At 47.2% G+C, this 121,896-nt stretch overlaps 2 protein-coding genes and 1 non-coding gene across 6 annotated transcripts; 1 reads left to right on the forward strand and 2 right to left on the reverse strand.

The window, feature by feature from the left end:
- Positions 1-9,871: 9,871 nt before the first annotated feature.
- Positions 9,872-9,943, reverse strand: Trnat-ugu (transfer RNA threonine (anticodon UGU)). The gene has a single exon. It is a non-coding gene; the product is annotated as a tRNA-Thr (tRNA).
- A 52,864-nt stretch (positions 9,944-62,807) lies between these two features.
- Positions 62,808-95,624, reverse strand: LOC144161972 (protein aurora borealis-like). Its single transcript, XM_077692514.1, has 11 exons — positions 95,193-95,624; positions 91,106-91,298; positions 87,751-87,842; positions 83,778-83,893; positions 81,448-81,495; positions 79,735-79,791; positions 76,078-76,201; positions 71,225-71,291; positions 67,925-68,045; positions 66,780-66,830; positions 62,808-63,878 (listed from the first exon to the last, which is right to left on the reverse strand). Exons 1-11 carry the CDS (start codon positions 95,219-95,221, stop codon positions 63,748-63,750), a joined length of 1,029 nt encoding a protein of 342 aa, XP_077548640.1. The 5' UTR covers positions 95,222-95,624; the 3' UTR covers positions 62,808-63,747.
- A 465-nt stretch (positions 95,625-96,089) lies between these two features.
- LOC144162654 (mitotic-spindle organizing protein 1-like) lies at positions 96,090-116,224 on the forward strand. 4 transcript variants are annotated; one of them, XM_077693281.1, is made up of 5 exons: positions 96,090-96,349; positions 97,378-97,425; positions 109,358-109,512; positions 113,893-113,933; positions 116,038-116,224. In XM_077693281.1, the coding sequence occupies exons 2-5, from the start codon at positions 97,380-97,382 to the stop codon at positions 116,039-116,041; spliced, it is 246 nt and encodes an 81-aa protein (XP_077549407.1). In that variant the 5' UTR covers positions 96,090-96,349; positions 97,378-97,379; the 3' UTR covers positions 116,042-116,224. The 4 variants fall into 4 exon arrangements, with proteins under 4 accessions (XP_077549407.1, XP_077549408.1, XP_077549406.1 ...); XM_077693282.1 differs by having other exon boundaries at positions 96,090-96,313; XM_077693280.1 differs by lacking the exons at positions 96,090-96,349; positions 97,378-97,425 and adding an exon at positions 107,525-107,730 and having other exon boundaries at positions 116,048-116,224.
- Positions 116,225-121,896: the final 5,672 nt, after the last annotated feature.

The raw sequence follows: 121,896 nt of genomic DNA on the forward strand, positions 1-121,896 counted from the left end.
TTAGGTACGGCAAAATCTCGCGCAGCGCATCATTCTGCCAGGGGGCCATATCCTAATGTCAATGCACACACTATGAAAGCAGCTTGCACTTAATGCGTCACATTGTCTGCTGATAAGCATTTTAGATTCGCCCCTCTCATCATCATTCACTTCGTGGAGATGGCGGGATTGTCTTTCATAGCTTGTTGTCACTGCAGTAATTAATAGCAGAATCAGTCCTACAAATCACAGAAACGGTTCGTTTCACGTTGAAAATACTCACAGTAGCACACTTTGCACCACACGGAGGAACAATCGGTTGCAGTGATGAGGCATAAGGGTAACTTGTTGTTAGAGGGTCATTGAAGACAACCAGCAAGTTGATTTCAAACGGAAGTCGGACCTCCGCATAGCCATTTCAGCATTGATTTAGTGCCAAGATGCCTAAAGTGCTGAGAAATCGCTGTTCAACTGCTCATCAAACGTGACGCAAACACGACTGCAGTCGCTGTTTGCATCAGGATAAACCGGAAGCAAGTGAAGCAGCGGGGATTAATAGCAGTATACAATCAACTGAATACAACATTACCACGTACCAAGCAGTTTGGTCAGTTCCGGTCAAATCGCTCATGCTTCCCCAAACTCCCCTGTCATTTGGCGTTCGAGACCACTAAGCAAAATGTTTCTCCATTGGACCTGTGATCAGTATTTACGCTTCACTGAAGAAAAACATTGGCCTTTTGAGGCCCCGCAAGTTTTGGCGTCGAACGATTTTCTCATGCGTAGCTCGCATGCTCCCTTGGAAAGCGGTACGGCCACCCCAAGTATGGACGAGTAGCACCATCCAGCGGCAGCCAAGAAGTTGTGCGCGTCAGGCCACTTAAGCCCTTCCGGTGAAAACCTGTTTTTGCTAGTTTCAACCTTATTTTTAAAAAAATGCCAGGTGTAAGAGGGGTATCATAGTGTTCTCCGTGAGCTAATCTATCAACCTAGAGAGACTTGCATTTTAACTTCACTGTCATTTAAAGTTGTGCTCGAGTATATTGTGTGGAAGTAATATCTTTTTTATTGCTGCAAAAGCCACGATGGTTAATGTACTGGCACTTGGTTTTATGAAGCCTTTGCATTCCTAATTTAAGTACTGAATCTTCGCAGGGAACCTGGCATAACAATTTTATTACTGTACTGAATTATTAAGTTCATTTAACCATAGTGTCTGTTTTGAATTTTACATGTGGGTCATTTTTTTTTTCTTTTTTGCTTTTTCAGGTAGATGTTCCTTTGACTCCCTGCCTGCATTCCGCGAACGGGGAAATTAGTCTCCGCATCGATGGCCAGAGTGTCTTGACTGCATCATCTTTACTGGGAGGACTGTGTAGTCTGTTTGCATCGTTATGGGTTTTCAACATTCAATATCCCATGAAGGCACACAGAGCTCTAACGTTTGTGGAACATGCCTTTTTGGACCTTGCCAGCACCAAACCACGTGTGAAGGATTTAGAACTAATTAACTTTTATCGCATCAATATCCCTCACCAATAATTTATTTGTTTTCAATCCTGTAATCATTGGATAGAATTTCGTATTATGTTTCTGACGTTTTCTTTTTTTTTACTGAACAGGGGATATTTGATGGGCCCTTCAGTATGCTGATAATACAGCTATCTTTTAGTGAGCAATAATATTAACCAACTAATATAACTTGAAACAATTATCTAAATAATGTTGGCAACTGGTGCCAAATGAATCAACTTAAAATTATCGGAAAAACACGAATTACATGGCTTTTTCTTCTCACTCTGAAGAAGCTGTCGCAAAACCACGCATTCTGTTCTATATCCTTGCAATTAACCCCTCAGACTGGGTCACTTTTCTTGGCGCATTTGTGTCTTTATCAAAACGCACTGGTATTTTCCGCAACATATTTCTCGTTCTTTATATCTCATTTATCCATAGCCATCTCATTGCTGTCTGTCTCCTACATCATTTATCTCTTGTGCCTTTACCATCTACAAAATGCTCGTTACCTTTCAATATCAAATCGTTACACAGCTCTCGCTCATTTCACCACCAATTGAAAAAATTTTTTGTTGTTGTAAACCACTGCAACCATTTTTTTCACTTTGTGTACTGAGTACTGATGCGCACTGATAAGTACTCACGCGTTCTCAATCCTCTAGTATTATATAATGATGTCACTTACCATGCCGTTGTGTTTGTGCCTATATGTTTTTCGCGTATTTCCAGTTCTTGTAGTAATATTGTTTCTACAGTTTGTTCAACTAGCACACAGATCGCTCATTTCACCACCAACTGAATTTTTTTTGTTGTTGTAAACCACTGCAACCATTTTTTTTCACTTTCTGTACTGAGTGCTGATGCGTTCTGATAAGTACTGACGCGTTACCGACCCGCTATTATTATATAATGATTTCACTTACCATGTGGTTGTGTTTGCGCCTATATTTGTTTTTCGCGTATTTCCAGTTCTTGTAGTAATATTATTTCTACGGTTTGTTCAACTAGCATTCTGTTGCTGTCTTCCATTCCTAACTGGCGTGTTTTTAGCAATTTACCATTTTTGCTTTCTTATAGGAGGTCGCCCAAAGTTTTTATTTCGGAGCCTCCTTGTGTACACCATGTACCATGTAAACTTGTATGCGAAAGTTCGTTTGAAATAAACCTGAAACCGAGAAAAACCGTGTGAAATCAGCACTCCCGCAGGGAACTAGAAACTCTCCCTTGTGGCCTTGAAAAACCTCCTTTCGGAAGGCCTACAAAACCGCCCCAACTTTGCAAAACTCCATTCAAAAGAAATATATGCTTCCCTTGAACCTCCTAAAAACTCCCTCGCGAGGCCTACAAACGTAAAACTCCATGCAAAAGAAGTAAATGCTTCCCTTGAACCTCCTCAAAACGCCCCTAAAATAACATAAGTACTTCCCAAGGGAGCCATAATAGGCTCCTATTCAACCGCCTAAAAAGTCCATAAACATCACTTAAAAACGCCTTGAGGAAGTAAAGAATACTCTATTTTGATCTCCTTAAATTCTCCCTAACATTTCTTAACACTCCCTAACTACCTCCTTTCTATCATCTAAAAACACCCTGTTTTGAGGAGGTAAACAAAACCTCCCTGTTCCATGTAGTAAAAAAACTCCTACAAGGAGGATCACTAGAGGACAGGCGAAAAAGAACCTCTAGGGAGTATATGGGTGGAAAAAAAGTTTAGAGTGTAGGGCGTGTGCGCAATCTGATGCTCGAAAAAGCCCGGGATTGCGCCCTGCCTTTGGTCCCTAAAGGTCAGCGTGAGTACTTTTTGCTCGAACCAACGAATGTGACCGCCTTCGCCTTCTCGATAACCGAAGAAGTGGCGGGCTGCATCCCATCCGGCCATGACTTCAAAGCGGAGGGCCACACTGGGATTCGCCCGCGTCCTCCTTGCAGTGAGCGATCCAGGCACGAACGCGCCCCGTCCACGAATCTGCTCTATCTCGAAGCACTGGCCCCCGGAACTGCAGCGTATAGGGTAAATCGGCTGCATCTACCGCCTACGACATGACACGTGTCGACGAAGCCCGGTGAACAGACGGTGTCACGTGCCAGGGAATCGGACTGCAGAGCGCCTGCGCGCAGCATCACTGACACGCCCTCGGGACCATATAAAGCCATCCTCAGCTAGAAGCTCTACATTGCAGCGAGCGATCCAGGCACGAAAGCATTATTCACCCCGCTCACGAATCTGATCTACCTCGCAGGTGCGTAGTTTTCCTTGATATTTTGCTTAGTACGCTTGGATCGTTTGCTACATGACATTGTGTGACAGACCCCCAAACAGTATAAAGGAGCAGCTGAAGCACTTAACGGACATCACATCAAACCTCAAACAAGAGTTAGACGAAGTTAAAGAAAGCATGGAATTCATGAACTACACATTCGAGGAACTTCGCAGCACGAAGCAAGAGTTGGAAAACCTGAAAGAGATAATGCCGCCCTCAAAAAAGAAAAAGACGAATTGTTTAAGTCACTGCTTAGTGCAAGGAAAGAGTTAACTGATCTAAAAGAGTATACTAGAAAGAACAACCTTTAGATGAAAGGAATCCTCAAAGAAAACAAGGAATCGCTAGTGAAAGTTGTTAAAAAGATAGCAGGGAAAGTCGGATTAGCAGTGGCTGCTTCAGACATTGATGTGGTACACAGAGTGCCGACGAAAGAAAAAGATAAAACTAACGTGATTTTTCGATTTGTATCCCGAGATAAACGTGACGAAGGTCTCAAGGCAGCAAAGAAAAAGCGGTTCGCAGCAAACGAAATAGGGTTCCCGGACACGAATGCGGTGTTCATCAATGAACACCTGTGCCCTGAGAACAAAGCCCCGCTGGGCATGGCCATTGCAAAAAAGAAGAAAAAGTGGAAATGCGTTTGGGTCACTGAGTCGAAAATCCTCGCGAGGAAAGCAGAAAACGCCAGGGCTATCCACATTGCCACAAAAGAGGATATCGCAAAAATTGTATAAAATTGCAACTTCTTGTTCCCTAGCTGTCCGAAATGGATAATAGTGCTGAGTGCTGAATTCTCTTCGAGTATTCCCACTATTAGTCTTCTAGACTGCAACATAAGAAGTCTACTTTCTCCTCTAACACGTCAAAATTTACAGTATGACATCATAGCTCTATCAGAAACTTGGTTGAAAGATAAAGAGTTTATTAATTTGCCAAACTGCACTTTTGTATCACTTCCCAGAAAAGCTGATGCTAGAGGTGGTGGAGTTGCTCTCTACCTATCCACACAAATGTGCTACAAAAAACTCAGCTTAACTGAAACACGATTAGGGGAACATCAAATGTTGTTCGTTGAATTAGAAAACAAAATTTCTGTCGGCGTAATCTACAGGCCATCAGGGTCTCAAATACAGACATTTATGTCAAAGATGGAGGACGTTTTGCAGTACTTTGCTAGCAATAGTGGTAAAACTATCATTTGCGGTGATTTCAACCTAAACACGGCCAATAACATTAACACTGAGTACCAAGCGTTGCCGTCAACCTATGGCTTCCAAAACCATATAGTAAACCTTACGAGAGTATCTGCAAATACGTCTACCATAATTGACCACATACTATCAAACTACGATGAGAACTGTGTCCTGGCAGGAGTAATAACAGAAGATATTACCAACCAGTATCAAACATTTTTGTTGGCAACGGTTGACAATCGCAACATGGAAAATCAACAGACGCAATTGTTGGAACGATGGGATTATAAAAAAAAACAAGCCAGAATATAAAAAAGCAAGACTTCTCGTCCGTTTGTGAAGCAGATGCAAACACAGCTTACGATAGATTCTCAAGACTGCTTTTATCAGCCTGTGTTAAGTTCAAGACGTATTTCCGGCGAGCGATCATACTTTTCGGTTCCGAATTTTCCGTGGATGACGGAAAGCATTATCAGTGTTATCAAGCGTAAAAAGCACTGGCGGAATAAGATGAAAGAAAACAAAGACAACCCTTACTATCAAGCACAATATCTGTCCGCGCGCAACTTCTCTCTTGCCCTCATGCGCAAAAGAAACAAAAGAGTACTACAACAACCTGGTGCTTAAAGCAAATGGCAATTCAAAAGAAATCTTGCGCACAATCAACTCTGTAACAAAATCGTCCCAAAAATGCAATACTCTGCCAGATTTCCGGATATTAAACGGCAGTCAGGATGGTGTCGCGGAAATTTCTAACGATTTCTTTATTAACCTAGAAAAGTACCCGCCTACCAGTAATGCGGTGAAAACAAGCCTGTCTTACCTCTCCCGCAACCCAACACATTCGTATTTAGTGAGATAAGAACAATGGAAGTTATAAGCACGGTAAAACAGATGAAATCAAATAAGGCCATGGGACATGACGCAATTCCTGTTAAAATTATCGAAGACAACATTGAAATCCCTGCGCCAGCGTTAGCAGCAATGTTTAATACCCAGCATAGTTGAAAGTTTGAAGGGTTGTGCCCATCTATAAAGGAGATGACCCTAATGACCTGGCCAATAACCGTCCTACAACAATTTCGTCCTGCCTCAACAATCTATTTGAGAAAGTAATCGCTAAGCGTGTAATGAACTTCCTAGAAACATTTAGCATATTAACGGAACACCAACACGGTTTCAGGAATCGACTTCAGCGGGATGAGTACGCAAAGAATGCGTCTTCTAAAACGCCCACCATGTGAGATTTAGATTGGGTTTAGATCCGTACTACAAAGCCTTGCGGTGTGTTTCTCTGGCCGTGTGCCACGCGCCAAGGAGTCGACGCGGTGGCAGGTAGTTCGAATTATCTGTGGCGGAACCTACTCGGGTTCGTATTAACGGGGATCTCTATACACAGAACTCTTGGAGCCTTGTTCGAACCAAATCATATAGTTTGAATTATCCCTAAATCCGAATTATTGATGTTCGAATTACCAACCTCGCACTGCACAAAACGACAAGAGCGAAGGTTTGGCGCGAAGGTTTGCTATATGCCACGCACTGCGAAAACGCATGTCCGGAGTACGTGATCACGACCATTCAGTTACATGCTCGAACGCGCGCGGAGCCAAGTCATTTGAAAAGCTTCCGTAAGTCACTTCATAGCAAAAGCCAGAAGGGAACTACACTCGTCAGCTTTATTTGAAATTTGAAAAAAAAATTTTGAAGTGTCAGTAAAACAGTTTCGACATCCGGTACATTATGTGGCATGGTTCTAAGACAGCTGAAAGTCTGACATCAGTTTCGTTTGGCTATAGCCTCTGCTGTTTCAAAAAAACAACTCCAGACAGTTAGCTTTTGAAGAAACGGAACTGGTAAACCGTTTTATGCAAATAAAATCATCGGCCGCATAAAAATGTTTCTGTCGTCCCGCTATGTGAAGGTTTGTGACCAGCGTAGCTGTTTGTGGGTTATTGGTTAGCCAAAGACTCCCGCTCAAACCGCACCGTCGCGCAGAGTAAGCGTTCAGCGGCATTGGTGCAGCGCCGACTTGTTACGCTTTCGGTCTCGCGGTATTCGGGACCCTGACAGAAATCGCGCTTTCGGTTGGCGTCCGCGGCCCGGCCGTCGTAGGTAGTCTCTTTCCGCCGCGTTCACAAGCAGTTAGTTGTTTTCCTTTTATTAGTAGGCTTCACTTTGCAACACCCAATGTGAGAAAGCCAGCTTGCAAAACACAAGCTTACGCCGACCATCTTCAAGTCGGCTTCACGTTTAAACACAAATAAATTGCTGGGAAGACATTTGTTAGGGGCAGTATAAGCCATCTTAATGAAAATACAAAGCGGTAGAGGGAAGCAGTTGGCCGAAGAATTTGCCGAAGTGAAGAGGATGGCAGTCTCTTTGACGGTATATGCAGACAATGAACGGGGCAGATAGCCTGTAACATTACCGCTGTGAAAACGTACTGCGTCGTGAAATATGCTCGCTGCCCTAAAAACAGCAGTCAGAGGGATATAACATGTGTTAATGTTATATCCCTCTATCACATTCTATCACATTCTATCACAGCCTTTAAAAAATCTCTAAAAAATCTTCTAACCTGATATGTTTTCTAATTTCTTTGTTTTGCTGGTTTGACTTTCGTCATTTGTTTGCACAGTAGTTTTTTGTGTACTTTTGTAAACCGTTAGTATTTAATTGTGTATAATGATAATTTGTTTTTTGAATGCCGTTTTTATGTACATAGCTTAATATTTTAGTAAATTTCATATGAAAACCATGCACTACATGTTCTTGCTTATTTGTTTTCTTCACTAATGTTTTATTGCACTTGTTTTTGCTTCCACTGCTGCTTCTGTAACGTTTTTTTTTTTGTGTACTTCATCATCGAGGGTCCCAGTGCAGTCTCTGACTTCGGGACCCTTGTCCCTAAACTTCCTTTGTAACCGTTTACTTTTTATGAATAAACTTCAACTTCAACTTCAAATGTAGAAATAACATAAATTCCAGAAAATCGCAAAGAAACTCGCACCGAGAAGAAATTAGCCTGCACAATAGAAAGCCTACCAATAAATCCCCGCAGGTGAGCTAGCCTTCCCACGGATGCATTTTGAAGAAGAAATTGTATACGACGCCGGAGTCAAAAAAGCTTCCTTGATCGCTGCCCTTTGACTCGGCGATGCAGCCAGCTTCCGATGCCCCGTTGCCTCCCGGAAGGCAGTGTTTGCGCCTCCCTAAACGACACGCAGCCGAGAAAAACACGACGAAGAAGCGGGGGAAATCTGACGTCGAGGAAGAATAAACAACCGCAGCCGGCACTGTGGAAGATCGGGAGAGGCTTACAAAAAAAGAGGGCGTCTGTTTCCTTATCCCTTCCTTACAGGCCTGCCTAGCCCTGTTTGCCTTCATTTATTTATTTCCTAAACGAGTCTGGAGGAACGGCCTCCACAACTCGCACACTCCCGCAGCAGCTAATTGCAGTCACGGCCACCGGACTGTAAGGGGCTCCGAAAAAATAAACGTGGTCATAAAACACCTGCTGAAAACGGTTCCCGGGTGCGCTCTAAATCCCGGGAACCCTTCACTTGCTTCACGGATGCCCACTTGGGCAGCCATTTGCGTTACAGAAGATAAGTAGCTACTGTTCTGGGTTTTCGTTCCAGTCGCAATTCGACGGATGTTTTATACGGCGGCAATAAAAAAAGAGACTCAGAGTAAAGCAGACTGTACGTCCTGTATTCGCTGCGCGGAGCTATTTGCATAATACGACCGCAGTGCCGCGTCGCTTGTAAGGTGATTTTGCGCGTGTGAGAAAGCCTTGACGTTATTTTAATAGCCCTCTCTTAGCGGCCAGTCGAATTTTTCGGCCAGCTACAAGAAAAATTACAAGCCTTTTGGGGGGAGCAGCTTGTGAACCGCGCTCTTGCGGTGCTTGCTTTGAATTTCGGGCTGTGTACACTTGCCGTTTTTGTGTCTGCCTAATGTGTACCCTCCCTCGGCGTGGGCGCCCATCGAGGGGTCGTCATTGTTCACTTTGTGCCCGGAACGCGGGCTGTGGACAAGCCATTTGTGGCTATTATCTGGTCTCTTCGGGAAGCGGCGGCCTTTTCCTTCGAGGACGCGGCCCCTGGCTAATCCGCCCTCTTGGGCTCTTCACTTTTAACGTCGCATTCTGCCTGAGACATAGCTGGCGGTTTGCGTTCCCCACTGTCTGTAGGACTAATTGTCAATTCCACGCTTCGCCTTTTGCGGCAGGTTGTTTCCACTACTTTGGAGTGAGATGCCCAGCACCCCTTCCTTATTTGTTTACTTATCTTAATATTGCTGTGCGTGGGTGAACGGTGGCTGAAGGAAACACACTTCTTGAGTGTCTCGCTTTTGCTTTTCCCGCGTTGTACATTGAGATGGATTACCTGCGCGCCCAATCCTGCACTACGTTTCTTCACTTTCCATTTGTTTCTTGCTGTACTTTCTTTTTGTACCTTTTTGAAATCATGTGTCCACGTGCTCGCAGCGCTCCCTACGAGCGTCTATGTACCCTGTATTCGAACCTTGTTCTTCGCTTGAAAAAGGCCTGACCCCAGCCGAAACGTCGTATTAAATGTGATGTTTTTCGTGGTGATTCTAATTTAATATACTATTCAGCTGCCAAGCCCTGCACTGTTCTGTATATATATATATATATATATATATATATATATATATATATATATATATATATATATATATATATATATATATATATATATATATATATATATATATATATATATATATATATATATATATATATATATATATATATACAGAAAGATAGGTCAGCAGTCTAGGACGCCAAAGGAGGCATAGGGGTGGGGTTAGGCTCTTTTCTTTTTTTACTACGGTTAATGAAGTGAACATTTTTTTTAATATACAGAAGAAAGAAAGAAAAACACGCGCCCAGAGTGGGGACCGAACCCACGCCTTTCGATTACATGTCGAATGCCTTACCAATTCGGCTATCTGGGCGACTGTGTTCTCCTTCACTTTCTGGGCTATTTATATTTACTATAGTGTATCTGACACTTGAGGGTGGTAGCCAGCGCCACTCTGACTACACGGGGAGAAGGGGACCTTCTTTTCAACCCCCGGCGTGTGTGAAAAGAAGGTCCCCTTCTCCCCGTGTAGTCAGAGTGGCGCTGGCTACCACCCTCAAGTGTCAGATACACTATAGTAAATATAAATAGCCCAGAAAGTGAAGGAGAACACAGTCGCCCAGATAGCCGAATTGGTAAGGCATTCGACATGTAATCGAAAGGCGTGGGTTCGGTCCCCACTCTGGGCGCGTGTTTTTCTTTCTTTCTTCTGTATATTAAAAAAAATGTTCACTTCATTAACCGTAGTAAAAAAAGAAAAGAGCCTAACCCCACCCCTATGCCTCCTTTGGCGTCCTAGACTGCTGACCTATCTTTCTGTATTTCCTCAACGAGCCCCTCATTTCCTTACTATATATATATATATATATATATATATATATATATACAGAACAGTGCAGGGCTTGGCAGCTGAATAGTATATTAAATTAGAGTCACCACGAAAAACATAACAATATTTAATACGACGTTTCGGCTGGAAACCAGCCTTTTTCAAGTGAAGAACTTAGGTCGAATACAGGGTATATGTAGGCTCGCAAGGAGCGCTGTGAGCACGTGGGCACATTATTTCAAAAGTGTACAAGAAGGAAATACAGCAAGAAAAAAAAAACGTACTGCACGACTGGGCGCGCAGGTAATACATCTCAATATGTAATACATCTCAATATGTAATATATTGAGATGTATTACCTGCGCGCCCAGTCGTGCAGTACGTTTTTTTTTTCTTGCTGTATTTCCTTCTTGTACACTTTTGAAATAATGTGCCCACGTGCTCACAGCGCTCCTTGCGAGCCTACATATACCCTGTATTCGACCTAAGTTCTTCACTTGAAAAAGGCTGGTTTCCAGCCGAAACGTCGTATTAAATATTGTTATGTTTTTCGTGGTGACTCTAATATATATATATATATATATATATATATATATATATATATATATATATATATATATATATATATATATATATATATATATATATATATATATATATATATATTTATATATATATATATATTTATATATATATATGTATATATATATATATATATATATATATAGTATAAGTAAAGAGTCGGATACACAGCAAGAACAATAACAAACAATGTTTACTTACGTAGCGGCAATGGGACTTGCCTTCATCAGAGTAAAGTTACATGATTATGGTGTCGCAAACATTGAACACATTTCTTATATAGGTTTGCATAAAACTGTAAGAAGGAATGGAAAATGTTTCGCAACTGGAGAGTGTGCATACAGTCAGGCTACGCCTACGTTACAACATCAACCAACAAAAAAAAAAAAAAAAAAAAAAAAAAAAAGGGGGGGGGGGGAGCAAGAGAGAGAAAAAGGGGTCGTGTTAACAATGCAGCGTTCAAGGTTGCACCATGACGGGTCAACGTATGCCGCGCGGGTTGCAAGTTCAGACAATGGGGGAAAATGGTCAACCGCGGTTTGTAAAGAAAGGGAAGAGTATACAGCAAGGTATTCAGTGGCTGGGGAGACTGGTTCTAGGGAAAGCGAAGATGGGTGTGCCCCCCGCGGATGAAGAGAATAGATAGGGTGCACAAAAGAGCATTTCACAGAAGCTAGCAATCGAACAGGAAATAGGTAGGGTCACAAAAGGTTAAACATGAATAGATCACAAAGAGTTAAACATTCTTAAGTGGTGGTGGGAACGAGGCCTCCTTCTCCCGGACAAATGGCATTGTTGAGCCGCATTAAGCTAACAAAGCTGCTGTATTAGGAGAGTTTCTGCGAATTCTGGTGGCAAACTCGAGGGTAGGAATAATGAACATAGTTATAAAAATTATGAAGCCGCTAAGTTTATTCGAGGGATAAGCACGTTAATTTTCCGTAACTTTCATTAATTCCAAGTGTGGCTGACCCAAACTTATAAATGAGATAAGATTCCCGAACCTCGCGGTCGTGGTGCGTTTTGAAGGCGGATTCTAAAATCGTTGCTTTAAGATGATCAAATGCATGCCCGGGACTGTTCACATGTCTTGACAGGGGCAAATAAGGGCAGCTTTTTGCATGAGAGCGGTGATTATTGAACCGTATTCGGAAGGGCGTTTCAGTTTGGCCGATATATTGTTGCCTACAAACAGTGCACTCTAGAAGATATACGACATTAGCGGAGTCACAGTTAAAGTTACCTTTTATATTTACGTAGTAGTCTGAAGCCGTGCTGGTGGCGCGCTGTGTAGTGGTCATGTGTGGGCATACTTTACATCGGGGTTTATTGCAGGGCATGCAGCCAGTAGTTGCCGGTCGGTTGATACGAGAGTTAGTAAGAAAGTCCCCTAAATTCTTATTACGCCGGTAGACAACGCGTGGTGGTTCGGGGAATATGCTTTTTAAGCGGTCACTTTGCATTAGGATATTGTGATGTTTTTTTAGCACGGTTGACACTCTTGGAGCGGAGGATGAGTGGGTTAAAACTAAGTTAGTTTGCGGGTTCCCGTTCGGGGCTTTTTTCTTACAGATTTCGTTACGGTCTAATTGGTTGGCTCGCACAATAGCGTCGTCGATAACTTTTTCCGGGTATTTTTTATTCAGGAGGGAGGTCTTGAGTTCTCGACAGTTTGAGTCAAAGTCGGCTTGGTTTGAGCAAATTCTCCTAAATCGGTGGGCTTGGCTGTAAGGTATTGCTGTCTTGCAGTGTCTGACATGGCTACTTCGGAAGTGCAAATACTGCCGCGTGTCTGTCGGTTTTCTATACAGTTTAGTTTGAAGCCGACCTTGGAAGGTAGTAACGGTGACGTCCAGAAAGTTTACACTGTGTTCCGAATAGGAATGAGCAAGGGAAATACTAGGATGGGCTAGATTAAATGCCTCAATGAAGGTGAGGAGTTCCGCCTCACCGTGTTGCCAGATAATGAATATGTCATCAATATACCTTTTATAGTACATTGGCTTTAAATTTTGGGTGTCAAGAAAGTTTGATTCGAGGTGAGCCATAAAGATATTAGCGTAGTTAGGTCCGATTCGAGTTCCCATTGACGTTCCGCTGACTTGCACGTAATGAACTCCGTCGAACTCAAAATTGTTAAGTTCAAGAATAAGCCTAAGGAATGTTTGGAGAGCAGAAGAATCGATAGGTTTGTCGCACGATGACTGCTCATACGCAAGGGATACAGCGGCGATGCCATCTTCATGGGGGATGTTAGTATACAGTGACGCAACATCAAGGGTGACTAGAAGGCAGTTATCAGGAATTTCAATTTTTGAGATGTCTGAGAGAAAGTCATTGGTATCCTTAATGAAGGAGGGAAAGCTGGGCGGAATGTCGCAAATGAGATTATCCACATAGCGCGAGAGGTTTTCGGTAACAGTGCCAATGCCAGAAACAATGGGGCGCCCTGGGTTGTTCACCTTGTGAATCTTTGGGAGAAGATAGAATTTACCGGCTACTGGGCTTAAGGGGATCAGGGAACGAGCCGTGGTTTCATTTATTGTTTTATTTTTAACAAGCTCAGCAAGTTTATCTTTGACAATTTGCTTATAATCTTGAGTGGGATCATTGGGTAGTGCTTTATAGAACGTCGATACTGATAGTTGCTTGTTGGCCTCGTTAACATAGTCGGTTTTGTCAAGGATTACGATTGCGCCTCCCTTGTCGGCAGGTTTAATAATTATGTCGGGACAGCTTGCGAGTTCCTCTAGGGCTTTCTTTTCGTTGGTAGTCATGTTGTGGCGGAAAGAATTTTGTGTTTGGTATGCTTTTCGCACATCGCGTTGGACAGCTTTGATGTACATGTCGAGGCAACTATCACGCTGTGTGGGAGGGGTCCAGTGCTTATAGCTAGGTAGGGTTCTGCGGGCTTCTTCCGTCGCGGGGTGATCGTAGAAGTATTCTCGTAGCCTCATGTTTCTGGCGAAGTTATCTAAGTCCTTAAAAAGTTGAAATTCATCAAAACCACCAGTAGCCGGGCAAAAGTTTAGGCCCTTTGACAAGACGTTCATCTGAGCTGGGGAGAGGGTTATGCTTGAAAGGTTCATTACATTCCCGGTAAGGTTTTCTTTTGTGACGGCAGGCGAGGGAAAAATATTAGTACAGTGGTTTAACTGAACTGTTTGGGGTGCAGTAGTCGAAGCATTTATTACAGTCGTAGTGACATTATCGGCCGTATTGTCAGAGTTGGGGCAGTTACTAGTGCCGGAGCTTGTTAGGTTCTTACGCATGTGGCCAGTGTTAGAAATCTTATCTCGGTTAAACTTTCGGGCTTTTGTTCGGGATATGGCGGAGGCCGTCTTAGACTCGTAGTTGCTTAAAAGGTTCAACTCTCTTTTGCTTAGTCCCTGACTAAGTAGTTCCTCTTTCTTTCGGAGAGAATGGGCCGTAGTTTCGTAGTGATTGAGGATTATTTCAGTTAATTGTAAAGATGCTTTATCGAGTACCTGTTTCCACTTATTCATGTTGGACGGGGAGAGTTCGGTAGTAGCAGGTTTTATTCTAATCTTAAGACCCCTGGGAGCGACCGCGGCAGTCAAGTACTGTGCAAGAGCGGAAACGTGCAATTCGGAACGTACGCGCTTTTCGGTGATTTTTCTTAGCTTTAAAAACTGTCTTGAAACGGGGAAGGAGGCCGCGTTACCTGTTTTTTCGTGTTGTAGTCAGTTGCTGCTATGCCGATTCTTTCGAAGGTTGTAAGGGCATGTGGCACGGAGGGCTGGATTTTGGACCCCGGAAGGTCCGGCGGACGCGCTGCTGTTGGTTTTCGTGGGCTCGGCGGTCGCTGAAGATGCGGAGGTTGGGCGTGGCATGCTGTTGGTGCGGCGCCGGTCAGGGAGCTTCTTAGTGTCGCCGCGAGCGTTTCCTCGGGGCGTTGTGGCCGCTGCAGGTTTGCCAGTAGGGGTTGGCATGTCGCTGGCGCGACGCTCGTCCGTGGACTTCGGGGTTGGGGCGCTGGCGCTCGCCCGGGGCGCCGTGGTTGTGGTGGATCTGGGGGGCGGTGGCGGTGGGCTGCTGGCACGACACTGCTCCGGGGTCCTTACACTGGATAGAATTGGAGGCAGTGGTGGGAAGTCGCTGTCATTTGGCAATATAGCCGGGGCTGCAACTGGGTCGGCGGTGCATGCGAAGTCGCGCCAGCCCAGAGGATTGCAGCGCTGTTGCATGAAGCAGAGTGCACGAATGTGGCCGGCCAGCAAGGCCACACCCTCGAAGCTCGGGTGTAAGCCGTCCGCAGCGAGTACTCGGCAGGCTGGAAGGTGCTCAAAGCCATGATCGACGAAGCGGACAAAGCGTGAGTGGCGGCAAAATTCGCGGAGAAGTGAGTTGAAACGGCGTGCCTTTTCGTTGCAGCAGCGAGCGAAGCGAGAGATGCGGTAGTCGCGGCGGCGGTTAGCGGAGCGGGGAAGAATGAGACTGGCGTTAATAGTGGAAATGTTCGGTCGAGATTCCAGAATGAGGTCAGTCAGTGAGCGGTAGTCAGAGAAAGCATGTTCAGCGGAAGTAGAGCTGAGATCATTAGTACCAACATGCAGAAAAACTGTAGTGGCAGAGGCAGGGATAAAGTCGATCAGTGAGCGTGCGTCAGCAATGCATGCGCCAGGCTGAGAAACAAAAGCGGGGGTTCCAGGGCAGAGGGGATCGAAGTGATGATACAGATACTTGGTCTGGGAGTCCCCGATCACAACTGCTGTGGTTTCGGTCTGCGGAAATTTCCAGATGATGCTCTTTGCTGTGGTCCTGTCAGCGCTCATGGTAGAAACAAATCTAGAGAAAGATAAACTCACAAAGCGCGCAGAAATAGTATAAGTAAAGAGTCGGATACACAGCAAGAACAATAACAAACAATGTTTACTTACGTAGCGGCAATGGGACTTGCCTTCATCAGAGTAAAGTTACATGATTATGGTGTCGCAAACATTGAACACATTTCTTATATAGGTTTGCATAAAACTGTAAGAAGGAATGGAAAATGTTTCGCAAATGGAGAGTGTGCATACAGTCAGGCTACGCCTACGTTACAACATCAACCAACAAAAAAAAAAAAAAAAGGGGGGGGGGGAGCAAGAGAGAGAAAAAGGGGTCGTGTTAACAATGCAGCGTTCAAGGTTGCACCATGACGGGTCAACGTATGCCGCGCGGGTTGCAAGTTCAGACAATGGGGGAAAATGGTCAACCGCGGTTTGTAAAGAAAGGGAAGAGTATACAGCAAGGTATTCAGTGGCTGGGGAGACTGGTTCTAGGGAAAGCGAAGATGGGTGTGCCCCCCGCGGATGAAGAGAATAGATAGGGTGCACAAAAGAGCATTTCACAGAAGCTAGCAATCGAACAGGAAATAGGTAGGGTCACAAAAGGTTAAACATGAATAGATCACAAAGAGTTAAACATTCTTAAGTGGTGGTGGGAACGAGGCCTCCTTCTCCCGGACAAATGGCATTGTTGAGCCGCATTAAGCTAACAAAGCTGCTGTATTAGGAGAGTTTCTGCGAATTCTGGTGGCGTTTGAGGCATTTAATCTTGAGGCATTTAATTGAGGCATTTAATTGAGACATTGAGGCATTTAATCTAGCCCATCCTAGTATTTCCCTTGCTCATTCCTATTCGGAACACAGTGTAAACTTTCTGGACGTCACCGTTACTACCTTCCAAGGTCGGCTTCAAACTAAACTGTATAGAAAACCGACAGACACGCGGCAGTATTTGCACTTCCGAAGTAGCCATGTCAGACACTGCAAGACAGCAATACCTTACAGCCAAGCCCACCGATTTAGGAGAATTTGCTCAAACCAAGCCGACTTTGACTCAAACTGTCGAGAACTCAAGACCTCCCTCCTGAATAAAAAATACCCGGAAAAAGTTATCGACGACGCTATTGTGCGAGCCAACCAATTAGACCGTAACGAAATCTGTAAGAAAAAAGCCCCGAACGGGAACCCGCAAACTAACTTAGTTTTAACCCACTCATCCTCCGCTCCAAGAGTGTCAACCGTGCTAAAAAAACATCACAATATCCTAATGCAAAGTGACCGCTTAAAAAGCATATTCCCCGAACCACCACGCGTTGTCTACCGGCGTAATAAGAATTTAGGGGACTTTCTTACTAACTCTCGTATCAACCGACCGGCAACTACTGGCTGCATGCCCTGCAATAAACCCCGATGTAAAGTATGCCCACACATGACCACTACACAGCGCGCCACCAGCACGGCTTCAGACTACTACGTAAATATAAAAGGTAACTTTAACTGTGACTCCGCTAATGTCGTATATCTTCTAGAGTGCACTGTTTGTAGGCAACAATATATCGGCCAAACTGAAACGCCCTTCCGAATACGGTTCAATAATCACCGCTCTCATGCAAAAAGCTGCCCTTATTTGCCCCTGTCAAGACATGTGAACAGTCCCGGGCATGCATTTGATCATCTTAAAGCAACGATTTTAGAATCCGCCTTCAAAACGCACCACGACCGCGAGGTTCGGGAATCTTATCTCATTTATAAGTTTGGGTCAGCCACACTTGGAATTAATGAAAGTTACGGAAAATTAACGTGCTTATCCCTCGAATAAACTTAGCGGCGTCATAATTTTTATAACTATGTTCATTATTCCTACCCTCGAGTTTGCCACCAGAATTCGCAGAAACTCTCCTAATACAGCAGCTTTGTTAGCTTAATGCGGCTCAACAATGCCATTTGTCCGGGAGAAGGAGGCCTCGTTCCCACCACCACTTAAGAATGTTTAACTCTTTGTGATCTATTCATGTTTAACCTTTTGTGACCCTACCTATTTCCTGTTCGATTGCTAGCTTCTGTGAAATGCTCTTTTGTGCACCCTATCTATTCTCTTCATCCGCGGGGGGCACACCCATCTTCGCTTTCCCTAGAACCAGTCTCCCCAGCCACTGAATACCTTGCTGTATACTCTTCCCTTTCTTTACAAACCGCGGTTGACCATTTTCCCCCATTGTCTGAACTTGCAACCCGCGCGGCATACGTTGACCCGTCATGGTGCAACCTTGAACGCTGCATTGTTAACACGACCCCTTTTTCTCTCTCTTGCTCCCCCCCCCCCCCCCCTTTTTTTTTTTTTTTTTTTTTTTTGTTGGTTGATGTTGTAACGTAGGCGTAGCCTGACTGTATGCACACTCTCCATTTGCGAAACATTTTCCATTCCTTCTTACAGTTTTATGCAAACCTATATAAGAAATGTGTTCAATGTTTGCGACACCATAATCATGTAACTTTACTCTGATGAAGGCAAGTCCCATTGCCGCTACGTAAGTAAACATTGTTTGTTATTGTTCTTGCTGTGTATCCGACTCTTTACTTATACTATTTCTGCGCGCTTTGTGAGTTTATCTTTCTCTAGATTTATATATATATATATATATATATATATTTATATATATATATATATATATATATATAGGAGCTCGTTGGAAATCAGACAGCAATAAAGGTTGGCAGTCAAGAAAACCTCGGTCGGAAAGCAAAGGGGAGGATATGGTAGGTCATTGAAACAGATAAAGAATTTGGAAAGAAAGAAAGTGGAGAAAAAATGCCCGCCAGGTGGGATCCCAACCCACGACCTCCAGAATACCGATCTGGTGCGATAACCACTACGCTACCGGCGGGGCTATTTTTCCCCTCCACTTTCTGGGGTATTTATGTCAATGTAATATTTTTTCCTGTGCTTGGGGGTGGTAGCCAGCACCACTCCGACTTCTCGGAGTGAAGGGGACCTTCTTTTTACCCCGGGCCGTGACTCGAGTGTCTACGACATGTCGAGAGTGGTCGACCAGCGTTGAACCCTCTTAAGCTTCCTATGGCACCAAGGCTGCCAGAACAGAGGCCATCGCTATGCATGTAGCGAATCAGAATAGGAAATGAGGGGCTCGTTGGAAATAAGACAGAAATAAGGGTTGGCCGTCAAGAGAACCTCGGAAAGCAAAGGAGAGGATATGGTAGGTCATTGAAACAGAATTTGGAAAGAAAGAAAGAAAGTGGAGAAAAAACGCTCATCCCACCCACCGGGCATTTTTTCTCCACTTTCTTTCTTTCCAAATTCTTTATCTGTTTAAATTTCCTACTACATTCTCTCCTTTGCTATATATATATATATATATATATATATATATATATATATATATATATATATATATATATATATATATTGTCACGGGACAGGACAATACTCGCGCCGACATGGCCTATGACGACAAGGAAGAAGATGGGTGCGTGGAGTAGCGAGCCCGGGCTCGGAATGGCTGCCTGTAAATATTCGTGTAAATACATCGCTTCATCGCCTCATGGTTTGTGTCATCTGCCACCACGTTACATTTGGTGAAGATGCGGGGTCATCATCCCCATCCTGGCCCCAGCACCGCATCGCATCGACGTGGACGCAGCCGCCAAAGACAACGAAGCCGCGCCGGGCCGCCCCAACCCATTCGAGACCAGAACAAGACGATGTCCACCGCCTCGAGTCTCCAGCCCGAAAGATCCGAATGAAGACCAGCCGAGACCAGCACGCGAAAACACGCCGACGATGTGTTCCCCTGCCCTTCCGTCCGACGTGGCTCGAGAACCTTCGGTGCTTCGTCACGGCTGACGCCATTACTGTTGCTGGGCCAGGCATCATCAACGTCGTCATCGTCATCCGTGGCGGCAAGTGATTCGTCACTGCATTTTTCATCTCATCCGCATTCAATCGCCAATTGGCCTTGTCGTCGACTGGGACGGTCCTCATCGACTGGGGAGGTGATGTTACGGGACAGGACAATACCCGCGCCGGCATGGCCCACCACTAACGACGACAAGAAAGAAGATGGGTGCGGGGCGACGCGAGCCCGGGCTCGGAATGGCTGCCTGTAAATAGTCGTGTAAATACATCGCTTCAACGCCTCATGGTTCGTGTCATCTGCCGCCACGTTAGAAAAACCCTCTCTCTCTCTCTCTCTCTCTCTCTCTCTCTATATATATATATATATATATATATATATATATATATATATATATATATATATATATATATATATATATATATATATATATCAAGGTTGCAGTCGTCATTGCCAGTGCTATTCGGCTGTTTCCGAGATATTTAATAGTGCCGAATGACGTGTGTTTGTCATGTTTCTTTAATACAGTGCTAAATTACGTCTATTCCGCCTCTTTAGCACTTTATTAGAGAAACATGACAAACACGTCATTCGGCACTATTAAATACCTCGGAAACAGCCGAATAGCACTGGCAATGACGACTGCAACCTTGATATGTGTCCTTACGGAGTCCCTCGTCCCCTATCTTTCTGTTCTGCTACATGCATTACGAGGACTCTGGTTCCAGCGGTTCGGATATGCCAATTGCTAACCCCGACCTCCGACCACGTCTTACGTGGCGGCCGCTGGGAAAGAAGACGTGCTACGTCTCCTGCGGTAGTCGAGGGGCGGCGCTAGTTGACCGGCCTCAGAGCACTTGTAAATATAAACCCCCCGGTAAAAGTCGAGAGGGGAGCCGCTGCGGGGTAGCGTAATTGGTTAACGCACCGCTCGCGTTATGCAGAGATGTGGGTTCGACTCCCGCTCCCGGAAAAACGGCGGATTTTTTCTCGACTTATATTTTCGCCTATTTAGCACTGTATTAAAGAAACATGACAAACACGTCATTCGGCACTATTAAATAGGCAGTTTTAGCATATCGTTACCGTGTTTACGTTACCGTTTACCGTGTTTGCGGGAGTAGACTGCGCAGCGCGAGAGTTACCGCGAACGGTAACTTACCGGCACAGGCTTCACCGTCGCCAGCGCTTCCGGTAACACAGTAAACGGTAACGCAAACATGGTAACGATATGCTAAAACTGCCTAATATCTCGGAAACAGCCGAATAGCACTGGCAATGACGACTGCAACCTTGATATGTGTCCTTACTGAGTCCCTCGTCCCGTATCTTTCTGTTCTGCTATATATATATATATATATATATATATATATATATATATATATATATATATATATATATATATATATATATATATATATATAGCGTTTGGAAAGGAGGGGCTCGTTAGGAAATACAGAAAGAAATGCCGGCAGTCTACAACGCCAAAGAAGGCATAAAGGAAGGCGTGGGTTCGGTCCCCACTCTGGGCGTGTGTTGTTCTTTCTTTCTCACGTAATTAATGAAAAAAATAATGTAACGTCACTAACGGTAAAAAATAGTCTAACCATTCCCCTATGCCTTCTTTGGCGTTGTAGACTGCCGGCATTTCTTTCTGTATATATATATATATATATATATATCTGTGTGTGTGTGTGTGGTTATTTATATTGCGTTCATGCAACTTCACGCAATACCATACGTTAGTGTCGGCAGTGTTTAATATTGCCGCGAACCATGTATGGGTTTGTTTATTTATTGGTTGTTTTTACTGCCGGGCCACGCCCGGCTGTGTTATCTGCGTTCCAAACGAAGCGCGTCTTACATTCTTTACTTTTATGCCGCACGGGCTATTACATTCAGATAAGCAGACTGTTTCGCCCTAACTAGCCCAGAATAATCCTCTGTGATCTACAATGTTCTGGATGTGAATCGACGGTTCCAGAAACACTTGCGCCGAAAGATAAAAGCTTGCAGAGCAGACGCGGCGGCATTCATTCGACGACACTCGCCTGTGCTAGTCACTTTGTTGACCGCTGCTTCGCCGCCTCTGTATTCTTTTGAGTTGTTAGGGGAGCATAAGTTCGCTCCAATAAACTTATTTCTAATTCAAGACAACTGCGTCGTCCTTGGCTTCGTGACAATATTTATATTTCAGATATCAAGTTAGAACGTTAATTAAGGTTTTAAATCTAGGCTTATATTTAAGGATTTAATAAATAACTTGTGGTCAAATATCGAATTACCTCGTTTTGCTGGCTAAGCCTAAAGGATTTGTGTGAAATGTTTTCGGTTTCGAAGTTATTAACCGTGACAACCGTCTCCAGAATGAGGCGGTTTCCTGAGAAGTAAACTTATTACTTCGGTGAAAGTCGCGATGCTTTAATCAAAGCCGCCCTGTCGTAACACTACCCCCGCGTGGAGGTCATTATTCACCCATAACGGCCTTAAAGGCGCTCTCGCGGAACCATGCATCACTTTTCCTTGTCATATTCCCACAGCCGCTGCTTTATAATTGAGCCGTTGTGGCCCCAATTTTCCTGAGTTTCGATTCTCTGCAACGCTTCGTTCAACTGCCTCCAAACCTCGGCTGGTACGGGAGTCTTTCCGAGAATAATTTAAGAATCTAGCTTCGCGCACGCAGCTCAGCTTCGTAGTAGGAGTTGTGGTACCTACACTTTTTAACTCAGTGATGCAATCACTTGACGTATTCAAATTAATGCTGAACATCAAAATAATTTTCAACGATCTCTATCGTTTATGTCCATCCCTCCCTCCCTCTCGCTCTCTAAAGAGTCGCCTTCCACCTTCAAATGTTCAATGTCTTCACCATTCACTGATTTCTGCGACTGAGGAGTATGCTTTCCTGCGGCCTTAAACTGTAGCTTCGGCTGTTGGCCCGAGAGCGAGTTTCGCAGGTATTTTGCGACAATGATTACTGAATCAATAAGCCAATAGAATCGTCTCTATCCTCCACCCCTCCACGTCCTGGCATCAGGAAGGCAGCAGTTGCATCTCAAAGTCGGATCAACGAAGAAAAACCGCGCGCACGCAGATCGTTTTGAAGTGTCCGAAAAAGGCAACGAGACTCGTTTGTTTTTTGTATCGGGCCAGAACCCTGCCAGTATTTCTTGGAAAGCCTCGATAGCTATCGAGTTTTCCAGAGAAGGGCCCTTGTGTTGAAAAATAGGAGTGAGATACGCTTTACAAGGTGGCCATGCGCCGTACCAATTAAAATAGAGAAACCACGCATTAGGGCTTCGAGGGGGAAAACACTAAAAGCACCGCACACGAGGGTATTGATGCCAGGTTACTTTCTTAAAGAATGAGATCATACGATAAGACTATGTTCGCTAAGTGTGGCAAAAAAATATTTCGTGGGCCTTCAGGCTCACGAGCAACGAAAGCTAGAGAGAGAGAGAGTAAATGTTTACTGAAAAGGACAAGAGGTCGGCAAGAGAAATTGATCTTGGGCCTGCTACTTCCCTTTGGGGGGAGGGTACTGGGGACAGAAAGAGAAAGGAATGAATATGGGAGGTATGGGAAATGACAAGGAAAGCGACAAATGAACGATGTACAAGCAGTAAAACCAATAAACGTCTCACATACAACGGGGCGCTTAATCAGATAACTACAGTTCACTTTTCAGCGAAGCAAAATACAATCTGCGAGGTAATTTTAATTTTTTCGGTGCCTGAAACGGAAATCGATGAAATGGAAATCAGTAGCACAGCAGCGGTGGTGGTTGGTTGTATTTATGGGGAAGAAATTACAGGCGGTTGAGCTGCTCCGAACCTATAACATCGTGCGAAAGCAGATTGTAAAATGTCGTTTAAAAAAATCAACGGACCCGTTCCTAATGAACAGGGTTAAACCAAGGAGGTTGTATACAACCTCCTTGGGTTAAACGCGAAGCTTGACCTCTGTGGAAACAGAAACGAGTAAAATCGAACGCAATGACCGCAGAACTAAAACACTTCTGCCAAAATCCACAGGAAATGACCCAAAACAATTACCACCATCCATCGAGGGAAAGTAAGCCATTTCGCTGAGCTTTACCCGAACGCAAATATTTATATTGTACGTCATTGTTGAGTATTCCTCTGCGTTTATCGGCTACTGTGAAGTTTTTCAATGGCTGCCCGCTCTTCTGCAGAGCGAACCACGTGTGGCCTACCCGTGCCATGCCAGAAGGTGAACTGCAGCCTGACGAGAGCGAGCGACCGCCCCTGCGATCTGGCGTGATGCGAGCGACGACGTTGATGGGCACCTATTGTGGTGGGACACAGCGCCACACTTGTGCGCGTGCGCCTGCGCAAGCTGCCAACGGCGGGCTCCAACAATCTAAGCTCCAACAGGGACACCGTCAACACTTTATACCTGGCCAATCTCTTCGAGTGAGTACATGCCCAACACTACAAAAGAATCATTATCATCATCATCAGCGCCCGTGGGTAAAGTTGGTTTTGCCGCTATGCGTTTCTTCGTACACCTTCACCAACGGCGAAGTCAGCCAATACAAGCTTCGCTTGAATAAACCACTGTCGCAATGCATACACCAGCAGTGGTGTATGTGCATGCCACTGCCGGAATGTATTTATGTATGTATACATAGCGACAGCGCTTAGCTAGAATAGCAGGCACTTTTGAGTATACAGCGGAGCTTGGGCTAACACCACGCCTTGAGGTCTTGCGATGTAAAACGGTAATTTCAGCTCACAATATGTACCCGTTGACGACGTATACTCTGAAACGGGACGTTAGGCTTAGGGTCACGTTTAGTTATAAAGTCTCACACTAACATGTACTACAGGGAAATTTGTCGCTGCAACGGCGTGCCGTCGTGGGCGCTTTCATGAAAGAAAGCGACGTCCCTCGCCTGGCATAGCTAGCTACATGACTTCTTTTTGCTCTTTAAGCCAAATTCAATATATTCAACGGCCAAATTCCACAGAGTGGTAACAATTTTTTCTGGTTCGTCTTGCATGAAGCTTTTTAATGATACCTGGCAAAGAAATCTTTTACGTGCAGAGCAGTTTACGGGCTCGCCTTGCCGTCGTAGCTCGCTCACTGGACCCATGTAGAGTCAAACGGCGTTCCGGTGTCGCTGCATTAATCCAGAAGCTCCGAAAGCCAAGCGGTTTTACAAATATAAGAGTTCGAAACTCGTGAACCGCTGGCGTTTGCCATACATCTCCCCGTTATTTAGCGCAAAGAAAACTGTAGGTACAATTGAGGCAAAATATACGTAATTACGGCAGCGCCCGTGTTCATTCAACGTTTCTAGATCTTGCAACGTTGTGTTCATTAGTTCATTAAAACGCTCGTTGGATTAGTTTTTACGGTAGTAAGCGAAAAAAAAGTGGCAGTGCAACGCCGGCACGTGCGGGGGGAAAAGCAAGCAAGCAAAAAAAAAAAAAAAAAAAACTCCCCCTGGCGCAGTTTCAGGCAGGGGCGTGCGTGAACTGCGAAGGCGGGAAATTTAAAATGCGTAGGGTGGTAGCAGTGAGCGGATAACGGCGCTACAGCCCATCATGGCGAATCACTGCTCTGCAGTTCCGAAAGCTTTCACATTGAGTGCAACGGCTTTAATATTTTTGGAGCTACATTCTTCTAATATTTGAACAAATTTACATATAATCTTTTTAGATAATAGTGTTGTCTATTTGCAGCCACAGGCAGCTCTTCTGCCTGTTCATGAGTCATGCCAATACAGGTGGAACGTCCCTACCCGGTACATGACGACACGCTCGCTGAACAGCGGCCCGCCTAGACACTGTCGCCAGATTTCCCGCTAGTGATGTACTAGTATGAAACTCAATGGGTTTTAGTATTATCATTTCATAACCTGTGTTGAGCTTCCCACGCGCCAACCAACGCCTTACTTATATTGGCCCGAACCGTGCATTTTGTTTGCTTACTCATGTGTTTTGTTTTTACCGTGTGGCCCTCCCCGGCAGTTCTCTGCATTTGAGCGGATCGGTACCTTCGGCGCACGGTACCTCAGTTTATACGGAAAGGGTATCGCCCTCTCGTCACTCGACAAAATGTTCTACTTTGAGGGCCGTTGTTCTGGACCTGGTTCGATGATTCCAGAAATACTCACCAGGGAAGATAAATGCTCGCAGGACAAATGCTGGGACATTCAGTTCGCCTGCGCACGTCACCTTCTTGACTGCTCCTTCGTCGCTTGTGCATTCTTCGAGTTCTTGGCGGATTACAAGTTCGCTCCACCAAACTTTTTTTTTTTCCTTCAAGACCACTGCATCGTCTTTGGCTTCGTGACATCTGGTAGATGTACTGGGTACGCACCATTTGTGCGCCTACGCCATCTGTAAACCGCCAAGCCAGCCCAACTCAAGGCAGCCGCAGACTGCAAGCTTTACGGCCCGAGTTTGGTATCCTGCCAAGAGGGCCCAAGAGAACGACCGCTGCAACCAACGCCATGGTGCTAGAAGCAACTTCACCAATCGCCCTGCATCGGCCCCGGGAAGCGTCATCGTTCCGGGGAGCACCCGATCAAGACCCTGAAAGATGTTTGGCGAAACTACAGCGCATCTGTATCTTCAACAGGTGAGACGACAAAGAAGCTTTCCGGCACCTCCAATTTGGTTCAAGAACCGCAAGAGCTGGCTGAACAACTGAACACAACTCAAAAGCGAGTTTTTCAGGACCTTCACTGTACCGTCGTGAGAAAGGAATAAGCTACGCTTTCGCTTGAGAGCAAAAATGCCGCCGACGAGACCCACCAGACGTCTGCAGCTGATCGTCATACCATCAGGGCCCTTCCAACAGATCGATCGGATTTTCTTGGTCCGTTTCCGATGTCAAGAGCCGGAAACAAGCTGATTGACGTAGCCACAGATTAATTACACGACATGCTACGCTGATACCGGCGCTCCTCCAAAGGGGACTGCACAAGAAGTTGCAAAGTTATTCATCCACAAGATGTGTTGCAACACGGAGCCCCTGAAGTCCTAAATATGGACCGCGGAACGGCCTTCACTGCACAGCTCATGCAAGGAGTCTTACGCTACAGTAACACAGATCACCGAAGAACGACGGCGTGGCACCTCCAAACGGACGGACTTACGGAACGTCTGAAAAAGACGATCGCGGATATGCTGTCGATGAACGTCCGTGGACGTCGAACATAAGACTTGGGACGAAGTCCTTCCGTATGTCATGTTTGCGTACAACACGGCTGTCCAGGAAACTATGCAGATGACACCGTTCGAGCTTGTCTACGGAAGACGTCCGACTACGCTGCTTAACGCCATGCTTCCGCACGTAGAAGACAACGACCTCGACGCCGACGTCCAGGATACCTTCAGCGTGCGTAGGAGGCCCCACCAGCTTGCTCGAGTTCGTACAACGAACCAGTAGCTGGTGGATGCCGCACGCAACAACCTCCGACGCAGTAACTCACAGTATCACCCAGGTAATCTTGTGTGTGGGTTTGGACCCAAATCCGACGGGCGCGGACCGCGACGCTTGGACTGTGACGAGAAGCTTCTGTGACGATATTTCTGATCCTACACAATTCAATTATGTGTTAGTGAATTCATCCCAAGTGCCTCTGGCACATTATGAAAAAAGGCGCGCGGCCCCAAGACGTCCACGTTGTTCGCCTCGAGCCCTTCTACGCCCGATGACGGACTTTTCAATTTGGGCTACCATTTTATTGTTAACATTGGGTCGATGATCTCTTCGAGGGGAGGTGTAGTGACGGCGCGAACCACAAATTGTGTTTCTTTACTCACGTGTTTAGCCTTTACCGTTTGGCCGCACCCCGGCAGTGTCATCTTCCTTTGTTTAGCATGCCACGCACGCTATCTCACTTTACAGGGAGAGTGTATCACCCTGTCACCACTTGACAATACTATTCTACTTTTGATCGCCGTCGTTCCGATCTGCTTTGATGATTCTAGAAATACTTGCACGGAACGATGAATCGTCGCAGGGCAAATGCTAGGGCATTCGATTCGCCTGACACTCGCCTCCGCACGTCACTTTCCTGACTGCTCCTTCACCGCTTGTGTATTCCTTGAGTGCTAGGCGGAGCACAAGTTCGCTCCACTAAACTTTTGTTTTTCGAAGAAAGCTGCGTCGTCCTTGACTGCGTGACAACATTACACCAAGGCGCAGGTGCCGATTTAGAACGTTAGGCTTCAACACGAGCCGTTAGGCTTAACCCAGAGCAGTAACATACCGGCGTCGCTGCCAACCTCTGCTGCCCATCGACCTTGGCGGAAGCGAGTTGTGAACCGTAAAATAAGGGAGGCTTCGCATATGAAGCTTCACCGAGTGAACGCGAAACAGGATCAGGTATAAGTAGGTGGGGCTTTTGCTCTAATTATTTGTAGGAAATAGCTGCTTCTGAAATATTGAATCGTAAAAAACAGGATGATGATGATAAAAAATTGAAGACGTTTCACTTAATATGAAAGCTGTCGGAAGTTCAGAGCAGCGCTTCGCCATAATAGGCTGCAGCACCGTTATCCGCTCACTGCTGCCACACAATGCATTTGAAAGTTCCCGCCAAATCGCACTGCTCACGCTCCCCCTGCCTAAAGCTGCGCCAGCGGGAGTCTGTTCCCCTGTCTAAAGCTGCGCCAGCGGGAGTCTGTTCTTTTTGTGCTTGCTTTAATTTCGTGTGCTGGAGCCGGTTTTGCGTCATTTCACATGCGTAATTGTTTTCTTGCGCGGCTTGGAGCCTTTCTGCGGCATTTCGAAATCGCCATTTTTTTCTTGCGTGGCCGCTTTTTTCGCTTACTGTCCGTAAAAGCCAACCCAACCCAACGAGCATTCCTAACTAAATGAACGTGGGGCTGCCGGTTATATACACAGATTTTGCTTGAAACGTACCTGCAATTTTCTTTGGGTTAAACAACGGGGGGATGTATGACAAGCGCCAGCGCTTCACGAGATTCGAACGGTTATGACTACTTAAACCGCTTGGGTTTTCGAAGACTAGGCGTGGCCCCCTGACTCGGGCACAGAAGGCTCCACTTGGGTCCGTTATCACGCTGCGCTGCCTGATTCCGGCAGTCGCATCGACCGTTAGCGAGCTAAGACGACAAAGCGAGCCCGTAAAGTGCTGTGCACTTAAAAACCAGTTTCCTCTGTTCAGACGGCGTCACTGCTTCAGAGTGCATGCTCTCGTCCCTTTGAACCCCTGGCGGTGTCTTCCGCCAGCTAGAAGACTGCTGTTTGGGCGAAAGGACAACGTAAAAATGCATTTTTTTATGTCGTCACAATTTCTTCTGGTCACCACGAACACCCATCTAGTGATTTCCAACTCCTTAGTACGGCGTCATAAAGGTTGCCCAAGAGAGGCGATGGACGATGGTGCAGGGCCGAACTTTTGCCGGTGGGTCGGGTCCGAAAGTTTGGCCAAACGGAAATGATGCAGCGTGCGATTCATCTGCCGACGTGGTAGGCAGCAGGTCTTGTGCCCTGAACCCTGCAATCAGGCCTGCGGCACATCAACTCCACCCCAGTCAAAGTCCTCATTTTTACTTGTTTTGTGTCGCTTCTCGAGGGTCCGAAGATTTACTGCTCCCTTGAAAACCCGGTACTTTTTTCTCTGCTCCTTCGCTCACAGCAGTGTGGCTGACTTGGTGAGGTCTAGGGCATTGCGGGGGCTCGCCTCCGCGCACTTTACCCTCCGAGTACGGTCGGCAATTTCCTGCGGTATCCATAAAGGGAGCACTCTCGAGAGCGGGACTTCCTTCCCGTTTTGATTGTGTAGGTTTTTTTCGCAGACACCAAGGAACGATTCGAGACGCGTCAACGCCTCCTACATAACAGGAAAGAATCCGGTAAACCTTATCTTCGTCCCTGTTCTCTCGTAAAATGATCGATGGTAACAAAGTATAATGTCGTTTTTCAGGCTCGTCCATTTGAAAAACCCCAAAATATGTCGCAGGTCCTGGTCAGAATGGCGTATTGCAGTGTATCTCGTTATCTGCAGGGCGTTGGTTGAACGCGTTAAATAGAAAGAGCGAGCTCAAAGAAAAGCTTTCTACTGCAAGTTCGGAAAGTCGGGAAAGTTTTGGCCCAAGAAAAACGACACGCCCGAAAGGATCTCTGGACCATAAGTTTTCCTTCTCATTTTGTCTTTTTTGGGTTCATCTTGCACAGCGTAAAAAAAAACCACACGACAATTGAGAAACTGACATAACCAATGCTGAACATTGCATGAACATATGTTTTGAATTTCTTCATTAGACACCACCTCCCCCCCCCCCCCCCCCCCCCTGAAAACCACTTCTGTGAAACGATTAATGGACGGTTAGGAATGTGTTAGGAAAGGGCGAGGACAACCAACCGAAAGAAATTTCATGGTGATACAGAAACGCGAAAAAGGAGGTAGCGAAAGGCAGGAAAGAGAGGGAACTGATGCAGGGCGGCGGAAGCGTAAAGCAAAGAAAAACAGATGAATTGGGGACCTAAAATTAGTTTTAATAAAAACATGCAAGGCGGCCGCAAGCAGGAGAAATGGGTTGAGATACAAACCCAACTCTAGAAAGAAAAAGTTGACAGGTACGCCCTGACTGAAACCCACCTGACAGATATGGAGGAGCCACCAGTGATGGATGACTACGTGTAGCTGGGGTGCAACAGGGCGCCTGGTGAGAGGAAAAGTGGGGGGCGTGGGCATGTTGATTAGGTGAGGAGGGAATTTGTAGATGGAGAATAAGGGCTGTAAGGAGCACTTACGGGTTTGTGGAACGGTGGGTGGAAAGAAGACGCGGTTGGGAGTGGCCTATCTGTGGACAGGGAATGACGCCAGAGAACAAAATAAAGAGTGGGTGGACTGCCTCAGGAAGGACATAAGGAAATGCAAAGAATCCGGCGAGGTGATATTAGTGGAGACTTAAATGCCACATTGGGGATCTAGATGGATATACGGACTATAACGGCGCCCTAGTTCCAGATATGTGTGAAGAACAGCAGCTGGTGATAGTTAACCGGGAGCATAAATGCGACGGGCAGATCACGTGGCAAAGCGGCAATAGACAGTCTTGCATAGACTGCGGCCTGGTCTCAGAGTGCACGTACGAGCGGTTGAACCATATGACGGTAGATGAAGAAGGAGAAAGCAGCCTGGGCAGCGACCACAGGCGTGTAATCCTGAAATTTGACAGTGGAGGGGCTAGCCAGGAAACTCCGGAGTTTGGGCTCCCCAAATTAAGCGAGAAACAGATAGCGGACATCCTCAATAGCATCGAAAGAGAATCAACGTCCCAGCCCACGAAGGTGTGGGGATATGACGCGGTTGTGAGTGGTATGCAAAAGGAAATAAACAAAATAAGAGGGAAAAAAACCACTGCAGCGATAAAAGGAAACCACGAAGCTGGTGGGACAAGGAAATTAAACTGGCTATTGAAGAGCGACAACGGGCTTCTAGATTGCACGGAAAGGCAAAACAAATGGGATATCAGGATGGAGAGGAGCAGTTACGGTGGAGCCGGTACCGAGAAAAGAAATTTGAGGTGCAAAAACTAGTACAAGCAAAGATTAAAAGTGCGAGTGAGAAATGGGTATCAGGTATACGTAGAAAGAATAAGAGCGCCCGAAAATTCTGGAATCATTTAAACACATTGGGAACGACGACTAAGGAGGTGCAGACTCAGATACAGGACGGGGACGGTAACGTTCTCCTGGGGGACAGCGTATTACGGTACCTGCATGGAGTCATTACAAATACTTTTGGCCAAACAAACGAGCTATCGGCTAACCGGACACAGATGACCAATAGGAGTGCGACTGATGAAAAATTTAATATCGAATTTTTGCACTGGAAAAAGGCAGAACACAATGTTTACGAAAATACGGCAGCAGGACGAGATGGAATCCCAATAGAGATTATCAACCAGTTGGGACCAGCGGGAAAGGGCGCTATAAAATCTGAGAGGATTCCCATGCAACGGCGCGAAAGTAGAATGAGTTTGATCACTAAAGGCAAGGGAGAGAAGGACAAGGCGAGCTCATACAGGTCGATTACAGTCACGTCAGTGCTCTATAGATTAGCTACACAAGCCATCAAATCCGAGTTGTTGAAGTGGGTGGAAAGTAACGGTATTTTAGGGGAACTGCAAAATGGATTTCGGCCGGGTCGGCGCTTACAAGACAATATTCTCGTATTACCCCAACCATCGAAATGTCGGCAGCACAGGGCAGACCAACATGTCTACTGTTTCTGGACATAAAGGGAGCCAATGACAACGTAGATAGGGGATTGTTGTGGCATATACTGGAAGAAGAGAAGATTCGGTCAGAATTTGTGGGGCTGCTAAGGGCATGATATGAGGATAACAAGGCGCATATTACATGGGAAGGGCGTACGGGCACAGAGCCCGTGTACATTCGAAGAGGTTTAAAACAGGGGTGCCCCCTTTCGCCATTGCTGTTCACACTTTACATTAGAGGAATGGAAAGACGATTGGAGGAGGGTGGATTAGGCTTTGACTTGTCGTACCGAAGCAATGGAGAGTTGGTGGAGCAACGGATTCCGGGATTGATGTACGGGGACGATATAGTGTTGTTGGCAGATAATGCGGAAGACCTTAAAAAACTGGCCGACATTTGTAGGGATGAGGCAAAGTATCTTGGCCTACATTTTAACCCACAGAAATATGGAGTCATGGTGTTCAACGAGGAAGCTCATACAGCACCAATAAGAATTCAACAGGAAGCCATACCATTAGTAAATAAGTACAAATACTTGTGGATCTGGCTTAATAAAGGAAAAGGCTACCTGAATTCCCATGAAGAACACCTCAAACTGAAAGAAAGACGAAACGCAGCAGTAATGAAACATATAGCACTTTGGGGATGCAATACGTACGAGGTAGTACGAGGCATCTGGAAAGGGGTAATGGTAGCGGCGATCACGTTCTCTAATGCCGTATTATGCTTAAAGTTGTACATCCTGTCGGGACTGGAGGTTAACCAAAAGGCAGTCGGCAGATTAGCACTGGCAGCTCACAGTAAAACTACAAATGAGGCGGTACAAGGCGATATGGGTTGGGCTTCATTTGAGGCGAGGGAAGCGCAAAGTAAGATACGCTTTGAGGAGCGGCTTAGACATTTATATGAGAAGAACTGGGAAGCCAGAGGGCACAGGTACCTGTACTTTAAAAGTGTGGACACCCAATGGCGGAAGAGGACGCGAAAGCTGGCGACTAAATATAACTTGACCGCGGCGAATAAACAATGGGGGGCAGTTAAAAAGCAAGTGAAAGAAACGGAGACGCTCATGTGGACAGCGAGGATGGAAAAGAAGGGATCGCTGAGAATCTATAAAGCAGGCAAACAAGAGATCCGGAAGGAAAACTTTTATGACAACAATAAAGGTAGTGCGTTGCTCTTTGAGGCGCTGGCTGGCTGCTTGAGAACTCGAACTTACATGAGCAAATATTCGTCCCAGAATGAGACATGTGTGGGATGTGGCAGTGATAAAGAAACAATCGACCACATAGTAATAGGATGCCAAAAGATTCAGCCGGCTAGAATTGGGGGGAAAGTCCTATTTCCTGACGTACTGGGCTTCACAGTTGATGAAAGCATTAACTGGTCAGCAGTAGGTATTACTAAGAAGCGGCGAGAGTATTGGTGGAAAAAAAGCAGGGAAGTCGATAAAGTGCCATCCCAGCCAGGGGTAACGGCAGGGCAGAATTAAAAAGAACTGCGAGTTGAGGGTTAACTGAATTTAATATACTAAGACAAGCTAGATTCAAAGGCCTCCCCGATTCAAAGGGGAGGCCTTTAATCATCATCATACTCATACTCATCATCATCATCATCATCAAGCCGTTTTCTGCATTTAGTTTGTTTTTGACCGTATTTAAACCTGGCTTGTTTTTTTTTTTTTTTGTTGTTGTTTTGTTTTTGTTTTTTCAGGGAGAAAATAATCGTTTCGTGAAACACAGTGCTCGCTCGACAGATATGGTCCCGTAAAACACCGTTGCTTGCTTCAATCGGCCAGTGATCTCTGAAACAACCCCAAAGCCCGTGCAGCTCAACCAAGCATAGTGCGCGCAGTACCAACAGCAGTACGCATCGGTACTTCTATGTTTACGTGGGCTTTCGTAACTTCCACTGTTTGTACCACCATTCTTACGGCTCTAAAAAGAATGTGCCCTAAATTTAAGCACGAATAGCTCATTCTGCCATCTTACAAGCTCTGCCTAATTTGCGTGTGCTTTCACCGGCATCCGCCATTCGCAGAGCTGGCTGGTATGACATCACAGGTTCTGTTGCGGGAAATGAGCTGGTGGGTCGCATCGCCATTCCTTTTTTTTTTCCTAATTATGTAGCTTATTTGAGTGAAGTTTACGTTGAAAGTACGAGGCAATCTTTTGAATGAACCAAACTTGTATTTTCTCTTCATGGCTCTTTTAAACAAAAATGAATTGCTGGGAACACATTCGTTAGAGGCAGTAAAAGGCATCCGACATGAAAATATAAAGCGGTTTAGGAGAGCGGTTGGCCGAAGAGAGAGAATATACCAAAGTGAAGAGAATGGCAGCCTCTTTTCTCGGTCTACGCGCATAAAATACTGGGGGAAATAGCCTATAACATTACCGCTGTAATGACTGTGTCTTGAAACTTGTCTAAATGCACGCTGACCTAAAAACGTTATTCATACGCCTGTAAAATGTAGCAATGTAGAAAAAACATCCATTTGAGAAAAGGATAAAGAAAACCACAGGGAGAAAAAAACCTACAAAAAAGAAAGCAGGCCAATCAATGCCCGCAGGTGATCCAGCCTTCACGGATACATCCCCAAGAGGACATGGTACGATGCCGGAATCGGCAAATCTTCCTTGATCGCTGCATGTTTGACTCAGCGAAGGAACAATCTCCCTATGCTCGTTTCCTCCCGTAAGGCATCGCGGCAGTGTTTGCGCTTCCCTAAACAGCATGCGTCAGGGGAAAGACAGGAAGAAGAGGCGATAAATTCTGACATCTAAAAAGAATAAAAAATGCTTACGAAGAAAGATGGCGTTTTTCATCCCTTCTTTGCGAGCCGAGATCTCTAGCCCTGTTTACTTTTATTCATTTATTCTCTGAACAAGGCTCGAAGAACGTCCTGCGCAACTCCTGAGCTCCTGCAGCAGCCAATTGCAGTCCCGGCCACCGGACTCTAACGTGCTTCGAAGAAATTAACGCAGCCATAGAACACCTGCTCTAAAAGGCTCCCAAGTCCGCTCGAAATCCTCAGAACCTTCTCCTATTACAGATACTACTGGATACTAGTCCACTAGAGTCCACTGGAAATCCACCGAACCTCGAATTCATACTTTGGCTGCAATTAGCGTTTAAGAAGACAAGTCGTTACGATGCTGGAATTTGTTCGCGTCGAAATTCGAAGGACGTTCTAGATTGCGGCAATACGAAAAGGCGAGTACGAGAAAAACAGACTATAAGCATTGTACGTCGCGTATTTGCTGCGCGGAGCTAATTGCAGAATATGGCCGCAGTGCCGGCAACGCCTTACACGTTGTTTTTATGCCAGAAAGCTTTGACGCCAGTTTAGTCAGCATCTCTTGGCGGCCCTTCGCGCTTTTGCAGGCACCTAATTCAAAGCTGGCATTTATACGTCGCTTGTAAACCGCTCCCTTCCGCTGCCCGCTTTGAATTTTGCGTCGCATGCTGCTATGACCTTTGTTTCTGCATAGTGTGGAAGCATGGGAGACTATATTTCGTTATACAGTGCTTTCAGCTAATACAAACGCTGCCGCCTTCTATCATATTCGCATGTAATTATTCGTTCGTTTATTTCAGTTCGCGCAAAATTTGAAGGCAATAAAATCCTGTTCTATGGCGTTGAATATACCCCGAACGTTTAAAAAAAGCTACGATTTACAGGGGCGGGGGATGGGGGTGTAGTATGTGTGTAATATTCATTTGAGACAATGTACTGTTTTGGAGCCCATGACACATCCCAAAGCTTTCTTGTGAAACAAAATACAAATTCAGGGAAACTTGCACTCACGCGCAAGACTTGAAGGGCGAACAGAGAGAGAGTGAGGGAGAGAAACTTTACTGAGGACCAGAGAGGTCAGCCGAGCCGTCGCGCTGGCTTGCTACACTAGATGACAGAAGAAAAAGAGAAAAAAGCAAAAACCAAAACAGAAAGAAAACAAAAACTATAAAAATGAAAAGATCTCATTTTATGCGCCCAAAATTTTCAATCACAGAACTCTGTCCAGTTCTGTGCTCCGAAGAAACTCCAAGAGAGCTTTGATTGCACTTGCAGCCTGAGTGGGTCACGACCAAGGCCCCAAAACAGCCCTCAGTTCAAATCCCGCACCGAGCTGCCTGAATAAAGATAATATTAGTTTATGTCTGTGCACGGTGTAATTTGGACACATGCATATAACATGACGAATGTCTTCTCGTGAGCCACATGTGGAACAAAAAGGTGAAGATGCCTGCTGGATTTTGTAGAGGACAGGCTTGAATGTGTCCCAAGTAGGCCTATGCGAAATGGCTTCCTCGCGCTTGCTGAGCCCAGGTGGCATTCCGAAGGTGCGCGTAGGATCAGTTGCGTGAAGAGGTGCGTATTGCTGCCTTGCGTCAGTCCAGATAGACATCTGCGCTTTCCATGCGGTTGATGAGGCGAATATTGCCGCATCCTTTCTCGTGAATGGGATCGGCAGAGCTTGAGTGCAGCGACTGTGGGCAGATGAGGCGGCTTTGTCAGCTGCGTTGTTGCCGGCAACTCTGCAGTGGGCAGGAAGCCACTGCAGATCTACGCTGTGTTCCCTTTGAATAGCTGGTAAGTGCAAAAGGTTGATTTCCGAGGCCAGGTGTTCTTTTGGAAGCGATTTTAAGCTATCGAGTGCTGATCCAGCCCATTGATTGGCCGGCTGCTTTAGAATATACTGAAAAGCAGCGTGCAATGCAGCCAGCTCAGTAGCTGTCGCGGAGGACTTGTGGCTAAGGAGGGCGCAGACGGTAGTGAGAGACGAAGGAATCGAGATCCCTATCGGCGACGATCCCTATCGGCGACTGAGAGCGGCATCTGTAGTTGTTAATGGGCTCCAAGGCAAAGAATTTTAGAGCTGGGGCTGGTATTGAAGAGGTCGTCGTCTTTTCGCGGCGAGTGGTGGTGGTGGATGCAATGTCATCCTCAGCATTGTAGACTTCAACCAGCTCAACTGAACCATAGCGAAGGCATAACCATAGCGAAGCTGCAGGATTTATTTCTACGTGAGCACTGAAGAACACATCACCACACATTTGTACAAGTTTGAATATGTTTATTTTCATGTTCCGTCGTTTCTTTGCACTGTGCCAGTAGAAGTCATCGTCATATATGTAGCAGCCCGGAATGTCGACTGCTGAAGGAGGCGAGAAAGCAGGCGTGGAGCTGGTTTGTAGTTTCAAGACAAGACTGTTTATTTTCAAAAGATGCGTACGCTGAGAGCGTCCGACGACGAGGTAAAGAAGGGAAACCCCCGCGTCCTTCAAAAGAGAGACGAAAAAGGGACCCCAGTAGTAAGCCATCGCCGACGTCGCCAATACGTGTCTTCCACAAAGGCGCACTGTCGTTAAGCCGGCGGCAGACCAGAGAGAAAGGAAATGCCCCGTCTCGCGGGAGCCGCTTGCGCTGTTGTGCCGGGCGGCTTCCGCTACAGAGGCTCCCCCCCCCCCCTTGGATTGCGGAGCTTTTAAAGAAAGTCAGCAGTTACCGGCTGAATGTCGAAGGTCGGAGTCCACTGATTATCACTGAAAACGTAGGTGAGAGGCTGCATGAACAGATACCTCAACATGAGCAGGCTTGGCGCGGTCGACGGCGACGACTTCTCGCTTTCCCCGCACGTCTATTGTGATGGTCTTGCTATTACGTTCCAAAACTTTGAAAGGGCCGTCGTACGGCAGAGTGAGGGACGGTTTCGTTGCGTCGTGTCCCACGAACACATGTGTAGCTGAGTCCATGTCGGGAAAAGTGAAAACCTTTCTGTTGCGGGCGATGCGAGGTGCTGTTGGCCTGAATTGCGCAAGCCATGCGCGCAGCTTCTCGATGTAGTCAGAGGCTGCTGGGGCGGAAAGTTTCTGGTCGGAGAAGAATTCTCCCGGAAGGTGCACTGTTGAGCCGTACACCATTTCCGCTGCGCTGAAGCCGAGGTCTTCCTTCACCGTTGAGCGTAGGCGAAGAAGAACGAACGGGAACTTTTCCACCCAGTGCTGGCGATCGAGTTTCGCTGTAAGTGCAGCTTTGAGTTGCCTGTGCAAGCGCTCCACCATTCGGTTGCTGGCGGGGTGGTAGGCAGTTGTATGCTGCAGCCTCGTTCCGAGGAGGGTCGAAAGCGCGGAAAAGAGGTTGCTCTGGAGCTCCCGTCCTCGGTGAGTTATGCGGGCGGGGCAGCCGAAACGGGACACCCATGTCTTAATAAAGGCCTGCGCGACGGTCTCAGCTGATATGTCCGCAATTGGTATAGCTTCGGGCCATCGGCTGCATCTATTGATGCATGTGAGCAGGTACCTGAAACCTTGGCAGGGCGGTAGCGGTCCCACCAGGTCGAGGATAACGTGGTCAAACCGCGACACGGAAGTCCGAAATTTCTGTAGTGCAGCCCGAGTGTGGCGAGTGGCCTTCACTTGCTGACACGTTTCACATGTCCGAGCCCAACGTCGCACGTCCGCGATGACGCCGGGCCAAACGAAGCGTTCTGTTATCAGCCGCTGGGTGGCGCGGACACCTGGGTGGCTGATGGAGTAGAAAGTGTTGAATACCACTCGGCGAAAATTCAGTGGGACGAAAGGTTATCGTGCCCTGGACGTAGGGAAGGGCCACCTCCGAAAGCACGAGTGAAGATCCCCTACCCTTCAGTCTCGTCAACTCAGTGACCTCCCTCTAAGCCGCGGCCATCGCTCGAGGACTTTTGTGTCGGAAGCGTTGACGCGAGATAAGGCGTCGGCTGCTTCGTTTTCGGCCCCGGAAACGTGGCGGATGTCTGTAGCAAACTCAGAGATGAATGAGAGCTGACTAATTTCCCGTTCTGAGTAGGAGGAACTGTTGTTGAATTCGTAGGTGAGGGGCTTGTGGTCTGTCAAGATATAGACCTCACGACCTTCGAGGAAGTAGCAGAAATGCTTAATGGAACAATAGATTGCGAGCATCTCCCTTGCAAAAGTGCTGTACCGTACTTCTTCAGGCTTCAGGCGTTTCGAAAAGAAGCCCAGTGGCTTCCACTGTGCACCCTCCTGTTGCTGCAGCACTGCTCCGACCGATGTATAGGAGGCGTCCACCATGAGGCGTGTAGGAGCGTCAGGTAGTGGATGGATGAGAAGGGTAGCCGCCGCCAGTTCTTCCTCAGCTTTCTGGAAAGCGTTCTGGTGTTCGTCAGACCAACAAAATTCTGGGGCCTGTTGGTCATCTCGGCGCAGCAGGTCGGTCAACGGCTGGAGTATACTTGAGCACAAGACGGAATGAACCGCCGGTGGAATTTTAAGAGCCCGAGGAACTCTCTCAGCTTGGAGACAGATGTTGGAGCAGGAAACGTCCTGGCGGATTCCACCATCGATTCCAATGGCATAATACCTTCAGCAGTGATGTGGTGGCCGAGGAAGTTGAGAGCCTCGACACCAAACACGCACTTTTGAGGTTTCAACACCAGACCATGCTCATCCAGACGCTGAAAGAGCTGGCGGAGGTGCTGTTCGTGCTGGCTAGTTCTGCTGGCCACCAAAATGTCATCCTGGTAGACAAAGACGAAAGGAAGACCCCTGGTTACTTCATCCATGAACCTTTGAAAGGTCTGTGCTGCATTTAAGCCGTAGGGCATAGACAAACTCAAACGTTGTTATGGCTGTTTTTGTTATGTCCTCCGGTTCGACGGGGATTTGGTGGTATGCCGCTACGAGGTCGATCTTGCTGTATATTTTTGTACCTGCCAGCCGCGCACTAAAATCGTGAATGTGTGGCAGAGGATACTGGTCCGGCGTTGTTGATGCGTTCAAGGTTGTGTAGTCACCTCAGGGGCGCCAGTCGTCCCCGTCGTCTTTAGGCACCATGTGCAGCGGCGATGAATGGTTGCTAGGCGAAGGGCGAATAATTCCCAGCTACAGCATATGCTCGAACTCACTGCGTGCAGCTTGAAGCCTGTTGCTGGACAGCCGACGTGGCCGGGCGGTGACTGGTGGCCCGGTGGTGACGATGTGGTGAATCACGTTATGTTTCACCGGCTGTTCCGTGTTGCGGGGCTTGGTGAGAGAAGGTAATTCGGCCAGGACGTGGTGGTAGGCAGATACTGGCTGGAAGGTGCAGATGCCAGATGAGCAGATGTTTGACTCCAAACCACGTACTTTGAGGGATGTGTTGTTATCCTTGAGGCAACGGTCACGTACGCTCACATCCAAGTTTGAGTGGCTCAGAAAGTCTGCTCCGAGTATGGCGAAATTAACGTCCGCTCCCACAAAGACCCAGCGAAACAGGCGCCTGAGTCCGACATCTATTGTCAGCGACCGGAAGTACGTACGTATCGATGGCAGTGTTGTTCACCGCCTGCAGCGACGATATGTTCTTGCTACGTTGGCGATCCTCGGGGGTTGCCGGGACAATATAAATTTCGGCTCCTGTGCCGACTAGCAGGCGCGAGTTGCTTACACGGTCGACTGCTAAGAACAGGCGGCTGGGTGGAGGGCCGACGTCGTAAGCCGCCGTTAACGACTGGCCGGAGCGTTTCCCGGAAACGAGCAAGGTTGACTGCAGCGGCTAGCACCGGTGCCGAAAGACGGTGGTACCAGCAAACTCCGTATTGTCTATCTCGTGACTGGCTTCTCTGGGAAGAGCTTGTCTGTCTTGAAATGGATCGGTTGCGTCGTTGCTCCTCCTGTTGGGGAGCGCCAAACAGCAAGTTGCTGCATGGTCTCGGTAAGTTGTTGCACTTTCTCCTCAAGGCGCGACAGTCGATTTGGTTGTTCGTGTGTTCTTGCAGCAGCTATGGGCGCGAAGGTTGGAGTAGAGTATTCCATGATGCGATCGGCAAGTTGCGCCAGTCGATCAAGGGACGTCTCATCTGAACCCGCGAAAACTACGCGCACCTACTGGGGCAGCCGTTGCAGAAAAAGTTCACGAAGTGGGAGCTGCCCGTCCTGACGCGGCTGCACACCGAGTAGTTGCCGCATCCGGTGCAGCAGTTGGGAAGGTCTTTGGTCGCCCAGCTCTTCCCGACATAAGAGCTGCTGAAGTCTACTTTCTTCAGGTGCCTCGAGGTGGTCCAGCACCATCTTTTTGAGTGTGTCGTATTCCCCTTGTGTGGGGGGTGAAACCAAAATGTCGTCGATAGCGTCGGCGATTTCTGGGGGCAGGACTGCGACGACGTGAAGGTACTTTGTCGACTGCGAGGTGATGTGCCGGAGCTGAAAACGGGCCTCCACTTGGCTAAACCAAACTCTTGTATTTTTAGGCCAAAAATTTGGCAGCTTCAGTTCTGTGGCGAAGACTGCAGGCGTGGAGGCAGCAGTGTTGTCGTCGGAGCTCATCGCGGCGTGTTCGTTGAAGCGTTGTTCGGGTCACCAATTTTGTAGCAGCCCGGAATGTCGGCTGCTGAAGGAGGCGAGAAAGCAGACGTGGAGCTGGTTTGTAGTCTCAAGACAAGACTTTATTTTCAAAAGATGCGTACACTGAGAGCGTCCCCCGGCGAGGGAAAGAAGGGGAACCCCTGCGCCCTTCAAAAGAGACAGGGAAAAGGCCCCCCATGCGAGCAGACGGCAACGGCGCCAGGACTAATGCCAGGAGTCGGCCGGACAACAAGTTATGCGTCTCCCGACTGCGACCGTTGAAGAGGGCGGGGACGTCGCCAATACGCGTCTTCCACAAAGGCGCACTGTCGTTAAGCCGGCGGTAAAGTCCCTCGATCGGCGTTTAAGCTAAAGCTCATGAAGGGACTTTAGCCGGCGGCAGACCGGAGAGAAAGGAAAAGCCCGTCTCGCGGGAGCCGCTTGCGCTGGATTGCTGGGCGGCTTCCGTTACATATGCATCAATCGATATCGTCGTGTTCCTCATGCCAATCATTACATGCGCAGTAGCGCTTGACGACAGCGCTGTAGTTTTTTTTTTTTTTTTTTGCTAGACCACTGCTTGTGCCGGGGACGCTCGGCGGTTGCCGTGAGGCACGCGCTCACGAGCGCTCCTCATTTTCTTAATATTTTTTTCTCCAACACTGTACTTACGGCTCCGAAGGTTTTAACAGCTCCGCTGTAGAAACCTTCTTTTTCGGGATTGCCACATATATGGCAGCGTGAATTGTAGCCCAATCGAGATAAAAGCTGCGGGTTTTGAATTTCACGATGTTACTGATGCGTGTGAAGCTGCACATCCTGTTCGAAGGGGCCGGCATCGATATGGCGGCCTCGCCAGAAAACAAAGGGGGCTTGCTTGCGGCCTTAGGAAGAACCATAACGCTCATTGCTTTTCACATGAAGTCTACAATGGCGTGTGAGTTTAAAGGCCCCTTTTTGAGGCTGTTATGTTTTCTACAGGGCGGAGTTAAGGCGCAAGACGACGACCGCAAAGGGTCCTTCAGAGGCGTCTTAAAATAAAAGTTGTACTTGGTTTGATGAAAACGCAGGCGTAATTTCTGAGAGGTTGAATTCAGCATATAATAAGATATGTACTTTTCACAGTTAAGTGGCGAAGCATTTTCACCCCCAGGAATGCAGCCAACCGCTCGAGACGGCTCCCTTCAAACAGAAACAGACCCCGCTCTTCCATCACGTCCTTCACTTCACTCCATAGCAATAAAACAAAACGTCGCAAAAATGCATTTAAAAAAAATGTGATCCATCTGTCTTTATTTGCATAACACGTATTTATGTGCGATAAGGCGCTGAAAACTGCCTTAAGTCCGTTTTAAATCCTTTGCCAGCGGGATGCGCAGTATTAACACACGATTGACGCCTTTTTTATGGATCTGCACCGTCTATTATAAAAAGCTAAATGTGGGCATGGAGTTTTACTGATGTGAGTATCTCAAAACTGATTACTCAGGCATTTTCGTCTGTGCGCTCGAAAACATCTTTAATGCCCTCTAACAAAAGGATACAGAGACGACGCAAGCACGTGCGCAAATCCCGGTTCTTGCCAACAGCCATTCGTTCGTCAGCACATTTGTCCGCTGTCTAGGTCCTCATCAGGGGATGAAATTATATTGGCAGGAAGCGAAGGGTGCGGATTCAAGGAGGCGTGAGGGAAGAATGTGCTGATGAGGTTATGTTCCACAATGTCAGGCGGATTTTGTAGGGTGAGTGTGACGTTTACCTTTACCGGCGAGACCTCGGTAAAGCCTCCATAGTTTGCTGAGGCCACGTTCACGGCCGAGGTCGGAACAGAGATTATGCCAGCTTTCATTAGCGAGAGAGCGTTGATACTCGCGTATGAGCTTGTATTGGTTCCGAATTTTAAGGAGATCTTTGTGCCTTTTACCATTTTTGAGGTACCGAGTAGTGAGGGTATGGGCACCCTTTCACAAGTTAGTTAGCAAGGTGTGCGTCAAGAGAGGCCGTTGTTGCGTCACGTTCGATAACTTTACCAGACTGAGCCTTGGCGTCTTGCCAGGTGCCACAATGAACTCTTCCAGTGTCGTTGGGGTTTGGAAGGTTTAACGATTGGAAGGGTTGCCAGTTTATATGAGGAATATTTTTCTTTGTTCGGCGTCGCTTTCCGCGGAGGACGATAAGTATTGGAAAGTGGTCGCTGCCCCACACAGTGTTATACGGGTTCCAGTCGCGGGAAATGCCAGGGGTAGCGAAGGTGAGGTTTGGTGTGGTGTTATTTTGACGATAATGTAGGCCTATGCCGGTGAATGAGCTAGGATCGTTCAACCTAGTAAGACCACATTCCTCAATAGTGGACTCGAGATGTGTGCCCTCTCAAGCAATGCTACATCGCAAAACTCCAAAACTTTGCCCACAAACGCGGCAAAGCCATTCATCCGAAAAATCCACGGGTAGCAGCTAGTAATTCGCTTCAAGCTCAAGATTAGCTCAACGGCACCGATCGCAAATGCCACCTCACCAAAACCGCCGTCGCTTGTTAGTCACGTGTACTGCAAGGTACCGACTCCAATCACAACCAGCCTTTGCGGCTGCCCAAATAAAACAATACGATTGAGTACCGACCATGTTTCGGAGTAAATATTGCCTCACTGATCCCTGGAACTACTGCTAATAAAAACAGCGCAAAAATCTTGGACACAGTAGACAGACGACGTCAAGCGCTGGCGAACAACTAAAGAAACTTTTATTGTAACTGACTACATATAGACACGCACTTCCGTAATTTCACCACGGTGCGAGCCATAAATTACGTGAAAAGAGCACAGTTAATATCCAAAAACAGCCATTCGTTCTCTTCAAAGGGGTCATGCAGGCAAAACACAAGTTTGGTTCATTTGAAAGATATTGCCTCGTTAGAATACTAATGACACCACTTTAAACGAAAACTTCGCTCAAGTAAGCTATATAATTAGGAAAAAAGGGAACGGAAATGCGACATGCGACCCACTAGTTCATTCCCCGCTACAGAACCTATGATGTCCTACACCCAGCTCTGCGATTGGCTGAGCCCGGCAAAAGCAAACTCAAATTAGGTAGGGCTTATAAGCTTGCCGAACGAGCTATTTGCGCATAAGTGTAATGCCTATTCATTTTACAGCAGTAAGAATGGTGGTGTAAACAATGAAAGTTACGAAAAAACACATGCAAACATAGAAGTACCGGTGCTTGGTACTGGATACACTATGCTTGTTTTAGCTGCGCAGCAGTCCACCGCTTGGAGTTTGCACTGGCCGACTGGCGCAAGCGACGTTGTCTTCGCGACCCTGTTTGTCCAGCATACCCCATGTTTTACGAAACGATTACTTTCTACAGTAACAAAAACAAGCCAGGCGCAAATACGGTCAAAACCAATGCACCGGCGGACAACGATCCGCGGCTGTGTATGGTAGCGCCATCTGGGAAGACTGACAGTAAGCAAGACTGACAGTAAGCCTAATAACTCACTGGAAGTTCGTTTGAATCCCACCCTTGTGACTGCATGGCAGACGCCACGAAAACGCACGATTTGGCGGGAGAAGGAAACTTTTAACCTAAATTGATTAATTTCTCAATGAATACGGCATGGTTTGCTGCCGGACAAGCGCTGGGTACACTATAAAACACCAAACCTTTCGAATAAAAAAAGAACTTTTATTTTCTCTGCATTGCCCCTTAAAGTGACGAATAGGATATCTCCCGCTGAAGGAGTGCCACCGAAGGCGAACTCACGCAATCATCCCCTAGGGCCAATGGCTGATGCCTCGTAGATTTCGCGGGATGTTGCGTCTCGGTATCGTTCCAAGATTGCAAGCAATTGCACTTGTGTGGCGAGATGGCTTCCAGTGTAAGCATGCTCTGTAAGGCATTCGTTGACGCACCTGCACGTCTGGCCTTCGTTGACACGCTTGAACGCAAGCAATCCAGACATTTCAGGTATTGTTTTGCTTGGTTCTCCCAGCAAGTGGTTTTGGGTCCCTTTTCATGCTTCACCATGGCACACAGAGTGGTCAATTTGTTTTGCGCGGAAAAAAAGCGTCCTCGCACCTACCTAGCGTCTACCCTGTCTCTGATCTTCTTGAGGGCGTACGAAACGCCGTGTACGTAAGGGATGACGTTGAGACGGCCCCTGGCGTCCTCTTCCGACCGACCTCGAACTGTCTTCTCAGCACCGATTTTGCGGAGCTGCTCAGCAATGGAACAGGACACCCTGCAGATCCGAGCCTGCTGACTTGGCAATCCAGGCTCTTAGTAATCATGCGACGACAGGACCTGGGCAGTGCGTTCTGTGTGGCAACAACAGCTAAACCTCGTTTCACAACCTCTGAGGAGACCTCTTTTGCGATCATGGCGCGTATTCCCAGCACACGCGACTCCCGAAAGCCAATTAAAGGTCAAAGAGTCGCTTACCTTGATGTCCTTTGGTTGTCCTTAACCTGTTGTCCTCGAACCCTAATTCAGGGCATTGCCACTGCCGTTGCTATTCAGGAACAAGCCTTCCACGACACCGTTATCGCTGTACACGTTCTCACAACCTTCTAGTAGCGGGCAGTGCCAACGCAGGATATGTCATAACGCTCAGCGAGGTAACAACATTACAGCTCGGATCCCCGCAACCGGAATTAATGCCCCATATGAAACCTTTTACCGTACCATTGCCGAGCGGTGGTTCACGGCCTCGACAGCCTGGATGACCTGCTCCAAACAAAAAAGCCCCAACTAACACGCGCGCGTCTCCTGGGTCGCTCCACCTCGGCCCTACTCACATTTCAGGGACCGCACTACGTTTAAGTTAGACTTAATACTATACCGCTGCCACCTATTTCGGTGAACTGTGCAAGACCGCCAAAACTGTGGCGACATCGCCCATCCGCAAGATGTGTGCCCTGACACCGAAAGTTCCAAGTGCCCAGCCAGCAGAATGAGCCACCCCGCCGCCGAAAACCCATGTTTTCCTGAGGGCAAACTACCACACATCACTTCCAGCAAGGACTGTCCCAGGAAATTTATCCCAGCACCCCCGTGAACAAGCATTGGCTCCGTACCGCGGGATATACTACAGATGAAGCCATCAGTCCAAAACAGGTGAGCTGGTCAGACACTGTCTCATGCTCCCCCGCTTTTACCCTTCCCTGCACTGATGCCTCGATCAGACAAGCCCCCCCCACCAGCCGCTACCACCGCTCAGTTTACCCCACCCCCTCTTTCCCGCCCCAACCGCAGTCGAACTCACCGAAATCAAACAGCAAAATGCAGCAGTTCTCGCTCAAATTGTAGCTCTGTAAACCGCAAACCGCCTGACAGAAAATTCCAGGCAGGTTCCTGCTGCTGAACCCGTACCTCCTTTCCCAGCCCTCCTGCGACCGAGCTGGCCACAGCTATCCTAAAAAAGAAAATTTCGAAGCCATCCCAATGGCAGAACACATCGCCAAAACACCACTTACCCTCAACAAAAGGGTCACCCATAGGGCCGGAACTCGACTTGGACTAACAGACTTAATCACGCAGCGCCTCACCGCCTCTGAAAAAGCCACTCAGTAAATCCTTACCCCAAGTCCAATAATCCCCAGAAGTCCCCTCGCTACGACACCCGCCTGGCCACTGAAACCACACAACTAATCGAAGATGACTAGTGTGCTACCATCACAACCTACCGATGGAATTGCCGCACGTACAAAATTAACAAGCACAGTTAGGACGCTACATTACAATCAGAAAAGGCTGGGTGGGTTGAGAAGGATTCATGAAAAATTCCAACTGCGCGACAGGACGAGGACAAGAGAGGGCGAGCGCAGACAGAGTTTTATCATGATGGTACACCTGAGGGAATCCACCGACGCCTACGCTCTTTAGGAAACGGAAAATCCAAATATCGTACTCAAAGGCTACGTCACCTACACCCAAGACCTGAACCACCGGACGGCAGTGCTGATCTCCAAGGTACTGACGCCGCAGAAGCACCCCATCACCCTTCTCATCGTTCACGCAACCGTTGAGGTGCCTCGTGCACTCAGCTTGGTCGATCCAGCCTCTTCATCCTGAATTTTTATAAATTCTCATAGCATCCTCTCCACGAAATCAATCCCCTCGATCCTACGCGGAACATCCACAAAAACTGGCGCAAATACTATAATCTTCCTCGGTGATTTTAATGCTCTTCGGATTGCAATCAGGCCAGCAAAAAAGGTACAGCCTTACTACATGCACCGTGACACCGGTAATTTGGCTTCGCCGCTTCAGCTGCCATAGAGGTGCTACGCCGCCGCCGGGGATTTTGTGAGATAAACTATCACAAGGGGCATAGCTGCAATTAAGTCACTGCTGCAGGGTCCAGACACTGACAATCGAGTCTTGCTCGCACCTGCGCGTCGTCAACAGCAAGCACAAAACAGTGAAGGCCCTCGACAAGTGCAGTCATGAGACAATCGATTCGTACGAAGTGGACGCCGACTTACCGCTATCACTATGACAAAAGGCGATCGAGAAACGCAAGCGGGTCTACTTCGCCAGACCATTCAGGGATCCTTCCCCAGTTGCGGCTCCGAGTACCGGAGCATCAAGCCATTGACTTCGCCATCATGAAGCACGGCAAGGTCATGGTGAGCCCCGGTGACAGCCCAATAACCATGGAGGCTTTCAAGGTGGCGAACACTGCGTCTGAGCCGTGTCTGCGCCCTAACCGTCCTCGCAGCTGCCGAGGCTTCTGATCTCACAGACCAAGTAGCGGATATTCCCTCTAGGAAGGACTGGGTGTACCAAGTAGCCAACCTAACGACTGCGTCGTCATCGTAGACGGCCAGGAACCTGGCTCTCCAAGGACCACGTGACTACGATGACCAATGATGCGACCGACCCGGACCTGCCCAACTGAATGAATGTCCTCCGACCGCCCGGACACGTCGCTGCCGCTCATGGGAGTCTCTTGATAAAAGAGCCCGTGGGTGGGCGTCGCGAGTGGGCGCCGTTCTCTTTTCCAAGACGGTGACCATGCTGTTCCTGGCGCTGTGTGCTGGCACCTCCACTGGCGTTGGAGCTTCCAGGAGTCTCCGCCTCTGATCGACGCACCGAGCTGGGCCATCGGGTCACGCGAGCCGCCAACGCATCTCGTAGATGGAAACCGAGCAAATTCAATGGCCGTGCATGACGGTTCCCCAGCAAGCTACTAGAAGCCCCCCCCCCCCCCCCGCAACATCCGCCTCTTATCAGCCTCAATCTTAAGCTTACCTCGACCTAGGTCGGTGACTGGGCAAGAAATTGCTCAGTGACCAGGTCGGTGACTGGGCAATTTATTGCCCAGTCACCGACCCGGTCACTCAGGGCGATAAACTGCTCTCTCTCCGGAGGCACGGTGCAGGGCCTGAAGATCACGATCAGCGCAGGAAAGGAAAAGGACGTGTGGTCACCTGTGGTCATGGGTAAGCGTCGCCAGTTCGGACGATTTGTCGCCCCACTGGCGACCTTTCGACACTCGTAGGGACGGAAATTCGATAGCGTCCTAGATAAACACGCACTGGGGTCGCCCCAAAAACCGGCGATGCGCACCGGCAACAGAACTTTGATCGAGGACAAACTGATGATACTGATGATGATGTAACGGCCACTCCTTTGAAACGGGTGGCCGTTACAGCGACGGCCTGGCAAAAATGCAGTACCCTGCCCATAAGTGGCGCAAGCGCGCTGACACTGCTGACACTGCCTCATCTGACCTCATGCCACCTCCCCCTTGTAGTCACCACAGTCCCAGCGAGCTGCGCTCCGGACGAATGTCGATCGTCGCTATCCGTCATACGAGCTTAGCTGAGTTTGTAGATATAGCGCGTTGTTTACAAGGTATGAGTAACGCTGAAAAACACGGAGATTCTCTGCAGGCGGAAACGCCGCTACACGCGCCACCGCCGCAAGCATCTGCCTGCACGGCTGACAAGGAGCCCTCTGCACGATACGGCATACACCTCCCGGCAGAGCGACACTATTGCTGAAAATCAGTGTATAAATGCGTGAGAGGGGGTGATAGTGCAGTGAAAGATTGTGCTGGTGAGCGTCAAATGCAGCCTTTTCTGCCGACCTCGGAAGGAACAGCTCCGCATGCAGAAACGCTAGCGGGCTGCCAGCCGTCGGTGGAAATCTCCAAGTACTGTCGCGAGCGAGCATGCTGTGCTTGGGACCCCCCTACCTGGCCTTCAAAACGCTTGTTTCCGCTATTGTAAAACTGGCGTGCCGACGCGGGTGCGCCCGACGCAAGGAACACAGTGACCGGGAGGTTCGAGCGGCCCCACTCGGCAGTTGTAAGAGAAGCCTGCGCTGCTAAAAAAACTAAACATCCCCCTCGCGAGGAGCACGATCAAATGCAGAGCATTTCCGGGGGCGCACGACGTTAAGTAGTTTGCGTTACGTTAATGTTGTTGCACTTGTTGCTGTTGGTTGTTGTATTGTAATTAAATGAGGAGACGTAATTACGTGGTCACGTGACATCATTTATTAGCAGGTGGGTATGATAATTATTCTTCTCTTCTCTCTCTTTTCTTCTCTGGCTGTTGTTTTTGCGTCGTCGACGTCTAGATGCCTCTGGTTGAGTTAGTCCCCCCATTCGAGGGAGTCGATGGGAGACGTCATTGTTGAAGTTGTTCTGCTGCTGTTGGTGTTTTTGCACGACACCGAGGACGACGGCCTTGTGGTCGCTGAAATGGACCATCAAGGGATCGGGAAGCAACGGTCGAACGCGCAACGTAGACGCAGACGACGACGACGACACGAAGACGAGATCGATGCACTATCCGTGAATCGTCGTGGGCGTTCTGCTGTTGACGTCGTTGTGATCAGACACGCAGTCCAAACCGTGCAACTCCCTCATCCGCCTAACGAGCCAATCGTCCTTGCGAATGTCCACGTTAAAGTCACCCACCAGGATCAGGTGTTGAATGAGTCAAGGATATAAGGCGCGTTCGTAGCCCTCCATTCTGTGTCGGTTTTGTGGCGCAGTGGGTAGAGCACCATGTACCTTGCGTTCCGCCCGCAGGGTCGTGGGATCGAAACCAGGCGCCGGTAAGTATTATTTTTTTATATAGTGTAGGGGGCGGGGTGCGGACTACTACGGACAACTATAACGGGTGACATCGTGAGTTAAAGAAATGCTCTGCATTTAAAAAATTACAAAACTACACAAAAAGAAAACTACACAGGTGTGATCCGGGAAGAGCGGCTGGCTTTGCGCCCTCAGAGGCGCACCCCATGCATTGTCGCGGACACTTCTTCCCCAATCTCACACGGACGCTGTTAGCGACCGTCTGCTTTGTACTGTTGCATGCTGCCCTCCACTGTTCAAGGCTTCGCTTAGTTCGGGATACTGCCGCAGCCTGCACCTCCCCCTGCGAGTCCTCCAAGCGCTACTGCTAGTGCTGTCTCAGACAGACTCGCCAAGTTCGTCACACTGATTGTTTCATCAGAGCTACCACAAGCGCTGCACCACACACACACGTCAGTGTCCTATCGAATACATGCTGCCGCTCAGAGTGCGCAGTGCCCCTGTTCTAGCCTAGAACATCAGGGCGCTCCCGACGCTATTATCGCCTCGAATGCTGCCTGTAAGTGCTGTAGGGACGCCATTGAAATCCCTCTAGCGGCCCGTTTCGAAAGCAGCCGCGAGCGTCTCCGTCCCGTGCCCCACACTCTAAGAAATAAGGTGGTCAAAAGTGAGTCAAAGCGACGACGACTCTTCTTGGAACTTGCTGACTCCGGTAAACGATTAAAGGTAGTCACACAACAGAGTCGTCGTTTCATCGACTCTTTTTTGACTCGTTTGCTTCCGAAAGAATTTCGCATGCATGCATACTTTGCGGCATACATATAATATGCATGTTTTAGAGCTTTGACGTACATTGGGTTATACGTGTGTAAGATATGCATACAGTTACTTCGTTATTCCACTGTTATCATTTCATTTTTATGTTCACGTATCTTTTTTTTTTATATTTGATGGATGATTCTATAAATGGTCTTCATTTACGTTATCATCACGATTACACCTGTTAACTCCGCGAACTCGTATTTTTTGTGCGAAAGCAGGGCATTACGCAGTTGGTTCGCTTTCACGATTTTTTATTCGTGTTTTCAATGTGTTCGAGACTTTTTGAAAGCGAAGCCTCAGTGCCCTAACTGATGCCGTTGTATGCCAATTCGCCCTGCAGGAAAGCCAACTTTCTGTGACGATGATGATGAATGATGAATGATCTTGGTTGAAGTGAAAGTAAAAAGCGCTTCACGTCGACGGAATCAAACGTCGAGTCTCTCGCGTTGTGAAGCCGGCGTCTATCTTATTGCCAAATTTCGGCATATACTGTTAAAAAATTCCGTATTGTTACGGACAAAGCCTACGTGAAAAAAACGTAAGCTGGTTCGTATTTGAGAAAACGTAGGAAGTGTCCATAAGCAAACGTAAACAGCTCCGTATTTTAGAAAACGAAGGCAATTTCCGTAATTCAACAAAAAGAGTGAGGAAAACAAAATTGAATCTGGCTTAATTGAGATATTAGCAGAACGTAATTGCGTCACCAGCAGTCGTGATGGAGACCTCCTAAATGTATTGTCACGTAGCCAAAAACGACTCGGTTGTCTTGAAGGCAAAACGGTTTATTGGAGCGAACTTGTGCTCCCCTAACAACTCAATGAATGCACAAGCGGTGAAGCTGCAGTCAACAAAGTGACGTCGTGACGTCGCAGGAGAGTGTCACCGAATCAAATGCCGCGGCGTCTGCTCTGCGGCATTTATCTTATGGCGCGAGCGTTGCTGGAACCGTCGCATTACATGGAGAACACTGTAGCTCAAAGAAGCCTATTGTAGGCTAGTGACGTTAGGGCGAAAAATTCTCCCTATCAATATTTATTTGTTCAGCTTACTACATTCACTCAGAGGGCATTGTTGTAGGAAACGCCGCTGCTTTTGCCGCACGTTCATCACTGAGATTTACCGTTTGTGGGCGCTCGAGATCCAGGTTTATGTGGAGCAGTCGCTATGATCGCAAATGGGATTTCTTTACTCGAGTGTAAATGTTTATTGCGCGATCTTAGTGTGGTACATTCGGCCTACATAAGCGCCATGTGTGTTTCACAGGCCAGTGTCGCGGAACGGGCGTATGCATGGAGCTGATTGTAGTTACACAGCGCCGAAATTTTGCTAACAAGGTCTCCGTAACTAACATTTTCTCAGATGTTCATGCTACGGCTATACACGTATACGATGTAAATCGGTTTTGTGCGCTCTCACAATCTAGCGGAGCACTCATACCTGACAGCATGCCAGTTACGGTTGCCAATACCATACCTCATATATTGATCACCACCATTTACTAGATGGTGTGTCTTAATTTCGCGAACATTCAGCGAAAGTACGATGGATAATGCAGAATTATAATCGGGGATCAGCACACGACAAAAAGTCGTCTTGTCGTAAGGCGAGCGCCCGTAAGCATTCATTCGCTACATATATCCTCCGCGAGCAGCGCGGAGACGGGCTTAGAATATAATCCGCGTCCGCGGCTAACCGCTTCTTCAAAACATTGTCATATGGCACAGGGAGCCTGTAGAATAAAGCACAAACTCAAATCAGAGGGCCTTTGTCAGATACCGCAGTCTTCCAACGACACCTTTCATCGCTTGTGAACTGCCCACCCTGTATATTTCCAAAAACGCGTCCGCCGAGCGATCGGCTGTTCGTTGAATTCGAAAACAAAAAAAAAAAAAGTGAGGGCGACATTTGTTTGTGTGATAACTAAAACGTCTATTGCTTGATTTCGCTCCGGATTTGTACACAGCGTCCCCCTCCCCCCGCCTATGTCTCGCGAAATAGCAGTGCATTTCGCGTCGAGTTGGTCTGGAGAATCCTACTTGGCTTAAGTTTAGACGAACGTCTTTAGCATATCAGAAGCTGCACCAGGTTTTTTCGTTCCCGTTAGAGCTATTCTGTTTCTTCCGAGCTTGCACAGCGCTTATTTTTCCGTATTTTCATTAACTGCCCTTGGTTCTTGCTATAAGGTGTGAGTGGGCACATATTTATCGAAGCACAGCCTTGTAATATACGTAACATTTTCGCACGGCTTATATTCTTTTAAAATGCAGAAGTTATTGTCCGGGATTCGGTAATCACATCTACGAATCATATTTTTCGGAGACGTACATATTCGAAACAAAGCCGCATTCGTTGTCCGCGCTGCAAAACGAAACCGAGCTCTCGCTGTGCCCTGTTATGACAGCCCGCCGCTGTGCTTCGTTCAATACTCCTCGGCTGTGCGGCGAAGCCTCCACTACGTGCGCCTTTCAAGCAGACCCCCCTTGTCGGTGACTCACGCTTACAGCCGACAATTCAAACGCGTCGCTACACGTCTGTATCGCAGGCGCCTCGCTATCGGCGCGATTCAAACCGGCGTTGGCAGACGAGGCACGCTTCAACTTGCCGAAGGACGCGGAATCCGCTACGGAGACCTCCTCTCTCCCCTCTCTCGGGCTCAGCTTGCGCCGCTACTACCGACTGCTCACGAACTCTGGGAAGAGTGTTGTGTGTTTGTGCCGTTCGTATCGTGTGCACAATCTAGAGGGAACGCTTGTTTCGACCGGTGGCGCTTTGGGTATAAATAAGACCCCCCAAGCGCTGTAGTTCATTCCTGTTTGAGCAGTGAATCAATGCTGTCACTCTGCTCGAGTCATGTACTGTAACCTCGCCCGTCGGGGCATTGTTCTTTGGCTTCGGCTCATCTGTCGCTGTGAAGTAAACAAGTTACGTTTGCCTTCGGCTTCTGGTCTTCTTCGAGGCAGCAGCATTGGCTGGCCGCTCGCTTCGCCACGCTACCACACGCATGTCGGAGGCGATGGAGTTCGGCTCGTGTCGGGCTTCCCGGATGCAACAGCCCGTATCAGTTCTAAATGAGGCGACAGTAGAATTCACTTGTGCCTGACGTATTCGGAGGTGAAAGTGGTGATATGCTGCTGCCGCGGCCGACGCCCGAAGAGCGGCAACAAAGCGCGCAGAACCACGTCCTCGGGTAGCTCTTGTTGGCGTTCTAGTAATCCACGAAGACGCAGCTGCTTTTTAGGAGACCTAAGCGTACCCTTTGCTTATAGACGTCACCATACCTTGTTTTATAGGGCGCGCAAATGCGAAAAGAAGCGAAACAGAACCAAAACACTGCACGAGATCCTATCTCGCGCTGGGAGGCCCCCCGCATTTACTATGCCCGGTGCGCTAACGGTCAAACAGTTCCCCTAGTGCTTTCTGCACAATACAGACACACACAACCCTCTTTCTCAGTTCGCGAGGGTCCGGCAGTAGCGGCGCTCGTTGAGCCTGAGAGGTGGGAGAGGAAACATCGGCAGAGCCGTCCGCCTCCGCGGAGCATGTCGCTACACGTAGACTCGTTGTAGCCGGCGAAGTTTGAGCGATGGACGACGACGCGCCCACACACCGGCCGTTCTCCGGTAAGTTGTAACTTGTCCGAGGCAGCTTTCTTAAAGAGCAGGACACTCCGCAACTTGCACGACGCGCTAACAGAACAGCGGCGCGCTGAATCGGAACAAGATCGAGAACCGCATACTCTGGTCGAACGAAGTCTGCCACAAGAACCCCGGGGAGTCTTGGAACATCGCCATCTCATGTGCAATCTGAAAACGCAGCGCATTCGATATGTGATTACTGTCCAAAGCAGCTGCCTGTTCACACAGTCCAGGTGGAACCTTTGTTCGCGTCTTGCATTGCTTCCAAGGCCACCCCGGTGAATGTCGACTACGTAACCGGAAATGTGAGCCAATTAGTATGATGCAGGTGTCGGCGACCTCCCAACTTCGCTACATATACCGTCTTCGAGCACGGAAAATTCCATCATCTTCGAGATCTCGGACGACTCGTCGCTCGAGATAGTAATACTACGTAGCCTTCTGAAGGTTGTTTCCTGCCTCAACTTCCTCTTCGAGGTCGCGGGTTCGATTCCCGGCCGCGGCGGTCGCTTTTCTGATGGAGTCGAAAAGCAAAAAACGCCCGAGTGTACGAGATTTCGGCGCACGTTAAAGATCCCAAGGTGGTCAAAATTAATACGTAGCCCTCCACTACGGCGCGCCTCATCGCCTGCGTTGCGTCGGCGCGTTAAACCCTACGATCAATCAATCAACTTCCTCTTTGAGTTTCCTTTCCGAAGTTCCCTTCCCTCTCGGTTCCTCCTGTAAAGCGTGCACCGCCGCATGCAGAGTGCTGTAGGGGAGAAGCCACCCTAGCTAGGGGCGGGCTCCGGGATAGCAGGCTGTAAATGTTTCCTTGCTGCTTTCCCTTCCCTTCCCGTTTCTCCTTAAAGCGTGCACCGCCGCATACATAGTTCCGTATCGGAGAAGCCACAATTGGCTCCGAGCTCCGGGATTTTTACGTCACTCGGAGCTCTTCCAGAGTCCATTATGGTTGGCCCACCCCCAACAAAGAAACATTCCATGTCACCACAGCGCCGTGACACTCATCTTCGAAATTAACGACACCACCTGCAAGTTTAAACCACGGCAACATTGTGATTTTTGGCTATGTAGTAAAGTGGCTAGTTGGGAAGGCTGGTACGGGTTCATGGCGTGGCACAGCGCAAATGACAAGACACGAAGGAAGGGAACACAGGACGAGGCTATGCACTTGCTAGGTTTTCTTCGTTCTTAACGCTTCACCAGTAAAATTGTCAATCGTCAGCCGGCGGTTTCAGCCGGTTTTTTTCCTGTTTAGGGCGAGAGCCTCATCTCTACGTTGTGCAGAACGCCTGGCGTACAGGGAATTGTGAGGTTCCCAAAATGGCACAAGAAGTCAGAGCGCGGGTTATACTGTATAATGTATATATACAGAATAAATATTGGAAAGAAGGTATCAACACTGGTTGTCAGATCAACACCCACTTTGTAATGGGACCAGTATTAGAGAAGAGTTCCTGCTGTGACCTACGGTGCTGTCTGGCGTAACCAGCCCAGACTAGACATGCGGAAAGGCTAGGGAGCAGGCAAGGGCATAGAGTTTCGTACTATAATACGTACTAAAAGGAAACGTGGAGTTAGCTTCCATGCTTCCCTTCTTCTGCTGTTGGTCCGCTTGTTACTGTAGCATCGAATTGTAAGAGACTATATTCTTCTCAATTTTGAAAGCGCTGCATTTTTTTTGCTTCCAGTCAAGCAATTGCTTTTTTTTTTTGTTATGAACTGTATAACCTGCTGCATTTTTATTTTTGTTCGTAACCCCCCCTACACACACACACACACACACTGTAACACCTTGGTGACAATGTGGGTATTATAAAAGGTTTATTTCATCCAAAAGACTGTTTTGTCCCAATAAGATTAGTGCCCTTCCATTCAGTGTAGATGGATGACCTGCGAAGTTGCACGCACTCCTCGGGGTGCACAAAACAAACCCGGTCTGTTTGCAATTTGCATTTGAGCATACTTTCTAGCCATTTAGCTGAATTAAACTTGGAGGGACTCAAGCTTTATTCTAGCAGACAAACACGGGGCTGTCTGCTTCCTTCCCTTGTCGTAGGCACTTTACTGTCTGTGTAACGCACAATCTCATCCGCTTTACCAGTGAACACACCAGACAGGTCGCATTCGGATGTTTGATTTCCACGTGTAAGCCTTCTGCCAGCGCAACGTACATGTCGTCAGTGAGGGCATGAAACCTATAGATGGCATTTTACTGAAAAGTTTAGTGGACGATTTCTTCACACTGAAAACCGCCATGCCGTGTCATGAAACCATGAAAACCGTGTCGTCCACCCCGTTGCAACCTGATTCTCGGTGGCGGTGTAAAGAGATATATATAATAATAATAATCATGTATCGCACTCACATTGTGTGGTGGCGCTCTCCTTGTTGTCGAGAACTTTGCATCATCAGAGAATGAAACCCCGGCTGCGAATAAAAGTGATACGATGTGCAAGAGGCCAACACTGCAAGTCTCCCGCGACCACAGATGTCGACACAAGTTCCCTCTAATGCGTGGTTGAGTGCAAAAACCAAATAATAGTTTTGCAGAAATGTTTTACGCACACACCAATTTAGATACCAATGTAGCGTAGCAGATAGTTCATGTGAGGCCATCTTCCGAGCTGTGCCGTGCTTGTACTAAACAGTCGGCGCAAGCGCTGGCGAATCGTAAACGCCCTTTGAACAAATCACCTGAGTTTGGCTTCCGCACGGCAAAATTTTCGGCAAAAGCATTTATGTTGTCCTCGAACAGGTGAGAGATCTTCAAGGGGTGATTGGCTTTCACTAGCATATGCGCGCGACTTGGTCCATCACAACGCAGTTGCACGTGTAGTTCTTGAAATTTCTACTGCTCTACCTAGTCGTGCGACGATTCTAACCATGCCTGGCGATAGGTAGATTGTAGGTACCGCAAAGTACAGTACTTGGCGTCGAGGCATTATTTTGCGTTCAGTGGGGCACAGTCAGGAACATCAAACAGCTGTATTGCCATGTGCTGTGCTTTTTCGGGCGCCAGCACGGAAAAGTAGCGGGATCTCGTGGAGCCTGACGTAGCCAGTGATGCCGAGTAAAGTGGCTTCACGTGAATGAAAACCTTGGGGGCTTAGACATACACTGCTTCACAGTAAAAATTAAACGACATAAAAGCGTGGTGTCATGGACTGCTGAGGAGCGTTCCATTTTTACTTGGCAAGGCTTGCCAACTAGATCAGAAGTTGCCTGTGGCTGCGAAAAACATAACTGTTTTTGAAAGTCTATTTGTAGCTCTTATGGATGTCAAAGTGCAGCCCAGAAAAATCTTCATCAGAAACGTTTTAAAGCTTCACGCAACCCGAAGGAGAAAAAATAGCATTGCCCCTGCCGTTGCCATCTAGCTCTTTCCTGTCGATCACGCAGTGCGGTTGCAGTTCTCGAGAAGAGCGCAAAGCACTGTGCCACACGACACGCGCGTGCAAGAACAGACTGTCCTCACTCTTGCTTTTTATTTGTTGTCAGACGACTCCCCGCATTCACACCTTCCATCATCTCGTTACACAAAGAGCTCTTTTCATCGCAAGTGTCACGTAATGGCTGCACTACAAAAATGACTGGCGATTACGATACTCCCTAATGCGAAATTTGGGCGCAGCTGTTTAGCTGTTCTGACTGTGCCAAAATATGTTGAGGCAAACAGTTTCAGACAGACGTATTTGTATAGTTACCGAAAACTTTTATTTGTAGCGGCTGACGAAGCACAGCACCGGTTGCCTCACTCATTGTTCAGCCCTCACTCCGGGTTCTGGCGTCGGTGGTGCTAAGCCTCCGTTCGGACAGCTCGTTTAGCTGCAGCGGCTGACGAAGCGCTCGACTGGTTGCCTCACTCGCAGTTCAGCACTCACTCCTGATGGCTGCAGTGCGCTAAGGCAGCAATCACTCGTGGGTTCTCTCGACGGTGAGCCTCTGCGTCGGCGGCGCGAAGTGCGTCTCAGGAAGGGACCGCGACCCGCGTCTTAGGAAGCGAACAGACATAATCGTCACGCGCACGCCTCACTCACGTTTTCGCCAAGCGTCGCGCCGTCGACCGTCTCGTGCAGGCACAGCATAGTGGCCCCCGCCCCTCCCTCACCGCACACTTTCGGAGAGCGCTCGCACCACCACAGCGAACCACCCTCCCCTCAGTTTGGTGACAGTCTCCCCCTTTGCTTTCTTTCACTTTTCGGTCCTGCCATCGTTCGCTCATTACAACGACGACGGCGCTGCCGTTAAGCCCAGGAATGGGCACCAAAGGGCTATGCCCTAAAACTCAGAACATTTTGCTTAGGAGTTAAAATTATTCTTACTAATCTCTATGACATCAAGGTCAGCGCCACATTTTAAATAGACCTTGAAGGCAACCAAAAAGTTGGTTTCAAATGAATTCTCACCTTCCCATAGCCACTTAAGCATTGATTCGGCGCTGAAAGATGGCTCAATCGCTGAAAAATAGCTAATCAAATGCATTACCCTCACAGCGATCCCATGATGCAAACAGAGGCTGCTGCAGTCGCTGTTTGCGTCACGATAAAACAGAAGCAAGTGATTCAGTGGTGATGTATAGCGGCATAGAAAAAAACCGAATACAATGCTACCACGGGCCAAGTGGTTTCGGCAGTTTCGTGCAAATCAGTTGCGCTTTCACGAACTCCCACGTACGTCCTCTGCCGATTCAGACAGCTAAGCAAAATGTTCCTTCATGGGACCCGTGATCAGTATTGATGCTTTGTTGAAGAAAAGCACATTTTTGGCCCATGCGAATGTTGAAGTCAAGCCAGCCGCTTGTGCGCAACCCCTGCACGCCGCCCGATCGAGACAGTGGCCTCACCGCCAACCAGGACATGTAGTGCCTTAATGCGGCGGCCAGGGAAGACTGTGCACATGCCAGACGTTGCACACGATTGAAAATACTGACTTTAGCCAAAATAAGCATTCCCGGGTGTTATAGATGCGACGCTGAGAGCATCTCTTGTCGGCAGGCCTGTCCTTCCTGCGTGCGTCTGTTGTTGTTGTCCGCAGCCACTCTCCCCCTCTCCTCTCAGATAGTGAACACTCTCTCGCGAGGGGCATTGGATTGGATTCGATTGCATTGGCTTGACTTGGATTTGATTGGATTCGATTAAAGTGGATTGTGTTGGATTGTGTTGCGTCATAGCTGCGGCACTCTCTCTCTCTCCGCGGTCTCCTCTCCTTCGGGCGCGCTGCGCATATAACCGGTGTGCCGCTCTCCGGCGGCCTTTCGGTTCCCGCGAGGGGAGGTGGGCGTAATATTTCAACACTGCAAAAGCACGCAGAGGGTCACAATAAAAGTGGCTACGCACACAGTAGTTAAACCTGGATGTAACGAAGTTGACAAAAGTTTTCAATTTTTCGTTACATCCAGGTTTTCGTTACATGCAGGTTTTAAGGTAAGGCTCGCGGGAATGAAGCAGAAGCGAAGCCAAACTGCTAGACATCAGTGAAGTTAAACTCACCCTTCTTAGATTTATTTCACAGCGAAAAACTGCGTGAGTTGTGCCTCCTGCTTTCGTACGACCTTAGGTACTACACGGCGCTCCAAAGAAGCGAGGTTACTTACCCCCGTGTTAACAAATGTAACTGAAGCACCACTTTTGCCTTTTGACACTTTTCAGCGCCTTAACGCGTTACAAGAACCAAACTTATGCTGAGAAGGTGCCATTTTGTGAAGTTGATGCTCTTTACTGCACTCAAGATTGTTGAGAGGGTGCCAGCTGAGGTACTAGTATACCAGGTGGCAACATTCTTCTTTCTCGCCAGTGGAGACGGCATTTAAAATTGTGCGCTTTTCTTGAAAAGACACAACTTTTTCATTTTCTCGCAGCAGAACTCACCACCGACGAACTGATACCACAGATAGCAGTGTAGATGCGTGATTACACGCTAACAGGACGGCCTAGTGCCTCAAAACTTAAGTTTGGAACTGAAACCGCACTCACACATGGAAACGCACGGTAGTTTGCGGTGCGGGCAAAAAAAAAAAAAACGTGAACTGTAGCTACTCTTGCCAGCTGGTGTGGTGTCACGCTACACAAGCAAAACCAAAAGTGACTGCTACGTTATCCACGGTATGATGCTAGCCTCTCCGTCCATCATCATCATCATCATGACGAATTTCACGTTTAGGCCATTCCAGACGTGTTCATTGCTGCTGGCTCCTTACGGTGGTGCTCACATTCTCTAAATTCGTTCAATTCTGTGGCTAATTTTTTAGCAAAGCTGCAAAAACCAATGACTGATCAGATCGCAGACTTCGTTACCTCAAGGTTGACCGCCGCGACGTTTCGTGACATAGAGGTTGCAAACACATGGGCTTCAATGGGGGTTTCAATGGGGAATTGAAAAACTTTGTTAAATCCAGGAATTCGTCACACAATTATCTGGCAGAGCATTGAACCCAAACCAAAACTGTTGGAATTCGGGATCACCGCGGGATGCATCAGTTGTGCTCCCATGATATTTTTTCTTTATTTTTCTTGATCGATGTTCAAACTGACACTACAGAACCTTCCAGTTAAATTTTTACAAACCTCTAGAGGCATATTGTTAACATATACTTGTCACGCAATTTTAACTGCTTATGGTGTAAGTTGTGTGGTATATCCAGGGGTGGCGACCCCTGTATTGACGTTTTCGCTACCTTCTACTTTATTTCAGGAAAGATTGATTGATTGTAGGGTTTAACACACGGACACAACACAGGCGATGAGGCGCGCCGTAGTGGAGGGCTCCGGATTAATTTTGACCACCTGGGGATCTTTAACGTGCGCCGAAATCTCGAAAACACGGGCATTTTTGCTTTTCGCCTCCATCAGAAAAGCGGCCGCCGCGGCCGGGAATCGAACCCGCAACTGCGTGCTCTGCAGCGCAACGCCTTAGCCACTGAGCCACCGCGGCGGGTTATTTCAGGAAAGCTATGCATGAGTGCTCGCGCTCTCGGTGAGCTAACCTATCGTTGTAGAGCAACTTGTGTTTTGGGGCACCTGTCAGCCTCCCACTAGTGCAGCAAACCCTTTGAGCTCAGTACACCTCTGTTGGCAAGCTGCCTCAGGCTAGCCTGTCGACACATGCATACCTTGAGCAAATCAGAAAACCGCACATACCCAAGCCTTCAAAAATGCGTGCACAATGCCTCCAATGCACACATCTTCGTTCGTGTCATTTTCTCGACTCGAGCCGTACCAAATTTTGCCCAAAGTTTTGCAAACTTTGGGCAAAATAAGTCTATTCCCATTAATACGAAGTCCACGGGGAACACAAAACACTTCCAGTTAAAGAAAGAGCACTAGCACAGCACCGTTACTAGTCCACAACACGCCTCGCTTCCCGACTTCGTTCAGAATTGTCTGCCTTCGTTGCCAAGCCGAGTGCACGACATGTGTTGCAAGGTTGCCGAGACTTGCCACTAAAATTGAAGCCTGAGCTGTCTACCACACAGACCACTCACACGGCGCTGTGTGCGATAAAGAAGGTTGAGGACCTGAAGATAGAGATGTGTCAGAGGGCATGGGCCTCAACTGAATACATGCAGGGACCCAGTGAGGTACTTATGCGTACCTTTTGTCCCCGCACGGTTAGTCTTTCTTTGTGAAAATAAAGAGTTTTTGCAAAAGAAAAAGAAAAATAGTGTACTGCATCTCTATCAACTCTGGCACTCCTCAGTTGTCAGCATCAGTAGAAAACACGGAAGTGTTTTCGCGCTTGAAAAGGCCTTATCGATAGACGGCGGTCCCCTCAATGCTTTTTTTGGACAAAAAAGTCCTAAGTAACCAATATAATGGGCTTTAGCTTCGAATTATCCACAAATGTCTTCCATTGAATTGCATTTAAAACTGATGGAACCGGCACCTCTTAATTAACCAAAAATTCCAATTAAGCAACTTCCAATTATCAAGAGTCAACTGTACTATGATAAGTAAGCCACACAGGACGCGAACAAAGGGTACAAGCGAGTGTCTTGTCAACCTGTGGAGCAAAGACAACACTCATCAAGAGTCAACGTTCTTCATTGGACCGTTGACTTGATTAAACAGAACGCCGAAGGAGTGGCCATTCCACACATTTTATTTAGACTAAAATAAGCTCTGCATTGTACGCAGACCACATGGTATAAAAACGTAATACAAAATGAACCTATGTACAATTCAGCACATTCCCCTCAAAAGGACTAAAGGCCATCACAACGCATCGACAAATGCAGGGGCCGAATTTTAAAAGCATGCTTAAAAAAGCAAGGTCAGGGATAAAAGCAAAGAAAAACTTTAAGGAAGAAACTGGAAAAGGGATCGACTACCTGTGACTCCCTAGAACAGGCTCATCACACAACACCACTCGCCACACTACCATCCCGCAGAATAGTTTCAACCCCATTGGGCAGTGTTCCTACACGCTGCCCTCTTACTAGAAAAGCACATGCTTGCATTCCAGGGCCTGTATTTGCTGTAGTGCACCCATTGCATTCGTTAAAGTTTTCGGTGCACAATGCCGCACTAATTCTGTGCAGCACTCGCACTGCTGTATGCTTCATCAACTCAATAAAAAATTACCAGCAGGAACCGATCGTAAGCACAAACATGGGTAATGCATAAGGCAACAGGCTCGGGGTGCATGCCTGCTTTATGGGAAATTGGAATAGTTGGTGACTTTAGCTCGCTTCTAATGTGAGGACGAAACACGTCTGCCTTTCTGATTGATACACAGTCCCCTGGTGTTGAGAGGGTGCAAGTGAGCTTCATTCATTACTGATGGACGCAGCCCTGCTAGAGTTGTGCGCAATTACTGCCCTAAAACCGAACGTCCCGAGTAAAAAGAAGAAATTCCTAAAACAATCAACACCTTGCAAGCACAAAAAAAGAAGGCATTCCTAAAGTACTGTAATCCACGCCTTCCACGGAGATCCGACCGGATTGACCTTTGAGCAGCGGTCAAAGCCGGCCATGAGGAAGGGAGCACGTTGGGCAGTTCATTTGGACGTTAGTGTGGTAAGCTTTTGTCAAAGTGGTGAGTGGGTGGAAGCATTGGGGCTGACAAGCATCGCTTCCGAGCAGTCGGGGGCCGTCAGCACCGACGCATCGCTCCCGTCACCTCCACTGGTCGTCAGGCTCTCTTCTTCCGTCCGGTCACCTGCAAATGAACGAGACCTCCACGTTGCAGCAACACGTCTCCTGGGCACTTAGTAAGTATCCGTGCATTACTGAACGGGGGAGGTGGCTTTCAATGCAATTTTTTTTTTGTTTTATATTGAAGCTTGCTAAGCCTCATCAACGCCGTTCAATTTTGCACGAGAACAAAAACGCAGGAAAGCCAATTTAACACAATGGGTTTGATTATGATAAGCGAGGGCAAGAAAAAAGTGCTTCCCATGTTCTGAAATGAAACGAGGTCCCTCAGTTTATGAAGTCAACGTCTATCCAGATGCGCCATGCCAACACGGTGGAAGCAGTTTGGATTTTGGACTTTGACCTTGACTCAGGCTGCATAGGAGAAAGCTTCGCATTCTAATTCTCTAAGAAAAAGGCTTTGATTTTTGGCTAAAGCAAAGAAATTTGGTAGGAACATTGGAAATGGCATTAAATAGAGAAACATTACGTTTCCCCAGCATATAGTGACCGTTTTTTTTCTACAAATGTATACCCATTTCTTGTTTATTACAAGCCTAGCATGGTGATGCAACACGCTACAAAGCTGCTATTACCTTCCATGCTTACCTCAAGATATGGTTCACGTCATAAAAGTTTTGAGATTATTTTTAATCGCTTTACTTTATCGTTATTATTTTATTAATCGCCCTGACATTGTAGTCCAGGCATTACTTTGGTGAGGGGCAGTTTGGAACATCAAACACAAGTTGTGCGCTTAGCGCAGACAAGTACTGCCACCTCGCGGAGCCCAATGTAACCAGTGACGGTGCACACACATGGTTGCTTGCATGCGTGCCACGCCAGTGAATACACCCTATAGGAGCGATCAGGTGTGAAGCAGAGGAGCAGACCTGCCAACCCCACACTGCTCCAAGTACTACAGAAGATGCTAAGAAATACTAAAATTGCATACAAAAATACTAAAATGCCATTTTATTCCTCAAAAACTCGCTTGATAAAATACATAGCAAACATATCACAAAAGACGGACAAAATGTTCTAAGAATTAATTCTTGGAAGTGAAGGGCTGGGCTAGCACAGAGGCCGTTGCTGCCTTGGCACATTTTGCAACAATCAAATGCTCAACTGTCTTTTCGGACATGCAGGCACGGAACTGTGTGCGCCTTTCTGACTGCTGAAAGCTCTTTCACACTCTGCATTGCTATGCGGGAGTGTCAAGACCCCCACATAACTTTCGCAAGTTTAGCATACTTCAAAGTGCCATCCACTCCTCGCAGATCGGAGACCGCACGCCACTGCTTGTCGATCTGCTCCTGCTTTGTTACTTCAGTGGGTAGTTCTTCCAACTGAAGACGGGCAAACTCTGTCCGATTGTCGTCCAGAGCAGGACTGATACCTTGCCCCTGTTTAGCATACTTCAAAGTGCCATCCACTCCTCGCAGATCGGAGACCGCACGCCAATGCTTGTCGATCTGCTCCTGCTTTGTTACTTCAGGGGTAGTTCTTCCAACTGAAGACGGGCAAACTCTGTCCGATTGTCGTCCAGAGCAGGACTGATACCTTGCCCCTGTTTAGCATACTTCAAAGTGCCATCCACTCCTCGCAGATCGGAGACCGCACGCCACTGCTTGTCGATCTGCTCCTGCTTTGTTACTTCAGTGGGTAGTTCTTCCAACTGAAGACGGGCAAACTCTGTCCGATTGTCGTCCAGAGCAGGATTGATACCTTGCCCCTGTTGAACTGGTACAAGCACTGGGAAGTGGTTGACTAGATACTTGATATCAGAAACCTGGCATGTTCAATGGAAGCATCACTTATCACTTATCCCGTATCACTTATCTGTTGTGGTTTTCAGTCTGTCATTTTTGTGCGCATGTGCATGTGCGTGTTCTTTATACCGTTCACCCGTTGTCATCTTTATCCCCCATGACGAACTTTGGTTCACAAAAATGGTATATTGTGTAATCTTGAATAGTGTACTGCCGCAGCTTTCCTACATCGTTCTTATTTTTCATGTTTTACGTTTCCCTTCTGCAAATACATTATTGCAAACGCGAAGTGTGCTTTGAATTTCTTTTTGGTATGTGCTATGTCATTGCTCCGTTTTAAACGCGAAGTGTGCTACGAAAGTTTAATTGACAGGTGCTATGTCATTGTTCTGAATGTATCACCCAATTTCCGCAAAAGCCTCCACTAAGAGGCCAGCCGTATGTTCTAATAAATAAATAAATAAATAAAAACTAAAAAAATAAAAACCGACAGGGGCACAAAAACTTGACGCGGCGGATCTCCGCAATGGCTGTACCGAGCGCCTTCCTCGACTAAAAGAAGCGTGCGGCCTGGCTGTGCACTGCTTTTTCCGCCGCCACCAAGACCTTGCAGCCACGTGTGCTCCGCATATCGGTGTTCGAACGCGCGTGCCAACCCACGCCGACACCCTGGGCCGCTCGACGCATGAACAAAACCAAAGCGCTGCGCACGCCGTCAACGCTGTCACTACCACTGTAGAAAAAAAAAAACATTGTCCAGCATCCCACCCTGCAAACGTGAACGACCAGTGAAGCTGTATCAAACACCACACATGCTGATGGGGGGTATGTTTTATTATTACTTTAGAGTAATAGCAGCGACAATGGCTACGTGGTTGCTGTGGTAGATCGTGATTTGGTCCTGTGACCATTTTCGCTACATTCTTGGCCAAAACCAAATCCAAACACAATCTATTTGTGTTTGTGCAGAATTGAGCTAAGAAAAAACTTTAAGATAAAAAAATTAACCCACAAGGGAAGGGAACCTGGCAGCAGGAACATGCTCAGGGTTTCAAGTTGGCCCGTGCGGACCTCAAGGCAGTGCGAGGCGCAAGGAGGGCGTGCGGGACCCCACCCAAGCTGCAGAGAAGGAGGACGTTGGAGGGCGCACTCACCGGCAGACACGGGCGAGTCGGGCGGCCTCAGGTTCTTCTGCTGGGGTGTGTCTGCAGGGTCAAGAAGACACGGTACCAGGTAAATTTCTTGCGGGACCCTTCCGAGGTCAGTTTCGAGTTCCGAGAGAGGACCACGGCACAAACGCATGCTTTTCACAGCGGTAAACTCCCGTTAAGACGAAATCGAAGGGACTGTGAAAATGCATTCGTATTATGAGAAATACATCTCAAACAGACATTTTTTGCATTGTGCACGGTGCAAGGAGAAGAGCGTTGTCGCCCGTCTTAACCATGGAGTTCGTCACAACCAAGTTCGCCTTAACGAGAGTCCACTCATGGTTTGAACACCCTTCAAAATAAAAAGATTCAAGGGTTTTCGAGAAATTTCAAGGACAAAAAAATACATTTTCAAGGACCCCATATAAGCTTTTCAACACAATGCAAGTTTATTGTGCAATACTTAAGAGCATCAGTGCACAACATTTCAATACGCGTTAACAATGTAATCAATGCATCTAAAAATTCCAGTGATAATATATACTGCAAACTTTAAAAATAATAAAGAAGAAACGTTTTGCGACATCTGAACTTTCGAAGTCCTTTGGACCACTTCAGCTTAAAGGGGCCATGAAGAGAAAATACGACTTCGTTCATTTGAAAGAACTGGGCTTCGGTACTTCACTCAGCTTCATCCCAGCAACGAAAGAGGTTTTTTAACCCGAGAAGTATTGCAAACCTTTCGAATTTCCCGCCACAGTGGCGTGCTACGGGCAGTAGTGACATCACATGGGCCAGCGCGAAAAATGCAGTTGTCGGAGTGTTAATGGCTCGTTAGCATCCGCATGATGAGATCATACGATTGTCCAGTCATGTGCCTTAGCGATGGGTCAGTTCAGCAGCCCCGCCAATCACTCAAAAAATATTCTGTGACGTCATAGAAGAGCCACCGGGAAGAGGCTGCGAAGTCACTTTGCAAAAAAAAAAGGGGGGGGGGGGTTATAGCTGTGATCGATACAAAGCAGTGTTTTTTGTCATGAACCAGAGTTGTCTTCAATGCCCCTTCAATTTTCTTTGACCCGATGAGATCCTGCCACATGCTTGCAGTCACGAGGGTCACAGTCACATGGGGGGTGGAGGAGACCCACCGGAGCGAGCGATGGGCCTCGCATGGCGGCAGATGGGCGACAGCTGCATGCCTCCTTCGCCCTCGGGGCTGGAACCCTGGCTGCACCGGGTCGGGCCAATGGGGCTCGAACACAGCGCCCGCTGGAGCATGACAACAGCAGGGGACGACACAGGGGCGCTTGGTTATTAGGGCCAAGGCAACTGTCCCGTCACAAAAGCACACCTTTACACAGTGGCTTACACAAAACAACGACGACTATCGTAGCGGTAAAGTCCTTCACTGGGAAAGCAAAGGCCGGTTGGCCAGAGGCAGGGAGGGAGGAATAAACACTTCGCGAATCTTCTTCCTTCAAGGGGCATGTAGGAACTAATGGTTCAGCTCGAGGTCGACCCCGCCAGTTGTAGACTACGGGCCACACCCCTTTTGCAAAACAGCTCTCGAGGGAAAAAGTGCCTAGTGCTGCGAGGAATTGGGCATCACGGTATGGGGGATTATCTAATGAAGAACAATGGGGGAGTGCACCGCGGATTGTTTAACCTACTGGACATGCATACGGGAGCTTCGACAGGAAGTTTACGTACTTGTGAAGTAAACAAACGATGGCAATGGAGTGACGTATATTTCTAAGGGTTCCAGAGAGTTATTAGTCTTTGTTTGAGTTACACTACAATGAGGGCTGTAGTTTTGAGAGATGAAACGTGCAGCATGGTTTTGTATTGCTTCGATCATAGAAGTTAAAGGGACACACCTGTATCGATGGAGTACGTTGGCAAGAATCTAAAAATTACACCATTTTCACAACCAGGAGATGTTAAACAAGGCAGAAAATACCAGAAACGTCAACACAGGCAATGATGCACAGTACGCTTTCAAGTACTATGGGTTTGTGACATCACAATACCGTACTTACCCGATTCTAGTGCGCCCACGATTCTAACGTGCACCCGATTTTCCTGGCAAAAAAAACGAAAAAACTTGCACCTCTGACTGTAACGCACACGGAACTTTGTGAGCAAGAAAAACGAATGCGAGAGAAACGGGCGATTTATTTTCCGAAGTAATCTCACTCATCTCACTCCTCGTCGCTCTCCGCTGACCACAACATCTCGTCCTTGGTGCCGTCAAGCGCGTTCGCGATGCCACACTTCTGAACGCCTCGAGGGCGTGCGAGGCCCACGTCTCGCACGCCCATCCCCCCAGCTTCTCCAGAGGCGCACGCTTCAGCTGACCGCTCGTTTTGAACGCGTGAGAGTCGCTGCTGCCATTGCTGTTATCAAGCGCGCAAGTGGAACGATTTGACGATTTCAGGGGTGAGATAGCTGAACCAGATTTGGGAGCAGCTTTTGGAGCAGCGAAATTTCGATTTTGGAGCAGAAGAACCATGATTTGGAGCAGAACGACATTTATTATGTCACCTTTGGAGCCTAAATTATGCCACCTTTGGAGACATCGTTAGGGGCCTTGCATTGCCGCGCATGGTGTTTTCCAGCGATGGCAAAAAGTGGCAATCCTACATTCTCGAGTTTCTAAAGGTTGGAAAGTCATTTTCAAGTTTCTAAAGGTTGGAAAGCCAAAGTTGCAGAAATACATGGTTGCAAGTCAAGGCTACGCTGTTTTTGTTCGTTTTCAAAGGTTTCCTGACTGTTGCGTTTTCCTGGTTGTTTCGTTTTGTTTTCCCGGTCGGTAAAAAATGCATGAGGGGGGTTCCACTGTACTCAGATAACATCTTAGATACCCAATAAATTTTTATTCTTGCTCTTGGTGGGGTGCATGTTATTCTTACAGGAAACACAGCATTTCACTGTAACAAAACTTCAACAACATGTCCAACGAAAGCTAGCTTGGGACATTTAACATCGCTTTAAGGTCGGCATACACTTTTTGTGCACGTGTGTCTGTCTGGTTATTCCTCCATTTATTAATTTATAGAGGTACTTACATCGCCCTCATGGGCATTACCGTAGGGGGTAGAACAAGCAATGGATCACAATACACTTCACATATTGGTGAAAAGGAATGAAGATAAAACGCTACAAATGGAACAACAAATTGTCAGTTTACACTGTCGGAAATAAGTGGAAAAAGAAAGGGGGGGGGGGAGGAGGTGCTTTTGGTTACACGAGAAAGGAAAAAAATAAGAGAGAAAGGAAGAAACATGGCACATATTCAAAATGTACAGCCAGCATTATTTTAACAAGAAATTGTGCAAATTTTTAATGAAAAATGAGGAGGGTGCACAGACAAGTTCTTCTGGCAAGCTATTCTACTGATGCGTGGTCCTTCCAAAAAAGGCGTACTGTATTTGAATACGTTGATTTCGAGCTGCATACTCATAAAGTTCTAAAGAATGGCCGGTACAGGGGGACACATAAATACTGTATTTATTCGAATATAAGGCGAGGTTTTTTCCCGCACAATCCGTAGTCTCAAAGTCATACCCTGCCTTATATTCAAAGCTCAGTACAGCAATATGGTGATTTTGGTGTGACAGTTTTGGTTTCCACTTTTCAATCATTTCCAAGCTTTCAAGAGAGCCTGACAACAACTGTTAGAAATGTAGCAATAATTTTAGAATAAAACGTTTAAAATTTTACACAAACGCAGGCTGCAGATTCGAGATTCAGTAAATGTAAGAGCATAGCTCATGATAAAGCAGACACCTTTGACCATGTCATCAACAAGCTGAGCTTGCAGTAGCCACTTCAAGCCAGTAGCTTGTAAGCATGTCGAGGATGCATTTTGCATTTTTTTGTTGGAATCCCCATTGCAAGATTGTCTTTCTCAGTGCTTCTAAAGGGGGCGTCCCCGACTATGCTTTCCGAGTGGGTGGCTGACATTTGGGCAGCGATCCCCGAAGCCACGGTGGTGGCATCGTTCCACAAGTGCTGCATTTCTAACGCACTGGACGGCATCGAGGATGCTGACCTCTTAGAGTGGGCAAGTGATAAGAAAAGGACGACAGTTTCTTAGTTTGTATGTCATCTCGCTCGCAATAAATATCTTTGTGCACAGATAGTTCACGGTTACTTGGTGCCCGCTTCGCTGAAAAGTAAAAAATTGAACTGCCTCCCTTCCTTCGTTGGCAGGAATATACTTTTTTTTCGTTTCTGGCTTTCCAAACTGCATTGTTGCTTTATAATCGCAACCACCTTACAATTGAATAAATATGGTAAGTCGCCCCGCACATTGCTTTTGTTGATGCCTGTTCTGTTGACCGCAGGAGACCTTTGCACCGCTCAGCCGGCAGAGGCCACTGCAACTGCGATGCTTGGCTGTGGCTTATAAGCAATGGCGCCCTAATTAATGTGAAGGGACTCACGTGGATTGGAGTCAAGCTGCCCGTGGCACCGTCCAGGAAAAGGCTTAGCCGCTGCTCACTGTCTCGCCTGCACGGACAGCCCAAAATGCTGGTGACCCAACCCACTGAAGAAACATGCACTCACTACACTGAAGGGCCACATGGACCACAAAACGAGCACTGAGTGCTGCTTTTTAGCGAGTAGGCCAGGAAGTCAAACAAGAGCATCAAAGAAAGATGATAACGCGAGAACAAGGGGGATGTGTGCTGAGATAAACGTTGCATTTTATGGCATGTCAGCCGACTGGTAGCCGCATGGGAAGATTACATGCTGAACCGGAAGGGGTTAAATCCTTCTTCAGAGTACAGTAACCCACTCCAGCACTGCATGAATCACACAAAACGATTCCAGAACGTCAAAATGGTAACAGTACATGAACATCATTTGCTTGGAAACTTTTCTTCTCCCCCCTGCAAATAAAGAAGAATATTGCACGGGCTCAACTGCACACATCCCATCTTGAACGCTAGACCATTCCTTTCCAACACATTTCCAAGGAAACAGCAACTAGTGAACTCAAATTCCAGTGTTCAAAAGAGGGTTAACCCCCCATCACATCTGTTTCATCCTGAACCCAGAAGATTAAGGGATGAATTGAAGTAGAGAACGGCAATGCTGCAAGACAAGCTGGCTTTCTGAAACTACTACGGCAAACAGCTGAGCACCTTGTTTACTACAAAGGTTCTGCAAAGGAGCGGCTTTCCAAATTTCGCATTAATCTACCACTCATATTCTGCTACAAAAAGGGTGCTTTGCAGATCCTTACAAACAGTAGCTGACAGTCATGGTGTTCCTTACTAGTATACACTTTAAAAGAAATTAAGCACTAGTGTATAGGCAAGCCATGTTTCAACGAGGATGGTGTCATAGTCCACAAAAAAGATAGGTTCAATCGTTCACCGTCATGGCTTATTAACAGGCTCCAAAGTTGCCTGCGGCTAAGGCCGCTTGAAGTTGTTTTCTCCATGTCAAAAGGATCGCTCTTAAACCACTAATTTGTCGAAGATCTTTCGAAAGCTTCATACGAGACGAGCAAAAAGAATGTTGCCCCACTGCTGCTTCTGTCATCAGGAGCGACGAAAAGCCATTCTGCTAGCCGAACCTTGCCCAGTAGGTAAGAATGGAACAGAGTAGCTGTTGTGGTGGCCCCAAAGTGGCACCGTACTCGAGCAACTCGTTTCACAATCAAATTGGGCTGGATACGCTGAAGCTATACCTGGGCTGTGAGGCACGTCTCGCTGGAGGGCTCCGGAATAATTCCGACCACATGCAGACCTCAAACATGTGCCAAAATCTCAACCCACAGGAGTTTTCGTTTTTTTGTCTACGCGCATCCTCGGTTCAGCAGTGCAATGCCTCAGCTACTGAACCCCTGCGGCGGGCGAGTGACAGTTGTCCTTCCAGTACAGTAGAACCTCGCTGATACGTTCCCCATTCATACCATTCCCCAGCTCCAATGCTGGCAATTGCGAAAACCAAAAATAACCCCGCAAAGCAAAGTCTTAATACACTCTGGTTAATACGTTCCCGGAAAATATGATTACTCGGCAGCAGTGTTCAGCATTGCGGCTACCTGCGGTCGTATGATACGCTGTGCAGTGAGAAATTCTCATTCCCATCACAGGCACTGCTGACCCCTGGCAGCGATTGCGCAATTCTTCGACTTGTACGATCGCCGCCAGGGTTGGTAGCGCTTTTGATAGTGCAGTGTTCTGTGGTTGTGCGCAATTCATGAAAGCTGCGCCTGTAGCAGTAGCAAGAAGTCGAGTGTGGCGCCGAGAAAGCGCAAGCCGTTTTCGATTAAGGAGAAGCTGAACATCTTAGCGGTTGTTGACAGGAACCCAAAGCGGAAGCGAATAGGCACAACGAATGAACTCGGACTGCCACCGTCCACAGCATCTACCAAAGCCTTTTAAAGTGGCAACAGGTCAAGACGAACGCCTTAGTATTCGGTGGCACAACAAAGCAAGCCCGTGGAGCCCGTCACGGGGAACTGGAGGAGGCGCTATAGAAGTAGTTTAAGCAAGCCCGGGCCTCTGGAGTTAACTTGGACTGCAGCGTGCTGAAGGAGAAAGCACTTGAAATTGCCGATGTTCTAGTGATTGACGATTTCACCACTTCTGACAGGTGGACAAGTTCATTTCGAGCTAGGCATGACATCGCCTTTCGGCAGGTGAGCGGGGAGGCAGCGAGCGTGAACCTGGCAGATGTCGAGAAGTGGTTATCGCTGCTCCACACTATAATTCATTTTTTTCATCCACGCTAAGTTTACAACGCGGATGAGCTAGGCCTTTTTGGGAGTTCAGCCTAGCAGGTCGTTGAGCATGAAGGGCCAGTCCTGTTTAGGGTGGAAAGCTCAGCAAGGACCGAGCTGCTTCATTGCAACAAAGACCGCAGCGACATGCTAAAACTGTGGCTGATTGGGAAGTCGAAAAGCCCGACACACCTGCAAAACCTCGCTCGTCTGCGTCGTGTCTACAAGAACAACACGAAGGCATGGATGACTTGTGAACTTTCTGAAAGCTTCCTGCGATACCTTGACAACTGACTCGGATGCCAGGTGCCAGCAGCGTGCTGCTTTTGGACAACTGCGCTGCCCATCTCAGGGACATGCCATTCCTTCGTTACCTTTGCACGGTGCTTCTACCAGCTGGTATTATGAATCATGTCAAGCATTTGTGCCATAAGTGCATTGTGCGATGATTTCTTGCTCGCGTGTCACGCAGCGAAGAACCGGGAAGCTGTCACTTCTCGGCGCGATGCATTACTTGAACACTTGTGGGGAGAGTGTGACGTGTGGAACAGTTGATAGCCGTTTCAAAAAGGGCGGCTTTCGGTGACAGCCTGCACCTGAGGATACAGAGTGCAGCGAGGACATGGCGTGTGATTCCGACAACAACGATGATATGGCTGAGGAATTCCTGCCCACCCGCACCGACGTGCCCTTTGCCGAGTTTGTCGCGATAGACGCCGATGACCCGACTTGCAAGCCACCAAGTGTCACCAAGACTGTGGTGGACATGGTGGGGGACGAGGCAGCTGAAGACGGCAGCGAGAATGAAGGCTTGCATCGACCAGCTACCTTCACCGAAGCCCCTGATGGACAGGAAGCCTTGCATGGCTTCTTTCGCACTAAAAACAATGAGAATGCAGACAAGGGCCTGCAATGTGTGCAAAAGGAGCTGTTCCTGTTGAAGGAACGGCAGCAGAAATTTTGCAAGACATAAATGTGTGTTTTTTTTCTCTTCCACCTCAATAGGAGCTCGCCAGCCTCAGTTTTTACTGGATTCGGATTGTACTTTTTCCCGGGTATTACGTTTATTTTTAGTGTTTTTTCGAAAACGTATGAACGAGGTCCTACTGTATATGTTGCCGCAAACCACGCCTTATGTTTTGTTAACTTGTGTGTTTTGTCTGCAGTGTCTGGCTACGCCCGGCTGTCTTATCTGTGTTCAAAGCGAAACGCCTGTTCGCTTTCCTTTCTTTTATACAGTAGAATCTCGATGATACGATTCTGGGTGATACGTATTTCGGGATGATACGAATTTCTGAAAAGTCCCGGCAAAATTGCATTGTTTGCAATGGGAAAAATTTCGGCTGTTACGAACGGACCTGCGCGGCCCAGCGGATGATACGAACGAGCCGGCGCCCGACTGCCGAACAAGCAAGTGACGGCTCTCTCTCCCCATTTGTCACTCTTCTTTCTCCAGAAATGGCCGGGCTATTTTCTGCTCGCGAAAACGCGCCCCGCACGCCCCATGCGCGCCGCGAAACCTCTCGCACGCTGCGCGCGCCGCAGCCGGCGGCGGCAACATGGCGTCGGCTTCGGCCGCGAAGTGGCACGGCCGCTTGAGCGACTGCTTCTAGCTGCTCTTTAAAATGCCGCTCAAGGCAGGCACGAAGTTTCTTGTGCATCAAAGGAGCTGATAAAGTTGGCGAAAACGGTACTATAAAACACCATCCGTGCTGCTAGTGAAAGCGCCATAAAATATCTGCCGGAGTGCTAAGCCTAAACATCTCGGGCGGAGCCAGCGGGCTGTCTCGAGCGTTTCGCAAGTCGTCCGCGTCTTTTTCTGACCGAGGTAGGAGATACCGCGGGCGCGAAATCGTCAATGCGGCCGTGAAAATACAGCGCGCGCAAAGCCGAGGCGTGCGAATCGCGTGCAAAAACGCACCATGCGGTTCACGCTTGACTGTTGCGGCGTGTAGCGAGCTTGGATACCGGGAGTGAGGAGACAAGCGCGAAGCTAGGCGAAGCGTTACGCGCTCCAGAAAGGACTGCTTTGTGACGTGGGGGTTAAAAAAAAGCAGAAAAAATCACGGATTTGTTCACACCAAAGTAAGAAAAGAAATAAACGAAAACTTTTTTCAGCGCTCAATTTTTTTGGTCTGTGTTGGTTCATACGAATTTCGGATGATACGAATATTTTTCGCGGTCCCGCGAGATTCGTATCATCGAGATTCTACTGTATGTGGCACCGCTTCCTTATTTGATGGGGAGACTGTTTCGCCCTGTCATCACTGGACTGAAGTGTTCTTTGATCACCAGTGTTCTCGATCCGATTCGACAGCTCTAGAAAGAACAAGGTAGAGAGATATATGATCGCATGGCAAACGCCACAGCATCCTATTCGCCGATGATCGCGTGTGCACCATTTATTGCAGAGATGCACAAGTTTGCTCCAATAAACCTTGTTTACTGAAAAGAACCCTGCACTGTTCTTGGCTACATGACAATACTAGTGTGCAACTATAGTAGCCGCACACATGGTGTGCACGAGGCACTAGAGTAGAGACAATCATCTGTACGCACCTCTCGGGTGTCCGCGCCCTTCCCTCAACGGCAGTGCAGAAGAGCTTGCGCCGGAGCGAGGTGTTGGCAGCATTTGGCCTCGCCTGCTGTTTGTCCTGGGGCCCATGGAAGGTGTAGTAGTCACCTGCAAGGGAGGACCGCTCAGCACGCAACGAATTCACAAACAGGCCGGTCACTGAGGCTTGCGTGCCTCGACCTGCTCCAAACTTGGCCCTCGTAGATACTGTATTTGCACGATTCTAACGCGCACCTTTTTTTCGATATTAGTAGCTGTCAAATTTGTGTGCGCATTACAATCTGGCGCAAAACTTAAATTGGCTTCAAAGCGTCCAGTGGCATCGCCATAGACAGTAACTCCTCCCAAAATCCAACTCAATCCAATTCAAGACAAACCGTCACGTCACGCGAGTAAATTTTTGCCGTACGCATTCCTCAATGGGCATAACTTAGTCGGCTGTTGCAAGTATTTATTTTTAAAATATTTTTCGTAGTTTATTATTTTTCAGATTTTCATGAGTAAACTTACCTGCGCGTGACAATTGGGGGCGCATTACAATCGTGCAAATACGGTAATGCTCAAGTGATGGACACGTTCCTTCTTTTTTTTCCCCCCTTTACAGAGCATCGAAAGGGAGAAACAGCTGTACCAAATGATTGGGCTGGCACCATTCACAACCTCACTGCTTTCCCCCAAAGTACAAGTCAGCCTGTGGCTTACGTTGTCCCCAGTTTGGCCATATAAGTGTGCATCACAAAGCCAACAGTAAAGGGGCCATTTGAAGCCAAAACACAACCTCAATCAACTTGAAAGAACTAGCCTTTGGTAACTCACTCAGCTCCATTACACCCGCGGAAGATGTTTTCTCCAACTTAAAAAATGCAAGAGTACAAGTCAGTACTAAAAACATAATTATCGGAGCACTCACTGCACGTTGGCACGCAAGTGATGTGATAAAATGGAACTAGAGGTCCCACTAAAATTGCCCAATTCTGTTTTTCGGTGGTGGCTTAACCTGGCCTGACACGAACAAGATTCTGCGACATCAAAGAGAAATAGCCGGAAAGTGGCTGGTGTCATTGCTATTATAGCAAGGCAGTCTTTGTAATGAACTAAACTTGTATTTTGTCTTCACGGCCCCTTAAAAGTGACACTCATTTTGTTGTACTTTATTGATCTGTCACGCGCACATAACATCAACTTACCTCCAACAGACTCGCCCCATACTTTTTGAAAATAGCTAGGTAATAGTAGTGGGGCGTTGGGGTGCTCTGGCTCTTTCATCTTCCCATGGGAGCAAGGTTTTACGTTAAACAAGCAGACTTCAAGGAAAATTAATCCCAAACCTCAGGCCCTGCAAAGCTAGTTCAAAAAGGCCTCACAGTTTTGCATCAAAGCACACACAGCAATAACTACAGGTGAATAGTTCTCAAAGTGCAAGCGGCATTCTAAACACACAGCTTCTCATAACTATGGGTATGTCCAGTTACCCTTAGGGTTCAAAGCTATGTAACACACAAATTACACCTCATATGGTCAAGCGGGTAATTGTTAATAAACTATGGGCAAATAGCCCCCAGAGTGCGGGTGGTAGGTTTGTAAACACACACTTTTTAATAACTAGGAGTGGAGTCACTTATACTTAAAAATAACTCATACTTAAGGAGCCATGAAGAGAAAACACAAGTTTGGTTCATTCAAAAGATTGCCTCGTTAGAATCATAATGACACCACTTTTAACGTAAACTTCGTACAAATAAGCTACATAATTAGGAAAAAATGGAATGGCCATGCGACCCACCAGCTCATTTCCCACAACAGAACCTATGATGTCATACCAGCCAGCTCTGCAATTGGCGGAGGCCGGCACAAGCAGACGCAAATTAGGCAGAGCTTACAAGCTAGCCGAACGAGCGATTTGCGCTTAAATTTAGGGCACATTCTTTTTAAAGCCCTAAGAATATGGGACAAACAGTGGAAGTCACAAACATAGAAGTACCGATGCATACTGCTGTTGGTACTGCGCGCACTATGCTTGGTTTAGCTGCACAGGACTGCGGGGCTTTGGGGTTGTTTGAGACGACACTGGCCGATTGACGCAAGCGACGATGTCTTACGTGACCGTATTTGTCGAGCGAGCACCATGTTTCACGAAACGATTGTCTCTGAGCAAAACAAGCCAGGTACATATGCGCTCACAAACAAACCAAAGGCAGAAAATGGCTTGCCACGGTGTGGTGGCGCCATCTAGGTTCACTAACGGTAAACACGGCCCTGTGATGTCATTGCAGGCCACGAAAATGCACGATTTAGCGGGAAAATCAAAGTTTTAACTTTAATTTATTTCCCAGTAAATAAAGCATCGTTTGTATTCGGACAAGCGCTAGGGGCACTTTAACTCTTTCATTACGGCGGAAAAACGGCCGATTTTGAGTGCTTCCACAAAATGTTTTTTTTTCACTTGAACTGCTGGACACACTTAGCCTTGCTATGCATGAAATTGTAGCGTATAGATTGCTCTTCCAAACACAAAGCAGCAGTTTTGTTAAAGGTACAATTACTTATAGTTTATTCGTCAAGTAATCAGAAAAAAGCCCCCAAGAAAAGTATACGAAAAACACAAATCGGCAATTTTACCGAGACTAAAAATTATTTCAGGAATTTTAAGATATACAAATTGTTCCTACGTTTCTTGGCTATGATTCAATACATAAATCAACAGTGTACACCACGTTTTCGATTTTTGAGGGCCCGTCAACCTAGCAGAACTGACGGCTGTACCACGCCCCGAAGGCACTCAAGGGTGAGTGAGTCTCTGTAAAATGCGCATCCAAGTATACTCTTTTGTGTTCTTGCACAAAATCTTTATCAGTTCGGTGGTAAAAAACAAGAAAAAGAATCCAGCGCTATCGAGAAGCGTCGCACCTGAATCCTGCCATGCTAATCTGACACGAGCGCCAGGTTATCTTGAAGGTAATAGCGCGATATGGCGCGGTGCATTTGACAAAATATTCTGGCTGTACGTTGTCGAGACCCTAAACACAAAATCAAAACCGCAGTCGTCAGATAAGAAGCACGTTTTGTTTATAAATACAACCTGGAGTCACAACGAAATTACCTGCCAGCGCTTGTTGAAGTGCGAGGCACCTGAACCGGAGCTTCGTCGTCCGAACTGAAATCTGAAGATTCCACATCATTGCTTGACCCCTCACTGATGCTGGAATCAGAAAAATCGACAGTAGGAGCTGCCGAAGTGCTTGCTACAGCAGTCCAACTGTGCGGAAAACGGCGCGAACCCGACGCCATTTTGTCTCCTGCTCCCCTCTACCTTCGGTTCAAATTTCTCTTGTACACCGCTACCACACGAGGCACATAAAGAAACGAAACCAAAATTGAAAGACAAGTTGCCAATGAACACACCAGATGGCGATAGTTGTCTGTGGAGCGCGGGTTTCAGATTTTGTGGGAGATTTGAAATCATCGGACGCCGGCTTCCGATTGCCTATAGCGCCGTCGTGAAAGAGTTAAAACACGAAATCTTTCGAATAACACAAACTCGTGTTTTGTCTTCATGGCTCCTTTAAGCAGCAGTGAACCAGTTCAATCCCATATGGTCCAGTGGGTCCAATTGCTCAAGGCAAACCACAGCAGAGACTTACCGAGTAGTGCACTGAGGTCAGCATCTGGAGGTATGGACAGGGTTGTCTGGCTCCACGCTGCATACACAGGCACAATCTCTCTCATTCACTTCCTTGCCCTAGTGCTTCCCCAGTGCAAGTCTTACTCAACTCCCCGTTTCAAAAATGCCGCCATTTTAATGCTGTTCATGACAAAAACTTCACCAGCCACTGCGCTTCACTGTCCTGTCCCTAAACACATTTCAGATGCTGTAAACGCTACTAACAAGCAACCAACTGTACCAACGCAAAGCAGTCATTCCAACAGTGCTACAAAATAAGGATAAGTAGACAGTGGAATTGTATCCCCTATGAGGTAACGTTGCATTCGAGTGCAACATAAAAGTTGAGGCAATGACCACAGCTACAAGCAAGAACCCACACTATCCATTCTTTGTTTACTTAAAAACACAACTCAAAGATTTTTAACTTTTGATTTATTTATCACTGGGGCAGCACAATGTAATCTGCAACACCAAGAGCACGCGAAACTTGCTGGAAAATATACCAACTGAGGGTGACGTCAGGAAAGCGTGTAACATATTTTGGCTACGCACACCCGAGAAGCCAGCTTTTCAAAGGAAGGACGTGGGCAAAGATTTTCACCGTTGAACCACTGGTGAAATTTCGTGAAATTTGTGTGAATTATTTGTGTTTCTGCAAGAAGTCTTGGCTTTACCGCAAGAGCAAAACAATTTGTGGGTGTGAAGTGGTGGATACAAGTCCATGTTGTAGCAGGAAAACCAGTGATCTTTTTTTCCTTTTATCAATTAGACATTTTAGGCGAGAAAAAAAAAAAACAGCCCAGAATAAAAATACAGAGTTCTTGCACAGTTTTGTGATCTTCCTGCTGAAAATAATAGCGTTCAGCAGCAGCCGTTGTGAACACATTGATGCAATATCCCAAACAAACGCCGACATTCCGCATACAAAACCGTAAACTTCCTGAAACAAAATATATTCACTTTCCTCGGGGAATTTTAGTCCGAAAAAATGTGCTCTGAATACCTCCCATTGATGCAGTGCAAAAAAATTTTCATAATTTTTGTAATTGGAGAGACTGACACAAACTCAGACCAAAGGACTTAAAAAGGCTATTTCCACTTCCAAGCTAAGGGTTCTCAAGAAAGGCTTCCACCTACTTATATTGCACCTTTCTGTTCAATTTTATGCACTCAAGCACATTCACCTCAAATTTTCTACACACTTTCATGGTGCAGCGATGCTGGTTGCTGAATCACTGGTATAGCTTTTAGACAAAGGCTGCAACATTCCATTCTGCTCAGCAAGGGCTGATAACAGGTCAAGGTTCCCAGATGAATGTATTAAAGAAAGGAAGGCGACTTCTTCCGCTGAACCAACCTGCTGATAAGACAAAAAACATGTTCTGTCCCCTTCCAGGGCAACGTCATGTCCAAAGGCAATCATTGCAAGGCTTCGGTTTCACGTTTTGTTTTCGCTTGTCTTCTTGAATATGTTTTGGCATGTTCAAAAAACCTGCTCAACTGCTTGCTGTATTTTTCAATTAAAAATTGCATTATGTGACAAGGTTGCCCCAACAGTTGTCAACTTCGGGACCTCTTTTTCGTTTTTGTACTCACTTTTGTTCTCAAAAAAAAAAAAGTGAGATAGACTTGAACTTGAAGCTCATTCAGCGACGACCCGTGCTGCAGTTGCCAGTTCCGAACGGCTCACCTGTGGATGTCTTGGACTCCCTCGGAGATTGCGGGGTGTTGCTCATCCCTGCAAGGAGAGGATGCAGAGCTCTTAGCAAAGCGCATGCTTCCCTTTGCTTTCTGGGCCAGACTGGCCACATTGTGGCCCATGCACTGTTATTGGGCTCCGGTCACAGAGCAGCTCTACTGAAAAGTTTCACCGAAATATCTGATAAGCCACTACTGCAGCCACAACAGCGCTGAAACGGCTTCTTCTTTTCCTAGAATTTCTTCACTAGAAAGACAGTGCGATGAGTTTTGACAATGAAGAAAACCAAGCAAAGTTCCGAAAGAGTGTCATCGGGCTGAGTTACCTAGCTGCATAATTTATTTACAAATACTGCTGTCTCACAGTTCGAGACATTGCAGGAGTGGGTCCATAACAGTGAATACACAGTAAACCAACAGAACACATGGTTTGGTAGTTCATTCAAAAAACTATTGGTAGGCAACTTCCGGAGAGAAGTTTCTCTACATGACTACAAAGGGAAATATTTCCTCCTTATTAGTGCACTTCCATGCAACGGTGAATGATAGCTATCCTTGTGAGATGGCATTCTAATCAAGGCAACAGCCTTAAAAAAGCCATGAAGACAAAATACAAGTTGGGTTTATTAAAAAGGCTGCTCAGTCCCGATAACAGTGATACCAATATCATCGCAATCTTCGAACAAATAACGGAGATATTAAAGAAAACGTGTGAAGCTGCAGAGACCCCCTAGCCAATTTCCCCCAACTTTTCTATGACGTCACGGAACCTTGTTTGTGCGATTGGCGGCCGCCTAACTGACCTGTCGTGACAACACGTGACTGGACGTCTGTAATGGGGCCTCTAGTTCCATTTGACCGCATCACTTGAATGCTAACGTGCAGCTAACGCATTGAAAATTATGTTCTATCGTTGGCCCGTACGACGTCATTCTTGCTCATAACACGTCACTGTGGCGCAAAATTTGAAAGTTTTTCAATACTTCTTGCTTTTTTTTCTTTTGTGACTGTAATGGAGCTGAGTGAGATACTGAATCCTAGTTCTTTCAAATTAAACGAAGTTGTATTTTCTCTTCATGGCTCCTTTAATTGAGTGCCTTATTCTGCGAAATATTAGCGTTGCTGTTTGGTACGAAAAATGGGCGCCCTGTAAAGAGTAAATAAAAAACACACCTGAGTTTGCATGGTATGTGAACCCCCCCGGGTATCTGTAGTCGAAGCTGAGTGAGTTACCCCCGTTATCCCCGCATTGTGTTGGCTGCTGTTGAAACAAATGTGCCTCGTGACAGCACGTTGTTCTGGGGAAGCTGCAGTGTGTGCTGCTGTCTATTGGCTCGTTGAATTAATTGGCGCCGGAAGACAAAGAAACGGAAGCAAACAAAAAAATGAAAACATGACGTTGCAGTGAAAGAGCCTGCCAAGGTATTCCGCCTCAAAAGACGCAACGAAAGCAAAGAGGGAGATTCAAAAACAATGTAGCAGGTAAAAAGTCATTGGTGCGCATCGCAAGGCCTTTGCTTTCAACTAACATAAGCAGACTCAAGTGTCGTGCCCCGAGGAATTTCTTACAGGACTGGCTCAGCCCTGGTATAAAGAGAGTCAGCACTTCCCAGAGTGCGGAACTTAATAAAACAACTGCTCATTTTACAATCGCCGGTTTAATAAGCACCAACAGCACACTTCAACGGCTACCCGTTATAACTTTCCCAACAAACAGTCACCATTCACAGTGCAACTGTGAAAACCGGTTGCTGAACTCACTACCTGAAAACTTTTTCAAACACATCCCGTAACTGAATATTTCACCGCAGTCACACATTGCAGAAATGCTGCGATTGTCTAGTTATTTCTACAATTCACTTACTCAAGAGCTGCTAAATGAATAAGGTGGCTCGATATTATTCTAAGCGATTGACGAAATCCCTTGGCAGGTGAAACGCAACCCTGAATACGACCACCTAGAGAGCTGAGCACATCAGAACGTGCCCAATGTATGCCTGCCACTGCCTGGCACATTCGCTCCCGTATTCCACCAACCCCGTGAACAGCACACACAGTCACTCTGGCGTGACTCTGCTGCGCACTTGGTGAACGTAGTTCATAGATTGCCATATGAACTCCAACGCACCCAGAGTACCCAGATTTTTTTTCCAGAGTAGTCTATTTCCTATGTCAAAATTAATGCACTTTGGCACAAAGTCCTCCATTTTTGTACGGGTTCGCTACCTTTCCTTTAAATTTTTTGTACGGGAGCAAAACACTGCTTTTTTCCCACAGTGGGACACCTCTGCACTGAACGCCAGCCGGTTGGGAGTGGCTGACCTGGGGGTCGAATGCTCAGCCTGGCATGGGGCTCCCAGGGAGAGGGGACGATCTCGTGCCGCGAGAAGAACACCTCGATGGCCTGCTGGGACTGCTCCTCGTACAGCGCGTCACTCCTGCACGGCAGAGAAGGACGCTGCTTCACACCCGGGCCTGCACTTGCATCGGCACGCTCATTGGAAAAGATGGCGCAGGCGCAAGTTTAGTGCACACTGGAATTATAAATGCTTTGCTTTGGGTTTGAAAAGACAGACGACAAAAGGTGAAACAGAAAATGACATTAAACAATACTGCAAGCGCTGCCTGTTCTAAGTGGCTGAAAAACAAGAGGATATTTTTATGGCCTTATTTGTAAGCAGTCCACCCCTTTTATGACAACAGCCGGAATGTGCAACAATGCAGGAAGGAGACTGCCATTCAAATCAGTCATGCGTCGACTGGCAAAGTAAACCAGTTGTTACAATGGTCCCACGTATTGCTGTCGATTATCACAGCTGAATCTGGCTTCGCACGAGTTCACCTAAAAAGAAGTGCGATTTTTTGAAGACGAAGCTACTATTTGAGACCACACACAAATACATATGCATAGCAACTTGCCACCTCCAAACTCAGCTTATTCGCACTGACTTCAATAATGCATAAAATTAACCCTCCACAGTCCGCTGTCACGGTCCACCCCACTTGGGTGTTCAGGGTTAAACTTTGCGGTCTTTCTCACAGCAATGCACCCATATCCCTTGTGTGCATGACGCGCCACCTATTGAGGGATAAGTGGACTTTGTGTGCTGAAGTTTTCTTCTTTTTGCACTATGGTGCAGCACAATGCTCAGCACGGGCCTTCTGGAATCCAGAGCACTTTCGTGTGAGCCGCACTGTTCGCTGAGAAGCAGCATGGCTGCTTTCTCATCACTTGCGTTCTACGGTAGTGCACTTAGCGAAAGCAATAATGACTTCAGTGAGGAAGGGAATTGCATGCCTGCATCAGTTAGTGATGGCAGTGATTCGACAGAAGCGAGTGACGAAGACCACCGCAGCGGTGGAGACAGCATCATGCGAATCATTAATCTGTGAGCTACGCATTTTGTCAAAAGACAATGAAATGGTGACGAAAGCTTTTTTTTCTGGCACCTGGAGGTTTCCGTTGAGAGAGAGAGAGAGAGAGAGAGAGAAAACGTTTATTGAAAAGCAGGGACGGGGTAGGGGGGAAAAAGAGTTAGGAGCTGTGGGCGGCCATCCTATTCCGGTAGGCCGCGTGCCGCGGCTGCCATCCTCGCCCGAGAGATCAGGGCCTCCTGGTCTTCGAGCTGGCAGCTCTGCAACGCGCACTCCCACTGCTCAAGGGTAGGGGATCTGGGTGGTGGAGGGAACAGCTTTATTTGGAGGTGCACAAAGCTGCAGAATCATGGCGAGAAAGAGCAGGGACACCTGCAGCACCGCCGCGATCTCATCCAACAGCTGGCCTGAGGGCTGGAGCCAAAAAGCGGGGCCCGTCTGCAAGTATGGAGTGCGAGGAGAGGCTGGACGGGACAAGCCATTTCGTCTACACACTCCCAGGCCGAAGCAGCATGGACTGTGCTGTTTGTAACGATGGAAAAACAAAAGGAGGCAGGAGGGAAACTGTGTTGTTCTGCAAAAGCTGCAGTAACAACCCTGGTCCGCACCCAGGAGAATGCTTCGAGCGGTTTCACACGCTGCTCAAATATCGGTAAAGAAGTTGCAAGGAGAATGCAAGATAAAAAATAAATATTCTGCGAGTTTTTCTCGCACAGTCTTGTGTTTTTCTTCATGGAGCCAGAAACTGGCAAAATAGTTGCGGATCGGAACGGCCAGAAGGTGGGCAAAAGTTCCAGACTGCAAAGGGCTAAAATCTGTTCACTAAAAAAAAACACACACAACCAATGAGGCAGAGCGGGCTCCAAAAGCATTCACAAGCCTGGGCAAGTTTGTGCCAATGCACACTAATTTAAACCGCTCGTTCACAATGGCAGCCTTCACTTGGTTTTTGCTAATGTAGGGCTGTTTGCTGATCCACATGTGGCAATGTCATAATCATTAAATGTAGATTGCGACAAAACCACAGTGGAGTGCGTCCTGCAGGTTTCAGGCTGGGCAGGCAAGCGGCGGCAGGGTCCAATTTGGTCACAGCCCTGGCAACTTGGTCAGCCTAATGCACGGAGCAAGAATATATAGGAGAGGAAATGCCCATTGCGGCCGGCGCGATCGAGCGACCAGATAATGTCACAATGATAACTACGGCGACCTACAGAGCTCTGCAGCTGCGGCAGCGGACAATTTGACAGCGGCACCTGGTTGAATGTATTAAAAACAATACTGTTGTTTGCAGCATTCGCTATGCATTCGCTACGCGCTCGAGCTGCTGTGCGACGCGGGGATGGAACGCGCGTTATCTTGGACATACCGTGCGCGTCATCATCCCGCAACGTCGGTGATGCTGGCACTTTTCAATGCGCTATCACATAACCAATAAAATGGCCGGTGCACTCGACTCGCTTCGAGTGCATCGCATGCGAGATAAGTCCGTGCGTTTACAGGTTTTACATTTTTTTTTGCGTTTACAGGTTTGTATTTTGGGCTTGCTGCTCGCGCAAGATTGCTTACGCATTAAAACAAAATGCCCCTTTTATTCACTCGTACCGGCCGGTTTAAATTTGACAGAAAATTAATCGTGAAGGCGGGCTCTTCAGCCAACGGAAGCGCAGAAGAGTGCACACACTCTCGCTTCGGCCACGGAATGTTTAGGCGGCCCGGCGAAATACCGACGCGATGCCGCCGCCGGGTTGGACTGGGTGGGTGTGAACAGAACGCGCGCCGGCCGTGGCGATGACCACGCACTTCCTTCGCTTGCCGCCAGATGCTGGAAACTTGACATTCGCCAAGTGCTTGTGACGTTATCAGGCTGCCCCAGGAAGCTCAGTTTCCCCTCCTATTTTATTCTTGCTCCGTGGTCTAATAAAAGGCTGTATGCCAGTTATGATAGAAAAAGAATACTTTCTCTGTAAACTCTAGCTGCACTTTCAGGACATTTGCGATATTAACAGTTACCCTACTTGTGGAGCTACATGCGCATTGGGACACAAAAATACATGCACATGTAACCTCGATTACATGCATTGCACAGGCCGTGAAAAGTTAGTCTGTGAAGATTACGCCATTCCAGTGCACAACAACTAAGGAGCTGACGAAAGATGGAAGAAAAGGCCTATAGGCTGCATCCTTCATTAAAAGATGATATGGAAGCATAAGAAAGCACATACACCCCAAAAAAAAAAGGTAATCGCTCCAGTGAAGATCTCGTTTGTCATGTCACATCACCCAACATGTAATTCCATTAAAACTTAGTTGGAAAAAAATGCTATCTTTATCAACAACTACTCCTTTTCCCAGCTGCTACACAAGCATATGGATTAATTTTCATGGAAAACAAGTTCCAATTCAACCGAACTTGTAGCAACCGTCCAGTTTGCTAAACAAGGTTCTTAGGTGACGCATCAAGCCTTGATGACAACTCTTAGCTATGAATGCCGTTCTGAATGATTCCTTGTTTGGTGTTCCATCATCAGAACACGGACTCGCATAATGCTAAAGCACATACACACAGCAAGATAGTGGAGACAAAGCTAATCGACACTATTTCTCAGACTCCCCAGAGGCCCCCCATGTATCAAAAACCGGTCTAAGTGAACCAGCCTGCCATCTGTCAGCAGAAAGCCGAAGCACTAGAGCTCAAGCTCTTGCTGCTGCCGCCGTAAGTCATGAAAGAAAAACCCTGGAAGTGTGAGGGAACGGTACCTAATTTACGGTTTTCTAGCTTCAAAATGAATTTCTAGCCGAGTGCAGTTCTTGCTGTCCCCCCCAGGTGTCCCTCTGTTTCAGCGCGGCAGGGGTGCCCGCACAACCTGCACTCTGAAGTGAGAGCAGCAAAGACGGAGACGGGGGGGGGGGGGGGGGGTACCTTGCAGGCTGTGCGAGGCTGGGCTCGTGTTCGTCAATGTTGGCTGGCCACAGATCCGCCATTTGCTCAATGGACCACCGGAACGAACGACCCTGCACGAAAACGGGGAAACCAGGTCGGGAAAGGTGCACTGGAGCTTTTGTTCACATTGTGGAGGTCCCTGCGAATGATGCGAATGATGGCTTGCAGTGCTGTACAAAAGTGAAAAAGATCTAAGCCCCTTTCTCAAGAGAAAGATGGTTACAACACAAAGCTGCTTCGACCACGTCGAAATGGCGCAATCAATCAGACGTCAGCTTCATAATGGACCCAGGTTTGATTCCGACCATGGGAAGCGTTTTTTACTTGAGGCCCTTCCATGGCCATCATCACTGGCGGAGAAAACTGGCTTTCCTGCAGTGCGTTTTACTTGGACAAACGACGCCCCCAGTGAGGCATCAGTGAGACAGCTTCGCTTGAAAACCTCGGCAGCCTTTTCCCACTGCACATGGGGAACCCATGGGAAATGCAGGATGAGGTGCTGCCATAGCAACTGAAGTTAAATATATATATAAAAAAAGAAAATTGTAATGAGCAATAAAATGCATGGCCATTGCCCTTCCAAAAACTGAAAAACAAATAAAATAAAGACCTAACATACATATAAACAACACACCCATCCTTGTTGAAAAGCCACTTCATCATTGTGGGTGCCTGTGTCCCTTGTCACTGACAATCAGATAGCACAATTTTTTGCCCGTGATATCTAGTATATTTACATTTGTGTATTGCTCCTGAAATGTATTAATTTTTCTCTTGTACAGTGCATGAGATAGCTTGGCTTTTCTTTTCCTTTTTTTGAAACAGCTGCCTACTTTCATGCTTTTTTTTTTCAAACCCACTCTCCTTTGTAATGTCTACCCTGAGGGTACCAATAAATGAAAAAAAAAATAAAATAAACAGCATTGAAGGCTCTCACGCCTTTCCTTAATGCAGTAGGCTTAGACAATTTCGCACACTATATTGCTCAAGGGGCCATGCAGACAAAATACAAGTTTGTTTTATTCGAATGATTTCGTGTTTTATTGTGCTCCCAGCGCTTGTCCAGAAGCAAATGATGCTTTATTCACTGCAAAATTAATCAATTTAAGTTCAATTTTAAATTTTGATTCTCCCGCCAAACCGTGTGTTTTTTTAACGACATCTGCAATGACATCATAAGAACGGGTCCTCAACCTAAACTTGGTGTGAAACGGAGACTTGTTACCATTAGTTCACCTAGATGGTGCCACCATACCACGGCGGGCCGTTTTCTGCCTTTGGTTTGTTTGTGAAAGTATTTGTTCCTGGCTTGTTTTTGTTCAGGGAGAAAATTGTTTCGGGAAACATGGTGCTTGCTCTACAAGTACGGTCCCATAAGACACACCGTCGCTTACGCTAATCGGCCAGTGTCGTCTGAAAAAAAAAAACCCAAAGAGCCGCATTGCTGTGCAGTTAAAACAAGCATAGTGTGCGCAGTACCAACAGCAGGGCACGTCGATACTTCTATGTTTACGTGTTTGCGCGTCACTTCCACTGTCTGTCCCACCATTCTTACTGCTATAAAAAGAATGTGCCCTAAATTTAAGCGCAAACAGCTCGCTCGGCAAGCTTATAAGCTTGGCCTAATTTTCGCTTGCTTTTGCCGGCCTCAGCCAATCGCAGAGCCGGCGTGTATGACATCATAGGTTCTGTTGCGGGGAATGAGCTATACTCGGTTACAACTCAAGAACGGCACCACCTCATGTAGTGCATCACTCCGCCAAAGCACCGGACCCGTGACGTTGGTGCGCGCACGTTTTGAAAGGGGTTTGCTATGAATGCGTGATATCGTCTGCCTTGTCTCACGCCGTTTGTTTGTCGTCACTGGAGTCGTTTATAAGCATATTAAGTCCAAAAAATCACGGGAACGGCTCACGCCATGTTCAAAATATTCCCAGTAACGCCCTACTTGCGCCGCGCGGAGAAACATCCGGCTACAGTGATAAGGCACAGCGGCAACTTCCAGTGCCGTTCTTAATAAGTTGTCACCGAGTATAGTGGGTCGCATGGCCATTCCCTTTTTTCCGAATTTTATAGCTTGTTTGAGCGAATTTACGTTAAGAATGGTGCCAGCATGATTCTAACGATGCTATCTTTCGAATGAACCAAACTAGTGTTTTGTCTGCACGGCACCTTTAAGCTTCTTAACAGGCGCTGTTGCACCAAGTTTGGCTGCCGCACACTACTTGGAAAGCACGTGGTAGGGTGTGGATGCCAAAACTGGATGAAACGGTGGTTGTAAAATACAGCAGTGTATAAATAAGCATAAGCAGGTACAGCTAGTGGAATCGTCAAAACCTACCACATCAGCAAAAGAGAGTCTTCATGTATAAGTCAGCCAGAAATTTGCTACGTGATAATGAGACCACTTTCCTGTCTGTATGGCTGTGCGGCCTTTCTTATGTTTGATACACGCAGAATGTCTACCTTTTTTCCCAACCAGAAAAATCCAGTATCAAAAGCAACGTTCATCCAGGTTTTCGTGTTTCATGCTACTAGCAACCTTAGATGCCCCGACTCCCTCGTTGCATCCAGGCTAGTAGCGTCACATTATCCATAATTATCTCCACAGCATTACCCTGTTACCTTACAACTCGCCCCCCCCCCCCCCTCCCCCCCCCCCCCCCAAGGGCTACGGAGAACACCACCTCGCAAATTAATGCCACAAAACTGAACTAATTTGCTGCAAAACAGCATTCTGTTTAAATATTCCGCCAAAGAGGCTTACGAACCATCCAAATGCCAAAGTTAGTTTATAGCTTGCACTCGTGCCATCTCTTTTCTTTTTTCTTCTAAAGTGTTTATTTTGTGGGTGCAGTTTTTCTCATCAACTCATATCAACTAGCTTAGCTCGCTGTTCTTCTAATCCTAGAGAAAAATTAAAATAATCAGATTTTTTTCTCTCACACAAGCATAAAAAACAATTTGCAATGAGAATGAACGTGAAGAACCAAAGTCAGACCATACAGGCAAATTTTCCAAATGTAACGATTTAACTCTCCTGCAACCCATGCAAGCAAAACATCCGCTATCTTTAGAAAAGTAGTCTGGCCTGTATGCATCGAATTGGAACGGGATCGTGAAAATAGTTCAATGCAATCATTAACTTAACTTCGCATACAAAAAGGTTTTCATGGCAATGTTCACGCTGGTCAATACAAGCAGTACTTCCAAACACTCAATTTTGATCGAATGCCCTCGAGTGCACATGTGTACTTTGGACAGGCCAGGTTTGTTGTGGAGGAGAGTTGAAAGGTTACCAGCACCGCTCCCAGGGGTAAACAAATTTACCCACCGATCCGGGAGTACGTCGGCTCCGCGAGACGAACACGGAGGGGGAAAAAGACGGCTGCGTAAGCTGCTCAGGCTCCACATCGAATGGGTTGCCGGTGCTGTCGCCCATGCCACTGCGACCTCTTCCAGGTGTGGATTGGAGAGTCTTGGCATGGCTTCGGCTGCTCACTGGAGAGTCCAACTCGCTTGCACCGCTGGAGGTAAAGAAAAATTAGCCGTGAAATAGACAATTTTCAATCCATTACAATCCAGAAGAAAATATCTGGCTTGGTGTCACGTGGTTAGGCTTAACTGGTACAAATCATGTGTTGCGGTCACAGTGGCACAAACTTGATTACTGCTATTCCGCAACCAGAGATATTTTTTACCACTCTATACACCAAACTACAGCAGACTCTTGTTAATATGAACTTGGCTAAAACGAACTTAATGGTCACGATGAACAGCACTTTCACCCTCTGCACAATGCAAAAACTGCCCACTTAGGACGAATTTCTGATAATAGTACGAACAAATTTTACGGTCCCTTCGAGTTTGTCTTAACGGGACTTTACTGCATCTCGTTTTCAGGGTCTACCAAGGTGACATTTTCGAATTCCCCGAGTTTTCCAGGTTTTCCGCGAGCCTTTTTGATAAATTCCCCGAGTGACACAGAACTGTTTTACGTCAACACGGGCTGACACCACTTCAGTTGCTGTCACCCTCTAAAACGCACCTTACAAAATAAAATATGACATGATAAAATTTTTTTGCTAACCAGTAACTTTTATTTCATTCAAAAAGAAAACATAACAGAGTGGTGGTGAAATTCACGGTGAATGAAATATTGAAAAAAAAAAAAAAGGTAAAACCGTACTCCCATGTTCTCAGCTCGCACTCAATGCTTCAGTGCTGTATTTCGCTGCTCCAAAGAGCTTATTTTAGTTCGGATGAGGGACACCTGCATCGTAAACACCGTCATGTTAGATGTCCTTAGACGCCGCCATACTTACAGCAGCAAAGCGCTGCGCAGAATGAGCGGGAAGAGTTTATTTGGGATTCAAATTTGAAATCGGAAACACCTGCACTACACCCCGCTATGGTGACTCCACGAAAAGTACTTTTGGCGCTCAGCGAAAGCTATGGAGTCAAAGCATGCTCTGTCTTTCTACGCAGCGGAATATAGTGCCGGCTTGCAGTTAAAAGTAACTTTTAAAACGGGGTACAACGTATACATTCGATACTCAAGACGAAATTTTGAACACAGCTGCGAACTTTTAAAATTGAAAATTAAGAGAAGTGTGTTTTTATCATTATGTCAGATTCACAACTCAAAGATTCACAACGTGCGTCTACAAACTAGAGACCGCACTAGATGGTGCCAAGTGTTCCAGCATAGGATTGAAAGCTACTACTGCGTCTTCCCCTGTAGACTCCCTTACGCTGCCACAACAAGCTATCGCGGCGGACAACGTTTTTTTCTGCTTTTCAGGAGTCTGGGAAACACGCCAGAATACAAGGGGAGCGTACAGGGAGTCGGGGATGGGGGGGGGGGGTTACTTGCAAGCTGTATGAAGCTAGTTCTCACTAGAACCAGCGACTTCAGGCGGCGCCATCAGCAACAGCTCCGGAGGGCTGTCCACGTTTGACTTGCTGTTACTTGAGCCAGCATTACCGAGAATTTTGCTTCCTTTATAAACTACAGCTAATTTTCTTTGATAAAAGCACAAATTCCATGAGTTTTTCCCGAGTTTTCCCAGACTATTCAATATCCCTGAGAATTCCCGGTTTTCCAGGTTGGTAGACACCCTGCGTTTTGCACAAAAAAGAAAAGCAAATGTTACACTGCTCTAGCCAAAAAGACAATCAAGGATAGCAGACGCCGTCAGTGCAACATTAGCGGATATCCGGCAAGTTTTCCTGCCAAATCCTTGAGTCCAAAATACAAGATGTGGCTGCTATGTTACTCTTTGAGTGGCAAAGAAGTCTCATGGGGACTACGTATCAGTGCGCTGAGAAGTATGCACAAGACGGCAGACAAGTTTTTCTTGCACGGATGTGAAGCCAGATAACTTAAGAGTAGCAAAACTTGCTAGACCGGCTTTCCCACTTCTTTTTATTCCTCATGGATTGTAATCCCATAACTGAGCAGCAGTATTGTCAATACTGTGCATTACTTCTTTGATTCAGTGATCTTTGTTCCTTGCAGCGTACACACACAAAAATTACCGCTTGCCATGAAGTGCGGTTTCTTTTCAACCCCACCATTGCTTCCCGCACTGCTGACTGCTGTCGCATTTTCATTTATTTTTCACTGCTGCCTTATGCGCCAAAGCTGCTATAAGCTAGCATGCCGTGATGGTGGAGAGGGCTGCGGATTAATCTAAACCACCTGAGGATGTTCAAAGTGTGCTGAAACCACCAAAGCGTCGCAGGTATCAAGTGTACGACATCATGCTCAATGCAGCAATGCTTAACCCACAGGAATAAACATTCCGAGTAGCAAATCATGCACGTACAAAGTTTTTGTCTTATTAATAACCACGTGGTGCAACCATCTGCGTTCATGCATTTTATGTACAGACTTTTCAAACAACCCGCCGCGGTGGCTCAGTGGCTAAGGCGTAGCGCTGCTGAGCACGAGGTCGCGGGTTCGATTCCCGGCCGCGGCGGCCACTTTTCTGATGGAGGCGAAAAGCAAAAACGCCCGTGTGTACGAGATTTCGGCGCACGTTAAAGATCCCCAGGTGGTCAAAATTAATCCAGAGCTCTCCACTACGGCGCGCCTCATCGCCTGCGTTGCGTCGGCGTGTTAAAACCTACAATCAATCATCAATCAACTTTTCAAACAGAATTTTTTCTTGGTGCAAAAAATTACAGCTGAAAGTAGCCCGTTCAACCCCGTTTAAATTTTTCCAGAATAATAGAACAGAAAAGAATGTGACATGAATGGCCACTCATTTCTCCAGTGCCCTGCCGTGGTTTAGCACTTCATGTTGCCGCTAACCATCCCTTCTACTGGCTGAGTGGTTCTTCGTTTTTGTTTCCAGGCTTCTCAACTGATGGGCCACATCCGCGCTGCCCGGCCCCTTCGAAACTATGCAGGGCCAGCTTCATCTAAAAAGCTCGTTGCTACTGTCTTGCAGCCCAGCTTTCCTTTGGTCTGCGAGGAACACGAGTTCAAAATTTGCTAGTAAGAAGGCATGAAGAAATGGACAGTCTGCTGATGCTGCATTTGGAAGAGCTTATCCTCGCACAGGGCGCCTAATGTTCGGTCGAGAATCGCGCGACGGAAGCTGGGGGCTTCCGGGGGCGGTGACCATTTGGTTTGGGGCATGTGCGAACATAAGATTCTGCCGTACGCGTCTGAACTTTATCAATTGCTTGCAATGGGAGTAAATTTTGATGGACGGGACGCCGGAAGGAGTGGGCAGGACAAACACGGGTCAGATAAAGTTTAAGCATCTTTAAGTGCTAGCAATTAAGTTCCGCTTCATTAATTAACTAGAATGTGAAATTAAAAGCTTTCTTGAGTTAGTGGAACAAATCTTTGGTTATACTGAATAAGACTCCGCTATCCTTGAACGTAAGGTGTGGATGTTTACATCTTCCGAGCAAATACATTCTACCAGTTTCTTGGTGACCTTTTTCTTTTCTTTACGTTGCTTTGTTCCCCGGATGTGGCTCAGGCCGAAGTGCAGAGACTGGTTTGGAAGTACACGACCAGTGGAACTGCGATCTGAGACCCCCGGAAATATCGACCGTTTCCCAACAATATCGCATAATTGAGCTATGTCATCCGGGAAGCCGCGCTTTCCGGCCACTTGGTTTCTTCGCTCTATGGCTCTTCTAGGGAGCTCCAAACGAAGTTTGCATAGTTTTATTCATTTATTTTCAAATCTGCCGGCGCGGCCCCTTGATGTCGCAAAATCGCGCTTGTAATTTCCTCAACTATATTCACGCGCGTATCAGTGCCGTGTAATATGAGGTGCGTAAAAGCAGTTAAATTATGCACCATTTGAACCTTGATGCAACCAGTGATTGTCAAGCGCATCGGCACTTCCAAGAAATAGACCGCACATCACCCCCCACGGCGTAATACAACTCACCGGGCGAAGGACTGCCTGAAGTCGGTCATTGCTGTCTTCGGAGCTCCACGAAAGAATCCAGCTGCTTTCACTCGTCAAATTCGCTGAGTTGCACGGCCCCAGGTGGAATATGAACCGGGACTAGTACTACCTTTCTCTACTCACGTGAGGACGGGGATCACAAAGGTGTCAGGAAATGCCAATCACGGAAAGACTCATTTCCGCAGAAAATTGGACTAGGTTGCGCACACCTGAATGGGTTTCCTCACCCGGAGTGTGGAATTTATCTAATAAATAGCCGCAATTTGTTAAACGAAATCAGCCCCTATTAAACGCGGCGATGCCCGGTGAATCCGATAGCCAGCATACAACTACGCGCCCTTCGGGTGCATTTAAAAACCAGCGCCGGCGAGTTCCTCGTGCTGCGGAAGCATGCGGAAGGGGCATTTGAAGTAGCCAATCGTGTTAGACAAACTTAATAAATTGGCCAATGAAAAACTGGCTAAAAAACCTACTTGACTCAACCTCAATTGACTTGCTTTTATAATAAAACTTCGTTTTAAACCCAAAAGTACTTATTTATTAAAGCTCTAAAGCTTCAAAGTTATGTACAGTATTTTAACCTCTTTTGAAATAATTTATTGAAAAAAGTGAGACAAATGTGGTGCTTTTTTTCAAACGGTAGTTCTGCACCAGCTAGCTCTCATTTTATACATACAAACAATTTGTCTTCTCAAGAACTTTTTTGTATGTAAAAGATTTGGCAAAGGCTGCTGCACCCCGGGGATCCTTTCCCCCGGGGTGCTCCAGCCTAGCCCGATCGGGGCTGGCTGGAGCGCCCCACGGAAGTGACGTCACCTGTTTTTGTTATTATTTCTTGGATTTGGTCGTTCTTGTTGATCGCCGAAACTAGTACCAAATACCACGCCGGCCGTGCAAAGTGGCCGTGCCGGTACTCATGTTTAGGTCGGCTGTGCTTTTCATTGTTTACGCGCCGTAAGTGGAGGCTGATAACTCTCCTCCTTGGTACATCGGCTGTCGTTCGGTGTTGTGTTATCTACAGCGCACCTGCGGACAAGGCAAAACCACTCCGAGTGGAGGATTCGGAGGACTGCGTTGCACGTTTAAGTTCGCCGGCTTTTGTAACCGCACTTCTTTCTTTCTTTTTATTTTGAAAGGTGTGTGCACGCGCCATTTCACGCCATTAGGTTTGATCTGCTGTGGCTCAATAGGGAAGAATGGGTCTGTGTCCTCAAACGTGGGCACTGGCTGAAGAGGCTGCCGGCAAAGGTCTAAATAGTGTTGCACGAAGGCTGCTTGCGCTCCCATTTAGATCATAGAATCTGTGGCTTTTGTGAATGCTGCACGTTAGCATTCAAGTTATGCGGTCAAATGGAACTAGAGGCCCCATTACAGACGTCCAGTCACGTGTTGTCACGACAGGTCAGTTAGGCGGCCGCCAATCGCACAAACAAGGTTCCGTGACGTCATAGAAAAGTTGGGGGAAATTGGCTAGGGGGTCTCTGCAGCTTCACACGTTTTCTTTAATATCTCCGTTATTTGTTCGAAGATTGCGATGATATTGGTATCACTGTTATCGGGACTGAGCAGCCTTTTTAATAAACCCAACTTGTATTTTGTCTTCATGGCTTTTTTAAGGCTGTTGCCTTGATTAGAATGCCATCTCACAAGGATAGCTATCATTCACCGTTGCATGGAAGTGCACTAATAAGGAGGAAATATTTCCCTTTGTAGTCATGTAGAGAAACTTCTCTCCGGAAGTTGCCTACCAATAGTTTTTTGAATGAACTACCAAACCATGTGTTCTGTTGGTTTACTGTGTATTCACTGTTATGGACCCACTCCTGCAATGTCTCGAACTGTGAGACAGCAGTATTTGTAAATAAATTATGCAGCTAGGTAACTCAGCCCGATGACACTCTTTCGGAACTTTGCTTGGTTTTCTTCATTGTCAAAACTCATCGCACTGTCTTTCTAGTGAAGAAATTCTAGGAAAAGAAGAAGCCGTTTCAGCGCTGTTGTGGCTGCAGTAGTGGCTTATCAGATATTTCGGTGAAACTTTTCAGTAGAGCTGCTCTGTGACCGGAGCCCAATAACAGTGCATGGGCCACAATGTGGCCAGTCTGGCCCAGAAAGCAAAGGGAAGCATGCGCTTTGCTAAGAGCTCTGCATCCTCTCCTTGCAGGGATGAGCAACACCCCGCAATCTCCGAGGGAGTCCAAGACATCCACAGGTGAGCCGTTCGGAACTGGCAACTGCAGCACGGGTCGTCGCTGAATGAGCTTCAAGTTCAAGTCTATCTCACTTTTTTTTTTTTGAGAACAAAAGTGAGTACAAAAACGAAAAAGAGGTCCCGAAGTTGACAACTGTTGGGGCAACCTTGTCACATAATGCAATTTTTAATTGAAAAATACAGCAAGCAGTTGAGCAGGTTTTTTGAACATGCCAAAACTCATTCAAGACAAGCAAAAACAAAACATGAAACCGAAGCCTTGCAGTGATTGTCTTCGGACATGACGTTGCCCTGGAAGGGGACCAAACATGTTTTTTGTCTTATCGCCAGGTTGGTTCAGCGGAATAAGTCGCCTTCCTTTCTTTAATACATTCATCTGGGAATCTTGACTTGTTATCAGCCCTTGCTGAGCAGAATGGAATGTTGCAGCCTTTGTCTAAAAGTTTACCACTGATTCAGCAACCAGCATCTCTGCACCATGAGTGAATGTGTGTAGAAAATATGAGGTGAATGTGCTTGAGGGCATAAAATTGAACCAAAAGGTGCAATTTAAGTTGGTGGAAGCCTTTCTTGAGAACCCCTAGCCTGAAAGTGGAAATAGCTTATAGAGCCGTGCAAAGCGACCGTGCCGGCACTCATGTTTAGGTCGGCTGTGCTTTTCATTGTTTACGATGAAAAGCACGCGCTTTTTGTACGCGCCGTAAGCGCACGCTGATAACTCTCCTCCTTGGTATATCGGCTGTCGTTCGCTGTTGTATTATCTACGGCGCACCTGCGGGCAAGGCAAAACCACTACGAGTGGAGGATTCGGAGGATTGTGTTGCACGTTTAAATTCGCCGGCTTTTGTAACCGCACTTCTTTCTTTCTTTTTATTTTGGAAGGTGTGTGTGCGCCCCATTTCACGCCATCAGGTTTGATCTGCTGTCCTCAAACGTGGGCACTGGCTGAAGACTCTGCCGGCAAAGGTCTAAATAGTGTTGCACGAAGGCTGCTTGCGCTCCCATTTAGATCATAGAATCTGTGGCTTTTGTGGGGAGAAGAATAGGCCGAAGGAATACCTTTGAAGGCCCTCATTTGACAAGAGTTCTCTTGGGTCTAGATTACTGGTGCACTTGATCTTCCACTCTGGTGCACTGTAGTACGCGCCGCTGAACACCAGCGTTTTTGTCCGTATAGTTTTGGCGCAGCAGCCTGAAATGTTTTGAAACCTCACCATACTTTCTGTGCATAAAAAGACCAGCAGGTGCCTTATTTTGGGGAGTGAAATCAGCACAGCTGGGACAAAAGAGGCCTGAATTATATTAGATGTGACAAAAAGATGTTTGGAGTAAACGCGTGTTAATATGCCTCTTTTCGTCGTGCCTACAACTCTGTATATTTGGTCATGTTGTACCAACTTTTCCGAGCTTCCAAAGTTACAAGGTACACTGCAGTGCTACAAGTACTGATCACAATTAAAGCGTCAAAAAATTTGGCTTCTGGCACAAGCACAACTTCGCCACCCTTGTTAGTGACGGCCTGGAAAGAATCACGCCGAAGCAGGAAGCACCGACCAATCCAGGAGATACACTGTACTTCATTTCACCAACTTCACACACCGTTGTAAAAATTGTGCTGGAAACTAATAAACAGCGAGAGCACAGCGCTGTATCACACGCTGGTAAGGGCAGCAAATGTAGCGCCAATATAGTCTCCCACATAAACTGTGCCCACAGCTACTGTGAACATCAAATTGATAAAAGCGTTGTTGCACATAATTTGTATACAAACGTCATGTAAGTAGAGCGCATGTTGCTTCTGATCATAGCAGCAGCTGTCCAACAGCCTACCACTTCAAGTGATGAAGAACCGGCCAACCATGTGACGTTTGTTGTCCAAAAAGAAAGAAGCATACAGGCCTTCGTTTTCTGACAAGCAGACTGGATACTCATCACGCTGAAGTTCCCCAGCAGTCAGAGATGTGTGTGCACATCCGTTTACGCATATACGTGCTGCCACGTGCACCTGCAGCTGGCAGCACGTGGCAGCAAGGTTCCATTCTGCCAAGGTGCCGGTTTAGCGCCGTGGTGAGAGGATTTGGCTGCTGCTCTGGCGAAATGAGTTCAAGTACACCAGTCCATACAGCGGTGGCCCCGCCGACGCCACGTATATGTACGGTCAGTTTTCGCGTTTGATGTTACACCTTCGTCTTTAAAACTGGCGAAACTTGCACTAAGTGACGCAAGGCGAGCTGGAGGATTTCTTTTTAGATCCTCCTGAAGCACCGAATGACACACCACCACGTATTGCGAAATTTGTTTATTTACGTGTTCCGTCGTCGCTTCTCACTGTGGCAGTAGTAGTCATCGTCATATAAGGTCCCTAAAATTATCGTCATATCCATCTTCCGCATGCATGACTGGCTGACCCGGATTGCTTTGTCCGCAGGCTTTCCCATTCCTCCTAAAGTGAAATGCGTCGGCACGCGGTAGAACAGGCTTCGCGAGCTGGGCGTCTGCGAGGTGTCTTGTGCTCATCCTTGTGGCGCAGACGTACGTGACTGTTTTCCTGGTATTTTTCCGAGCTCCACGGGCAAGCCAGGTTGATGCCGCACGCTCATCGCAAAACGCGTGCACACGTGCGCGGTAAACGGCGGGAGTAACTATGACATGATGTTTTCTGATGACGCCGCACACATTACGGCCAGCAACGTATGGCGGCTGGTCGTAATTATTATTCATTTTATAATGGCCACAATAGCAGTATTGTCGTAAAAAAAGAACTGCAGCTAAATTATAAATCCTAATTGCTGTATGCTAGTGACATGTTGCAAGAAAATCGGAAATGTAATAGTTATATCCCTTCGCTCACCAGCTGTACAAGTTGTACCTGCCCCATGAACCTTCAAATGCTGATTAGTCTCATGGCCAACACATGAGCCATACATGTTCAACTGTTCCCAAAAGGACTAAGCAAACACACAACTTCCAAGAAAACACATCCGGCATTGGGAAGAAACATTTAAAATTGGCTCACTTTATTTGACCAACAACCAGTACATTTTGCTTTTATAGCCCACAAAAGACTATCGCCAGCACTGCATTATGGCTGAAGAACTTTTCTGCAGTTGGCTTTGGCAACAAGCAGAATGCACCATTATGAACTGGAAACACATATGACAAGCCACAGCTTTTACCAGCCCATTGGTTGCACTGGGTGTCAAGAGATAAAAAGGAAGAACCAGCAAAAATGCTTTAATGTATTTAATGTATGCACAATGATCAAACATTAATTCAGAGTGTAGAAAAACATCCCTTCCAGCATGTTCGGCTGATCAACCCATTTGTGACAGCCTTATCGAAGTGAAGGCAAGAACGAGTCCGTGGCAAGATTTCGATGTGGGCTTTAAGAACTGTAGGCTGTTTGCAGTCATAATTACTATTGTGCGCCAAACACCCTAGTACACTGAGTGCAGTGAACTTCAGCAATGAAAGTAGTCATAAGAAATTTTTATCGTATGGTGACCGTTGCGAATCCTAGTAAACCGTTACAAGCACCTGGCATGCTGGCAAGAGAGAGGTAGAGATAGTAAAAGATTTTTGAAAGGAGAAGAGGCCAGCCTGAGAAACTGAACTTGGGCCTGCTACTTAAATCCCACTGGGGCAAGGAAGGTACTGAATACTGAGGGTATGAGAAATGACAGTGAAATCAACCAATGAACTTTGCACACTTAAAGCATGTATGGGGCGCAGAAACAGACTAATCACTGCATAATTCGCATAACTTATTTACCGACCATAAAAAAAAGTTCCGCAGTTTGTGAAATTTCACCACATAGACCCAAGAGTCCTGACAGGACAAGCAGCGATTTGACAGCTCGATCTTGCTTCTTCGTGTCAGCCCACGTGCCAAAAATCTTTCGTTCAGACAGAGGGTAAGCATTCAAGCGTAGTAAGGCTGCTTCAAGGTCTTTTCACCCACTAGTATACCTTGGTCAAAAACTATGCAAATGATCAATTGTCTCTGTACAGCCTTACACAGAAGGCAGTCTGGGCTGTCCTCGCATCCGATTGTGTGCAGATACTTTCAGGTCAATGCTACTTTAAGCTGCAGCCTGTGTAACAAGGTTTCATTGACTTCTGTGAAGTTGAGGGGCATGAGCGAGCCAGAACCTTTGCTCGGGATCAGTCCTGGGGAGCTGTTCCTGTCAATTCTGTGGGTCAGACCAATGCAAGGCAGCAGCTTGTGCACGGGCTCTGTAGAGTATTGCATTGCTATCTTGTCTTATGATGTGTGTAGCCAAAACAGTGTATATCCTTTAGCCGGCACAAGGCAGCATTTCCTTCACAGAAAATTAGTTCTATAATTGTAATTACACTAGCTAGTTTCTAATAATTTTTTCAAATAAAGAGCACGACTACAAAGTGTAACAAAGGGAAGGGACAGCAACGACTTCCAGCTAGTGCCTTGTTTGAAACGTATGACCCATATAAATACCATGCGCTTTATCACATCAACATAGCAAAAACAGCACGACGCCATGCTGCAACTTTTCTGCTACGACCCCCCATGAGCACTGCCAGCTTTCATGTCCGCAACCTCGTTGAGAACATGATTTTAGTGCTAAAGATGACAGACACACTTTACTGGTGCTTGCATCTATCAATCAAACACCAGCAAACGTCAGTTAATTTGAAATGATACGGGGTAAACTTGGAAGCTGGCACAACTAGGTGGGATGGGAGTGGCAACAAAAATCTGTGCACAATACAGCCCTGTTGTGGCATTTTTCAGCACGGCGACAGTTGTCACACCGCCCTTGTTAACCTATATTCGAATCTCCTGATACTATGGAGAGACTTGTTGCATTGGTGGCACACTGGAATTACCACTGTGTTGAACCATGGGGCCTGCCAGTTGCCATTCGAGTATGCGAGTCTGCCGATGGAAATTTTTTCTGGCGACCGTTGCACTGCCCTGCAGTGCTTCGTGAATTATTTCTTGCTGGCACAGCCATTCCATTCCACGCAGACAAACAAAATGCGCACAGGCCGCATGCAACAGGAATGTGTTTGTGTTGTTGTGTGGGAAGCAGGTTTGCCAACGGGTACCAGTTGGCTGCGCAGTAGCACCCAATGTATGCTTAGATGCAGATATACCTAGTGGGTCCACCTTGGTTCAGTCCGCGGAGGCAAAAGCAACGCTTTCTCATGTTTCTCTGATGGTGCTTTTCAATGGCCTCAACTTTGCATTGCATTAAACAACGAGACAGAGAAATATTTTATGGATTTGCGAGCAGAAGGATGTTAGGGCTTCCCCCCCGTGAGAGCCGTTCTTAGCCCAAATGCACTGAAACCCACAAGCGCCGTCAAAGTCGCCCACCCCGGACTTTCACTACCGCCTTCACCATCGCTACAGTTACATCTGGATTTTTTGAATTATTAGTAACGATTAATTATTAACAGTGACTCTACATGGCTAGTCAGTGAGTGGAAGTGGTTTGGTTTGTTGGGTAAAAATCAGAACAGACTGCTTTCACTATATGTTGTGAAGTGGGCGTGACAGTGACCCTGGCTCGTCAGTGAGCAGAAGTGGTTTTGCCGGTTGGGTAAAAATCAAGCATGACTGCGTTGAGGGGCAGACGAAGAGTGTGGAGCACGTCAGACATACTTTTAGCCTGTGTGATCAGTGTACGTGCTTTGTGCCATTGAGAAATTTAGCAGGTATATCCCATGTATTGTTTTTTACAAGTTTGTCCAACATAAGCGTTAAATCGTCAATTCCTTTTAAAAGCAACACGAAGCCAGCAGGTGAGAAAGAAAAAGGTATGCTAGTAATACTAAAGGAAATTCAGGCTATTAGCAATGGTTCAGAACGACATGCAAACAATCTTTGCTAGCATGCACAGTAGCTGACGAAATACTGCAGGGTAACAGTAGCACATGCACACGTGATTACGAAGAGGGCTATGGCATGTACAGGTAAGTGTGTAAGGTTGATTTAGTGCTAATATGCTGCGTACACACGTAAATAAAAATACCCTGCAAAAAAGATGAACAAGGCAACTGAGGTTAGAGCAAATAGAAACAACTGCGCAGAGTCACCTAGATGGTATGCTTAGAATGTAGATATAACAGTTCAACACAGCACGTAGCATCTGTTATTGCTGAAGCCACTGACGCATCACCTAGCCTGTCATAAATGGGCACGATCCCGTACGTTTGGCGACATCGTAAATTTTGGAGCACACGAACACAACACACACGGAAAATGCCACAGTAACTCACGACAGATATCCGGCGCATTTTTTGGCCACGCTTGTAACGACAGAGATCACGGCAAGTTGAAGCGCACGAACGAGAACTCGCTGTCACTGCGACGCACCATTGCTAGCTGATGGGGCTCTAGATTATTCACGTATACACTCCTGCAGCGATACGAATCTGGACACTTGCAAGTCGAGTACGCTGCAGTATCAAAGTATTTGCCTCGCGTTGTGATACCGACACAACACCGTGTATAATAATGAGTGTGATGATAGCATCGATGACTGCGTCGCCAGCAGCTTCACACAAACAAACCTCTGGAAAACTATGACGCACCACACACATCGGTCACGTTTTGAAGGCAATACGGTGCTTCGTACTTTACTGCACATTTTGGGGCAACATTTGGTTTTGATACGTACGTATTTGATATGAAAACATTGCGCAAGCGCTGACCAGCACTTCGCGTTGCTGCCACGAATAGTCATCGGACTTTGAAGACTGTGAATTACTGCAGAAGATACAGGCGCGGTGACATAGGCTTGGAGCTGAACACCTCATATGAAACGAAAACACAGCGCAGTACCGCACCACTCGTGAGCGACTCCACACAACGCCGACGCTCGTAACATTCTTGCTTGCCTCGGCACCGCGCGAAGCCGGAATATTTGAAATAGGCCAACGGAACAAACTTCTACCCGTACGTATGCCAATACGGGGCCAAAATTCGCTCTTCGATGGAATTCGGCCTCTTCTCCATGCCGCTCGTCCGTAGGTCATCCGTAAAACCCGTGGTAAATCTATAAAAAGTGATTTGTTTACACAACTTCTTCTACGCGAGTGTCAAACGCAATAACAAACTCGAGTTTCGCAGAGAAAAATATAATGCAAACATCTACAAAGCATGTCCATGACGTCACGGTGACTAGGTGACGTCATATTAAAAGACAATAAACTCAGGCTAAAAATAAATCTTGATACTGTAATATTAGTGTGTCACTGCTAAAAATATACGCAATATTATTAAAGTAATTGCAATGTAATGCAATTATGCAATTTTTTTTGTTGACGTACGTCACTTCCGTGGGGCGCAGCAGCCAGTTCGGGGGGATTCGGCTCGGAAGCACTGGTCGGCGACTTTGGCTAGTTTCGGTTTCCGAAATTGTGGCGATCCTAGCGGCACGGTGCTGCGGCGTGGCCCTTCCCTTTCCCTCAGTGTTTCTTTCTTTCCACACCGTCAACGCTTCCGCGCCTCCTCACGCATGCGCAACAGCTCACCGGCGCCAATATTTTTTTTTTCTTTCTCTCGGCGCGCACGGCGGGCCAGTTCGGTACGTGCGTGAGCGAGCCGGCGTGCGAAGGGTTGCGCGGGTTGCCTAAACGCTTCCACGGGCGGAAAGTTTTGCTGCATTATAAAATACATTCGAATGTATTCTAAATATGGGGCAGCGGAGGAAGGAGTGTTACCACTCCTGCGCAGCTCTGTGGTGCAGCAACACAGGGCGGTACAGTTCGACCAAGTTTCTCGCCTTCTCCAAAGACGACAGGTAAGCAAATTAGCTTTGTACAAGTTATAGTGAATTTCTTAAAAGCCGACTGATTGCACTCTTCTGTTTTCAAAATAATTCGCGCATCTAACGTGAAGTTAATGAGACATGTCACTCGTCTTGGAGTGGAAACTAATGTGCAAATATATCCCAGCTGTGCAGGTACGCAAAGTTTTAGTAGAAGTAAACGCGTCTTTGGCACGCACACACTTGCTCGCAAGATCAATTTGTGGTGGCATTGCCGCTTTTTGATGATTGCCTTAGTAACTGCTGGAACGTCGATTCAGTATACTTATCAAGGTATTTTTTGTTGTTTCGTGCAGCAGGTATGAGTCTAGGTTTGGGCCCCAAGTCGAGGATGGTTTGCGACTTCATTGGACGTTTCCTCCGGTGACTCTCCTCAATCCATCCAATCTCATCACGACGCACCTGCTCACAAAGAAGGCAAGCTCAACTGTACGCGCTTCTTGCCTTTCATGGCGTACTTACATACTACCACATCGATTGATGGCGTGGAGGTGCTGCGCCCTAAGCATTTTTTCCTCCCCCGTCTTGCTCCAAAACGTATATTTGCGGCGAGACTACTGCCAAGCGTTGCTTCAGAGCTCCGAAAAATCTGACGTAACTCCGTGGTGTTCAATGCAAGTCGATTTTCACATGAAGCAGTGGAAGGCCAAACCGAAATACATGCGTTGTCTGCAGCCGCCATTGCAAGCGTTTCGCTGATTAAAAAATAAATAAAACCAAGTAGCATTGCCGGTTTTGCTGTTCAATCTAAACTGCGCGCCCGCGCCTTGTCGTCTTATATCGCGAATGGGTTTGCTGTTCCATGGTTCTGAAGTTAGAATGGTCATGCCGTATCGGACAGGATGAGATAAGAGGCGCTGTCCAGACGCGAGTTAGAGGGTAGCTTGTAACAACCTGGCCGATATCTGCGGCTTAAAATACAGGAAAGCTTCTTTTTTTTTCTGGGTGTCTTCTCCCCCCCGCCTTCCCTCCCACCCCCAGTAAGCAGACTGTTAATTCACGCGCCATTAAAAGAAAAGACGGGTGCGTTCGATTTGTGTTCTGTGTTCTACGACGTTCACATGCTTCGGCATTGTTTTTGTACGTAGATATAATCCAGCAAAGAGTGTCTACAGTGCGGTCATTGTGTTGCAACAGTTTTTTATGGCTGCATTTTGTTGGTGTGAACATGATTTCTCGGAAGTGTATGTAGGTTAATGGGCGGGTCAACGCTTTCTTTCAGAGTTTGCGTTAACTCGCCCGAAAGGCAGGGCTTGAAGCATACGTGTGCGTGCTTTCTTTTAACATATAGATTCCCAATTATTGTGTCTCTGAACTGAAACGAGTTTTTTTAATGTCTAAAGAACATTCCTGTCTCGAGGTGAGCCCAAGAAATAAGTATACATTGAGTTGAACTATCAAGTTCTTTTCTTCTCCCGCCACGGTGTGCGCGAAAAAAAAAATCTGTGTAGGGAATAGAACTTTCGAAGTTCTTCTTTCGTAATCAAGTATTGTGTACCTAAATGTGTATTCATGACTGTAACTTTTGCGCAACTTTAGACGGAGACCGATACAAAAAGGGACTCGAAGACCTGTACCTGTCACCGTGTAAAGTTGCGCAAAAGTTACAGCCATGAATTCAGAATACCAACTAGCCCGCCTAACCGTGTTATTGTAAATGTGTATGCAGCACGTTTTTTCCCTATTGTACAATGTTGTATGCCTAAATTTGCATATGTCATATTTTTGCTTAGTCCAATACTGTGTACATAAAATGTATGTGCAATATATTGGTGTAGTACATGTGTTTTCATGACTTCGAATTAAAGACGTCCTCATATGAATTTTGAATAAATGCATAGCAAAAATAATGTTTGTGTAACACTCCAATTATTATCGCCACAAAGAACACAATTTGATACCAGAAAACGTACTATTACCTACATGTTTTCTTCGTTCAATTATTAAACACGTTACTGCACACATAACAAATGACGGGCGGCGGCCATTTCGAGTCATCGGCGCCGCTCGTCCAACTTTCGCGCCTGGTGCCATTGCCGAGCGGCCCACGAGGCAGCGACCGGCGGCAGACGCGAAAGTTGGACGAGCGTCAGTTTCAGGGGCCGGCGCGCGGCACGGCCTGGCTGCAGCGGGATAAATGACGTCAGCAAACGCCCTTTCCCCCTCGCCACTCGTTGCCATGGCGATTAATGCAACGTTTCTCAGAGGCCACGTACTACTAGGGGAGGATTTGGCGCTGCTGGCGCGAATTACGTGGGACCACGGTGGATGCGAGAGAGGCCGCCCCGTGTCGGAAGCCCCGGGTTGCAGCAGACGCAGCCAAAAGATTTGGCAATTGTGAATTTATTTGTCGCTTTTTGTTTTAGTATGCAGTGACTGCGGCTAACCCTATCCGGCTGAATTTACTGCCTAAAAAAAGAGCGCAGTTTAAAGATGGCGGCTTCCATTGAAGATAGGAAAAACGCTGTGAAAGAAACATTCGAAGGTGCGTATTGATCGTTCTCATTTTGCGAGTCGGCTTTTTTTTTTTTTTCTGAGTGAATGTGTTAAGATCCGTGTGTTCGACAGCAAAACATGAACCATGCAAAGCTATACCGCTCGAGTGATTCCTTCAACCAGGGCAGTTCTGAAGTGTTGCTTCCGTAAGGATATAAACAAAATTCGGTGCGTGACAAGCAGATCAGTGCAACAGAATTGATTTTGGCGCTCCTGGGGAAATTGATCTGATCAGCCCAGTGTAACTTGCCGTGAGATGTCATTTCTCAACGAAAGTCTAAACCTGTGATGGGAACGACAGCGAATTTCCTCGCATATCGCCGTTGAATAACTGTAGGCTGTAAATTCGAAAACTAATGATGATGTACCCGAGGGAAGTCCTTAACAAGTGACATCCGTAGCAAGTAACGTTAATTCGTTATAAGTTTAAGTTCACTGTTTGAGTGAGGGCCCGCCAATTCCTAAGCAATTTCTCCCGCCAAAGTGAGGGCCCGCCAAAGCAATTTCTCCCAGACGTCACAGAATCTTTTGTGTGTTTGGGTAAAATGACCAGATTCCTCAGACCCCAAAGCGGGACTGGGGTGGGGGTGTAACGAAGAACGTAGTGGCACATCGCTTAAATTACAAATTGCACTTTGCATTACCACACCTACACCATGCAACATTCCTGCTCCTCGAGGTTTTCTCCTGGCGAGGAACGGATACTTTTTGCTTGAATGAATTGCACTCAACAGTTCTTCATTTTTGCTGATGTGTCTGTAGCACCGATAGCACGTTGTACAGATCCACCTTCGTGGCTTTGAGGGTTGTCAAATAAAGGTGCGTCTTCTCTGCAGACCACACATTATTCATAAAGGACAACACCCTTTCCACTGGTGCGTTTGTGCCTCGCTAGCACATGGCGTACCCGGCCATTGTCTTGATATTGTTGCAAGGCTCAAAGTTCTGAAGCGCTTCTACCCACATACCGTTCCTCGAACACAAAAGGGTGTGCTGCACGGCTTGTCGGTACACTATCACTTCAAGGGAACAGCTCCGATGTTGGGACTACAGAAGAAACTCACAACACAGGCACTGTGCAGTTTGTTTCATGCTTAGTCCCGTCGTCCGCGGTGTTTTCTTGGAAGTTCCTCAAATGGTTTCTTTCGGCTCTTCCATTCCCCCAGCTTTTCATTTGTGACACAGGTCTCGATGCCCGTCTTCATACTTTCGGCCCTCAGCGGGCGACCGAGACAGCGGGACCACAGCCGCAAAACCGGGAGGCGTCCCACCTAAATTGGGACGTCTGGTCACTTTATGTTTGGGGGCCCCGCCAAGAAACAGGACTGGGGAATTGTTGTGGAGCCTCTCGTTTCATTTCCTCGTATCTCTTGAGTGCTAACTTGCAGACTAGCATGCTAATAAGCATGTTTTCAGTTTTCGCCCACATCGCGTCATTCATGCACATATTACGTCGCTCAAGCACAAAGTTTGAATATTTATCAATATCCCTTGCATTTTATTATTTTTGGGGGAGGGGGGGGGGGGTGGCGGGAATGGAGCTGAGTGAGCTACCCTTTGCAAATTTGGCAACGTTGTGTTTTGTCTTCATGGCCGTGTTGAAATTGGCTGTGCAGTGCTGCAGGAGATGTCTCAGCTGCTGAACACTGGGCTGGACGCATACTCGCTGGCACTTTGCATCCGGCTCTGCGAGAGTGGCACCAACCCAGAAGCCCTCGCAGGCCTCATCAAGGACCTGCGTGCCAAGGCGGGACCCAAGGTCACAACTTGGGTCAGCCTCGTTTCATTGGCATCTCAGGCTGACTTTTCCTAGAACGCAGTGCAATTTCTATTCTGTGTCATCAGTTCCTCCTCGCTGCTGTTCTGATACTTACAAGAAAAAATTGTTGGTGCCCTATGCTATTGCCTCCGCAGCTTCCAATTATCATACTGCAAACCGTGTTTGTTATAACTGGAACAAAGTTTTTTGCCCAGCGACTAGCTAGCCCTTTTCAAACAGCATGTATGGGGCAGCGAAGATGGCTGACAGGTCTGGTTTCAGATGAAAGTCCATCCTTCGGGCAGACCTTGGTGTTCATTCACCACTGTCAGAGTGCCTCAATTTCTGGGAAATTTCAAATTATGTGACGTGTTTCTTCTCCTCATTTCCCTCAAAGAGACTTGGCTGCTGTTTGCTTTACTGTAATAACTATGCTCTAGCAGAAGCAAGCAAAGAAAGTGTGGTATAGTGCAAGTGAACTTAAATCTACCACGTATCAAGTGCTTTTGTCATCTTTGGTCAAATTCTCTTCCAAGGTTCTGCATCTTTTCCTGTTCTGGAAAGCAAAGCAAAAGCTATCATTAACAGATTATTTGTGAGGTTTGCCACTAACTGTAAAAGAGTTGAGCCTTGTTTTAGAACCTGTTACGGTCGGATTTTGGGCACAGAAACCTTACGAATCGCGCATGCAAACTTCACCGCTCGTGCACATGCATGTCTGCAGTGCTGATGTTTCTTACATCCGAAGGAAATAATTACTTGTTGAGGGGACGAGATAAATATTGCACGCATTATCTTGTAATAGATAAGTGCACTGGTGAACTCGTGACGTATTTTGCACCATCACATGCATGCATCCCGCCAGAGTCCTTCAGTGCTTTTCTAGTCGCGAAGCTCCGCTGTAATGCTATGGGAGGAGGTTGCTGTGTCGCCGAAGCCACCGCGTGACGGTGCTGGGAGCATAGAGGGGGGCACACGAGCCCTGCACGCTGCGGTAATGAAGCTAGGCTCCCACGAAATATGGCAGCATCGGCGGGTCGTTTTCGCAGTTTCAAGGAATTAGTCGATCGCAACTTTTAGATAACCGACTGATAGCGACTCTGAGCACTGGCCATCGTCCCTTGGGCAGCCTCTCTAAAGCAATGTTCCTACAACGCGCGCCGTAATTATGCTCAGCTCCGACGAAATTCCCGCCTTTGTCAACACAGTGTGTGCATTACCAGAGTCCCTTAAAAGCATGGAGGGGCTCTGGCATCGCAAAAGGAGCGATCAGTCCCTCGTCACATGTATTCACCAGTGGGGAGATCCGTAACGAATTTGAACCGCACTGCGTACGTTAGACGGTACAACTTCTCCAGGCGCCATGGTGCGCCTTCCCCTATTCATTTCTGGCCCCACGAATGACGCCGCATCGAGCATAACCCCACCGACCAGGATGCACCCGCACTTTGCACGCTCTAGTGCGGTAATTACCCACAGCACTTAGAAAGACCTTCGGCACTGGTTGGACGAAAGACTGAACCTTGATAACCTTTTCCCGGCTGGGGCTGGTTTTCTCGGCTATGTGTTCATTAGTGCACACTCTACACACAACTTCAGAAAATGTTTTGCCTTCCTTGATTGCTCTCCTTTTTCCCATATGTCAAACATTTATTTTTGCCCTTTTTTTTCTTCCTATTTTTTTTTTCTGTATGCCTTATATTCATGTACCAAGTGCATCACCCGCAAAGGCCCGGTGCTGTTCAAATTAATAAATAAATAAATAGCGTGCCCGATCCTGCGATCAAGTGCACAGCAGCTGTGGAGGCCCTAAGGTTAACTTTTAATCTATGGCCAACAACGTTTGGTTACTATACAAAACTTGCCAGTTAATGAACATACATAATTTACAAGCAAACATAGTACTTAACTGCACTTAGCTGAACATTTTTAAGTCACGAGGGTCTCCTGGCAACTCTCCTCTTTCGATCGACCCCAAAAAATGCCCGACACTTCAGTTTCATTGCACAAACACCACACCTCCAAAGGCATGTCCCTTCATACAAAAACGGTGCTCAAGACGGGACACAAAGAAAGAGGCAACACACGCATAACACACTCTAGGCCTCTGATTGGCCACAACAACATTCGCCAAACTTTTGAGCACAGCTGATCACGTGATCCACGCTCTCACTCATAAACATCAAGACAACAACAACAACACACAACAACAACAACACAGATTAAAACAGACCGACTGAAAGCCACTCTGATCGCTGGCCATCAACCCTCGGGCGGTCTCTCTAAAGTATCGTTCACACGACGAAAACGCCAAACGCCGATGAAATTCCTGCATTTGTCAACACAGTGCGCGCATAACAACATGAGCTGTCAGTTCCTCGTCACCTAGTACCTCCGCCGTCGTGGCGACACTCTAGGCCCATAACGAATTGGAAACTCACTGCATACCTTGGACATTACAACTTCTGCAGAGGCGGCAGCGTGCCTTTCTCTGCTCAACTCTGGCCCCACCATCGACCTCACAGCGAGCGTAACCCCGCCAATTAGGACGCACTCGCGTTTCGCGGTGGCAATTGCCCCCAACACTACAGAAAGACACAGACCTCATTGTATGTCCAAATAAATATGAGTGCTAGCACGCTATTCTCTACACTGTTAACAACTGCTTCGAACGGGCAGCAGCTTCAGCGGTGCGCGCGGGTGGTGTGGGATGCCCCCTCCCTGACAGTGGCAACCCGCACGGCAGCTTTTGTCCCTGTATCAAACTGCAGCGGGAGTTTCGTGACCAGGAAAGCACTGAGGGAGTCTCATTCCGCATTCCCACTTGCATTCTTCAGGGCTTTTAACTCTTTCGGGACTGCCAGAAAAAGTGATGAAAAAGGGAGGTCTCTGTACAAATTTTTTATTACATAAAGCAAAGGCACCATCCTGCCTTAGCATGTACCAAAATGCAGCTAATTATATGTTCTTTGACATACAGTACCAAGTTTTACTTCAACACTGGCGATAGAACCATGAAAAAATCTGAAAGTAAGAACTTCGTAAAAAACCTACAGAAAAAAATAGAAAAAAGCGTAAATATAAAAATATTAAAAAAGAATAGAATTATTTCAGGATATACAAAATCTAACCCAATGCTGTGTTTCTTCATCACGAAAGTTTTATGCGGCTAGGTGTAACTGGTTTTTTGTTTTGTGTGTGATCTCTTTGGCACTAGGGCCATGGCTACGTCGTCGCCCAGGTACACGCCGGGCTCTCGTCTCGGCGAAAGCTTGATCCGTTTCTGCACTGGTGGCAGGAGATCACCATTATAGGTAGTTAGCACCCTAGCGAACAAATATAAACCAGCCAGAACATATTTCGAGAGCACATACCTACTCCAAAGCCAATTGAAACCGAAACCAATACCCACCTTTGAGCGCAATTTGATGTTCCAGGCTGATCGACACCCGAATCCTCACTTGAGCTGAAATCCGATCTCTAAAGCCGCATTCCGACTCTTCACTGCCACTCTCATCGTTAAAATCCACAGTAGAAGGCAAAGATATGCGAGACGAGACGAGGTGGATTTCTTATCGCGCTCGCGCGAGTATGACGCCATGTTTGTTTACATTCGAAACCACTGCCCGTCAGAATAAATGATCTGATGCGTTGCTGCCTGGCGATAAAAAAAGAAACTTCACAAAAGAGAAAACTCCAATTTTCAAACTATCTCCTAGATGTCGCTAGGTGTTCCATCGAGCGAAAATTTGTATTCTGCAGGCTCGCGAAACCATCGATCATATGTGATCGATGGCCTATGGAGCTGTCCCGAAAGATTTAAGATGGAGTGGTGCTCATAGCTCACTGCATTATCGTTAACTTGAGCCATTCGGTCTGCTGATATTCATGACACCGAGCCGACCACGTAGCAGATAAACACTGATGTCAGTGAGCCCACTCACTTTTTTTTTTTTTATAAAATGATCTTAATCATTGTATCACATTAGTCTCGTTATATTCTCCCAGTTCTTCTTTTTCTTTTTTGGCACTCGCGTGTAACCCGATGAAAAGCTTCCCCTTGCCCTTCTATAATCTTGTGAAGGCACATCGTTGCGGCATTCGCAGCGCAGTTTTTTTTTTTACCGCTCCTGGGGGAAAATGTGTGGAGCGACCTGTGACGGCATTACCGGTGTTCACGTTGTGTCTTTTTATGGTGGCGCCACCTGCACGTGATATTTCTGGTTGGAGGCCCAGTTATCTCGTCTTTTATCGTGCGGCATTTCCTCTGCACTGCTGTCGTGCCGCATGTGTGTGTAATGAGCTTTCCCACGGCAAGCGACTCGTGGGTAGCTGAGCAGCGATGGCCAGCCAATAGCGGCTCCTTGATGGATGTGTGTGGCTATCTTGCAGGGTGGGCGGCCGGAGCACGGCGAGCGCCGATCCCTTGCAAGGTGAGTCCAAGTGCGAGTTCGAGTCAAAGACAGTGCTTGTGGCTCTTGAGCTTTCAAAGCACTTACTGTGCGTAATACAGATCTGTTCTCGCGGTGCCCAGCTTATAACTTTTTTTTTTGTCAAGTTCTACACTTTGGAGGCTCATCTATAAAACCATTGTTGTGAGAGTTACGAAGCATGACTTTTAACTTAGCTTAGCCCGTGGCTGCACTCAAGAGCTTGAACGGCGCAAACATTACCATCTTTATGGCTTTTTACAGCATGCTCCAGGTTTCTCATCTGGCATTGCCTAAAGCGCAGGAAGATGGCGTGAATTGGCCCCTATTATGAGCACTACGTGGGAAGTGTTGCTGGGCTTTTTATCCTGATTTCAAGTAGGCAGTTCTACGTTAAGTCAGTTGGATCTCGAGCAAGTTAATTAAAAAACAAACTTGTATGGTTTGCCACCTATGAAAAACTACTGATCAGAAGATGAATGCTAGCATATACGGAAGCACATTATAATGTGCAAGGAATGCAATGCCAAACAAAGGCTTTAAATTGCGTCACTATTACTGACTTTGTAGGGTGTGTAACATGGCACCTGAGTTGTAAAAGCAGATTTTGAATTACAGTTCGGCGCACTCGAAGGTGGTCAAGCGCAGTATAGCGATGAACTGTTTGCACGGCTCCGTAGACAAGTCATGCCCGCACAGGGTTGCTGAAAGTATGGATGCGCAAGTGGCCCGCTTGACATGTTCTGGGTTCCCTCGGGAACTTGTTGCCTCTGTCAATGAAAGCCTTACCAAGACGGTTGAGGCGGGTACCGGTTCTCCAACAGAAGACGGCGCCAGCCAACCCAGGTTGCGGTGGGCAGCAGTACCGTATGTTCACCAGCTCACACACCGCTTGAAAAAAGTGGGCAAGAAATGCAATGTCGATGTACTGGCAACTGATCCTGGAGAGCTGATGCGGATGTGCCCAGCCGTCAATGAGAACAAGAGGCAAGGCTGCTCAAAAAAAGCACGCCACCAGGTTTGTCACCTGTAAAATTGGCGCAGCTTACAGCATTCCTTCGTCCTACGGCAAATGCTATGTAGGACAGACGGGGCGCTGCATAAATGACCGTCTGAGGGAGCACCGAGGTGCAGTGTCACCGCTTGCCGCAGGGGGCCACTTGGCCGACCGTTGCAAGTAGTGTCCTGGTTGTGTCCCAGCATTTGACGCCACACGTCTTAGGCAGCGGGCGCGACCATGTAAAACGAAAGATATGTGAGGCCTTCCATATTCACAGGGAGGGAGATGAGTGTATCAGCGTGCCTTTCATCGCTCTTACGGCAAAAGAGCTAAGCTTCTTGCACGGGCTGTTGACCGTGTACGCATCTATGGCTGTAAATTGTTTTTTATCATTTGTGAGCGTTGTGATCTTTGTAGCCCTGTCTGTTAACGTTTTCATATATTACGTGTCTCAAGTAAAAGCTGTTCAGTTGAAGTCTAGCGGTTGTCCCGTCTACTTCTTTCAAGGTCCCTGTCTGTTTTTCGCTGGTAAAATGGTTCTTAGTCAACACCAACTAGCCCAAGTTTCAGCCTTAACTGTAGCACTATCAGCAACACCACTCAGCCCACATGACTGCTTGAAGCACTATTTTCCTAAAACCATTATCAAGCGGGACGATCTGTGGTAATCCCAAGCTTTGGAGTGGCCTCTGCACACATGATGAATGCCTTCCTTTTTTTTTTCTGTGCGTGTGGTCACCTGCTATGGTGCCGGCAAAGTTTCTTTCCCACCCTGCAAAGGTCTTGTAGTACGACAAACGTATTGATTAATAAATAAATAAAGGAGCTTACATGACAGCAAGCAGACATGCATTTGTAGACCTTGAAGTGGTGGTCGCTAAGACAGATAACGAAAAAGGCAGGGCTAGCCCCCACTCGAGGGCTTAGTAAAATGTAGTTCATTTTTTTCGTGCTACCATGGCATTTCCATGAACGTTTATTTCCTCTTATGCTCAGTGCTGTCCTTCTTTCAGGATAGAGCACAGGTATTATTTGATGTTTGCTTTGTCTGTCATTGGCTTGCTTGCTTGGCTGAGAGTTGACTGAATGTAGCAAACTTCTTTTAAGTTGATTTCAGGTGAGCTGAGCCGCCCACCGTCTGAAATGGTATTTCGGAGAGGAGTCTGGAACCAGTGCAGCACCAGTGCAACACCAGTAGATGCTGGGTGCGGTACACCTCGCTTGCCTGCAGAAACAGCAACACTGTCACTAATGCCAATAAATTCCTTCCGAAGCGTTTGAGCTTCATCACCAACTGCTGTGTGGGTAGAGCGACATCACGAAGCATTTCAATCTTTTGACTGACGTTGGGCATGCCTTGGCAGCGACTTAGGAGCAGTTCAGACTTATAATGCGCATCATTAATGTAAAGACATGCATACTTCGAGTCCATCGCTTTCGGGTAGAACCTGGTGCTGTATCAATTTTTTCTTTAAGCAATATTAATAAAAATTACGTTGAACGAAATTTAGCCCCAAACTTTACAAACGAGAAAAGCATGTTCCTAAAATTAATATGACACTGCCAACAGAGCTCTGAAGTGAAACTGCGCTGGCTGCATAGATCTTCTAGAGTAGTTGCTAGCCACAGTGAAAAGTGCTGGTGTTGTAATCATTTGACCATCCATAAGAGGCCTACTTCAGTGATGGTCTGCAAAAAAGTGCTGAGAAGCAAATTTTACCTAAGTGCATCCTGAAACTTTAGTAGAACCAGGTGCAGCTTCGTTAGCCTGACGAAAAATGGCTTAATTACATTTTTGTTACTTGAAAATTGAAACAACTGTGCGGGTAAGGTGTTGTGCTGCTGAGCCCAAGGACACAAGTTCAACCACAGCTGTGCTGGGTGCTGGGCAGAAAGGGCAAATGCCCATATGTCGAGGGTTTGGTGCACGTTAAAAGTACTCCCCTGCACTGCGGCACGCCGCATAGTCCACGGATGTCGCATGTTTCTTTGTGCATGGTGGTGTTCTGCACCATGGAGCTCCTCGGTGTGTAATCAGTGACCAGGGCGGCCAGTTTCCGGCTGATGTGGCAGCGCTTCTTCGGCTTTGTTGCTCCCAGCATCGACATTCCACACCCTACCACCTGCAAACTCGCTGAACGCACGCTAACATGCTGTCCATGTACGTTGATTCAGAACAAAACAATTGGAACACAGTTCTTCCCTTCATAACCTATGCTTACAACCGGCTTCCTCAAAGCTTCCTGGACAGAATGGCTGAGACTGTGCCTCGCTGAAGGCTCGACTGCACACCCTCAGCTCCCAGGGGCGAACCAAAACATGCTGCACCCATCGGTCTCCTACTACCCGGGTGACCGAGCTTGGTTGTGGACCCCAGTTCGCCAACAAGGCCATTACCAAAAGTTTTTACCCGCGTACTCTGGCCCCTTTGTAGTGCTGTCTCGGCTCAGTGCCGTGAACTATGTTATCTCAAAAGTTACTGCTCAAAACCGTCACTCCCGCAAGACCCAGTTGTGCATTTAGCTCAGCTGAAGCATTGTCATAGCCGCACCACTTAACTCGCTTCATTTGCAGGGGGGAAACTGTTACAGTGTTAGACACAGAGCAATCGCTAGGTTGTCTGTTGCATTGGTCAGCAGCCAATGCCTGTGTAAAGTATGTGGCAGTGGAAACGTATTAGGGGGTATGCTCTCGTGTGGAAGGGGAAGATGGGTTTGACTGTGAATCAGTATATGTCTAACACCCCAAGTTTTCATTCCGGTGAAGCCGCTTTACTCGGCGCCACTCTGGTGCACCTCCTTGCCACCGCTGACCCCTCTTTTACTACTGTTATTCCCCTCACCACCGCGGATGTCGTTTTCGCAAGTTGCGCAATCAGGCGATAATGGCGGTAGTGCCGTTATCAGATGATTGCGGAGGATCAACAGAAGCGCGAATGGGCGTAAACACTAGAAAGCCGCTGCCGCCTCGTATTCCGTCTTGTCGAGTATCTGCGCATCCCCTCCATGAAGGGTAACTTGCACGCTTGGAATGCCGACAGAGCCCATAATTTGTTTTCATCTTGAAAGGATTTCCGAGCGACATCTTCGCCGGTTTATTTCATGCTTAAGGGGCACTGACACAAAATTTTGAAGGCGAGATAACTTCGGAGATAGATTGGTGGGAACACATATACATCATCTGCAAAATATCAGCGGCGAATACAGCCTAGAGCATATTTAAAATCAATTTTAGAGTGTGTGAAACGCAACCGAGCATACAGCAGAGGACCACGCGCAATCGACATCCCGAGGATATTGTGTAAATAAACAACGTCCAAACACGTCACGAGTTTGTGTTTGCCGCTTCCGCACTGCTGGCGTTTTTCGCCGGCTCGCCGCTCCAATCGGAGGGCCGGAGGGCGGAGCTTCTGCTCTCGAGAACGAACGACCCGATCGTTGGCGGAGGAGGCGGAGGCGCCGGGATTTCGTCTGCTCATCGGGCAGCTGGCCGCGACCAAAGTTCTACAGCGATTCCAGGTACTCTGTTTCTATCACTGTTTATTACCACTGGACGCGAAAACGCGCCGGAGGCACGAAAAGCCCACTGAGCTAGCCGCACGGTCGCTGTGCAGGCGGCGGCCACGGCCGCGAAGTGGCCCAGGCCGGCGCAGGTAGCTCGAGTGATAGCTCAATTGTTACCGCTGCACGAAATTGTCCCCAAGTCCCGACCATGGTGGCTTACATGAGAAAGGAGTTAATGATGCGATGGCGGGTTGCATTAAACATTGTCACCTGCACCGCTTACGAGAGCGGCACTCGAATATCCGCCGCAGTGCTAAGCCGAACACATCTGTAGGCGGACCTGTAGGCAGACCGGCCGGCTGCTCCCAGCGCGCGTCTTGCCACCCACCGTCTCGAGCGTCGCACATCGTTCATTAGCCGCGGTAGCATTTGCACTCGCAGCGCCTGCGTCACATCCACGGTCGCTTTTTAATTAAGCGCCTCACGAGATCAGTACGTGGGGGCATTCGCAGAAACTGTCGTCGATGCGGATTCGACAGTGCTACGGCGGCTCTGCTCTGTGATATCCCTCCGACGGTCACGTGGTCAGCTTTGTTCCCACAAAATCCATCGTTTCGCGGCACTCGCTGAAACCGAAACTGCGACTGGCGGCATTGAAAATGCCTCTAATTAAACAACCGTCGCACGCTGAAGCAAATGAGGTTTCTACAGGTTATAAGTAGGTCACTAGCTACTTATCGCAACAAAAAAAACAAGATGCAAAATTTTTGTGTCAGTATCCCTTTAAGCACGCGCCCATCCCTTGTTGCCAGTTTATGCTTGCACACGGGGGTGGAAGGAGCGGGGGCATGCACGCACAGCTAGGCGTCATGCCAGTACCTATGATATGCCCGTTGGGCTGGTGGTATAAACTGAAACAAGTTTCGCGGCTCAATGCGACCTGTGAGCTGTCTACCCTGGTCCAACGGTTTGGATTTGGTTTGATGTGTTAGACAGTAAGATGCCAACGGTGCCCACACGTTTAAACGTGCGTTAGAAAACAGCTCGAGTCGTTCCATATTTTAACTCTGCGACGGACGCACGCCGTTTGCTCAGAGGAAGAAGAGCAGGAATTAAAGGAGCATCGGCCTTAACAGCTGGAATCAGCTTGAAAACAACGGCAATCTGCTGCTGCCGCTGTTTCCGCCTCAAGCTCCAGCTCATCGAGTAGCCGTGAATCCCTCCCGGGTGACCAGCAACTTGTCCGCTTAGAGGCGACGTGAGCCAAAATAATTCTTGTTCAGCTTAACGGGAGACGCGGGTCTTAGAATCCCGAAATTTGGCCAAAAAATCGATATTTCGAAATCGCTGTTTTCGGAAAGTATAGAGCTATTTTTTCCCCGGTTAGCAAAATATCCAGACCCAGGAGTACGTATTTGAGCCATAATATCAATTCAGAGCACCGACGACCGCTAAAATCGGCCAAGATTCGACGCGAAAATAGCATCTTTTCGACGACTCGCCGCTCGGGTCCTACATGCGCCACGGCGTCCATCTTGGTCTCATTCGAAAGTGCGTCTTTTCGATTTTCAATTCCCCGCCAGAAGAGCTCTGTTTCGTCCGTTGGTTGCGAGTAAAACCATAACCTCGTTTATAAAGGAGGTTATGGTAAAACCGGGGTAGAAAAGGGATGGAACGCGCCGCCCAATTGGCTACTGACTGCATGTGACCGCAGACTCATTGGCTAGGCGCTGGGTCGTCTGCTCGGCACACTCATCACAGTGCAACGGCTCATGTATTCGTCTATGCGAAGACCGGCAAAAGCCCGCATGGCGTAAAAATAAAGTAAATATGTCTATCGATAACTGAAGGGAAGAAATACCAGGATTAAAAGCGCCTAATGTACGATTTTCTGCATGTCTGACGACGACTTATCGCGAGAACGGCGCCGAGACGGAGGTAGGCTTAGCGCCCCCGAGGGCTGCCGAGACGATAGCGTTAGCGATATGATTACGCCTGCGGGTGCACAAAGGTGCGTCTATCTTTCGATAAGCAACGAATAGAAAGAAAAGAAATGATAAAGTGAAGGATGCCGCATGCCGACGTCGCTAGGGAAGTGTGTTCATTGTAATCAACGATGCCGCGGCGGGTCGGCCCGTACTCCGGCGTGTGCTTCCTCGTCGGCAGGTTACCATTTTTATGAGCGATTTGGGAATTATAAATGCTCGCACTGAGCACAATGTGCGTTGGTGACGTGATATACGAGTAGATTAAACCGAAAACATGGTTATCCCACCTAGCCAAGCGCATGCACGTTACAGAACAGTGGGGTACATTCCGTTACCAGCCCCTTCGTTGGAACTCATTTCACGCGATGTAAATCCGATTTGATTGCTACAAATGAAGCAGTAACAACAAAATAAACGTTAACAACTGTGGTGCACGATCGGCACCTCAGCCTTGGTCGCCAAAGGGTACGTGACAGCGCGCTGCCAGCAGCGATACACCCGTTCTTGCCTTCACTTAGATAAGGCCATCGCAAATGGGTTGATCCTGTGACCATGTGTGACCACAAATGGGTTAATCTACCGAACATGCTGGAAGGGATGTTTTTCTACACTCTGAATTAATGTTTGATCAATGTGCATACATTAAAGCATTCGTGCTGGTTCTTCCTTTTTATCTCGACACCCAGTGCAACCAATGGGCTGGTCAAAGCAGCGGCTTGTCATATGTGTTTCCAGTACATAATGGTGCATTCTGCTTGTTGTCGAAGCCAACTGCAGAAAAGTTCTTAAGCCCTAATGCAGTGCTGGCGATGGTCTTTTGTGGGCTATAAAGTCAAAATGTACTGGTTGTCGATCAAATAAAGTGAGTCAATTTTAAATGTTTCTTCCCAAAGCCTGATGTGTTTTCTTGGGGGTTGTGTGTTTGCTTAGCCTTTTTGGGAACTGTAGGGCATGTATGGCTCATGTGTTGGCCATTATACTAATCAGCATTTGAAGGTTCACGGGACAGGTACAACAGGTACAACGCGCGCGCATCAAGACCGGAATCGAAACTGACCGGAACCGGAACTGATACAAATAAATCAAATCAAATCAAATTTTTATTTCCAGAAACACAGTGGATGGTTCCCTAGCTATAAGCTACTGCAGTAGCTTGACATAGGCCAGGGAACCGTGACGGGGCGCAGCGAACAGCGCATGAAAAATATCACATACTCTTGAAAAAAAAAATACAACTTGTTAGACAGCACAATGTTTAAAACAATTTCAATAGCTGAAGCACACAAAGAAAAAACACAGCACAATGCATTTCAAGGGTAGGTACAAAATATACAACATAATACCTCATAATGCCTTAAACAATACAACAAAAATGGAGAAAAATACAAACACAACCAAATCTTACACTTACAATCTCACAAAATATACAGTTAATTGTTTCTTGGACAAAATTGTGGTTTTCTCGTATTTGTTAA

This window comes from Haemaphysalis longicornis, unplaced genomic scaffold, assembly GCF_048455015.1.
Source record: "Haemaphysalis longicornis isolate Haplotype H1 unplaced genomic scaffold, Haemaphysalis longicornis Haplotype H1 scaffold_12, whole genome shotgun sequence".
NCBI lineage: Eukaryota > Metazoa > Arthropoda > Arachnida > Ixodida > Ixodidae > Haemaphysalis > Haemaphysalis longicornis.

What these genes read in the sequence shown, in the direction of transcription:
- LOC144162654 (XM_077693280.1), top strand. Translation starts at nt 107,679, where the DNA reads ATGGCGGCTTCCATTGAAGATAGGAAAAACGCTGTGAAAGAAACATTC. An exon ending in TGTGAAAGAAACATTCGAAG is followed by an intron (nt 107,731 to 109,357) that starts GTGCGTATTGAT and finishes TTGGCTGTGCAG; the next exon opens with TGCTGCAGGAGATGTCTCAG. An exon ending in GACCCAAGGTCACAACTTGG is followed by an intron (nt 109,513 to 113,892) that starts GTCAGCCTCGTT and finishes GCTATCTTGCAG; the next exon opens with GGTGGGCGGCCGGAGCACGG.
- LOC144161972 (XM_077692514.1), bottom strand. Translation starts at nt 95,221, where the DNA reads ATGACCGACTTCAGGCAGTCCTTCGCCCG. An exon ending in TGACCTCAGTGCACTACTCG is followed by an intron (nt 76,202 to 79,734) that starts GTAAGTCTCTGC and finishes CCTCCCTTGCAG; the next exon opens with GTGACTACTACACCTTCCAT. An exon ending in CGACTCGCCCGTGTCTGCCG is followed by an intron (nt 63,879 to 66,779) that starts GTGAGTGCGCCC and finishes GTTCATTTGCAG; the next exon opens with GTGACCGGACGGAAGAAGAG.